Source organism: Moschus berezovskii, chromosome 6, assembly GCF_049115385.1.
Source record: "Moschus berezovskii isolate FMDL1 chromosome 6, NW_MosBer_1.0, whole genome shotgun sequence".
In the NCBI taxonomy this organism is placed as follows: Eukaryota; Metazoa; Chordata; class Mammalia; order Artiodactyla; family Moschidae; genus Moschus; species Moschus berezovskii.
Genome location: NC_142465.1, coordinates 104,677,734 through 104,819,010, shown reverse-complemented (window position 1 = coordinate 104,819,010; position 141,277 = coordinate 104,677,734). Strand labels below are relative to the sequence as shown.

Genomic DNA, 141,277 nt, shown 5'->3' with positions numbered 1-141,277 from the left:
GCTCATCTTAGAGCAAATTATATCAGATTCATTTATCACAGAGAGATAGACTCTATCTGATGATGTTTTATCCATGAATTTTCATCAGAAGTCAGTCTGCTTAAACAACATGATTTGGACTCTGCCGAGGTTAAGATGAAGCATAAACTTTTGTTCTTTGAAAGGATATACATGATGGAAGATTCAGAATGGAAGCTAAGGAAACAGGAAACAAATGCCATATCTACTCCTTTACCGCAAGTTATTATTTTCGTGTTTTTGTGTTCAAGGTCCGTGTATCTCTGAGTAGCTATCAAAGGGCTTCCTGGAAAGAAACAAAAAACAACCATGTGCCCCAATTCATGTGCTCCAACTTAGCAGACAGAGGAGAATCACAGGCGGGTAGACATTGAAATCACCAGAGTGGACACATTTTGTGAAGCCATTGAACACTGAACTCACTTGCAGCCCAGGGAAAGCCATGCAGGATGAAGATGGATATGTCACCTTAAATATTAAAGCTCAAAAACCAGCTCTGACTTCAGGTAAGAACCCCCAGAGCCAGCAATTTGCAAATGAACTATTGAAATGGTTCTACCCTAGTGTCCTTTTTTCTACTAGTGATAGCATGTATAGTTTTGTTTTCTTTTTTGAATGAACTTTTCTCCCAACAGCATTTAGGTGGTATCTGCATAAACTCAGATTTACTTAGAATATAAACAACATAGGTCTTCCCTGGTGACTCAGTCGTTCAAGTCTGCCTGCAATGTGGGAGATCTGGGTTCTGTCCCTGGGTTGGAAAGATCCCCTGGAGGAGGGCCTGACAACCCACTCCACTATTCTGGCCTGGAGAATTCCATGGCCAGAAGAGCCTGGTGGGCTACAGCCCTTAAAGTTGGACACAACTGAGTGACTAACACTTCACACTTCACATAAGCAACAAAGGATACAAGCAGGGCACATTATATTAAGGCTTACAGAGTTAAATGTGGAGGAAATAGAAATCTAGGGGATAAGAGAAGAGAATGTTCAGAAATTCCATTTTCTAAGATGTCAGCAAATGAGTGTGATTCTATAGTTGTTGCTTATCACCACAATTGTTTTTTTGGTTGGGCACAAAACAAAGACAAACACATAAGACCTTAGCAGCTAGTTACATTCTGACTCAGAGAGAAGTCCAGTGGGAGTGGGAATGGAGCGGGTTGTGTTTACTGTTGGTGATCACCATGGGAGCAAAGCAAGATGGACCGAAGAAGCAGTTTATATCACTTGGAGAATCCTGACAGGGCAGGGATGAGGTGATGCTGTCCCATAGCTATGCCAAGTTGCCTGCCCTCTGACATCTTTATTGTATGCCCACAGTGGAACCTGCTTCCTCCTCTTTGTGGCGTGTGATGGCTTTGACTCTGCTGGTCTTATGCGTGGGGATGGTTGTTGGGCTGGTGGCTCTGGGGCTTATGTGTAAGTATTGACTTTTCCCAATGATGTGACATACCTAAGTGTCCTGGTGTATGTCACTAAGCTTAATGGTCACTATCTGTATATTTGTCACCACACCAATCATCCTATGCTTAGGGGCCAGGATGCTCTCAGTAAGGGAGAATTCTGACCTTTACCTTCTGATTAAAATTAAATTTTAGATTACATTAATTGGGCTTAAAAAATCTGCCTGCAATGTGGAAGAGTCAGATTCAATCCTTGGGTCAGGAAGATCCCCTGGAGAAGGAAATAACAACCCGCTCCACTATCCTTGCCTGGGAAATTCCATTGACAGAGGAGCCCAGTGAGCTGCAGTCCATGGGATCTCAAAAGAGTCAGCCTTAACTGAGCTAATAAACAATAAAAAATATGTATAATTGTTCATATACTGTTTATTTTTCCATAAGATATTTTAGAATGTTTCATTCACCACCTTTGATTGATTTCAATGTCACAGTACTTTGAGCACAACAAGAATGAATATTCTGGTATTACGTGGAAGCATAATAATAGAGGTCATTCGTGTTTAAGGAAAGGTCAAAATAGCTGATCTGGGCATATGATTTGATCATGGCATGTTCTTACTTGTGATTATCTCCTTCAAGTATTGACAGTTCTCTTATTTTTTGTTTTAATTTTTGAAGAACCCTCAGCTGCCATTCTGCACAGTACTTAATGTGTTCTTTATACCCATTTTACCCTGATCACTTTTCAGCACTCAACTACTCATATATCTCCTGGAGGAGGAAATGGCAACCCACTCCAGTATTCTTGCTTAGAAAATTCCATGGACAGAGGAACTGAGTGGTGTACAGTCCATTAGTTTGCAAACAGTTGGATACAACTGAGTGACTGAGCACACACATACACACACTACTCACATGTATCCAGTACGTACGTCATAGATTGACACCTCTACTGAATTTAAAGTTCATAGAGAGGACATTTTTTGCATCGCCCTTTTTATCCTAATTACAAATGATTATGTAATGTTTACATCTAGCTGTCATGCAGCAAAACTACCTACAAGCCGAGAATGAAAATCTCTCAGGAACTCTGAAACTGTTAGCAAAGAAGTTCTGCCAAGATTTAATACAACTATCAGGAAAAAAGGAAAGTAAGTATGGGTTGGTAGCCTCTTCATCTCCCCTAACTCTGGAGTATTTTTTTTTATGCTATTTGTAATGAATCTTGAGGTATGCAGGAAACAATGAAGATGAGGAAAAGGTAAACTTAATTCAGAATGAAAGGGATCCTATGCTTGGTTTCTCCTCAAGGTCATAAATGCAACCCATGTGACACACACTGGCGATACTATGGAGACAGTTGCTATGGATTCTTCAAGCACAACCTGACATGGGAAGAGAGTAAGAAGTACTGTATTAGTGTAAATGCTACTCTTGTGAAGATCACCAGCAAGGGCATCCTGGTAAGGATATTTCTGTGTCATATATCTTGGGAGTCATAAGGAGACAATCTCAAAGGAGACAAATCTACACTACTTTTCTTTTATTCGCATGTCTATGTTGTCCCGTTTTTTCTCATCTGAGAAGTTTATCAAGCTCGGTAAAAATTACAACCTTTGAGAGTAGAAAGTACTGAAATAGAACTAACGAAACTTTGAGTTCTGGTATTATCTCGGCAACAAAAGTTAAGATAATTTCTTAGTTTCCTTTACTCTGTTTATGAATTCAAAAAAGAATCTGAAAGTATAAAGAAACTCAATATGATTGTGGAATAGAAATATCAGTGTTATCCCAACATAACATGCCTCCTCAGTTTTCGCTAAGTTGTTGACTCTTTGAATGAACAATGGTACAAACTCTGTCTTTTCACAGACTCTCCCAGACATAGTCTTATTAATTTAAATTAATAGTTTAAATTATTTTTTATTGGAGTACAGTTGCTTTGTTTTACAATAGTGTGTTAATTTCTACTGCATAGCAAAATGAATCAGCTCTGTGTATACATGTATTCCTTCCCTTTGGGATTTCTTTCCCATTCAGGTCATTACAGTACATTGAGTAGAGTTCCCTGTGCTATGTGGAATCTAGAAAAATGGTATAGCTGATCTAATCTGAAAACCAGAAATTGAGACACAGGTGTAGAGAACAAATGTATGCATACCAAGCAGGGGAAAGGAGGTGGTGGGAGGAATTGTGGTGATGGATGTTATTGACACAGTTGAAAACATTTTAAAACATTTCTCCTCTTCCACATTTCCCTCTTTGACAGCTTCTAACAAAAGCTCTTTCCAAGCAAAACACATTCACATCCACTACTGCACTCTCCCTTTTTTATTGAATGTAACTTTTCTTTTTGTAAATCTTGGGAGCAAGCCAGGAGCCAACACTTGGAGTTTCCCTTCTACCCAATAACAGTTTGTCAAAACATTGTTGTTCAGTCACTCCGTCGGTCTGACTCTTTGCGACCCCAAGGACTGCAGCATGCCAGGCTTCCCTATCCATCATCTCCCAGAACTTGCTCAAACTCATGTCCCTTGAGTCAGTGATGACATCCCATCTGTTACCCCTTCTCTTCCCACTTTCAATCTTTCCCAGCATCAGGGTCTTTTCCAGTGAGTCAGCTTCTGGCATTATGTGACCAAAATATTGGAGTTTCAGCTTCAACATCAGGCCTTCCAATGAATATGCAGGGTTGATTTCCTTTAGGATTGACTAGTTTGATATCCTTGCAGAAGGGACTCAAGAGTCTTCTCCAACACCACAGTTCAAAAGCATCAATTCTTCAACCATCAGCTTTCTTCACAGTCCAACTCTCACATCCATGCATGACTACTGCAAAAACCATAGCTTTGACTAGATGGACCTTTGTCAGAAAAGCAATGTCTGTTTTCTAACAAGCTGTCTAGGTTTGTCATAGCTTTTCTTCCAAGGAGCAAGTGTCTTTTAATTTCATGGCTGCAGTCACCATCTGCAGTGATTTTAGAGTCCAAGAAAATAGTCTTTCACTGTTTAAATCATTTCCCCATCTATATGCCATGAAGTGATGAGACTGGATGCCATGATCTTCATTTTTTGAATGATGAGTTTTAAGCCAGCTTTTTCACTCTCCTCTTTCACCTTAATCAAGAGACTCTCACATATGTATATATATATATATATGTGTGTGTGTATATATATATATATATGTGCATATTTTTAAACTTTTTATTTTGTATTGAGGTATAGACGATAAACAATGTTGTGCAGTTTCAGGTGAACAGTAAGGGACTCAGCCATACATGTACATGAAAGCACATATTTTTTAAAAGGCAGAAATTGTTTATTGTATTTATCCCACAATTTGAATATAGTAATTATTCACATTTTTGCATATTAAAAAGAAATCAAATATAAATTGGAATAGATCAGGATTTGCGCTCTGTGCAGAAAGAGATTCAGTAGAATTCAAATATTTAGGCAATATTTCTACAGAACTGCTATAAGTAATCAACAAAATTGACTTTTACCTTACTGAGAGCTGAAATAACCAGTAATGGACCAGAAAAGAGGAAATTAACCCAGTGACGTTCATGCTTATTTGTATGTCCTGTTGTTCTAAGTTCCCGTACCACATATTTGCTCTTTTTGTGGGCTCAGACTTATAGAGAAGATATTCAGATAAATTAATTTCTTTCAAATCAGACAAAATAAGAGAGTGGCTTATAATCTCAATTCTATTCAGTTCAGTTCACTTCAGTTCAGTCGCTTAGTCGTGTCCGACTCTCCGCGACCCCCTGAATCACAACACGCCAGGCCTTCCTGTTCATCACCAACTCCCGGAGTTCACTCAAACTCATGTCCACAGAGTCGGTGATGCCATCCAGCCATCTCATTCTCGGTCATCCCCTTCTCCTCCCGCCCCCAACCTTTCTTAGCATCAGAGTCTTTTCCAGTGAGTCAACTCATCATGAGTATTGGAGTTTCAGCTTTAGTATCAGTCCTTCCAATGAACACCCAGGATTGATATTACAAGGAGGTTAATTGGAGATTAAACATGACTTCTCAAGTCTTATTACTATAGGCCAATATCAGGTTGAAGATGTACAATTAAAAGAAGTAATGTAATTTTGGAGGAATAAAAAATAGTTGAATTTTGGGCAGAATTTCAGGTAGAATCTATCTGTCAATTCTATAGTAAAGTATATAATGTGGAGGTATTTTAAAGAAAAAAAGTTAACAGAAACATGACAGGTAGCTCACATTTAAAAAATACTCTCACGAAATCTCTCTCATGGAATGCCATCTTGTGTTTTATGTTCCTGCCAAGATGCTCAAGCCATTTTTATTTGCCAAGAACATGTTCTCCTCTATATTTTCCTGGGAGGTATGCAAGTACATGAACATTTGACTTTCTTCTAATTTTGTTACCCATAGATAGATTGATTGATTAATCCACCCATTAATTCAACAAATCCATCCACTAATTCAACAAATTCCAGAACTTGAACCTATGAATTGATAAAACCTACAAAAATTCTTAGCTTCATGGAACTTTATTGCAGTTGGAGCAATAGGCAATGAACAAAATAAATAAGTATTGCTGTGTTTAGCCACTAAGTCATTTCCGACTCTTTGAGACCCCATGGACTATAGCCTGCCAGGTGCCTGTCTATGGGATTTCCCAGGCAAGAATACTAGAGTGGGTTGCTCTTTCCCAACCCCAGGTATCAAACCCCTGTCTCCTGCATTGTTGGTGGATTGTTTACCACTGTGCCACCAGGGAAGCCCATATAGTATAGTAAATAGAGATAATTTCAAAGTAAAAAAATAATAGATGTATGTCATTTGTAAGTCCCTTTGAGAAAGACATCTCTTTTATCCAGTCAACTAAAAAAATCGATATTTCTATATGAAGATTTTGTAGACAAGCTAAGCAATGAAACCAAAGCAAGCAGAGCTTAATTCTAGGGAATATAAAATTTTATCAACAATGTATTTTTCATTTTCCTTCTCATATGTGGTACTTTATTTGGGATTTTAACCTTCAATTGATGGAAGATAAACATATAGGGCTATTAGAATATTATCAATCTTGTTTACAGTTTTTCCCTGTATCCTACAAGTATTTTTATGCTAAAACAAGTAAACTTGGTATAATTCTAAATATCAAATATAATCAATTAGTATTAATATAGACATATAAAATCCATTGTTTTATCCAGAGTCTTATCATGAAGTTTTTCCTTTATGCTGTTATAAAAACTGTAGAAACACTCTGACCATTATAATTATTTGTGTTTGCAATAGCAATATCTCAATAGCAGGACTGGATTAATTCGTTGGATTGGATTGTCCCGCCAGAAATCCAGTGACGTCTGGAGATGGGAAGACGGCTCAGTTCCTGCCAAAACTGTGTAAGTCATTGGACAATCAGAATACAAGGCATAGCTAGGAATTTTTATTCCTGAGATCTTCTCTGCTCTTGAGTAAAAGTTACTTAAAAGTTGGGAAGTGGCTCTATGTTGTATTGTGTGTTACAAAAGTGGTGACTGAGTTACTTATGGCAACCCACTCCAGTGTCCTTGCCTGGAGAATCCCAGGGATGGGGGAGCCTGGTGGGCTTCCGTCTATGGGGTCGCACAGAGTCAGACACGACTGAAGTGACTTAGCAGCAGCAGCAGCAGTCCTAACAAGAGAGCGCTTGCAATTAGATTCTGCCTTCCGACTCTCCCATTCTGTGCTCTTCATCTAAGTTGAAATCCACCTCTGTTCCTGATACATTTTTCCCACTGGTTTCTACCCTTAACTTTACCACTGAACATTTTACATGTGTGTTTGGTTTTGTTTTGTTTTTGTAGCTTGATCTGATTCTCTTAACATATTTTGAGAACAAAATTTTCATCCTTATGATTTATGGTTGGAGCATCTTACTTTGAGTTTTTTTTTGACTTTTCAGTATCATTTTCCCTTGTCTTCTACCTTAGGGGACTTCCCTGATAGCTCAGTTAGTAAAGAATCCACCTGCAATGCAGGAAACCTTGGTTCAATTCCTGGGTCAGGAAGATCCTCTGGAGAAGGGATAGGCTACCCACTCCAGTATTCTTGGCTTCCCTTGTGGTTCAGCTGGTAAGAAATCCACCTGCAATGTGGGAGACCTGAGATTAATCTCTGGGTTGGGAAGATCTCCTGAAGAAGGGAAAGACTACCCACTCCAGTATTCTGGCCTAGAGAATTCCATGGACTATACAGTCCATGGGGTCACAAAGAGTCGGACATGACTGAACAAGTTTCACTTTCTACCTCAGAGATCTCCAAGAATCAGGCACATTATCAATCACAAGAGGATTCTAAAGTCCATGTCAAAAGGCTCTAACCTTCTACAGACAATCCAGGCAAAAGTATCAATTACACTGAGTTATTTAATATGATTTTCTAATCTCTAGTCACCTTTTGTTCACATTGTGCAATGTCTCTCCATTTAAAATGTAAACTGACAACCAAAACTTGCATAATTTGATCATTACTTAATTTTTAATTAATTTCTTCGACAGAAACATTAAGTTTTTATTATGGACAGGACTCAAGAATACTAGGAGTAGAAACAAGCTTCTTCATAGATCTGGACTTTACATTTATCACTCGCTGCCTTTTCACAATAGTGCAGGCACACTGGTGACCCCTCTGTTCTTTCAATAAATTAAACATGTTTTGTAGTCTTAGGGTTTTGTGCCTGTTGTTTCCTTTTAGAATGACCTCCTTCATGGCAGGCTCCCTCTTGTCACTCAAGTCTGTTTAAACATCATTTTCTCAATGAGACCATCTTTAATTACCCAAACTAAACTAGCCTCCCTCCACCACGTCCACTCAAGTCTATCACATCACACTTTTATCACATCACCATTATTACTTTTACTATTCTCTAAAATTTTCTATTTTTTTGCTTCTTACCAACATTCCCTCACTACAATGTAAGTTCCCCAGTATAAAAGACCTTGTGTTTTGTTTATCAATCTGTTAGCAGCACATGAACAACTTTGGCATGTAGTAGGTATCCTATGTGGAGAAGGCAATGGCACCCAACTCCAGTACTCTTGCCTAGGAAATCCCATGGACGGAGGAGCCTGGTGGGCTACAGTCCATGGGGTCGCACAGAGTTGGACACGACTGACGCGACTTAGCAGCAGCAGGTATCCTATGCTCATGCTTGTGCTTGAACTAACTCAGTCATGTCGGACTCTCTGTGACCTTATGGACTGTAGCCCACCAGGTTCCTCTGTCCTTGGGATTCTCCAGGCAAGAATACTGGAGTAGGTTGCCATTTCCTCCTGCCGGGGATCTTCCTGACCCAAGGATTGAACCTGAGTCTCCTGAGTCTTCTGCATTGGCAGGGGGGATTCTTTACCACTGAGCCACCTAGGTATCCCATAGATATTGGCAAATGAATTAATAAATATCCATTCTTTGTTCTCTTGTTATAGCAGTGTAGCAGGAAATATAAAGTGAACAAGCAATTATAATGCAGTCTTATATCTGTTATCCTGTAACATAAATCCTCATTTCAAAAATAACTAATCGACTTACTTTTCCTTGAGCTCATTTCCACCCTGTGTAGGTATTTGTCAGACAGGGTTCCTCTCTATCTAAATCCTGCCCTTCTTTCAAAACAGAACTAAAGCATGATCTTCCATGAAAAGGTGAAAAAGTAAAGTCTTTCTCATCATTTCAGATCCCCATCCATCTTTTCCTCTGGACTCTTATTGTACCTACTGTTCAATTCTACTTAATCTTAAGGTATATTGAACTGCTATTGTGTTATTCACATGTACATACTTTATACTCCAAAGCAGGCTGGGAGTTCCTCAAAGATCTGAATGTTGCTTTTTATTTTTTTCCCTCATACTTCTTATCTTCACTTTGTGCAACAAACTACTTCATACAGAGTTTGACTGAGTGCTAGTTGCTCAGTTGCGTCTGACTCTTTGAGACCCCATGGACTGTAGTCCGCCAGGCTCCTCTGTCCATGGAATTCTCCAGGCAAGAATACTGGAATGCTGGAATGGGTTGCCATTCCATTTTCCAGGACATCTTCCCAACCCAGAGATTGAACCTGGGTCTCCTACATTGCAAGCAGATTCTTTACCATCTGGGCCATGAGAGAAGCCCAGACCCAGAGTTTGATTGCTGATTATTTATTTAGATTTCAAAGGAGCTAAGCACCCATTCTGCCTCTTCCCTTCACAGGTTGAAGCTTTCTGGAACTGGAACAGAAAATATGAACTGTGCTTATTTTCATAACGGAAAAATTCACCCTACCTTCTGTGAGAATAGACATTACTTAATATGTGAAAGGAAAGCAGGCGTAGTAAAGGTAGAACAACTACTTTAATGCAAAGACAGGGGCAGAATGTCACAGATAAGTGCTTGATTGTACAATAAAAGATCTGGGTGAAGGAACCACTAGCCACAGAATTGCCTGTTTTTCCCTTTTTTTCTGCTGGGAGTCATCTTTGCATTATCTATCCTACCAACAACACGTAGTTCCTTCTTTATATAGCCCTTTATACTGAGGAATAGGCTAGTGCCTTCTTTAAACATCCAGAAGCCAGTGTGTGAACCCACCATTTGTTTCCCAATTATTCTGTTTCCATTAATTTTCATTCTCTTTCTCTTCCATTCCTAATTATCACAAGATATTAACACTGTGATTCACTGCATCTTCAGACATAAATACATACATTTTACTTTGAAACAAGAAAAGTTAGGGCTTCAATGACTTAAGCTATGCAAAATATCTAAGTTTGAAGGACAGTATAAGGTAAGAAAAAGTACACTAAACTTGGAATCAGTAGAATTATTTATTTTTATATTAATTTTTATTGGAATATAGTTGCTTTACAATGTTGTGTTAGTTTCTGCTGTACAGCAAAGTGAGTCATCTCTACACATACGTATATTCCCTTTTTTCCCATTTAGGTAGCCACAGAGCACTGAGTAGAATTCCCTGTGCTACACAGTAGGTTCTCATTAGTTATCTATTTTATACATAGTATCAATAGTGCAAATACATCAATTCCAATCTTCCAAATCATCCCACCCACCATTTCCCCAATTAGTGTCCGTATGTTTGTTCTCTACAGCTGTGTCTTTATTTCTGCTTTGCAAATAAGATCATCTATACTTTCTTCTAGATTCCACATATGTGCGTTAATATACAATATTTGTTTTTCTCTTTCTGACTTACTTTGATCTGTATGATAGTCTCTAGAGACATGGATGGAATCAGAATAATTTAGATGGCATGGTCACCCAAGTACAACCATGGACCAGTCATGTAGCCTCTTAACTTTCATTTTCTCATATTTAAAAATAAGATAACACTCATCATGTACCTCACAGTCCTACAACCTAAAATAAAACCTCAGAGCATTAATTATATCAGAAATTCCATGAAAGCAAACGTAATGTTGTTCTTAATTTTTATTCTATGCCTTCAAGCATAGCTCCTGGCTCATAAAAAGCAAAAATATTTGCTTTTCATTGCTTGAGGCAGTTCCTTAGAAAGCACAGCAATCAGTAAAACACTATACAAATATATAATTTCTATTCAAAGTCTACCTCTGGTCAGACTCAATAGCAATAATTTTCTGTCCAAGAGAAGAAAAAGTTTTCAAGAAAACAAATGGGGCTTGAAAATGAGTAAATGCAAGGTTCACAGGCTAGTTGAACAGCAAGCACAAATGCTTTATCTAGTTCTTTTCCTGACAGTCCTGGGTTTGGTTTTTGCTGAATAACTCATGCAATATTTATAGATATGTGGAGAGAGAGGCACCCTTTAACAGGATAACAGGCAAAATTTTCATTTCTTTTCACAGCTTCCCTAAAGGTACTCTTTCTTCTTAAATTTGTGGTATTAAAATTTACAAACATGATTCTCAAAATCTCAGCTAAGGTGCTTGTTGAAACATGCAGAAGTTCAAACACAAATAGTTATGGTACTCAGTGGGAAGGTTGAGAAGAAAGAGTCCTGTTTCTTGTTTTATTTTATTGGAGTATAATTGCTTACAATGTGGTATTAGTTTCTGCTGTACAATGAAGAGAATTAGCTATATGTATTGCCTCCCTCTTAAGCCTCCCTCCCATCCAGTTTCACTCATCTGTTATATGGAACAGAGAACTCAGCTTGGTGCTCTGTGATAACCCAGAGTCCTATGTTTTTAATAAGTGCTCCAACTTAATTCTGACACAAATATCCTTTAATACATCTTGAAAAACACTACTTTACAACTTATTTGCTATCTGCCTTTTGATAAATTGGTTAGTCTCTTTAAAATTCAGTTTATTCACCTATGAAATGAGTTTAATATTATTGCCCTACTTATAAAGTAATTGTGAGGATCATTTAATATAGTCTGTAAAGCATTGAGCAGAGTACCAAGAATATAATAAATACTCAGCAAATATGTGTAACTTTTATAGCTTTGGAATCTGACATCCAAAGACACTTGATTGTTTTGCTTTAAATAATCAATAAACAAGCAGATTTGGCAGGGGGAGGGACACTGAAGAAAAACAAAATTACTAAGGATTCTGTTGCTACTTCAAATATCTTGAGATTTGGCTTTGGAGAATAATGTCATTATTTTCCTATTTTCACTTTTCCATTTAGAGAGTACAAATTGGAACTAATAATTGAGAAAACCAAATTATTAGTTCCAAAGATCAGCCATATGTCTGCAATTTGTTTTATCTCTTCCCAGTGGAAAAGCACAGATTTTATATCACTATATATGACTGAATTGTAAAGAATAATATTTTAGTGGATGGAAAATTATAATTAAAAAATGTAAACCAGTCAAACCATACCTACAAAGATTCTTTATATCTGATACTCATACCAAAAGTCTCTTGTACATGAAGTCAGAATAGCTTGGATTTTAGTAGCACAGTTTCTGTGATCAGCTTACCCAGTTTACACACTAACTCTTCCACTTAATACGTGAATGAATTTGGGTAAATATTTTGACTTGTCCATGCCTCTATTTGCAGTTTAGTTACAACATACTAATAACAGTAACTATTTCACAGAGCTGCTGTGAGAATCAAAGTAATGCATGTAAAAGACCTTCAAAACAGTACCTGGAATAATAAATAAGACAGTATGACTACAAACATCAAAAGTAATACAAGTAACATATTAATCTTTGGTTAAGAGAGCCCAGTGTTTTTCCCAAAGAGACTTATCAGAGAATATACCATATTGGGAACAAACTAGATCTTTCTGAGCTTGATATTTAGTGAGGATAAAATTTGAGAGCCCCTGGAAATTAATGTCTGTTACCGAAGGTCCATTTCTTCATTCCTGACATGACTCTTAATGCATATTTTTTGTGTTTATTGTTTCTTCCTCTTTGTCACCTCAAGATAGAAACTGCCCCCATTGAAAAGATTGATTGAAGAGAGTTAAGTCACATTATTTTCTATGTCACAATCTCAGGTCACATGAAAATCATATGAAATATTTGGAGAATTTGCTGAATGTTCTCCTTTTGCTTCTGGAGATACTCTTGGTCCCATCATACACCTTGGGAGGCAGAACTCAAATATACAGCAATATCTGGGAAATCTTGGCCTCTGATTTCCAGTTAATTCAACTTTTGGGATGTAATAGCAATTTCACGGGGTGAACGGAGAGAATGGTCCTGGTGTTTATTCCACTGGCTTTCTCCTATCATGCTGTAGTTTGGCAAAGGCTGCATATTCTGTATCTTAGGCCATGACCTTATCAGATAGGTCAAAAAGTTCCAACAAACATCCTTTCCTTAACCTTACAGGCCCAGGGATGATAATAACTCACCAATACATATTTCACCACCCATTTTTGGTTCCCTTGTTGCTGTGGGTGTTCGGCCACTGAATTGTGTCTGACTCTTTGTGACCCACGAACTGTACCACTCCAGGCTTCCCTGTCCTTCACTATCTCCCTGAGTTTGCTCTAACTCATGTCCATTGAGTCAGTGATGCCATCCAACCATCTCATCCTCTGTTGCTTCTTCTCCTCTTGCCCTCAATCCTTTCCAGGATCATGGTCTTTTCCAATGAGTCCCCTAATCCTTCCCAAAACTTTATAAAAGTGTCCTTGTTAAATGCCCTCAAATGACCCCTGGAGCGTGCCCTTTGATTTCTTCTGTTACAGAGGTCAATGATTGATCCAGTGAGACACTGAAACAAAAGAGAATTTTGCAGATAGTTGGGATTTGCAGACTGTAAATTACTAAGACATGACTTTTGGCCACGAGGACAAATGGCCAATATACGAATGATGATTAAAGTATCAAGTTTCTCAATACCAATACTGTAGTCACAGGATGTGGCAGAAACAACCCTCCATCCATTAAATAATTCATGCTTCCCTTCTACAGTGAAATTGCTACAGAAATCTTGCCAGCCAGGCAAAAATTATGTTGATCTGACCCAACCTTTAGAACCAAACATGGGCATTATTAGTCGATGTGAATGTGATACCCAGTACTTCAAGGTCATGGCTTTTAAGAAGTAGCTGTAGATTTTCCAGCTTCTCCTTTTCTATCCAATGGCTAGAAGTAGGACAGTTTAATCACTCATAAGACGGAAGGAGCAGGGCTACATTCAGAAGAAAATTACCCATTAACTAGGATTTGTTGTTGTTCAATCACTAAGTCATGTCCAACTCTTTGTGACCCCATGGACTATAGTAACCAGGCTCCTCTGTCCATTGGGTTTTTCAGGTAAGAATACTGGACTGGGTTGCCATTTTCTTCTGCAGGGGATCTTCCTGGATGAGGGATCAAATTCCCATCTCCTGTGTCTCCAGCATTGGCAAGTGGGTTCTTTACCACTGAGTCACCTGGGAAGCCCATTAACCAGGATTACTGGAGCTAAAATTGTTACAGGGGAGAATTTACTCCATGCCAGATCCGTTATCTTTTATTTTAACATTTGCTTCCTGTTGCTTTGTTCACTAAAAGGATGTTTTTCCCCCAAGGATAATGTATTCTCTCTCTCTGTTTTTTTCACCCCCTTTGCTGAATTTTTTTCTTTTACTTTTAAAAATATGTTTAAAATTTTTACTATGTTGTGTTGGTTTCTGCCATACAACAATGCCAATCAGCCATAATTATACATACATCCTCTCCTTCCCTAGTCTCCCTCCCCTCCACAGCGAAACAACTGAAATAGCACAATAGTAAATGCATATGTTAGCATTATTGAGTCTAAGATTAAAATAGCAATGATCAAAACAAATAAAAGAAAAAAAGGATACTGTTCGCACATAATAACCTGCTTTGGGGAACCCTGCCCCTCTGCCTGAATGTTAAACCAAAATACCTTTTTTTGAGACCCTGTCCACCTGTGGATGGCTACAAGAAGGAAGAAATGAACACATCCCCCATGCTCACTCCACAGAGACTGGCCATTTCAGGAAATATTTGTAAGATTGATGGCCTTTTTTATTTTACCTCCTCATCCCTGGAAACTGTTCTATAAAAGAACCTCGTATTAAGTCCCCATAAGATACTTATTTTGAGACATTTGTCTGCCATCTTCTCCTATTCATTGCCTCAATACTTCATCTGTCATTTAATTGGCCTGTTGTGTGCTGAGCAGAGTGACCTTGGACTAGGTAACAAAATGTTATGTAAGTGAGAAATAAACTTTGTGTTAAACAATAACTATTTTGAGGTTTACTTGTCACAGCAACTGCATCACCCCAACTAATATATAGTGTGCACATTTATTTTAGGGATTAAATCCCTTCCCAGCTTCCTTTTTAAAGATGTACAGTAATGTACAACTCTTTCCAACTGGTTTGCCCTATGTGAGTCATCCTCATCTTCACATTCTATCCCAAATATAAGCTGATTTTCTGTCCTTTTCATCTTGAAGAGTAATCCAGTACTATCACCTTCAACATCTGCTACATTGTAGAAACCAGAGCAATAATCTTTTTCTGTAACTGGCCATATTGGTTCAGTTTCTTTCTCATTTCCTTCTTTACCAAGTTATGCTTTGGCTAAAACTTCATAAACTTCTACTTTCTGGATGAAGATGCATCTATTCTATTCCTTAAACTCAACATGTTTTCCCAGGGGTGTGAAAAGGTGGCTAATTTCAGTTCTTGCATTAATCTGCTCCTGACTGCAAAAGGAGAATTTGTCTCAGCCTCTCATGCAGACTGCCTTATCCATCAAAGCATCCCAGACATGCAGGAGGATGAAACATACACCTCTCTTCAGTGGGATACTCCAGCATCAGACCCTTATCAGAAACATCTGTCTTCCACCAAAAATTCAGGTAACCAGTTCTAACTACTTACACTAAGACCTTGTGGTTTATGGGTTTTCTTTTCTCCTGTTCTATGATGAGCCCAAGGTGATATTTATAATCTGAGATAACCCACTTAAAAGTATAATAATATGCAGAATGTGCTAATATTAAAAATGAAATAAAGTGGAGGATTAAGTAGAGGTGAAAAAGGAAAAGAGAAATGGACTTGACAAATGTATAGTACATTGGGTTTCTCTCTCGCGCTCGCTGGAAAGACAAAGAATTCCTGGATTTGGAAAATAAGTGAAAGAACTCACATAGTTTGTGTAATTTTAGCTCCCACATAAAAAAACATCCTGTAAATTATCTGATAAATACTAAGAAATAAAAGAAAAAACATAGTGGTAAACACTCATCAGCCTGGGTCAGTTCTGTCTTTAAAATATTTATATCAGTTTCCTTTTGTTTAGGTAATAAATCACAACAGACTTAGGGGCATAATACAACATAGCTTTATTTTCTTACAGTCCTAGAGATCAGAAGTCCAAAATGGATTCTGCTGGATTGAAACCAAGGTGTCATGGGGCTACCTTCCATAGAGAGGCTCTAGGGGAGGGGTCCCCAAGTTCTAGGAACTAATGACTGGAGATTTGAATTGGAGCTGATTCAATAATAATAGAAATAAAGTTCACAACAAATGTAATGCACTTGAATCATCCCAAAACCATCCCTACCTTCTTGGTCCATGGAAAAACCGTTTTCCATGAAACCTGTCCCTGGTGCCCAAAGATTGGGGAACACTACTTTAGGGGACAAACCATTCCCTGTCTTCTCCAGTTTCTAGAGTTGCATCCTTGCTTTCCTTAACCTGTGGCTCCTTTTCCATCTTCAACTACAGTGGCACATCTTCAAATGTGTCTTAGCTTCCTTTGTTTTATGGCAGTGGGTTCCTCTGATCTATGTCTCACTTATAAGGGCCAGATAAACCAGGATGATCTCCCCATTCAAAGATCCTTTACTTAATTATACATTTAAAGTCTCCTTCTCCTCATAAGGAAACATTTATCAGTTCCAGAGATTAGAACATAGGCATTTTGGGCAGAGTCATTATTTAGCCTACGTCATTATCCAGAGATAAATTGTATGCTTTTTTTCTCTCACTAGCATTAAGAATACAACAAATCACTCATTCATTTTCCCTCCCTGAATTGTTGCAAAATTGTCTTTAAAAATGTTCCTTATCCAAAATCATATGTTCAAAGGGAAATACCTTTGACTCAATCATGCTCAAATGACACTGACCAGAGAAGAGGAGATTGGAGACAGCTTTTTAAAATTAATTAATTTATTTGTTATTTATTTTGGGGCACTGCCCTGGGTCTTCCTTGCTGCACGTGGACTTTGTCTAGTTGTGACAGTGGGAGCTACTTTCTAGTTGCGGTGTGCAGGCTTCTCATTGCAGTGGTTTCTCTTGTTGTGGAGCACAGGCTCTAGAGCAGGCTCAGTAGTTGCGGTGCAGGAGTTTATTTGCTCCGTGGCATGTGGGATCTTTCCAGACCAGGGATTGAACCTGTGTCCCCTTTATTGCCAAGAGGATTCTTAACCACTGAAAGTGAAAATGTTAGTAGTTCAGTCGTGTTTGACTCTTTGAGACCCCATAGACTGTACCCTCCAGGCTCCTCTGTCCATGGGATTCTTCAGGCAAGAATACTGGAGGGAGTTGCCATTTACTTCTCCAGGGGATCTTTCTGACCCAACAATCGAACCTGGGCCTACCGCATTGCAGGCAGAGTTTTTGCCTCTGAACCACCAGGGAAGCCCTCTGAACCACTGGACTCCCCAAAAGTCCTGGAAACAGCCCTTTTGCTGTCAAAAATTAAAGCCTACTACCTAGTATGCTATCATCTCTAAAAGACTATTGGAAGAAAATACATCTAACAAGTTACTGAGCTGGTGGTATCATACAAGAATAAGAGAGGTATATTGTGAAAGCTGTCCAAACTGGCATTTTTCCAAGTTATGACTTGCATTTCAAAGAGTTTGCGTTCACCTTTCCCTGTTACACACAATCACAATGTTACCTCCTCATTTTACTCAGTTTAGTCCTTTCCTGACCCACTTCTTTCCCCTACTTTCTCTAAATCAATTTCATTGCCTCTATTCCTTATTTAGGAGTATGGTGTCTTGTGACGGTGATCTTATGTATTTTCTGCATTGGCTCATTAGCAACCTCCATTTTCTTGGGCATCAAATGTAAGTATAAAAAGATATCTTCAAAATAATCTATAGATAGATAGGTTACATACTACATGTAGCATTACATAGAAGTATACACATCATTTTAACTGGAACTTCATAACTTATAAATGGATAAATAAATCAATTCCGTTCCGTTCTGTCGCTCAGTCGTGTCCGACTTTTTGCGACCCCGTGGACTGTAGCCTACCAGGCTTCCTCGTCCATGGGATTCTCCAGGCAAGAATACTGGAGTGGGTTACCGTTTCCTTCTCCAGGGGATCTTCCCGACCCAGGGATCGAACCCGGGTCTCCCACATTGGAGGCAGAGCTTTAACCTCTGAGCCACCAGGGAAGCCCAGTTAGAAACACCTAAATGAATATTAATGATATAAAATAATGACTTCTTTATTTAAGTTATGGGACATTCATTAGCTGTAACTCTTTAAAGCACTCGGATGCCACTGATAACTTTTAATGTTCAATGGCAAGCTGTTTAGCTCAAATCTAATACCATAGGTCTCTTTCGGGAAAATGATGCAAATAATTGCTTATATTATGATCCCATTTATGAATTATGTTAATATGCCAAAGTATGCAATTTGAAGGTTTTCAGTACTATGCTCTTCCTTTTCTAATATACATTTATTCTAAATTATACAGATTATTTTATTATGAACTTTTCAGTTTATATTAGACAAGGTACAATTTAGTATGTTTAAGGTGGAATGGGGACAATACATTTGGTGAACAGAAGTGTCAGAAGTGTGAGTGTGGTAGTAGTGTAAAAGTCAAGGAGATTCAAACCTATGCAATTTGCATCAGGATACATGGAAGGTAATTTGGAAATATCTAATGCAATGTGAACGCACAAAACTTTGACCTGTTAACTTATCTTACAAATATACTTACACATGTGTGAAACTATGTATAACTGAGGTTCCTCATTAAGGTATTTCTTTTTACAGTAACAAAAGATTACAAAGAGTGTAAAAGTCAATGAAGCATTATTAAAATCAATCATGATATATCCATACAACAGAATCCAATAGAAAGCTCTTTATGTACTAACATAGTATTCTGTCAAAAATACATTTTAAGTGATCAAATGAAAAGTGAAAAACCATGTAAAAAGATTGTTATCATTTGTGTAAAGAAGATTGAGGGAACTTTATCTTCATTTGCATATAAATTTCAAAACACCCCTGGAAGAATAAAAAAGAAATTGATAAATCTGAGTGCATTAAAGGGCTGGGATTGAGTGGGTAAGGAAACAGGGATGGCAAAGAGCTTTCTTGCTGTACATCCTTTGTAGCTTTTTTTAAAAAAATTTAATTGGAATATAGTTGCTTTACAATGTTGCATTAGTTTCTGCTGTACTGTGAAGTGAATCAGCTATATGTATCCATATTCCCCCTCTTTTTTAGATTTCCTTCCCTTTTAGGTCACCGCAGAGCACTGAGTAGAGTTCCCTGTGCTATACAGCAGGTTCTCATTAGTCATTTATTTTATACATTGTAGTGTATGTATGTCAACCCTAATCTTCCAATCCATCCCATTTCCCCTTCCCCCTTTAGTACCATAAGTTTTTTCTCTGCATCTGTCTTTAGTTCCACTTTGTACATAAGTTCATCTGTATCATTTTTCTAGATTCCACATATAAGTAATATTATATGATACTTGTTTTTCTCTTTCTGACTTATTTCACTTTGTATGACAGTCTCTAGGTCTATCTATGTCTCTGCAAATGATACTATTTCATTCCTTTTTATTGCTGAATAATATTCTATTGTATATATCTTCTTTATCCATCCCTCTGTTGATGGACATTTAGATTGCTTCCACATCCTGGCTATTGTAAATAGTGCTGCAATGAACATTTGGGTGCCTGTGTTTTTCTGAATTATGGTTTTTCTGAGTATGTACTCAGGAGTGGGATTGCTAGGTCATATGGTAATTCTATTTTTAGTTTTTTAATGAGCCTCCACATTGTTCTCCATAGTGGCTGTATCAATTTACATCCCCACAAACACTGTAGGAGGGTTCCCATTTCTCCACATCTTCTCCAGCATTTATTGTTTGTAGATTTTTTAGTGATGGCAAAACTATAGAATACTGATGAAAGAAAGAAATCAAAGATGACACCAAGAGATAGAGAGATATACCATGTTCTTAGACTGGAAAATCAATATTGTGAAATAATTATACTACTCAAAACAATTTACAGATTCAATGCAATTCTTATCAAATTATCAAGGGCATTTTTCACATGATTAGAAAAAATTACAATTTGTATGGAAATAAAAAAGACCCTAAGTAGCCAAAGCAATCTTGAGAAAGATAAATGGAGAGGGAAGAATCAGACTCCCTGACTTCAGACTATACTACAAAGCTACAGTCATCAATACAGTATGGTATGGGCACAAAAACAGAAATATAGATCAATGGAACAGGATAGAAAGCCCAGAAATAAACCCATGAAAGTATGGTCACCTAATCTATGACAAAGGGGGCAAAAATATACACTTAGAGAAAAGACAGCCTCTTCAATAAGTGGTATTGGGAAAACCAGACAGCTATACGTAAAAGAATGAAATAAGAGCATTCTCTAATACCATACACAAAAATAAACTCAAAATGGATTAAAGACCTAAATGTAAGGCTGAACAATGCAAAACTTAGAGGAAGACATAGGCAAGAACACTCTTTGACATAAATCACAAGATCTTTTTTGACCCACCTTCTAGAGTAAGGAAAATAAAAACAAAAATAAACAGAGGAGACTTAAAAATTTTTGCACAGCAAAGAAAGACATAAATGAGACTAAAAGACAACCCTAAGAATGGGAGAAAATATTTGCAAATCAAGCAACCAATAAGGGGATTGATCTTCAAAATATACAAATAGCTCATGTAACTCAATATCAAAAAGCTAACAACACAATAAAATAAAAGGACAGAACACCTAAACAAACATCCTTTGTAGCTTTCAATCACAAATATAATGAGTAGTATATAGTTCTCTTCAGTCTGCATTGAAGGTTTATTTTGTTATGTGTCAGTATTTTATCAGGAATGGTTGTTATTGTTTGAAGTGTTTCAGATGTCCACTACTATAATGAAGCAGCAAGAAAAACTCATCCAACAGGAGACAGCACTGCTCAACTTCACACAGTGGAAGAGAAACCCCAACCTACAGATGACATATTGCCAAACCTTAATGCAACAGTCTTTCAGTTCAGGTAATCGATATAAAATCAATTTTCACTGTGCAGGTACTAATGTATACACCAGTTCCTCAAAACAACAACAGCAAAACAAAAAACCCACAGCAACACATATTTCTCTGTAAATTATAGTCAGGATTTCATAAAAAATAGGAGAGAGATACTTTTGATTTGCTCTTCAGTTCAATGTCATTTATACATACATCAATGCTAAGTCACTTTAGTGGTGTCCAACTCTTTGTGACTGTATGGACTGTAGCCCGCCAGACTCCTCTGTCCATGGGATTCTCCGGGCAAGAATACTGGAGTGGGTTGCCATTCCCTCCTCCAGGGGAATCTTCCTGACTCAGGGATCGAACTTACTTCTTCTGCATCTCTTGCATTGTAGGCTGATTCTTTACCACTAACACCACCTGGGAATCCCACATTACATTAATAGTATATGGAACATACTGAGGTTCCAAGAAACAGAAAAAAAGAAAATATATAGTCAAACGTCAAAATGTAATGTGTGAGATGAGTAGGTAAGATTAAACAAAAAAAGCAGCATTTTATGTTTTATCCAATCACTCAAATTTATGTGTATCTCCAGTATTCTTGCCTGGAGAATTCTATGGACAGAGGAGCCTGGTGAACTGCAGTCCATGGGTTCACAAAGAGTCGGGTACAACTGAACACACACTCTCACACCTACACAGAAAATTTAGAAAATTAACTTCTCTGTTCAGTTCAGTTCAGTTCAGTTGCTCAGTCATGTCCGACTCTCCGCGACCCCATGAATCACAGCACGCCAGGCCTCCCTGTCCATCACCAACTCCCGGAGTACACTCAAACTCATGTCCACAGAATCGGTGACGCCATCCAGCCATCTCATTCTCCGTCGTCCCCTTCTCCTCCCGCCCCCAACCTTTCCCAGCATTAGAGTCTTTTCCAGTGAGTCAACTCGTCGCATGAGGTGGCCAAAGTATTGCAGTTTCAGCTTTAGCATCAGTCCCTCCAATGAACATCCAGGATTGATTTCCTTTAGAATGGACTGGTTGGATCTCCTTGCAGTATAAGGGACTCTCAAGAGTCTTCTCCAACACCACATTTCAAAAGCATCGATTCTTCGGCGATCAGCCTTCTTCACAGTCCAACTCTCACATCCATACATGACAACGGGAAAAACCATTGCCTTGACTAGACGGACCTTGGTTGGCAAAGTAATGTCTCTGCTTTTTAATATACTATAAAGGTTGGTCATAACTTTCCTTCCAAGGAGTAAGCGTCTTTTCATTTCATGGCTGCAATCAGCATCTGCAGTGATTTTGGAGCCCAAAAAAACAAAGTCTGACACTGTTTCCACTGTTTTTCCATCTATTTCCCATGAAGTGATGGGACCAGATGCCATGATCTTCGTTTTCTGAATGTTGAGCTTCAAGCCAACCTTTTCACTGTCCTCTTTCACTTTCATCAAGAGGCTTTTGAGTTCCTCTTCACTTTCTGCCATAAGGGTAGTGTCATCTGCATATCTGAGGTTATTGATATTTCTCCCAGCAATCTTGATTCCAGCTTGTGCTTCTTCCAGCCCAGTGTTCCTCATGATGTACTCTGCATATAAGTTAAATAAGCAAGGTGACAATATACAACCTTGATGTACACCTTTTCCTATTTGGAACCAGTCTGTTGTTCCATGTCCAGTTCTAACAGTTGCTATCATTTTAGTAGTTGTCAATAAGCCAGGTAGTTCCTTCTAACTGAGATTTAATCAAGTAATTGTATAAAAAAATACAATGTTTTACGGACTGCTGAAAGCATGGATTAGGACCACCTCTGAATCATCAACCTTACTTAATCAGCGTTGTTGTTTAGTCACGCAGTCACATGATCAGTTAAATCAGTGACAAAATCCATTTTGGAGATTAATTCAAACCCAGCATGTTCTCAGCCTTTCAACTGCCATTGTCAGCACTGCTTATGCTATAACTTTGATAATATTCAGGATACTGATTAGAGTTGTTCTCAAAGGATATTGCTGAGAAGGCAATGGCAAGCCAGTCCAGTACTCTTGCCTAGAAAATCCCATGGATGGAGGAGCCTGGTAGGCTGCAGTCCGTGGGGTCGCTAAGGGTCGGACACGACTGAGCAACTTCACTTTCACTTTCACTTTCACACATTGGAGAAGGAAATGGCAACCCACTCCAGTGTTCTTGCCTGGAGAATCCCAGGGATGGGGGAGCCTGGTGGGCTTCCGTCTATGGGGTCACACAGCGTCGGACACGACTGAAGTGACTTAGCAGCAGCAAAGGATATTGAAAAGCCCTAAATAATTTGACATGTGGGCCATGGAAACTGATAATGAACTATTGAGTGACCCTAAGTAGAAGGCTTTTCCCTGGAGACTACAGTTCTGGAAGTATCAGAGTCTTTCCTTCTATAAAATTGTTCTAGAAACACTTGGTCCAAGTCCTGCTCTTTGGTTCCCCTTTTACACATCTGAGCATCCTTCTTTCATGAATATATTTTTTTCTTAAGATAAGTTCTGTAAAACTGGTGAAACATTAAGACTTACTTCTTAGTTACATCAAAGTCCTAAATTAAACATATTGGTCACTTGTTCAATTTTCCTCACCTACATATTTTAAAATCACTTCTCAAGATGCACTGTTTGTTCCTCCATTATATGAGAAACATTTTTATGCTTGACTCTCAGAATTTAAACATCAACTTGAGGCTTACTACTCTACTCACCTGTAATCAGTACATTCTCAATTAAATTGGGCCAATAATATTAATGGAGACAAAGCAGTAAGCAAACAAGTGAAGATTGTAAATGATGGAAGGTTAAAAGAAGAAAAGATATCTAAAAATAGAATAATCAGATCAACTATTATAGAAGAGAAACAATCTGGGAAAAATATTCCCAAATTAATTTTATCTTAAACTCTTAGAGATCTATTGCATTTGGAAGTAATTGTACAAATCTTACTGCATTCAGCTTCAAAGGAGCTTAAATTGCTGAGAACTGCATCATATGAGCCATTGGGTTAAAGCAGGGATCCCCAACCTATGGGATATAATGTCTGATGATCTGAGCTGGAGCCGATGTAATAATAAAAAAAATAATAAATGCATAATAAATGTAATGTGCTTGAATCACCCTAAAACCATGCCCCACTCCCAGGTCCATGGAAAAATTGCCTTCCACGAAATTGATCCCTGGTGCCAAAAAAGTTGGGGACCATGGAAAGAAATTCAGCTTCACTGGGGATAGTACAAGGGGTTCTTTTGCAGAGATGTGCTACCAATAATTTTACAATGACTTTAATGAAATGTTTATATTTGAAGCCCATAATTGTAGCCCTTGTCCAAACAACTGGATTCAGAATGGAGAAAGCTGTTACCATGTCTTTGAAAGCTGGAAAATTTGGCACACTAGTAGAGAGGATTGTTGGAAGAAGGGCTCTGATCTTCTGCAAATAGAGAGCAAAGAAGAAATGGTAAACACTGCTTTATGATTTCATATCATTCTGAAAATACCGATGAAATGAAAAGACTGATTCTCATAGAATTCCTTAATACTCTGTACAATGGTATATTTGTTGGGGAAAAAAAAGGTTTAATATTCAAAGTAGGAATTGGCATGGCTTGTTTTCCTTTTAATTGGAGAAACAAAATACAGGCTGGTTATTCAGAAATCAGGGACAATATGTTTGTTCTATGTTCTTTGTTAATAAAAAAGGGGAGGGAGCAAGAGAAATTCCATTTTGTAACATGCTAATCCACTCCCAGATATGCACACATTATGACTGTATATATGTTTAATTTGTTTGAAATTTAAATTTTCACTATTTTAGGGAGGTATACGAAACTATAACAATTATATAATTATCAAGAAAAGTAGAAGTACAAAAAGTGAGGTGACATCATGAAATGGAGAGATCTGTGAAAATAAACATTGCTAAATGAACTGTTTAATTGACATTAAACCTAGTTTACTAATATTTTAATGAGTAAGATGTTTCCTTGAAATCATTATACCCATAAATTATGTGTGAAGTAGAAAGCACAGTTACACATTTCTGAATTTATTAAAAATGTATGTCTGCTATATTCAGTAATTAGTTAAAGCTCATTTTTATAAGAATAATAGAACAATTTGTTAAGGATATATAATAAACCAAAGCAACTTGGACTAGCAAATGGCAGTTATGGGTTTGCACTATTTTTCTGTGCAAATTAAGCTACAAAAGTTAGAAGTATTTATTCCTACAAAATATGCCTGAAGTTAAGTTGCTTCTGGAGTCTTCTAAACTATTTCTCACACTGATGTATCATGGAAAAGACATATATATACTATCTGCCAAATTCTGAATCCATTAAAATTATTTTGATATCAGATGCCTATTTTTTTCATAGTTTTTAACACCACCTTGATCATTTAGCAATAAGGGGGAAAGTATACTTTCTTTAAAGTTTCTCCTTTCCAGCCTTCAAGTTCCAATTACATTTGTAGAGGCAAAATACCACACTTCTATTTTACGGTAGTTTGTTAGCTTTTTTGCTTGTTTTGGGGTACCACTCCAACCTTGGCTCACTGTTCAAGTCTTGTTTCTTACAGGACTTTATCACGGGCAGCCTGAAGAAGATCAAAAGAAACTTTGATTACTGGGTGGGACTGTCGCAGAACGGGCCCAGCCAACCTTGGCTTTGGCAGGACGGCTCCTCTCCTTCCACTGACCTGTAAGTCTCTAAGGGAAATGGTCCAGGAATTAGACACAGGTGGTGAATCAGCCATTCATGTTATCTTAAAACTTACATTTCCTCCAGGAGACATAATGAGCATGATAGTTTCATAGGCTTGATTGGAATGCAAGTCAAGATAAAGAGTAACTACGTGGCTTCTAAATCTTTCTCCTTCTCAGCCCCACGCAAGCACATTCACATCAAAATCTGAAAGTCTGAATGAACGATACTATGTGATTATCAAGTACATTTCCTTTGTATCATTGAATGGAGAGAGTACTACTTAAGCAATTCCCATAGTAATATTTCAGAAAGAACCGGGGAGACTGGTTAGCAGCACCTTCATATTTTGAAAATTCAGAGTCAGAAAAGAGATTTGAAATTAGAGCTTATCTTTGTGTATTCAAGCATTTTTAAAAATATGCTGCTCGTTGAAATAATATTTGCACATTTCGTTTTGAGAACATAGCTCTGTTATTGAAGAAGGAGGGAAAAACTACCACAAGAGGGTGACAGATTAAAACAAAAAGCTGTGCATCTCTCATTTTATTGCTCAAAGAACACCTCCGTCAGCCCACACCTAACCTCAGATACACTGACTTGCCACTCCAGGTTGCCAAGACAGGGACCCCAGTCAACTAATCAGGTCTGTGGATACCTCAGAGACAACGACCTTTCTTCTGCTAACTGCAGCATTTGGAAATATTTCATCTGTGAGAAGTACGCACTAAGATCTTCTACCTGAAAGAAATTTTACTTAAAGTGATCACTCCATTATGATCATATTTGCAACAGATCCTTCAAAACCCTGTAATAATGAGCCTAAGAGCCAGTGCAGAACTAAACCAGTGCAAGGGCTGTAAAACCAGCTACCTGGGACACAAAACCTATCTTGCCTTTATACTTGCTAATATTTCTCAATGCTTTCCAGATGTTTCTTTGACACTGTTCACATTCATTACCAAGAATAAAATTGGTTTGGAGCAACAGAGGACAAAACTGTAAAGATTGGAGAACAAGCTGAAGAAAAATCATTTCCATTTGTCATTTTATTCTTTCTCTGTTTTTTTTCTAATTTAGAGTGACTGTAAACTCTACAGAAAAATCAATAAATCACTGGAGAGATGATGCAATTTTAGCTAAGTGATATACCCTTTTTAATAAATGAATAAATGTGATCTTTCAAACTCACTGTTTGCAAAATCTTTCTATGCATTTGCTGGGCTCGCCAGACATTATGTTACCAGACTGGTAGGATAGGAAGACAGTGATCTGGATTTTCAAACCGGAAGGAAGATAGGCTGCTGTCTGCTGCCTGTAAGACAGGATAATTTTTAGGACTACAGAATTTTAGTGGAGAGAAGAGCAACCAGAGCTACATGTATGTGGAAGGAATAGTCAGGCTGGCACAGCAGCGTGTCTCCAGTAAAGAAGAGCTGTGACCCATTTGTAAAATAGACAGCTAGTGGTGGGAAGTTGCTGTATAACACAGGGAGCTCAAGTCGGTGCTCGATGAAAACCTAGAGAGGTAGGATAGGATGAGGGGGGTGGGAGGAAGGTTCAGTTTCACATATGTTTATGGCCGATTCATGTTGTATGGCAGAAATCAACACTACACTGTAAAACAATTATCCTTCAATTAAAAATAAATTTTTTAAAAAGCTACAAAAACAGAAGAACTGTGAGCTTCCTTTCTACCTCTTACTGACCATCCCCACTGCTCACATATCAAAAGACTCATGACCTGTATGACAGACTCCAGGTTCATCCACACTACTACAAATGACTCCTTTTTATGGCTGAATAATATTCCTTTGTATGTATGTACCACATCTTTATCCATTCATCTGTTGATGGACATCTAGTTTGCTTCCTTGTCCTGGCTAAAATAGTTGCTGCAGTGAACTGTTATACAGAGTGAAGTAAGTCAGAAAGAGAAAATCAAATATCAGATATTAATGCATACATATGGAATCTAGAAAAATGGTACTGCTGAACCTATTTGCAGGGTAGGAAGGAATAGAGACACAGGTGTAGAAAACAAACTTGTGGGCACAGAGTTGAAAAGGAGAGGGTGGGAAGAACTGAGAGAGTAGCACTGACATATCTATGCTGCTGCTGCTGCTAAGTCACTTCAGTTGTGTCCAACTCTGTGTAACCCCATAGACGGAAGCCCACCAGGCTCCCCCGTCCCTGGGATTCTCCAGGCAAGAACACTGGAGTGGGTTGCCATTTCCTTCTCCAATGTGTGAAAGTCAAAAGTGAAAGTGAAGTCACTCAGTCGTGTCCGACCCTTAGCGACCCCATGGACTGCAGCCTACCAGGCTCTTCCGTCCATGGGATTTTCTAGGCAAGAGTACTGGAGTGGCTTGCCATTGCCTCCCATGTGTCAAATGGTATCTGGGAAGCTACTGTATAACACAAGGAGCTCACCTTGGTGCTCTGTAATGACCTAGTTGGGTGGAATGGGTGGTGGGTGGGGGTGGGAGGGAGGCTCAAGGGGGAGAGAATATATGTATACATGTGGCTGATTCACCTCATTGTACAGCAGAAACACAACACTGTAAAGCTAATTACAGTACAATTTTAAGAGAAAGAAAGAAAAAAAAAGACTCATGACCTGGATCCCTGAGACTAACACTCCAGCACTTTTAACTACATTTCTCAATGCCTCAGTTTCCTCTTTGAAAATAAATATAGAATTCACTTCAAATATTGTTTGAGGATGAGATTATCCATATATGTAAATTTGCTGAGAATAGCATCTTACATGAATTTAACACTCTATTTGTGCTTGCTGCTGTTGTCTGGGTAAATCCCCAGTCATCTCTAGACATCAACCACTTTGTGTACTCCAGATAAAAACAATCCCTTTACTGCTCATGTTATAAGGATATCAAGAAGATAAAGTGTACAGTAAATTGTCACCAAGGTTCTGGAGAGAATACTTGTCTTAAACATGATGAATCTATAGACAATCTCTGTCCTAGGTCTGCAGGCTCCCTGAAGCATGGACTAGCTTGTTCCCTAGAGACAATGGATGTGAAAGTGTCTTGGGACTTGTAGGAAGGAAATTTTCACTAATTATTATTATATTACGTTTCTACCACTTATCTACCATCCCTGGAACAACACCTTACCACAAAGCAGACTCTCATCAAATACATGCTAAATTAAAAATACTTTTACTTAATCTCTCATTTCTCACAAAAAGTAGCTGAGACATGTAAGATTCTTATTGTTCTCTCCTTATAATAAAGACAACACTTAGAATAAAATGAAATCTAATTTACTGAGGCAGTAGAAATCACTTGCCTCTTATACAATGTCAGGAACCTCTGTTCTTAGTTCTTCTGACACTCTATCAGATTTAATCCCTTGAATCTATTTCTCACTTCCACTGTATGCAAAAAGGCAAAATGGTTGTCTGAGGAGGCCTTACAAATAGCTGTGAAAAGAAGAGAAAGGCAAAGGAGAAAAGGGAAGATATACCCATTTGAACGCAGAGTTCCAAAGAATTGCAAGGAGAAGTATAAAAGCCTTCCTCAGTGATCAGTTAAAGAAATAGAGGAAAACAATAGAATGGGAAAGACTAGAGATCTCTTCAAGAAAATTAGAGATACCAAGGGAACATTTTATTCAAAGATGGACACAATAAAGGTATGGACGTAACAGAAGCAGAAGATTTTAAGAGGTGGCAAGAATACACAGAAGAACTGTACAAAAAAGATCTTAATGACCCAGATAACCACGATGGTATGATCACTCACCTATAGCCAGACATCCTGGAATGTGAAGTCAAGTGGCCTTAGGAAGGCCCTACAAACAAAGCTTGTGGAGGTGATGGAATTCCAGCTGAGCTTTTTCAAATCCTAAAAGATGATGCTGTGAAAGTGTTTCACTCAACAGGTCAGCAAATTTGGAAAACTCAGCAGTGGCCACAGGGCTAGAAAAGATCACTTTTCATTCCAGTCCCAAAGAAAGGCAATGCCAAAGAATTCTCAAACTACCGCACAATTGCACTCATCTCACACGCTATTAATGTTCAAAATTCTCCAAGCCAGGCTTCAGCAATATGTGAACCGTGAACTTCCAGATACTCAAGCTGGTTTTAGAAAAGGCAGAGGAGCCAGAGATCAAATTGACAACATCTGCTGGATCATTGATAAAGAAGAGAGTTCCAGAAAAACATTTATTTCTGTTTTATTGACTATGCCAAAGCCTTTGACTGTGTGGATCACAATAAACTGTGGGAAATTCTGAAAGAGATGGGAATACCAAACCACCACCTAACATTTGAGAAATGTGTATGTAGGTCAGGAAGCAACAGTTAGAACTGGACATGGAACAATAGACTGGTTCCAAATAGGAAAAGGAGTATGTCAAGGTTGTATACTGTCACCCTGCTTATTTAACTTGTATGCAGAGTATATCATGAGAAATGCTAGGCTGGATTAAGCACAAGCTGGAATCAAGATTGCCAGGAGAAACATCAATAACCTCAGATATGCAGATAACATCACCCTTATAGCAGAAAGCAAAGAAGAAATAAAGAACCTCTTGATGAAAGTGAAAGAGGAGAGTGAGTGAAAAATTTGGCTTAAAACTCAGCATTCAGAAAACTAAGATCATGGCCTCTGGTCCCATCACCTCATGGTAAATAGATGGGGAAACTGTGGAAACAGTGAAATCCAAAAATTTTGGGATCCAAAATCACTGCAGATGGTGACTGCAGCCATGAATTTAAAAGATGCTTGTTTCTTGGAAGAAAAGTTGTGAACAACCTAGACAGCATATTAAAAAGCAGAGACATTACTTTGCCAACAAAGGTCTGCCTAGTCAAAGCTATTGTTTTTCCAGTAGTCATGTATGGATGTGAGAGTTGGATGGTGAAGAAAGCTGAGCGCCAAAGAATTGATGCTTTTGAAGTGTGGTGTTGGAGAAGACTCTTGAGACTCCCTTGTATTGCAAGGAGATCCAACTAGTCCATCCTAAAGGAAATCAGTCCTGAATATTCATTGGAACAGCTGATGCTGAAGCTGAAACTCCAATCCTTCGGCCACCTGATGTGAAAAGCTGACTCATTTGAAAAGACCCTGGTGCTGGGAAAGACTGAAGGCGGGAGGAGAAGGGGATGGCAGAGGATGAGATGGCTGGATGGCATCACGAAATCAATGGACATGAGTTTGAGAAAACTCTGGGAGTTGGTGATAGACAGGGAGGCCTGGCGTGCTGCGGTTCATGGGGTCGCAAAGAGCTGGACATGACTGAGAGATTGAACTGAACTGAGAAATCATTTAAATGAACCTGGAAGTCTCTTGTAAAAGATGACCTCAGAAGGAGAAGTTCCTTTAAGAGTGAAATGATTATGTTTTGTATTTGTTTCTTTATTTACCCTTGACTTGGAGTTTAAATGGGAATTTCAATAAAAGGGACTTTTCTCTAGTTTTCTGCTGAACCCATAAAAGGAGAATAGCAAAGAAAACATAAGCTGTCTCTTCTGGTTTGCACAGCTGGCAGCTGGCAGTTCAATATAATAACCTGGAATAAAGGAGAAACAATGGCAAATTTTAGTAGGAAAGACTGTTTGCCTTCAAGACTCTTCAAAGTATTGTCATGGAGTTGTGTTTAGAGAAAGAATAGGAAACATTTAATAACTCTTTTGAGAAGAAGTACAATGAAGCCAGAGGCAAACATCCTTTGGCTGACATCATCCATCAGCATGTGATGCAGTATTTACAAGTCTGAGTTTTATCTACAGAGCAGCTGGCATAAACCTCTACAGATTTCCTCAGTGGCAATATTGCTTTCCACACAGATCACATGGGTGGAAGATTTTGTCTTGCAGTTTTCTTTTGGCCCAGAACAGCAAGGCTTTTTCAACACAGTGATAACATATTGGACCTTAGCACTGGGATAATCAAGTTCATACTCTCAGTTCAGTTCAGTCACTCAGTTGTATCCGACTCTTTGCGACCCCATGGACTGCAGCACGCCAGGCTTCCCTGTCCATCACCAACTCCCGGAACCTATTCAAACTCATGTCCATCGCGTCGGTGATGCCCACCAAATAATGAACTGGATATCTGATCCATCTCATTGAGTTCCAGATTAGTTCTTTTTAGATTTATTTTTAATTAGAGGATTACTTTACAGTGTTAAGTTTCTGCTGTACAACAACATAAATCAGCTATAAGTATACATATCTCCCCTCCCTCTTTAGTCTCCCTCCCACAACCCGCATCCCACTCTGCTGGGTCATCCCAGAGCACTGAGCTGAGCTCCCTGTGTTATCAGCAGCTTCCCACTAGCTATCTATTTCACACATGGTAGTGTAGATATGTCAATGTTGCTCTCTCAATTCATCTCACCCTCTTCCCCGGCTATGTACACAAGTCCGTCCTCTACATGTGCGTCGCTATGCCTGCTCTGCAAATAGGTTCTTCAGTACCATTTTTCAGATTAGTTTTTAAAAAGTAAAAGGATAGGAAAAATAAAACCCTATCCTGCAAATGTAAAGAGGCTTTTTTTAACGTGCTTTATCCAAAGGCCATTAAATGCATGAAAAGAAAAACTTTAGTAACATTGAATACAACAAGAATACATTAGATTCCAAAAATCTATTCATACAATGAAACTTGTACCAGAAGTTATGTACACCTTTAATCGGATTATGCTGCTTTTTGTATTCTTTGAAAACTAGAAGAATTCCATTAGAAAGTATCTCACTTTCAAATATTGAGGCCAACTCTGAGACAGCCTTCTAGACCTTCCTACATATTTCACAATCAGCTACTATCTCTAAAGCAAAAGTTCCCAGCACACTTCTCACATTTCCTGCTGCTAAAGGGCTCCTGACCTGTTTCCTGTTGATAAGTTTTTAAGAGAGGTTCAATATCCTCAGGAAAAGAAATAGCTCATTGTGTACTCTGGGGAACTCAGATCTACCAGGAAAGGTCATGTTCCTCATTTGACTTTTCCCTGCAATTTCTTCAGAATTACCTAAACGCACAAGAATCTAGAAAATAAAATGTCTTCTCGTGTTAGAAAACCCATTCACAGGGTGCTACCCTCTCTGATTTTTGACAGAAAATTGTTCTCAGAAAGTCATATTTTCAAAGTCGTGTTATGATTATTTCCTATTCTTAAAATTAAAAAAAAAAGAAAAAGAGAGAAGCTTGTGGAAAGAATAATGTGTCATATTTCTTTCTGTTCTTTTAAAATATTTTACTCACGTTGTGATCAGTATTGTGGATTTTGTTAGGCTGAGAAGAAATCGAGGAAAGGGTTGGAGAGAAATCAGCTCAAGAATTAGTAGAATTAGTTTCATATGGAATTCTCCAGGTCAGAATCCTGGAGTGGGTAACCATTCCCTTCTCCAGGGGATCTTCCCAGCCCAGGGATCCAACCCAGGTCTCCTGAGTCGCAGGCAGATTCTTTACCAGCTGATCCACCAGGGAAGCCCTTTAATCTATTAATAAATGTTAAATGAAAGCTATTCAGTGAATTAAAGTCATCGTTGTAGCAACACATATAATTGTCGACTTCCCTGGTGGCTCAGATGGTAAAGAATCTGCCTGCAACGCAGGAGACCTGGGTTGGGTCCCTGGGTTGAGAAGTTCCCCTGGAAAAGGGAATGGCAACCCACTTCATTATTCTTGTCTGGAGAATTCAATGCACAGAGGAGCCTGCTGGGTTAAGGTCCACGGGGTCCCAACAAGTCAGACAAGACTGAGCTAAGTGACTAACACACTTTCAGTAAAGATTTAACAATATTTTCTATCTCATATAATCAGTGGAGATTTAACAGTATTTTCTATCTTATATAATATGCACTTTATTAAACAAATCTGTTTGCTTTGTGCATTTAATGCTAGAAGTTTGGAAAATGCAGAAGAATAAAGTGTGGTTTCTTTTTTACCAAACATAAATAAATAAATGCTATTATTTTTCCTTCCTCCTCATCTAAAATGACACTTCCTCTTAGGTTGCAGATTTGGAGAGAAAATACTGTTCATTACCCACTAACCAGGCAGCTAGGCCTGCTAAAGCAGTGACATTTAGAGACACTTGTCATCCATGCTGGACTAGTCTGTAGTTGTGTAAGATGCCAGGGGTCAAAACCGAATGTGCTGATTCTACTCAGTTCACAAAATCACTTGACTTACTCATGAGGCAAGGCTTGAATAATACTTAATTGCTTAACTAAAAACCTAATCCCCATCTCTTGTTATATGCTTATTATATTAACCATGTTTATTAAACATCTGTACTTGTCATAGAAAATATTTTGTAATATCCACAGGTCCCCACTGTAGGGGTCTCTCTGCAATTTGTTCATGAAAGCAGGTTGTTTTTTGCTTGCTTTCACTCACCTTTTTTTAAAAATTAAATCCCTTCTCTGCTTTGCAACATATTTTTAATATCCCTTACATTATATATTACAATGTAGATTATGAAACTAATTTCACATGTACCTCATTTCATCTAACAGTAACACCCTAAGAAAACTATAGATATGCCCACTTTATGCCTAATGAAATAAGCTTTGTGAAGTAAAGGGATTTGTCTGATAATAAATTACAATAAGGGGTCTTTAACTCTCATTTTATGACCACAAATGTAGTTCTTTCTGCTGCTGCTGCTGCTGCTAAGTCACTTCAGTCATGTCCAACTCTGTGCGACCCCATAGACAGCAGCCCACCAGGCTCCCCCGTCCCTGGGATTCTCCAGGCAATAAATTAATGCAAAATTTGTTCAACAATGAAGAAATTTCCTAGCTAACCAATGGAAAACTGAAGGGAAAATTCGTAAGAAAGAAATCTACAAGCAACGATTGATAAGTGGCACAGTAATACGGGAATAAATACAACCATCTTCTCTTTATTGTCTATTTGCCAATTTTATGTCATTTCACCATGTATATGAAAAATAAAAGTGAAGTGTCCCAGCTTCCACTGTTGAAAAACAAAGAATGATAACAGATTATCCCTTCTAGTATTATTGACTTCTTTCTAAGCCCATGAAGTCAGTGTGTCATGATGGTGTTATTTGGAATTTCTGCTACGTGTGTGCATATTGTTATTCTGAGCAAGGGACACCTGCACAAGAAGCCAGCTGTGTATATAGATGTTATCGTGTCCCCTTCATTTGCTACGATCTGATTAGATAACTTACCCTATCACAATTCAGTTGACTCATCCTTAGCCACATGCTGAAGACATACACAAAACTAAAAAGATCTAAAATTTAGAATGTTAAAACTATCCTCCTGAAGACAGCATGCCTCTCCCAGACTTCTTAGTTTCCTCAAATAATGAAATAATCAGTACTATTGCAAAAGCAACTACAAACTCTCAATAGGACACATATAACCACAACACTGATGGCTATCATATTTTGTGGAAGAGCACCTTGAAGTTGAGTTTTTCCCTAAATCATGAGTCCATTCTAAAATCGCCAACACTTTCCATTATTTATATTTATTATTATTAAACCTTCAGTACCTGGGAGAGTACACAACTTGGCGACTAAACCACAGCAACACCTGGAAGGTATAACAGGGACTAAACGGACAGAAATAGGAACTGGACCCACACTCAGTTCAGTTCAGTTCAGTCGCTCAGTCGTGTCCGACTCTCCGCGACCCCATGAATCACAGCACGCCAGGCCTCCCTGTCCATCACCAACTCCCGGAGTTCACTCAAACTCATGTCCATCGAGTCGGTGATGCCATCCAGCCATCTCATTCTCTGTCGTCCCCTTCTCCTCCCGCCCCCAATCCCTCCTAGCATCAGAGTCTTTTCCAGTGAGTCAACTCGTCGCATGAGGTGGTCAAAGTATTGCAGTTTCAGCTTTAGCATCAGTCCTTCCAATGAACACACAGGACCCACCCTAGGCCAGGTGCAAATACAGAGTCTAGAGCTGTGTTCTGCAGGGCAGAAGCTTCCAGCTCTCTGAAGGGGGCCTGCAGTTGCGGTTGTAGCTGGATAACGGTTCACCTCCGCCTCCGACTCAGAGGCTCATGGAGACTCTGCACCTTTACCACGGCTGCGGCTTTTTCACAGGCGCATCGTCGCAGCTCTCTGCAGTCCTTGGAAAAAGCCTTCCCACTGAGGATGGTCACACAGTCCCTGCTTCTCAGGCTGGTCAAATCTACCATAACCTCAAACCTCCAAGAAGAAAGAAAAAAGTTATTTTATCATAGTTTATTTCTAAAATAAGGAAAGTACATAGGGAAGGTCCTAAGCTAGACAAAGTTATAGAACAGACACCCAGAATGAGTTTACTGAAGATGGGGTCACCAGCCTCTTTCCTCTCAGCCCCTCAACTTCCACATACATTCCAGGGGCATCAGGTCACTCAAAACAACAAAAACTATTTCTGACTAAAATTAAAATACACGTTGTCATCCAACTTATCATATGATTTTACTGCCATCTGAAAAAATTATCTATCTTCTCTGTGACTCAGTTTATTTAACTGTAGAATAAAAAATAATCACATCGAATATGTACTCTCTCCTGGAAAAATAAATCTTATATAGGTATATAGGGGTTTCCCTGGCAGCTCAGATGGTAAGGAATCTGCATACCATGCAGGAAACCTGGGTTTGATACCTGGGTTGGGAAGATCCCCTGAAGAAGGGAATGGCATCCCACTCCAGTATTCCTGCCTGAAGAATTCCATGGACAGAGGAGCCTGGGGGGCTACAGTCCATGGGGTTACAAAGAGTCAGACACGACTGAGCGACTAACACTTTTCAATATATTTATACAGAAAGATGTCTGCTCAAACATGGCTTTAAATTGTTATATATTTTTAAATTAATTTTTATTGGAGTAAAGTTGCTTTACAATGTTGTGTTAGTTTCTACTGTACAACAAAATGAATCAGCTATGCATGCGTGCATGCTAAATTGCTTCAGTCATGTCCGACTCTTTGCAACCCCATGGACTGTAGTCCCCCAGGCTCCTCTGTCCATGGGGATTCTCCAGGCAAGAATACTGGAGTGGTTTGCCACGCCCTCCTCTAGGGGATCTTCCCAGCCCAGGGATCAAACCCACATCTCTTACATCTCCTGCATTGGCAGTCATGTTCTTTACCCACTGAGCCACCTGGGAAGCCCAAATCACCTATATGCATACACATATCCTTTCTTTTTGGGTTTCCTTTCCATTTAAGTCATCATAGAGCACTGAGTAGAGTTCCCTGTGCTATACAGTAGGTTCTCATTAGTTATCTATTTTATACATTAGTATCAATAGCGTATATATGTCAATCCTAATCTCCCAATTCATCCCAATTCACCCCTCCCATTCCCCGTTGATATCCATATATTTGTTTTCTATGTCTGTGTCCCTATTTCTGCTTTGCAAATAAGATCATCTATACCATTATTTTAGATTCCACATATATGCATTAACATACTATATTTGTAATATATTTTGATAATATAGATATTACATTTACCAATCTCGAAGAATATACCATACTCATTCCTATCTGAATGCACATATAAGTAAAACTAATTTTTGATAATATAATTGTTTATATTGTAAATTCTCAGAGACTGTATTTTGAAAAACGTGCTCCCCATTTCATTGCACAGAAAACCAAGAGATCTAAGGTTTTACTTTATCTTTAGGTATTGACAAGTTGTAGAGTTGTGTGACCTTACACAGGTCACCATTACAACCTGGACTTCAGTTTATTCATCTCTAGCAGAGCTTCCTCTCTCTCTCTCTTTTTTGCTCTCTGTTAATGAATCCCATTTGGTCTCTCTCATTGATTTATGAGCCATTCTGAGAGTAAGTACTATATTCTGTATGTATCTTTGATGTCCTCCTTCACAGTATCTTGTCACTCAAGCAAAATCTATTAAATGCCTTTCCCATGTAACTTGCTAAAGGCTTACAGTTCGGAGGAGTAAGGGGTTCCATCAATCCACAGCCAGGCCTTGCCGCTGCCATTGCGTGATAGCCCTGTCCAATAAGAGTAGAAAAACTCAGAGTAGCTCTGAGGCATGGCAAACTCCTGTGAAAGGCACAGAAGAAAACCTTTAGCTTTAGAGATGTTGTAATATATACATGGAAATGCATATATATTGGCTGGCTTACATTTTAATACAAGAACAATATATGAATCCTGCCCACATAACTAATAGGACATTTACAAAAAAGTGTCCATCCTGGAGTCAGCTAATTTGCCCAAGTTAAATAATTATTTTGTCTTAGTTAACATGGACTGAATACTGATGTGCTAAAACCAAGAATCACTTCAACCAAGATTTAGAAATGATCCACTGTTTTCAAGTCGCAGGATTACAGAAGATTGATGTAGAAAAATGTGGGAGACAGATTTGGAGACATTTGGGAAATGGAAGAATCTGGAAGGAAAAGTGCAGGAATGTGAAGAATCTTCACAGATATATGTGACAGGGACTGACCAAGAAGGAGAAAGGAATAATGCAAAAAAAATAGGTAAAAGAGGAATTTATAAGGATGATTTATGTCTCAGATGAAGAAGAAAAATGTTTCATATATTTGTATATACATTTTTGTGTATTTATATATATAGAATTCCTTTTCTACTGTCCATATTGAAAAACGTTTGATTATTTCCCTCTATTCTTATTCTTTAACATGAAATTTATCTAAATCTATTATAATTATACATTTTTATGTCTTTCTTTTCCAGAATACTATGAATTCCTTAAGGACGTACACTTCATTTTATTTATTTTCACATTCTTAACCCTTCAGATAATTAATGGCACATAATGGCTCAATAAAACATTATCGGAAATATAAATGAAGCTATTGCTAAACAACAGTCATAAAACAGGCATATCAAAGGAACTGTAGCTGAAAATATTATCACCAAATAAATCGTGACCCCTTCATGTTAAAAGTTCTATAAATAAATCATATGAAAGTGATTTAAATGTATATAAATATACAAAGTACATGAGAGAAAATTACTATTTAACTTTCATAATAATATTTCCAACCACTGAATATAGTGTTCTTCAGTGGTATATCTGAATCCTCGGTATATGTTGGAGGTGGAGGAAATGAAGAGAATAAGAAAAATTAACAGAATTTATGCCAGGTTATACTGGGTTGGCCAAATAAATTGCCTCATTTTCTGCCTAAACTAAGCCATCAAGAAAGGATGAAAAATATTATTTTAGTAGATGAGAGAGACTGCAGAGTTTCATTCATCATAGATTTCAGCAAGTGGAAAGGAATTAAGATGCAACTAGAAAGATGCTCTTCCCCGATGGGTCAGCAGGTAAAGAATCTGCCTGCAATGCAGGAGGAGACCCGGGTTCAATCCCTGGGTCAGAAAGATCCCCTAGAGAAGGATGTGGCAACCCACTCCAGTCTTCTTGCCTAGAAAATCCCATGGACAGAGGAGCCTGGCGGGCTACAGTCCTTGGGGTCGCAAAGAGTCGGAAACGACTGAGCATGATGCGCAAAGACAAGTTTGCAGAAGGAAGTTAAGGGTCTGCAGACTTAGTTGGGTATTAATTTTAATTAAAAAGCTCTGTTAATAAACTGCTCTGTGCCATGACCCCTGCTGAAACAATGATAGATAAATAATGGTCATACTGATTGAGGAATTTAATTCAAAGTCAATAACAAATGTAAGAGAAGAGGGAACAACCACAGCATTTTAATAGTGAATTTGAATTGGATGTACCTATCAATAAATGCCAATTTTATTTTCATATTTTCCTTGACCACTCTATGTTAGGGTATAAACTTCCAGAAGACAAGATATTTATTTGCAGATTGTGGAAATGATTTAATTACATGGTTTTCAATCAAAAGTTTTGTCACTTTCACAGAAAGACAGGAAGTGCTATTTTCGTTCCTCTGGTATGGCACCAATATTGCTCCCTTCTTACATAAGCAAAAAGAGGTTAAGAAATTGAGACATTCTTTATTTGAGTCCTGACTGATGGTGAATTTGAAAGGCTTTCTTTCATGTTTCTAAAGGGTGGATATTTGTGGAGATCGTTCCACAAATGATGACCACAGGGGATCACTCAAAGCAATAAAAATAAGATTAATCCTTGATTAAAATAAATGAGAGAATATATGGACCTTTGTTGCTTAGAATCTTTTTATTAAATTAATTTTTATTGGAGTATAGTTGATTTACAATATTGTGTTAGTTTCAGGTGTAGAGCAAAGTGAATCAGTTACACATATATCCACTTTTATTTTTTTTAGATTCTTTTCCCATATAGGTCATTACAGAGTACTGAATAGAGTTCCCTGGGCTATAGAGGGATTTTTATATATAACAATGTGTATATGTTATTTATTTTATATATAACAGTATGTATATGTCAATCCCAATACCTCTTTCTGAGAATACTTCAAACACTCACCAAGCCTCAGGACCTTACCAGCACGTCCTGTGTGTTTATCTTCAGCATAGTCGAGTTCTCAGCAATGCAGAAATATTCGCAGCCCTGCCAACTCTTGCTTTCTTTATAGAATTGGTAGCATTTGTCCCCATGCCATTTCCATTTTTCTGGGCAAGGGCTACATCTGTGTTCTTGAAAAGAAACCAAATTTAGTAAGTTATTTTCTACCCTGTCTTCCTTCTCTTAAAATCACATAATATTTGATGACCCAAGAAACAATTGATTTTTTCTCTCTCTTAGATATTTCATTGCCCAGGCAATGATAATTACAAATGTTCACTGAATACCCACTGTACGCCAGGAATTACAGTTGGGTTTACAGCAGGAACAAAAACAATACAGTGGGAGTGAGAACACACATGATGTGCTTTCATGGGCAATGGACTTTAGTTATAAGTGGTTAGAACTTCAAATTTCTTGCCCTGTGTAATTCAGCATAAAGAAAGTATATTCAATTTCATAAAGAAACTTTTCATCTGTTCAGAAACTCAGTATGCACTGGATTTGAGAACCATTGAAGTTTCTATAATTTTCTTCCTCAGTATCCTCTTATACAGCAGTATAAGGATTTTTTTAATGAACTATATAGTAGTAGGATATGGATTATTTTCTCACTCAAATATAAGTAAATAAAATTTTAGAAAAAGACCACATAAATACTAAGCCAAGCATGAATTAAACCAGCAAATCTCCATGGGTCAGAAGTTAAGATGGACATCAAAGACAGAGAAGTAAGTGCACAGACCAAGGGTGAGATGGGCCGAGTGGGTAGTGACTCTAAATACAAGAACTAGGCTCTCAGAGCCATGGTCTAACACCTATGTGGGCACATGGTCCTGGGCCTTTAAGAGTTAGCTATCTGAAACCAAGTCCCTTGTGGGTATGCAGTGAGATGAAAAACCCATCATTCCACAAAAATATCTTTAGTTTAAAAGCAATCCAGTGTCAAAATATTGACATCTTAAAATCTGAGGTCAACATGCAAGTGGTTATTATATTCTTGTTTGTATTTTTCTATTTGAAATATTTCATAAGGTAACCCATATTTTATTTACTTGTAGAGTTATTTTGGTTATTCAAAGTTAATTGTACTTATTATTTAAAAATGTCTGAACTTGATGAATCTCATCCCATACTGTAAAACAGACACAGTTGAACTACATGATCTCGATAACTGGGGATGACCTGGCTGTTCAAACCCTTTATTAAGTTTGCCAGATAACTTGCTGAATAATACATGGTTCCCAGGTACACTGATGGGAGAATCAGCTCTGTATGGACAGATGTGCTGAGAACAGAGAGAAGCTCAGTGTTCAGGACTCACCTCCAGTTTTGTTATAGAGCTCCCGACAGAGTTTCTCAGCCACGTGATGCAGAGTTTCTGCAAGTTTCCTGTTTTGGGTTCGGAGAGATTGCAGCTGTCGGGAGAGATTCCCCAGTCTTTCCTCCTTTTGCAAAATGCTGTCTTGCTGAGTGTTGGAGAGCTGGTAGAACTGAAAAACTAAACCAAATTACCAAGTGAGGCTGGACAGCTTATTTCTTCACTTTTATTTCTATTGTCTACACCTGGGGAAAACAAAATAGTACGTTGTTTGAGATCCCAGGCTCTGAGATCTCATATTGCCTACATTCAGGTTTAGACTCTATTCTATAATAAATTGTATTGCCCTGGGCAAATGAATTTCTCTATTTCCTTATTTGAAAATGTAGAGTTATAATAACTGTTCCCAGCTTCAGGGATAAATTCCTTAACATATTTACTGTTCAATAAATTTTTCTGTGTATACTGTCAAACCATTACTCAACCTAAAAGTATAAATCATTTATCTATTAATCATTATATTGAGTATTGACAATGTACCATATGTTTTGATCACATTCATAGTAATATTATCATTTCTATGTTTTATAGCTTTGTAAACTGGGCTCAGTGAGAACAAGTAATTTTCTCAGTATGACTAGGCTAGAAAATTTCAACTTAGCTTTAAATTCCAAGTTTCTAAATCTAAGTAGAAACATCCTTCATGAATCATGAGAGTTGCTTTATATCACTGAAAAGAATATTGCCTGCAAACAACAGTTATATCAAAATTGGGGAGCCAGGGTAGAAACATTAAGATACACTTAAAAAGTTTTTTTTTTAATTTAAGGTTACAAACAAGTTCTAAAATTTCTTATAAAAATGCAATTTTTGACATTCAAACCTGCTTTTACTGTTAACCACTTTCTTCAACTGTTCAGGACATATTGTTGTAGGGTCCCATCTGTTAAAATGAATTTATCCCCTTTCTTTTTTGAGTTTTAAACTTTATCCTTACTAGTTTGAAAATTAAAGACTTTTATACATGAGTTCTTCTTTATTTGATTTCCACAAGTCTCTGCAAAATGATTTTATAACTTCTTGGACTTCTTTATTACAATAATGTGTGTGTGTGTGTGTGTGAGTGTGTGTATGTGTGTTAGCTGCTCAGTCGTGTCTAACTCTTTGCAACTCCAAGGACTGTAGTCCGCCAGGCTCCTCTGTCCACGGAATTTTCCAGGAAATAATACTGAAATATTCTTGGAAATAGGTTGCCATTCCCTTCACCAGAGGATCTTCCCAACCCAAGGATCAAACCCAGGTCTCTGGCATTGCAATCAGATTTTTTACTATCTGAGCCACCAAGGAAGCTCCCCCTTTTTAAAATAATATTTAATATTAAATATTATCATGATTAAAGACTTAGTCTATTCTCTGTACCTTGAGGAGGTTGGATATAAATTAAATCTTTCCCTCTGCATGGCCCACCAAGCCATAAATGCCAGAAACAAAAAATCACTATAGCTATAGTCTTTTGTGGAATGGAAAAGGGCTGATGTGTACATTCATTAAAAATTGTTGATGTTAAATATTGATATATTAACAGACAAAAACCTTTTTATCGCTAACAGAATGTAAATGTTTAGCTGGAAAGTGATTGTCGTATTTTAATGCTTCTTCCACTATTCTCATCATTTACAGGGTTTCATCTGAATAAGGACTTATTCATAGGCTCCAGAATCAAAGTTATAAAAAATAATAAGTATTTCTCATCCTAGACAAACCTTGAAACCAGGATCCTCCCCCAAGTCAGAGTGTAGACTTACACACAAGCCCCAGAGCTGCCAGGCCAATCAGCAGCACCAAACAGAGAGTCAGCAGGATCAGGGCCACTGGATGCCAAGCAGAAGAGGGACGGCGGTGCTCTGCAGGGGACAGAAGCAAAGACAGGGTTTCACTTTTTCTTCCTCTTGGATCTACATCAGTAGCAAGGGAGCAAGGGGAGTTGGTTCTAATAGGTTTCAGGGTCTAGATACCATTCCCTTGGTCCTGGGAAATAATAACAAGGCTCCAGACCAGGCCTCACTTAATCTCTGCTAGATTCTTTCTACTTCTACCTTCCTCCTCTACTCAGTCCTACTTTGCATTGAATCAATTTATGCATTACTGTTAACCTTCTTTTTGTCAAAATTAAAGTTGCAAAAGACTCTCACGAAAATGCCTTAACAAAGAATAATTTTTCACATCATCAGAAAAGAAGTAATGTGTTGTTACTTTTTGCAAAACAGTCCCTTTCCCAGTTCAAAAAAGCAAATTGCCTGTCAGTAGGAGAAGGAAATGGGAACCCACTCCAGTGTTCTTGCCTGGAGAATCCCAGGGACAGGGGAGCCTGGCGGGCTGCCGTCTATGGGGTCGCACAGAGTCGGACACGACTGAAGCGACTTAGCAGCAGCAGCAGCAGCAGCAATGAGGCACTATTGGTAAAGAATCCTCCTGCCGATGCAAGAAAAGCAAGTCTGATTGCTGGGTCAGGAAGATTCCCTGAAGGAGGAAATGGCACCCTACTCCAATATTCTTGCTTGGAAAATGCCACGGGCTGAGAAGCCTGGTGGGCTACAGTCTTTAGGGAAGCAAAGAGTCAGACACAACTGAGCTACCGAACACAGGCACACACAATAAGAAGTTATTGTTTTACTGTTTCTTCCTGGAATTTCTTTGTTGAAAGTCCTTCTTATTTTGCTTGTTCATTCATTTGATTTTATAGCTCCAAAAATAGATGATAAATGCAACCTGATCATCAGTTTTTCAATGACAGCTTTGAGTAATCTCAAGCTCATACCCATTAAGGAATGGGGGAAAGAAAAAAAAAAAAAAAAACTCTAGCCAGCATCTTTCCCTTGCCCACATCCCACAAGCTTGCCTTCTGGTGATTGCATAGGTTCTGCTGAGTTAGGAATAAGCTCATCACCTTGTGAGGTCAGCTGTCAATCTGAATAACTAGCAATAACCTGACCAGGAAGACCCACAGTCAGATGCAAGTATCCTCTAGCATTGTGATAAAAATTAAAGGGCAGTTAAACTTTCAAATCCTGGTCTCTTCATGACATGTGAGTTTCACTTCATTGGGAATTCAAATTAGGTTCAAAAGCAGAAAGATTAAAGACATATAAATTCACTTCCTCTTTAGCAAAGTCCCCTGCATGATAAATTTCAGATACATAGATTTGTTCAGTTCAGTTCAGTTGCTCAGTCATGTCCGACTCTCCGCGACCCCATGAATCACAGCACGCCAGGCCTCCCTGTCCATCACCAACTCCTGGAGTTCACTCAAACTCATATTCACAGAGTCGGTGATGCCATCCAGCCATCTCATTCTCGGTTGTCTCCTTCTCCTCCAGCCCCCAACCTTTCCCAGCATCAGAGTCTTTTCCAGTGAGTCAACTCCTTGCATGAGGTGGCCAAAGTACTGCAGTTTCAGCTTTAGCATCAGTCCTTCCAATGAACACCCAGGATCGATCTCCCTTAGAATGGACTGGTTGGATCTCCTTGCGGTACAAGGGACTCTCAAGAGTCTTCTCCAGCACCACAGTTCAAAAGCATCAATTCTTCGGCGATCAGTTTTCTTCACAGTCCAACTCTCACATCCATACATGACCACGGGAAAAACCATAGCCTTGACTAGATGGTCCTTTGTTGGCAAAGTAATGTCTCTGCTTTTCAATATGCTATCTAGGTTGGTCATAACTTTCCTTCCAAGGAGTAAGCGTCTTTTAATTTCCTGGCTACAATCAACATCTGCAGTGATTTTGGAGCCCAAAAAAATAAAGTCTGACACTGTTTCCACTGTTTTTCCATCTATTTCCCATGAAGTGATGGGACCAGATGCCATGATCTTTGTTTTCTGAATGTTGAGCTTCAAGCCAACCTTTTCACTCTCTCACTTTCATCAAGAGGCTTTTGAGTTCCTCTTCACTTTCTGCCTTAAGGGTAGTGTCATCAGCATATCTGAGATTATTGATATTTCTCCCAGCAATCTTGATTCCAGCTTGTGCTTCTTCCAGCCCAGCGTTCCTCATGATGTACTCTGCATATAAGTTAAATAAGCAAGGTGACAATATACAGCCTTGACGTACTCCTTTTCCTATTTGGAACCAGTCTGTTGTTCCATGTACAGTTCTGACTGTTGCTTCCTGACCTGCATACAGATTTCTCAAGAGGCAGGTCAGGTGGTCTGGTATTCCCATCTCTTTCAGAATGTTCCACAGTTTATTGTGATCCACACAGTCAAAGGCTTTGGCATAGTCAATGAAGCAGAAATAGATGCTCTTCTGGAACTTTCTTGCTTTCTCCATGATCCAGCGGATGTTGGCAATTTGATCTCTGGTGCCTCTGCCTTTTCTAAAACCTGCTTGAACATCTGGGAGTTCACGGTTCACATATTGCTGAAGCCTGGCTTGGAGAATTTTGAGCATCACTTTGCTAGCGTGTGAGATGAGTGCAATTGTGTGGTAGTTTGAGCATTCTTTGGCATTCTCTTTCTTTGGGATTGGAATGAAGACTGACCTTTTCCAGTCCTGTGGCCACTGCTGAGTTTTCCAAATTTGCTGGCATATTGAGTGCAGCACTTTCACAGCATCATCTTTCAAGATTTGAAATAGCTCAACTGGAATTCCATCACCTCCACTAGCTTTGTTCGTAGTGATGCTTTCTAAGGCCCACTTGACTTCACATCCCAAGATGTCTGGCTCTAGGTCAGTGATCACGTTATCGTGACTATCTTGGTCGTGAAGATCTTTTTTGTACAGTTCTTCTGTGTATTCTTGCCACCTCTTCTTAATATCTTCTGCTTCTGTTAGGTCCATACCATTCCTGTCCTTTATCGAGCCCATCTTTGCATGAAATGTTCCCTTGATATCTCTAATTTTCTTGAAAAGATCTCTTGTTTTTCCTATTCTGTTGTTTTCCTCTATTTCTTTGCACTGATCACTGAGGAAGGCTTTCTTATCTCTCCTTGCTATTCTTTGAAACTCTGCATTCAGATGCTTATATCTTTCCTTTTCTCCTTTGCTTTTCGCGTCTCTTCTTTTCACAGCTATTTGTAAGGCCTCCTCAGACAGCCATTTTGCTTTTTTGCATTTCTTTTCCACGGGGATGGTCTCGGTCCCTGTCTCCTTTACAATGTCACAAACCTCCATCCAGAGTTCATCAGGCACTCTATCTATCAGATCTAGTCCCTTAAATCTATTCCTCACTTCCACTGTATAATCATAAGGGATTTGATTGTACTACGCATCATTTCCAAATGGGGAATGATAACTATTAATAGTAAAGATAGTATAGAAGTAGAAAACATGATCAATATCCTCTGAAACTTACCACCAAACAGGGAAAATAAGTAAAAATCAGGATCCAGACATTGATATATTTTAAAATGTGAATCTTATTTTAATTTTATAATCACATCTTTTCACAAAAACTTTCAATGGTGTGCATTATTTTTAGGGTAAAATCCATTATCACTTTTCCTAAAGATAGATGGCTCTTTTTAAAAAGTGGACATTTTATTATTGTACTTCTCAAGTTAAAAACTGCCAATAGGGGAATTCCCTGGTGGTCCAGTGGTTAAGAATCTGTCAGTCAATGCAGAGGACATGGGTTTGATCCCTGGTCTAGGAAGATCTCACATAAGTGGGGCAACTAACCCTGAGAGTGTGGCGACTACTGAAGCCTGGCATGCGCTAGAGAGGCTACCACAGTGAAAAGCCCGTGCACCACAACTAGAGAGTAGCCCCTGTTCAGTTCAATCAGAGAAAGCCAAGATCCAGCAATGAAGACCCAGCACAGCCAAAATAAATAAAAATGAAAAAACAAAAAAACACCTGCCAATAGCTTTACTGCACTTAGAATAAAATTCTACAAGCATCGTTTTCATCTGGAGCCTATCTAGGTCTCTCATCCATTTCTGAGCTATCCTCTTCTCACTCGAACAGTCTAGTCACAGTGACCTTCTGTTTATCCTTGATCCAAACCACTGTGTCCCTGTGTTAGTACCTTTGTATTAGCTCTGTTTATCCTCCTGCATTACTCAATCCTCAGGTGGGTTACTAGTAGCCTTCTGGCAATCCAACTTCCCATTTAAATGGTGCATCCTTGTAAGATGTCTCTGGGAGTTCATCTCTAGCACATCATCCCGCTATGTATGTATGTCAAAAAAAAAAAAAGATTACTAAGTGATATTCCATCACCTTTCTTTGCTTTTATCTGTTCCCTCTGCTTGAATGTACGTTCCATTAAAACAGTGATCTTGTCGGGACTTCCTTGGTGGTCCAGTGGTTAAGAATCCACCTTGCAGTATAGGACACACAGGTTTGATCCCTGGTCAGGGAACTAGGATCCCACATGCTGCAGAGAATCTAAGCCTGGGGCCTGCAACTCCTGAGCCTGCGTGCCACAACAGGAGGGTCTGCTCACTGCAGTGTAAGATACTACATGATGCCTGGGTACCACAACTAATACTTCAAGCATCCAAATAAATAAGATAATACAAATAATAAAAACAATGATCTTGTCTATCTTGTTCTCCAGTGTATTTCCAGCACTGAAAATAGTGCCTGGCCACATAAGGGCTGAATACATATTTGAGGGCTTCTCTCACAGCTCAGTCCATAAAAAATCTGCCTGTGATGCAGGAGACCCAGGTTCGATCTCTGGGTCAGGAAGATCCCCTGGAGAAGGAAATGGTAACCCACTCCAGTATTCTTGCCTGGAGAATCCCCTGGATAGAGGAACCTAGCAGGCAAGAGTCAGACATGACTTAGTGACAAAACCACCACCACCACATATTTGAAGGAGCAAATGCATGAAGAATGAAATTATGAAAAACTAATATTACCTAAACTACGTAAAGTTTACAGAGGCACAGACCATTGTCTAACATTAAATTTTACAGGTTGGTTTTTTAATTTTTTAATCTATTGACTGGTGGCTTAGATGGTAAAGCGTCTGTCTACAATGCGGGAGACCCGGGTTTGATCCCTGGCTCTGGAAGATACCCTGGAGAAGACAATGGCAATTCAATCCAGTACTAGTGCCTGGTAAATCCCATGGACAGAGGAGACTGGTAGGCTACAGTCCATAGGGTCGCAAAGAGTCGGACAGGACTGAGCAACTTCATTTCACTATTGACTTTTCATCAATATTTCTGTCAGCAGAGGGCAGACTCAGCTAAATTCATCTCCTGGCCAAACTGGTTTCTAGACACTGACTTAAGTGACATTCTGAAGCATAAGCAGATATAGCAGAGACTTGTTTTCTCCTCTGTTTCTTTCAAGTGGCTGGTCTATTGGGTTTGGTCTAAATTTTTCTGGAAAATTGCGAGCTACTCATGACAGCATCCTTAAGGATATCTCAAATCAGCAGAACATGAAAGAGTAAGATCAGAGAGCCTAATACAGCTTAAGCTAAACATCCTCCTGCAAACCCTATGTCTCTTTGAAGTTCTAGAAACAGTGGAAACAGTGTCAAACTTTATTTTGGGGGGCTCCAAAATCACTGCAGATGCTGATTGTAGCCAGGAAAGTAAAAGACGCTTACTCCTTGGAAGGAAAGTTATGACCAACCTAGATAGCATATTAAAAAGCAGAGACATTACTTTGCCAACCAAGGTTCGTCTAGTCAAGGCTATGGTTTTTCCCGTGGTCATGTATGGATGTGAGAGTTGGACTGTGAAGAAAGCTGATCGCCGAAGAATTGATGCTTTTGAACTGTGGTGCTGGAGAAGACTCTTGAGAGTCCCTTGGACTGCAAGGAGATCCAACCAGTCCATTCTAAAGGAGATCAATCCTGGGTATTCATTGGAAGGACTGATGCTAAAGCTGAAACTGCAATACTTTGGCCACCTCATGCAATGAGTTGACTCACTGGAAAAGAGTCTGATGCTGGGAGGGATTGGGGGTGGGAGGAGACGGGGACGACCGAGAATGAGATGGCTGGATGGCATCACCGACTCGATGGACATGAGTTTGAGTGAACTCCGGGAGTTGGTGATGGACAGGGAGGCCTGGCGTGCTGTGATTCATGGGGTTACAAAGAGTCGGACATGACTGAGCGACTGAACTGAACTGATAGCCTATATAGCTCAAGAAAATTAACCAGATGGATGTTTCTAGATTCCAAAGGCAAGTATATATGTAGATCCACCACCATGGTAGCTTTATTTTTCTCTCTTATCTATTCAGTTTAGTCATGTCCATCTCTTTGTGACCCCATGGACTGAAGCACACCAGGCTTTTCTACCATCAAATATATTATATATCCTACTTACTTGGGGTAGCAGGGAGGAACTGTGGGAGAAGAACTGACCCAGCACTAGGAAACCAAACTTCCATGATGGTGAGACTATAGTATTGAAAGTTTTATTTATTCCTTTTCTTTGAAGTTATTTTTCCTCTAGGTATGTTTTTTTCTAACTGTGAATTTAATTTTCCCAAGTTTTGTCCCAAGCACCCTAATCATAATGAAGTCTCTGTCTCTGGGGACCACTCCCACCCTAAAGTAAGAAAAATAAGCTGCCTGGAGGTGCTTCGGTTTAGCTTGGCTTTATTATGGCTTTATTTTTTGGAAGACAACTCCAATGCTGTCTCCTGAGGCTTGTTTAGAAAAAGGAGTGGTGAGGCCAAGGAATGATACCAAACATCCCTAGGAATAATAAGATACATACAGAAGAAAGCACCTCTTTCCTGTAACTCTGTCTATAATATGCTACAAAAGGATGTAGTGCTAAGATCAAGTTTGAATAAAAATCCCTTTGTAGTTACAAGAAATGTCATTGGTGGAAAGAGTTGTCTTACTTGAACAACTGCCCTTCATCAGCCATCAAGGAAGAGTTTGTACACCTCCTCTCCCAGAGCCTCCAAGAAATAAAATATTGTGAATATCTTAATAAGAGTCACCTTAAATTCATATATTCTATACTCTAACACAAAGGTGAGCTTACTAAATTTAAGTCTCCCTTAAGGTTAAAATGTTCCCCAGTTATAAAAGGTCCTGTAAAGACGCATCCCCTCCTACTCTCAGGCTCAGTTGCCCCTAACCCCCCCATCACTCCTTCCCTTTGAGGACCACACATTCTTCAGAAAAACAGTCTACCTTGCCATCCTGTTTGACTTTGCTGATGATTCCCAAAATCGTCTGGATCTAAATTCCAATCCGACATCGACGCCTCATCTCTTCCCTTTGTAGTCTGTCTTCCTTCTTTTATCCGTGAATATAAATGGCAACCCACTCCAGTGTTCTTGCCTGGAGAATCCCAGGGACGGGGGAGCCTGGTGGGCTTCCGTCTATGGGGTCACACAGAGTCGGATACGACTGAAGTGACTTAGCAGCAGCAGCATACTTCACCAAGCTAGCTCTTATCTCTGTGCTTTTGTCTTTCCATATGTGGTCATCACTCTGGAAAGGTCACCCAGGGCCAGAGTTGCTCTTCCTGGAAAACCTGAACTTGGACTTACAGACTAGATCAAATGTCACCTTTTTCAAAGATACCCACATGTGTAAACACTGTCAGTAACTTATCCATTTCTCTTTGCTTCTGTGACCTCCTACATATGTTCAATAGCAGGACGTGACGTGCTCTTCTAATCAGCAATTAAGATCATTCCTTCCACTTCTCCAAGCACCTAAAAATAGAGCCTCGCCTGTGCCTACCATAATGTTTGACTTTTAGTAGGCATGAATTAAAGATGTGTTGAAACAATTAGAAATGGTTTATGCCATGACTCTTTCTCTATACAGTTTTTTTCTTCTATTTATGTTATCATGGAGCTCTTTGCTTTTTGGGGGAGAGGGAGGCTGCAGAGCATATGGGATCTTAGTTCCTCAACCAGGGATGGAACCCAAGTACCCTGCATTGGAAGAGCGGAGTCTTAACCACTGGACCACCAGAGAGGTTCCTATGCCATGTCTCTTGAATGAAGGGTTTGTGCTGTGGTTGAGGAAATGAAGCTAAAAATCTTTGAAAAATTAAAAAATATTATAATTAATATGAGTAAGGGAAAAGTGGAACTTGAATTTAATAAAGGTTCTCTTCTTGCTATTATTTTCCCCTTAAACACAAATATGTTTTCATATTTTTTGATAAGGTTATATTTAGACAGGAAATCTGACCTATAGTTACTTCATTCTCTCTCTCTCTGGTACATTATTACTGGAAAGTGCTGTAGTTGCACCTCTTTCCAATCTACAATTGAGTTAGAATCTCCTACACTGTAAAAAAATAATTTTAGAAAGCACTCCTACAACCCCACAACACATTAGCTCTAACATTTTACCTTTTCTCTTAACAGCCAGGCTCCTCAAAAAAGAAGACAGAAGGTGGGGGGGAGGAATGGAGAGAAAATTACTTAAATTATGTATTTTCTTTCTTAACTACTAGTTCCTTTCAAACCCCTGCTATGAAAAATGACCAATAATCCATTTTGCTTCCTATTTCTAATAAATTGTTTTTAACTTTCTCTTGCTTGACCTCTCTGCCGTATTGTTTATTATTTTTAAAATTTGCCGCTTATCACCACTGGCTCGCCCATTTCTCTCAAAGTTAGCGGCTCTTGGCTTCCTGGGAGCCCCTCTCCACTCCACATCCATCGCTGTCCGTCACTCATCGCTAGTGGGTCCTCCTGGGTCCCTTTCTCAGCCTGCTCTTCAATTATATTCCCCAAGGCTCTCTCCTCGGCACTCTTCGCCTGTGTTTTGTCTTACTTTGTTTTCATTTTACATTCCTCAGTGATCTCACTCAGAAAGCTTAATCCTTACCTAAAAGTCATCAATTCTCACATATGTTGGGTTGGCCAAAATGTTTGAGTGTTTCTGTAACATCTTATGGAAGAACTCAAATGACCTTTTTGGCCAAGCCTATGGGCTTCCCTTGTGGCTCAGCTGGGAAAGAATCCAAGAGCTTCTGGAGAAGGGAAAGGCTACTCCAGGGTTCTGGCCTGGAGAATTTCATGGACTGTGTAGTCCATGGGGTTGCAAAGAGTCGGATACGACTGAGCGACTTTCACTTCACTTCATACATGTAGCTCAGAATCCTTACCTCAGACCCACATGCAATACATATAAGTGCCTTTAGGCAACTCCAACTGCTTGTGCCTTCTCTTACAAGCATGTCACACTCACACTGAATCCATCACTTTCCTAATCCTCCTGTAGCTTTCTCAGTTACTGGGAGCACCATCTACATAACGTCAGATGAAAGCCAGTCAAACTATGCTCTCCTCCTCCTTGCCTTCCCCTTTGTAACTGGTCACCAATACTTTAAACACTCACTTCTCAATATCTTTCATATCTAATTCCTCTTCCTCATTCCCACACTACTTTAGCTCAGGTTCTTCTCATCTCATGCTTAGACTAAAGTAAAAGCTGGGTATTAGCTCATCCAGCTTCATATTCCTTCAAAACATCCCCCTCCAACTCTACCCCTCAGCCATAATATATTTCGTTCTCTGTAATACAGTTGCATAAGACTGCCATGGCTTTCCTCTTATGTGTCCGGCTGCCTGTAGTAACCCCAGCCCCTTAAACCCTCCCATTTCTGTTCCCATATCACAAGAAACATCTTAAAGTCAAGTCCACTCAATGGTCACTCCCTCTTTCAAATCTTTCCTGATCTCTACCCTTACCAGACAGAAATGACCAATTCCTCTAGGAGAGCATGCCCCATCACAGCACTGCATCACACTTGCTGTTCACTTAACAACTTTCTTATTCTTTAAATTTCCTCATAAGCAGGGATCATATCATGTTTGAAATTATATCCTCAGTACTTTGCAACATGCCTGGCATGACAGGGACCTCAAGCATAAGTTTAGGGAAAAGAGGTCTGAGAGTGTTGTCTTTCATTTTTATTTTGTATCCTTTGAATTATTTGACATGTTTTAAACACAAAAGTAAATTTTATATCAAAAATTGAAAACTAGAAAACAAGTGAATATGTATACTTTATTTTTATTCTTTCTAAAGAAAATATTAAAATTTCCCAGGCATAATTGTGTCACAATCTTAAATTGAATCTTAATCTTCTGCATTGCTGAAAAACTCCCAGAGTAGTTGTTGCTATTATTTTTAGTAGCAAAATTATATCAAATTTGTTTTTCTAATAAATAATGAGGCTTCTATTGTGACATTCCTCTAAATACTTGTATTATCATGAGATGGAAACAAAATATCAGACATGTAGGGTAACACAATTATTATCAGATGTTTGTCTTCAAGACACTTTGACCTCCACTCCCCCTGCTTCAATTGCCATTCTTACCAAAAGGTTGCCAGATGTTTCAACTAGTGTTTTATCCTGCTCCACTCCTCTCTCCACCCTCTAACCTCAGCAGAACTTACTGGTACACCCTGTTCCTGATTATGCTGCTCACTAAGCCTTGTGCAAGTTCCCAGCTCTAATCAAAGGTGAAAATGAAGCTGTATACAAGCTACTTGAAACCACAGTCCTGAGAGCTGACTCTTCACAGGATTTGCAGGAGGAACGTACCATATCCTATTACACATATCAGGTGGCTACAGAAACTGACATCCCAAAGTTATCAATTTGTTTCATATCAAGGAGGCTGAAAATTTCCAGGATCTAGTATCAGAAACTAAATACACTAGTATAAATAAATCAATGAATAAAATCTAAAAAGCTGCCACAAGAATCCCAGGTGGCACACTGGTAAAGAAACCACCTACCAAGGCAGGAGACATGGGTTCAAACCCTGGGTCAGGAAGATTCCCTGGAGAAGGAAATGGCAAACCACTCCAGTATTCTTGCCTGGAAAATCCCATAGACAGAGGAGCCTGGCAGGCTAGAGTTCAAGAAGTTGGCAAAGGAGTCGGATATGACTGAGCGACTAAATAACAACTTGTGGTATTAGAACCTAGTCCCATCTCTACTACAGTTTGAGATTTTTTTTTTTTACCAGAACTCGGGTCACATTTCTGCCTTGGATTGTCTGAGTTTTCTAGGAAATAGAGTCCTTCTTCTCTGGACTGAGAAAAATATGTATGTATAAATGTGTGCATGCTAAGCTGCTTCAGTTGTGTCTGATTTTGTGTGACTGCATGGACTGTAGCCTGCCAGGCTCCTCTGTCCATGGGAATCTCCAGGCAAGGATGCTAGAGTGGGTTGCCATTTCCTTCTCCAAGTGATCTTCCTGACCCAGGGGATCGAACCCACATCTTACATCTCCTGCATTGGTAGGCAGGTTCTTTACCATGAGTGCCACTTGGGAAGCCCATATGCATATATAGTTACATATAAATGCAAATATATATATATATATATATATATATGCACATTATGTGAAAAAGTGAACTATCAGAAATAGCATAAGATTTGACTAAAATTACTTTCACAGTTTAATCCAATCATTTCAATAATATTCTAGAAGTCAAGAGAACAAAAGGGAATGAGATGGAATGTAATTGCAACTATGGTCATTATTTATATCACCAAATCATGAAATTTCAGAGGTGAAGGGATGTTAGAAAGCATTTATTTTGATCCCCTCTCATTTCACAGATAATAAAACCAAACCCCTGATGTTGGCATGACTTTCCCTAGGCCTCACAACTTCAAGAAGCAGAATTATTACAACAAATTATCAGGGTTGGCATATCTGCTTACAAATGCCTCTCTAAAGCCATGAGTTCAAAACTAGCAGAAAGGTAGCTTTTATCAATCTAAATTTCCAGATCAGATCACAGATGGTAACTAAAACAGCATTGGGTCTGAACATAGGAAGGAGAAAAGACATTGCTCTAATTGTCCATTCAATCTCACATCTGCCTGTGTGCTACACAAAATGGTAAAAGCAACACACCCTCAAATGCAAACCACTCTGCCAGAGACAGACTCTTAGAAAAACCTCTGTGCATATACTGAGTTTAGTTTTTTCATGTGTTCATGTACGTGGCATACAAGTTGTAGTTAAGTGCACAGATATGCATCATTGTAAATCACAGAAACATTTTCTCTCTTTCCTCCACTTCGTACCCTCCTTGGCTAGGAAGCTGGTACCCTAGCTTATCTCCTGCATTTCTCAAGGGTCTGACCAACTTGGACTAGGAATACCTGTATGGCCAAGCTCTGGCCGCTGGGATGTTGCAGAGGCTTGAGAATGCAGGCTCATCGTGGTGTCTCCATCAGCATCCAGCATGTCCCGCGTGCTGCTGTACTTGGCCAGCATCTGGATTCCTGCACGGGTGACCGTGGGCTGTGGCTGGATTTCCCCAAGTGAAACGGTTCAGAGACCAAGGCACTGAAAGGCATGCCTGAGGGTTTCCTCCCTGAGCAAGTAGTAGGGGAAGCCTCCGACTCCAGTTCCTGTCTCAAGAGGCCCGGCCCCTGTCCTGTGAATTTGAACTCTGATTGCCAAATCCGTCAGGCAGAGGGGAAACAGCATGTGTTTTCTGTTTGGGCGGTCTCAGTCTGAACAATCATCCGAGGGGTTGCCCTTCTCGACTCTCTTTTGTTTATTTGTTAGTACTTCCTGTGTAACTACAACCTAAAAAAGAGGCAAGAATTTACAATCGCCAGAAGGAAGGTTCCCAGCAATAATCCCAGAGGGACCTCACAGGGCTCTTATCCATCACACACTCCCTGAGTTACTCAGATCTAGTTTAGTCTGCCTGTGCCTTTGTGAAAAGAAATTATCGGACTGGACTCTTCCTTTCTTGAGGGTATAAGGTAAAGCAGGGTCCCCAGCCTGTAGGCATGGACTGGTACCTGCTGTCAGATCAGACTTGGCATTAGGTTAGAAATAAAGTACACACCTGGTCTTAGATCCCTGGATATGTTCCAGTATCTCCCAGTTTATTGTCTATGGGAACTTGAATAAAATTTGTATCCTGCTGTTATGTAAAAATTATATAAATTTAATTATGCTGAATTGGTTCATAGTGTTTCTCAGGTTTACTATATCCTTCTACTTCTCTGTATATTCATGCTATTAATTTTTGAGAGTTTCGTATTGAAACTCCAACTAAAAATCTTAATTTATCTACTTAAAAATAATGGCAATATATGACCTTGTTTTATGTTTTCCAAGTCTCCTGTAAATATGCTATCATATTTTCATAATTTAGAAAAGAAAAAAGAAAGAAAATAGTAAAATGATTTTAAAAAATAAATAAAATGCACAATAAACATAATGCACTTGAATCATCCTGAAACTACCCCCCGCACCTCTGGTTCATGGAAAGATTATCTTCCACAAAATTGGTCTCTGGTGCCAAAAAGGTTAGTGCGGTTAGGTTTCCATACCACATGGAAAATGAGGAGACTTCACCCTATAGGCTTTACACAGTAAAGCATCAAATACGGGGAATGTCAGCCTAAGAGAGTCCTTTCGTTGTTGCTGTTTTAGTCTCTGTTGCAACCCCATGGACTGTAGACCGCCAGGCTCCTCTATCCATGGGATTTCCCAGGGAAGAATACTGGAGTAGGTTGCCACTTCCTTCTCCAGAGGATCTTCTTGGCCCAGAGATCAAATGTGTGTCTCCTGCATTGGCAGGCAGATTCTTTACCATCTGAGCCACCAGAGAAGTCCTATGAATTTAATGTGGCACTAATCTCAAAACTTTTCCTTCCACCTCTGCCTTGCAGGGTTAGGGCTAGAGAAAAAAGATGGAGACTGACTTCCACTTAAATTGGGAAGTGGAAGTCTTCCACTTTCATTTTACAAAAAGGGAGATTTAAGTCCAGTCAGATGAAGCGATTACTCTAAAGACACATTGCTGGTGAGCTTTAAAAATACTCTCTTGTAGTAGTCAATTCAATGATCTTTCTTCATAGCATACAGTGAAAGTGAAATTCGCTCAGTCCTGTCCGACTCTTTGCAACCCCATGGACTACAGTCCACAGAATTCTCTAGGTCATAACACTGAAGTGGGTAGCCTTTCCCTTCTCCAGGGGATCTTCCCACCCCAGGGATCAAACCCAGGCCTCCCACACTGCAGGTGAATTCTTTACCAGCTGAGCCACAAGGGAAGCCCTTGAGTATGTGGACTCAATTAAAGATTTTATTATATAACTACACATTTGGTACCCAATGATCTTGAACCTTCACATATTTTACTGGAAGTCAGAAATTTTAGGTCTATTACTACCTATGACTTTAGAAAGCCAGGTAACCATTTTTTTTTTTTTTTTTGGCCTAAATTTACTAAACTGAGAAGGAAACAAGACAATTGCTTTAGATAATATCCAAATTGTTTTCCCAAATAAGTACAATAGAATTACATTATTCTACCAATGACTTTCTGTATTTGGGGGAAATAACTTGGTTAAATCAAACATACTAAATGCAGAGGAGAGTGGAAGACAATTGGTCTGGGGCAGCCAGGAAACATATCTTGTGAATTCATTATGTGTCTCCAGCTGTGTATTGTTCATCAAGTTATTTTAAATTAAACAAATCTAAAGAGACCTAGATAGCATATTAAAAAGCAGAGACATTACTTTGCCAACAAAGATCCGCCTAGTCAAGGCTATGGTTTTTCCCGTGGTCACGTATGGATGTGAGAGTTGGATGGTGAAGAAAGCTGAGCGCCGAAGAATTGATGCTTTTGAACTGTGGTGTTGAAGAAGACTCTTGAGAGTCCCTTGGACTGCAGGGAGAGACAACCAGTCCATTCTAAAGGAGATCAATCCTGGGTGTTCATTGGAAGGACTGATGCTAAAGCTGAAACTGCAGTACTTTGGCCACCTCATGCGACGAGTTGACTCACTGGAAAAGACTCTGATGCTGGGAGGAATTGGGGGTGGGAGGAGATGGGGACGACAGAGGATGAGATGGCTGGATGGCATCACCGACTCTGTGGACATGAATTTGAGTGAACTCTGGGAGTTGGTGATGGACAGGGAGGCCTGGCGTGCTGTGATTCATGGGGTCGCTAAGAGTCGGACACGACTGAGTGACTGAACTGAACTGAAAGAGACTTTTATTGGAGAAGGAAATAGCAGCCCATTCCAGTGTTCTTGCCTCGAGAATCCCAGGGACAGGGGAGCCTGGTGGGCTGCCATCTATGGGGTCGCACAGAGTCGGGCACGACTGAAGCGACTTAGCAGCAGCAGCAAAGAGAACTTTACCTTGCTTAATGCCCTGTAAGAAGTAGAAAATCAAAAAGTATTTGGCCATTTGCATTGGACTGATGTAAATATTAGAAAATGTTACAAGAGAAAAGATAGTAAAAAAAAAAAAATGGAAGGGAGAGGTAAGTGAAGCTCCAAATGAAAGTGAAGTGAGAAGACAGAATGTCAGAAATAGTCGCAGTTGCAATGTTACAATTTAGGAGATGCTGATAGTTATGATTCTAATGAAATAGTCATTAGAATTATTTTTCGAACTTCAGTTATTCAAGGGCTTCACTGGTAACTCCGAAAGTAAAGAATCTGCCTGCAATGCAGGAGACCCAGGTTCAATTCCTGGGTCGGGAAGATCCTCCTGGAGAAGGGAATGGCAATCCACTCCAGTAGTCTTGCCTGGAGAAGTCCATTGACAGAGGAGCCTGATGGGCTACAGTCCACCGGGTTACAAAGAGTCAGATATGACTGAGCGACTAACACGAATTAGTTATTCACGGAGATCCTTAATAATTTTTTACCAAAGAACCTACATTAACATTTTTACTACTTGTTCTTAAAAACTTAATTTTTTTCAACCATGGTGAAGATTCTTACTTCATTGTTAAGTTCTATTCTCAGAGTCTGAGGCACATCATTGGAGAACAAAACTCTGTGTACTTTTAGAGCCTACATAATATGGAAGAAGTCAGATGCTATACAAGAAAGATAGCAAGTAAGTAAACTGTAGAATATATTACACTATGATTAGAGTTATGGAAAAATACAGAAAGTAAGGAAGATTAAGAGCATACAGGGACTTCCCTGGTGCTCCAGTGGCTGAAACTATGTGCACCCAATGCAGGGGATCTGGGTCCCATTCCTGGTCAGTTTCCCACATGCCTTAGTGAAGACCTGAAAGCCACAGCTAAGACCCAGCATAGCCAAAATAAAGAAATGTTAAAAAGAAAATAGAATGTACTGGAGAGGAGTTGGAAATTTTCAATAAAGTAGTCAGAGTCAGACTCATTAAGGTGTCCTACTTGCACACAGACTCGAAAGAGTCTGTAGAAATCTAGCATAAGAATAGTTCAGGCAAAGGGACCAGAAATCTCAAAGGCCCTGAGAGGCAAGCATGCTGGCTGTGACTGAGAAACTGTAAGGAAACCCTTGTCATAAATCCAATGAGTGATGAGGAGAAGAGACCCTCAGCTTGAAGGAGTAAATTTTTTTTAGAGTAATAGTTATTTTTATTTAATATTTTCTCTGGGTAAAAATAAAACTATATATATGACAAAAGACATAAGAAGACATGGCCACCTAAGCTCTATAAAGATTCAATGGCAAAGAACATCGGATTGTTCTTGCCTAGAGAATTCCATGGACAGAGGAGTCTGGCAGACTACAGTCCATGGGGTTGCAAAGAATCAGATATGACTGGGAAACTAACACACTCCTTTCAATCATGTTATACTGGCCAGCAATCGTCTTGGTAAATACACAATTTTAAAGGTCTTTAGCTTTTCGGTTAGATTTTTTTTTTTTTTTACTCAGGTGTGTGGGAAGAGAGGAGAGTTTTAGTAGAGGGCTGGCATGACTTGTTTAAACTGAAACTCCAATACTTTGGCCACCTGATGCGAAGAGCCCACTCCTTAGAAAACACCCTGATGCTGGGAAAGAGTGGAGGCAGAAGAAGAGGATGATTGGAGGGCATCACTGACTCAATGGGCATGAGTTTGAGCAGATTCTGGGAGACGGTGAAGGACAGGGAGGCCAGGCGTGCTGCGGTCCATGGGGTCGCGAAGAGTCAGACACGACTTAGCCACTGAACAACAACTGCTATGTAGGTGCTAGAAGACTACTTTGAAAATTATCCCAATAACTCAGGTAAGAGGAGGTAGTGATCCTTGAAGAGGCAGGTGTTTTCTGTAGCATGATCCTTTCTCATCTTGAATTACCCTCGAGACATAAGGTCTACTAGCTGCTCTTTTCACTTTTCTGTCACTTGGAAAAGCGTGGATGTTTTCTGTTCATTCTCACGCACGATTCCACATTGGCTGTAATAGTAACAAGGAATGTATGGTATATTTTGGACAGCCTAGAGCACTCTGACTTTACATCATCACTTCTTGTTAAAATCACTCTTTCGGTTTTCACTTACAGGTTATAGTTGCCTAGCCCGTCTGTTCTAGATAAGTACAGCTGGACATTCAGCATCCAGAACTATTTTCTTTGATTATCATGATTTCTTCAACTCATGCACTCCATTTTAAGGATGCAGGAGAAAAAAATTAAACCAAAAACAAAATTAAAATACATGGCATCTTTTCAAAATCCCACTTTATGGCTTAATTTAACTCAGCTTTAATAACCTTTTCATTTCCACATTTCTTTCCAGATAGTGACAACCCTAGTTAATGTATTAGAAAAGTAATAGTCACTTCATGAAAATTTTTTCTCCTTCTCTTAGGTCTTTAAATATTTAAGATCTAAAATTTATTCTTCAGCACAAAATTACCTACTGTACTACTTCCTCCCCAGTGCCAAATTCATTGTCATTTTTGGGGAGAAGGCAAACAATAATAGTGTTAATTACATGTGGCACATAATTTAAATGCCAAAGATTATTTAACATTTTTATTAAAGTGAAATTGCATAACAATAACGATTTTAAAGTGAAAAATTCAGTGAACTTGACACAGTTTCTGTTTACATGTTAATGAACACTAGAAGGCTGTGAATATCTCTCCAGTAATTATGGAAATCCCCACTGGAAGTATAAATAACAGCAATGAGGAAGTTTAAAAGAAAATAAGAAAGAGACAAATCATCATACAAGGAAACTTATTTATGATCCAATAATACCTTTTACAGTAATTTCTGAGGAATTGCTAAAAACCGCAACAGAGTCATAATAAAAATAATAAAACATGTTTTGCATTACAAAAAGTTAATACCTTAGCCAATAGAACAGGTTATTTTTTTATATTTATTAATCAGATCTTTTTTTTAAGTTACTTTATTATTTTTTTATATTTATTTATTTTATTTTTTTTACTTTACCTTATTGTATTGGTTTTGCCATACATTGACTGAATCTGCCCCGGGTGTATATGTGTTCCCCATCTTGAACCCCCCTCCCACCTCCCTCCCCATCCCATCCCTCTGGTTCATCCCAGTACACCAGCCCTGAGCATCCTGTATCATGCATCGAACATGGACTGGCAATTTGTTTCACATATGATAATATACATGCTTCAATTCCACTCTCCCAAATCATCCCATCTTATCTTTGTCTGAAACACTGCTAAAAGTGGAAGAATAAGTAGTGGAGACACATCACATGAACTCCAGTGGCACTTTTTAGGACAAAATACAACTCTGGAATAGTCAGAAATTAAGATCTCCTGAAACACCAAGAATTCACAGCTAATCCCAGGTAAAAAGAATGGCAGAATGAAAATTGTACCATTGATAGAATGAAAATTCAAGATCAGGTGCTCTGACTCCATTTCTAGGACTCTAATAATTAGAATACAATACTGATTACCGGATAGACTTGGGGAGTATGGAAATCACAGCCTTACATCCTGTTTCTCAGCTAACATTGAAGTTAGCTGAGCTCTCTTGATATTTTTTCCAGCAATTATTTTGACCTCAAATATATCTCTTTTCTGTTGGGATTTATACCTTCCTTAGTATCTTACATACTTCTCTCTGCTCCTCCACCATTATACTGACAACTTCTTCTCACAGATACTGTATGAATGCACACTACAAAGTTGGTCGTAAATATTTGACACATGGATCCATACACAGTTGTGAGATGAGTCTTTTTCGGTAACTGTACTTCTGATTTGAAACCTATTAAAATAAAATGCGATATGATAATTAGTACAAGCACAGGGAATACTATTAATATGTACTGTCTCCACAATACTGGCATAGTTGGTAAGGATATTGGTGAAACAGAGTTTCCGAAGTGCATATTATTGAAAAAAAAAACTTGAATTTAAATTCAAATTTCCCAAATGGTAGCATAACAACCTTCACTATTAAGGCATAAGAAGGACTCAAAAATTTTTTAAGAAATACTACTAGTTGAAAATAAAATTTAATGCAGCTCTGACAAAAAAGAAAAATCGTTTAATACCTGATAAATTTTAAATTATAATACATAATAATTCTTCACTTACCTTTCAAGCTTTTACCTAGAGGTATACTTATTAAATAAAGTAGCAGTTTAGTAAAATTATTATTGTGTATAAATAGCGAGTAGACCAAGTAGAAGAGTTCTTGCTAACGGTGACAGAACTAAGTGAAGAGTCACAGATATCAAGACCACTGAAAAGCATTCAAACAACTTTCTATATTTTTTAAAATATTTATTATTTTATTTGTTCAGCTTCTCTGAGTCTTAGTTGAGGCACACAGGATCTTTGGTTGCAACATGTGACGTCTTAGTTGAGACAGATCTAGTGTCCGACCAGGACTCCAACCTGGGCCTCCTGCCCTGGGAATGTAGAGTCTTAGCCACTGGACCACCAGAGAAGTCCCAAACAACCCTACATTTTTTAATGCATCCTGAAGGTTGTATTGTATTGCAATATAATGATAGACAATGAGAACTGGCCTTCCCCGGTGGCTGAGAGGGTAAAGTGTCTGCCCACAATGCAGGAGACCTGGGTTTGATCCCTGGGTTGGGAAGATCCCTTCGAGATGGAAATGTCAACCAACTTCAGTACTCTTGCCTGGAAAATGCCATGGATGGAGGAACCTGGTAGGCTACAGTTCATTGGGATTGCCAAGGGTCCTGCACGACTGAACAACTTCACTTATGAGAATTACCATGAGTAAATAGAAGCATGGCTCTATTCTATTTGCCCTTAGTTTCCTAAAGGAGGAGTGTTAGTTATTTAGTCAAGCTCAAAGGGCATCACTGAGCCGCAGTGTAAAAGCTAAGGTCTGGTACTCTTCATCCCATACATCTATCTCTTCTTGGTCCTGAGGATGGAGGATTGAGAGAATTCTTCTATTAAGATAATTAGGCCAAGGTCATGAAACAACTTTGATCCAGCCTCAGCGACTTCACTTTCACATTTCGCTTTCATGCATTGGAGAAGGAAATGGCAACCCACTCCAGTGTTCTTGCCTGAAGAATCCCAGGGACGGGGGAGCCTGGTGGGCTGCCGTCTACGGGGTCGCACAGAGTCGGACACGACTAAAGAGACTAACAGCAGCAGCAGCAGCAGAGAGAACTCTGGCCAGTGTTCTTCTCCAAAATATCTTTTTGACATCTAAGAGATTTTGGAGAATGTACAGAGCCAGATTAAAATGACTGTCACTGATGATAAGTTACATATCAAACTGTTAATTTGGACCTACTGTTATGGCAGAAAGTGAAGAGGAACTCAAAGGCCTCTTGATGAAAGTGAAAGAGGAGAGTGAAAAGGTTGGCTTGAAGCTCAACATTCAGAAAACGAAGATCATGGCATCTGGTGCCATCACTTCTTGGGAAATAGATGGGGAAACAGTGGAAACCGTGTCAGACTTTATTTTTTTGGGCTCCAAAATCACTGCAGATGCTGATTGCAGCCAGGAAATTAAAAGACGCTTACTCCTTGGAAGGAAATTATGACCAGCCTAGATAGCATATTAAAAAGCAGAGACATTACTTTGCCAACCAAGGTCCGTCTAGTCAAGGCTATGGTTTTTCCCGTGGTCATGTATGGATGTGAGAGTTGGACTGTGAAGAAAGCTGATCGCCAAAGAATTGATGCTTTTGAACTGTGGTGCTGGAGAAGACTCTTGAGAGTCCCTTGGACTGCAAGGAGATCCAACCAGTCCATTCTAGAGGAGATCAATCCTGGGTGTTCATTGGAAGGACTTATGCTAAAGCTGAAACTCCAATACTTTGGCCACCTCATGCAATGAGTTGACTCACTGGAAAAGACTCTGATGCTGGGAGCGATTGGGGGTAGGAGGAGATGGGGACGACAGAGAATGAGGTGGCTGGATGGCATCACCGACTCGATGGACATGAGTCTGAGTGAACTCTGGGAGTTGGTGATGGACAGGGAGGCCTGGCGTGCTGTGGTTCATGGGGTCGCTAAGAGTCGGACATGACTGAGCGACTGAAATGAACTGAACTGAACTGTTATGACTTTAGGGAGTCCACTAGTCAGTTTTTAAAATAGCAAACGAAAACTCAACATGAACAAGTGCTATAGAAAAGTAAGATATATATATTTTGTCAAGATCGTTCATTAACAAATTCAATGTGCTTGGCCAAAGTGAGATAGTTCAGTGGCATAAAATCAAAGTGTGACCATACTCAGCAGTTTGTGCTATTCACACCCAATAGTGCTTGCCAGAAGCAAATGAAAAGCCACTCTGCAAAATTCAAATTATTTCTACAAAAGTTTAAGATATGTTAAGCGCATTAACAACAACAACAAAAACAATTCAGGCATAGACAAAAACAAATAAATAAGTGAAGAAAAATTAGAAGAAAAATGCGATTTCCCCAGTGGTCCAGTGGCTAAGCCTCCATGCTCTCAGTACAAGGAGCCCAGGTTCGATTCCTGTTTGAGAAACTAGACCCCACGTGCTGCAACGGGTGTTTGCATGCATACTGTAACTAAAAAGAACCCGCATGTCACAACGAAGACCCCACCCAATCAAATAAAGAAATGCTTTTAATTAGAAGAAAAAGATAACAGAAACAGATATACGAGTATAAAACACTAGGTTATCAAACACAAATATGAAAGCAACTATACAGTGTATTCTAGGAGTTAAAAGAGCATTGAGAATGTTTTGGAAAAGCTAAGAATTATAAATTGGAACTGGATAGATTTGAGAAATTATAAAATTAGAAATTCATTAAACAAAGTTAAAAGCTTAATTGAGGCTTTTAGCAGCAGTTTAACTGAAGAAGAGGAAAAATAATGAAACTGAAAGATGTGAGACGAAAATAGGTTAAAGAAAAAAGACAAAACTATAGGAAAAAGTAAATCAGACATATAGGATATTGTGACTGGGTCTATAATGCATTTAACTGGAATTCTAGAAGAAGGGTAGAAAGTCAGGAAAGAGCAACATTTGAAGCAAGTATGGCTGAAAACTTCAAAGCTGAAAAAAGACATAAAACTTATATTGCTTTCAAATAATTGACCTTTCAAAAACAACAATAAAAATAGAATACATTATAACAATATCTTTGAATGCCTAAGAGAAAAAAGCTACAGATTTCTAATTTTATACTCAAAATATTCTTTAGAAAAGTTAAAGAGTTTTAGACAAGCACAGAGAATTCAATTGTAAAACTTCAACTCTAAAGGAAATACCAAAATGTATTCTTCAGATTTAAGAAAACGATTCAAAATGGAAGGTAGGAGAGGCAGAGAGGAATAAGAATTATTATAAGAATATTCTTATAAGAATTATTATTCTTATTCTAATAAGAATTAGATTCTGTGGGGAAAATCTAATAAACTGCATGAATCTCTATTGTTTTCTAGGGCTATATTTTTATTGACTCTGAGATGCCATCAATTATTGGTTGCCATTTATTTAATTTAATACTGTGAAATAAATGCATCCGAAATGAGAATTTAGCAGAACACCTAGCATAAGCTGGAAAACAAAGGACTATTTTGGTGCAGGAGTAAATGAAAAGTAAAACGGCCAAACAGAAGAGTTAACAAATGAAACGTGCATTTCTCAATCTTGCCACCAGGTGGAGTGTTGTTGCCAGGGTTAGTCACTCAGTCGTGTCTGACTGCCACACCACGGACAGCCCACCAGGATCCTCTGTCCATGGAATTTCCCAAGCAAGAATACTGGAGTCCGTTGCCATTTCCTTCTGCAGGGGAGCTTCCCCACCCAGGGATCAAACCCAGGTCTCCTGCACTGCAGGTAGATTCTTTACCATCTGAGCCACCAGGGAAGGTGGAAGGTAGGTGGAAAAAATTATACCCCCAGGATGTTGACCCACAAGCTGCTTACTCATACACTTTCTCTATCTGAACCCTTTTATCTCAAAATCTTTAGAGGTAGGAATTATTTTTATTCTCCTTTACAGATTTGGAAAGGGGGGCACAAATGAGATTAAGCAATTTATCCAGTTCCACACAGTGAGTGGACCAGACTTAAGCTGAAAACTGACTTCAAAGCCCTGCTTTTAACCACAGTTTTACGCTGAGTGATTGCTCCTTTCTGGGAAGCTTCAAACACATGCCCTCCTGGTAAGAAAGCTGAAGGACCACTTGTGTTGATATCTTGAAGTGACCGCTCAGCACTTTTTGACCTGTAAGTCCTCCTTTATCCTCTTATTTTGCTTTTTTTTCCCCTGGCTCAGTGTCTCTTCCCATCACTATGTTTCTTTTTCTCTCTCTTCCTTATTACTGCCAACAGATTAGATCCTTAACTGTGTGACACGCTCTCATCTCTCTGAGAGAAGGTATGAAGCTTTGCCTCTCTGGATACTTACAGGTTAGACAACAAGGTGGAGCCATCCTCCCAGAGCCATGGTTCTTTTGTCCGATGGCGAGAAAGCCCTATCCAAAATGAATGATCAGGTTGGGAAGACACTTGCCTTGATATAAATTCCTGTAAGGAAGTATAAATACAAGTCAAGGAGAGAAAAAGAGAGACAGTGAAGGACAGAGGTGATAGAGACAGAGCAGATACAGAGAAAGACTGTTAGGAGATTTTGAGAGACAGAGATTGAACCGCCTTGATGGAGGATGCATGCATATACTGGCATAAGCCTAGATAGACGTGCCAATTCTTGAATGCCACTCACTGTCTCAAAAAGCATATCTCATTTTTTCAGAGTCCTTATTGTTTAATTTTCCAACAAAGAATAGATCTTTCTTTTATGTATAGCTGTCCAGCTTTCCCAGAACAACTTATTGAAAAGATTGTCTTTTCTGCATTGTATATTCCTGGCTCTTTTGTCATAGATTAGGTGACCATAGGTGCATGGGTTTACTTCTGGGCTTTCCATCCTGTTCCATTGATCTATATTTCTGCTTTGGTGCCAGCACCATACTATCTTGATAACTGTATAGTCTGAAGTCAGGGAGCCTGAGTCTTCCTGCTCTGTTTTTCCTCCTCAAGATTGCTTTGGCTATTTGGGGTCTTTTGTGTTTCCACACAAATTGCAAAAATCTTCTAATTTTGTGAAAAATGCCATTTGTAACTTAATAGGAAAATTTCACTGAATCTGTAGATTGTTTCGGGTAGTACAGTTATGTTCACAGTGCTAGTCTTCCAGTTCAAGAAGATGGTATGTCATTCCATCTGTTTGTGTCATCTTTGATTTCTTTCATCAGTGTCTTACAGTTTTCTGAGTACAGGTTTTTTGCCTCCATAGGTAGGTTCATTCTGAGGTATTATCCTTTCTGTTGCAATGGTAAATGAAATTAGAACACTCCCTAATTCTATACATAAAAATAAACCCAAAATGGATTAAAAACCTGAATGTAAGGCTGAACACTGTAAAAGTCTTAGAGAAAAGCATAGGCAGAACACTCTTTGACATAAATAGTAGCAAGATCCTTTTTGACTCACCTTTTAGAGTAACGAAAATAAAAGCATATGAAAATAGATAACACATGAGACAAATTAAACTTAAAGCTTTTGCACCACAAAGGAAGCCATAAGCAAGACAAAAAGACAGTCCTTAGAATGGGAGAAAATATTTGTAAACAAAACAACTGACAAGAGATTGATTGTCAAAATGTACAAACAGCTCGTGCAACTCAATATCAAAACAACAGACAACAAAATAAAATGGGCATAAAACCTAAAGAGACATTTCTCCAAAGAAGACATACAAATGGCCAACAAATCTGTGGAAAGATGTTCAACATCGCTAACTGTTAGAGAAATGCAATTCAAAACTACAATGAGATATCACCAGTCAGAGGTGACACCAGTCAGAAGGGCCATCATCAAAAAACTACAAACAATAAATTCTACAGAGGTTGTGGAGAGAATGGAACCCTCCTACACTGTTGGAAGGAATTGGTACAGCCACTATGGAGAACAGAATGAAAGTTTCTCAAAAATCTTGAAGTAGAACTACCATATGATCCAGCAATACCAATGCTGGACATATACCCAGAAAAAACAGTAATTCGAAATGACACATGCACCTCAATGTTCATTGAAGCAGTATTTGGAATAGCCAGGACATTGAGCAACCTAAATTTCCATCAACAAAGAAATGGATAAAGAAGATGTGGTACATAAAAACAATGGAATATCACTCAGCTACAAAGATGGATGACATAGTGCCATTGGCAGAGACATGGATGGGCTTAGAGACTGTCATACACCGTGAAGTAAGTCAGAAAGAGAAAAACAAATATCATATAATGCTGCTTATATGAGCAATCTGGAAAAGGTGGTACAGATGAACTTATGTGCAAAGAAGAAATAGAGACACAGGCATAGAGAACAAACTTAAGAACACCAAGGGGGAAAGGAGAGTGGGATGAACTGGGAGACTGGGACTGATGTGTAAATATACACTCGTGCTCGGGCTTAGTCACTCAGTCGTGTCCGACTCTTTGCCATCCTATGGACTGTAACTTGCTGAGCTCCTCTGTCCATGGGGTTCTCCAGGCAAGAATACTGGAGTGGGTTGCCATATCCTTCTCCAGGGGATCTTCCCGACCCAGGGAACCCAGGTCTCCTGCATCTTCGGCATCACAGGCAGATTCTTTACCACTGAGCCACCAGGGGAGTCCCATACATACACTCCTATGTATAAAATAGATAACTAATGAGAACCTACCATATAACACAGGGAACTCTACTCAGTGCTCTGTGGTGATCTAAATGGGAAGGAAATCTTAAAAAAAAGGGACTCAGTTTGTTTTATAACAGAAACTAAAACAGCATCCTAAAGCAACTATACTCCAATAAAATTTAATATAAATAAATAAATCCTTGATGTCAAAATTGTGCTGCCTGCTTTCAATCTACCAGAATAAATCCAAGAATTAAAGAGTCTATAGGCCATGTACATACATGACAGGCAACTATCATCTCCACAACTTTAATTAAAAATATAAGTTATATAAATAACCTTTGTCAAGAAATGCTTCTCAGAGTTAGATGACTACCTTAAAACAGTTTAGTTCTACTGCATGCTTTATGAATAATTAATCTAGGGGTTAATGATCATATTTGAATGGTTCACAAGTATAACTCAACAAAGTGGCAATTACAGGAAGGTCTAAAAGCCAGACAAACTTCCAGTCCCATGCCCTTTTTTCTTTTTTTTTGCCATACATATACTTCCATTAATTTTTATGTCAGCTGCAACTGTGGGGAAAACAAAACAGAAACACAAAAATTGACAGTAGTAAAAGTAAGTATAGAAGTTGTAGGTTGTTCAGATTTATAAGGTAGAATATTCCCTCACTATTAACTCCTCCCCATAGCTCATCTGAGTTCTATCCTTCAGGTAAGATGCATTGTAAGTTGCTCTTTTTCTGTGCAATTTTTATGTCTACAGGAATTTCTCTCTCTGAATGTCTTTGGCATTTGGTGCCAATACAAGATATTTAACTTTTAACAGCTATTGAGTTGTTTCTATTTTCTTAAAAATTATTTGAGCATTGCTAGAAGTTTACTTTTAAACCTCTTTGCCTTTCCCAGTATCTTGCAAGGAATAAATTATTTATAAGTGTATGTTATTATAGCTTGATAATTATGGTGATAAGGGGAAGAACCTTCTATTTCACTGTACCACATTTAAAACCTAAAATCCAAACCCACAAAAATGAGTATGGCTTGATTATTAGAGTCAACTTGGAGTTGTGTTTAAAGGATTTACTTTTAAAGTGAAATGTACTGGAGTGGGTTGCCATTTCCTTCCTGACCCAGGGATCAAACCTGGGTCTCCTGCATTGCAGGTGAATTGTTTACCAACTGAGCTACCAGGGAAGCCCAAAATGTGTTCATATTTTAATTAATTAAAAAGGAAAGCATGTACGATATACTTTACTCAGTACTTGCTATTATTATAATTATGGAGAATATGTAAAATTACTTTCTCTTAGGGAAAATAGTTATCTGGAACCTACCTCTACTTTTCTGCTCAGTATAGACCACAGATATTATAATCAAAATCTACACTTACCAACTCTTTTGAGCTGTCTATCTTCAGGAGATTAGAGCCCAGTTGAAAGCATTGTCTTTTACTTCCATCCCAGGAATCTAATAGTGTGCTAAATAGATAACAGCTATCCTCATGTGTGATCCAGCTAGGGGGACAAGAGCTAGAGAAAACTCCTGGAAATAAAAGATAGATACAATGAGGTTCATACTATACTATGAATAGTACTTCAGTACAGGTACCGTTCATCCTAAGGACATAATAATCAATGAATTGCCATGAATAAATTTCATTTTTAATTCGAACTACACAGATATGACTTTATAGAAGGGATCATATTAAAACCCCTTATTCATTTACAGCTAAAATATAAGTGAGTGACTACAGTGTTTTAGACTATCGACTCTCCTTTCTTGTCTTGTCTTCCATTGATATACAATAATTACACGTTGACTTATTTTACAGGTGTGACATCTATTTCAGAATGCAATTCTCCAAATAAGGAAAGAATAAGAGCACTCATTCGCATTACAGAGTAATGTGATAAAGACAGTGAAGAGGTGTGTGTCCAGAGATGGAAAATTGAAGTCAAAATATTGTCATACTCAATAGTGGTGCAATTAGGAATTAAAGTCTAGTGTATACAAAATTGTAATTAAATCAGTTAATTTGTATGATTAAAGAAAAACAAACTTAACTGGTTTTCAGAAACATATTTGTTAGGTTTATAGATATTAAACGTATCTATGAGTTGGTGATGGACAGGGAGGCCTGGTGTGCTGTGATTCATGGGGTCGCGGAGAGTCGGACACGACTGAGCGACTGAACTGAACTGAACTGAACTGATGAACCTTTATATTCTTAGCAGCACTTTCCCTTCTTTCCTTTTTTATTCCTTTTTTTTTAACCTTTTCTGATGTCCTATTTCCTGTTTTAACTATACCACTTTAAAATGTCTATTTCCTATGGTGTGAGAAAACATTATGTTCCTTCAAATCAAATCATACAATCTTCTATAGGCTTAAATATGTGAAAAATTAGTGATTTGAAAAAAATCCAACTAAGTTGGAGATTCAACTAACTTCATAAGGTATTTATGCTATCACTTTGTAACCTGGATCTCCTGCATTGCAGGCAGATACTTTACCATCTGAGCCTCTAGCAAAGCTCTAGCTACCTAAAATAAGTCCTACTACAGAGGACTTATTTTACTGAGATAATATTGCTGTGGGCTTTATTTGAATGCAGAATCACCATATGTAAAAGTACTTTCTTCATCCCCTGCTCCAAGCCTTAGTACCAAAAATTTACCCTTCTGAATCAAGGATCTTATTAATCCTTAATTCTGCCCTTGCCTGTGGTCGTGAGAGCCTTGGTAGGTATCACACTATCTTCTAAAGATGATTGTGTGGGTTGACTCTGGTTGTCTTTATTTCTTGATGGAAAGCTGTCACTCTTCAACAGGTTGTTCCCTGAACTGGATCTCCAAATACCTTCATATACCAACAACAATAGTAATGACAGAAAAAAAAGAGTCATTTTTACTATGTTTGAGAATTAAAATCCAAAATCCTACATTTTTGTTGGAATATAAAGGGATGCATTCTTGATTAGTGATAAATAGGTAATACATTGCTGATGGAGAGGTAGAGATAGATGGTAGATAGATAGGTGATAGCTTGAGTAGATGGAAAAAAGAAATAACTTCCATGAAGAAGATTTAATACAAAAGAGAAAAATGAAGTAGATAGGAGGATGGGGGAAAGTAAGAGGCAAATGGAATACAGCCCTTTGGTACCATGATGGATTTGAAATAGCAATAAATCTTCTTTATTATATTATTTGAATCTGCCAGGTGCCTATAACATAGAATGTGTTCAATAAACACATGACTAGTTAAGAAATCTTTTATACTTTCATATACCCTTTTCAAAAGGAACAATAATACTTTATCCAAAATGGAATGCATGAACGATAAAATCTAAGGAAATGTATTCATCTATTGCAAAATAACTACTTAGAATTTCATAAGTGCTTTGAGTGTTTCCTGATATTATCCAAGGGAGTTTAAAGATCAGGTGTAAAACAATTTCCTTAAATCATGAGATGTAAAAAATAGCTTAAATTCTTTAGGGAATTTATCTCTTAGGAAGATAAGCACCAATTGCACTTCCTTCACCTCCACTGGTTTCCTTTCACTAATTTATCCTTTGAAACCAGCTATTCAAGGAGATCTTGTAGATAAGAGTATGAGTTATCAAGACAGATCGCCTGCATTTCCAATCATGGTCCTAATGTTAACTAGTTTATGACCCTAGAAATAAAGTTAGAACTCATAGCATCAATTCAAAGCGTCGGTATTCAGATCCAGTTAGATTATGTTATGCTTTTAAAAGAGTGCCTGGTGGACTTCCCTGGTAGTCCAGTGGTTAAGACTTCACTTTACAACGTAGGGGGTATGAGTTCTATCCCTGATCTGGGAACTAAAATCCCACATGCCTTAGGGCCAAAAAACCAAAACATAAAACAGAAGTAACATTGTAAAAAATTGAATAAATACTTTAAAAATGGTCCACATAAAAAAAAAAAAAATCTTTCCTTAAAAGCATGCCTGAAACATCATAAATGCTTATTAAATGTCTGTTGCTGTTCATCTTCCCCACCAATACTTACCCGAGGTACTCAGGACCACAGTTATCACCAGTATCACAGAGCATAAAATGCCCAGAGTCACAGCAATCAGACGCCAATGAGAGGATTCAGCACAAAGTCCTACAAAGCCAAAGGGAGCAGAAACTGAATCAAGAAACAGGGTGATAAGTCACTGAGCACTTCAGTTCTACAGTTCATCAAAATCTGATACGCAGATAACCTGCTCATCTAGGGTTAGTCTGAATTTTTCTCCCTCTTTAGTGTACCTCTTCAGGGTCAGCAACTGTAATTTGAGCACAGTGCCTTGAGAGCTATGCACTCCTAATTTCAGCTCCACATTGATATCTATAGGTCTTGACACTATCGGGATTCCCATCCAATCTTAGAGGAGAGCTTAATGCAGCAGAAATAACACTGGCTAGGAAGAGTAATCTTCCTCTTTCACTTATTTCTTGTCTGTCGTTGGGCAAATTACTTCCTCTATTTTTCCATTTCTCTTTGTGAAAAATTAGGGTAATGATACATCAAAGAATGACTGTGAGAATTAGCACAAGCAAAAGCACTTAGTTTAGAGACTACTAGCACATTATAGGCAGCTCACAGTTTGTCCACACACACCTATAAACACACACATGCCTTCCTATCTCTTGCTTCACCATGTTTTTCCATTCTTCCCCCATAGGTTGCCCAAGAAAACAAAACTGTGTGACAAGAGGAAAATAATTGTGCAATGGGAATGACCAGAAAGCAGAAGAGAGCAAATGCTGATGTCAAAACCTGTGAATAATCTCTTTCTTGATAACAGGAAACTCACTTTATATTAATATCACTGCCTCAAGACTGAGAATAAGCAATAAGAGCATTTCAGAGAACTGTCAAATAGAAGACTTGTAGAGGAGATTAAATTGTTCACTCAGTGAAGAGAGAACTCTTTTAATGCCCTTCTCCAGATTTCACTTTTTTTTAGATAATGTCTAAGATTCATGTCCTGATAATGGAATCTTTTATCTAACTCATATATATTTCTTCACTGTTATACAAAGAACTTTTTGTTTAAAAAAATTTTTTTTTCCAAATAATCTCATGATACACATAAAAACATCAGATTTGGGATTCTGAATCGTATGACTTCTTTTATTTTTAATTACATTTTCATTTTGTATTGGAGTATGGCTTCCCTGGTGGCTCAGTGGTAAAAAAATCTGCCTGCAATGCAGGGGCCATGGGAGACATGGGTTCGATCTCTGGGTGGGGAGTATTCTTGTCTGGGAAATCCCATGGACAGAGGAGCTTGATAGGCTACAGTCCAAGGGGTTGGAAAGAATCGGATACCACTGAGCGACTAAGCACAAAAAAATGAAGTATATTGAAGTATAGTATATTAACAATGTTGCAGTATTTCAGGTGGATAGCAAAGAGACTCAGTGCTACCTACACATGTATCCCTTCTCCCTTGAACTCCCTCCAGTCCAGGCTTCCACATAACATTGAACAAAGTTCCCTGTGCTATACAGTCAGTCAGTCAGTTCAGTCGCTCAGTCGTGTCCGACCCTCTGCGACCCTATGAATCACAGCACGCCAGGCCTCCCTGTCCATCACCAACTCCCGGAGTTCACTCAAACTCATGTCCACAGAGTTGGTGATGCCATCCAGCCATCTCATTCTCTGTCGTCCCCTTCTCCTCCCGCCCCCAACCTTTCCCAGCATCAGAGTCTTTTCCAGTGATAGGTTCTTAATATCTAATCCCTGACTTCTCACTTCCCTTTGGCCTTTTCCACAAAATCCTAAATTGTTTTTCCTGTCTTCTTTCTTCCATTTTCTAACTCCAATATCCTGATGTTGTTCATATGCACTTCTTCACATTTCCTTAACCTTCATTCTACAGTTTACTCTTTTCTGTCAAACAAGTCACTCCTATTGAAATTCCTTCATCTTTGCATTTCATCACATTTATCACCAACTCCTTACTTTTGAAGCGTCTGTCTCTCCAGAGAAAGTGTGAGTATTTTCTATCATCATAATAATTAACTTCAATGCAGTTGACCCTTGAAAAACACAGGGGTTAGGGGCACTGACCCTCCCCACAGTAAAATACCTTATAGTTGGCCCTCTTTATCTGCAGTTTCTCCATATCCACAGTTTGACATCCATGGATTCAACCAACTACAGATTGTCTAGTAGTGTGCTATTTACTTTTTTTTTTAATTTATTTATTTTTTATTGGAGGCAAAGTATTTTACAATATTACATTGGTTGGTTTTGCCATACATTGACATGAATTCGCCCCGGGTGTACATGAGTTCCCTGTCCTGAACCCCCCTCCCACCTCCCTCCTCCCTTTGAAAAACATTCATGTATAAGCGGATCTGTGCAGTTCAAACCCGTGTTATCCAAAGAGCAACTGTGCTAGTGATTAGCCATTGAATGGTTGCCCAGAAAACAGTCTCAGTACTCAATGAAATTATCTTCAGTGACTTCTGAAAACCTTTTAAAATACATTAATAAAAGCCTGGAAAACCAGAAGTCTGTCCAGTTTTTTCTACTTCTAGTTTTAGTTACAAGAATGTGAATGTTGAAGTCAGAAAGAAAGAGATATACCTTTCTCTGAGACTACAGATCTCCTGGTGATGTTGTGAGAGCTGAAGTCTAATTGAGTATATCCATCTTCATCCAGATTTTCTACCGAAGATTGGTATTCCATTGTTCTACTGAGTTCCTGAATTGACACAGCATCTGAGAGCTTTCTTCTCTCTCCTAAAACAACTGCCTGTGGACAAAAGAGGATCTGTGAGTCAAGTCATGTGGGAGACGCATTTACTAGGCTTAAACAAGTTGAGCTAAAGTAGTCCAACCAGATACCCAAAAGCAGGAAATGAAAAACTACTGCGGTAATTTCCCATTGGTACCTTTAGATCCTGTTTCAGAGACTGATGATTCTTCAGAAGATTATAAGGTAGGAGTTCCCTAGTGGCTCAGTGGTAAAGAATCCATCTGCCAATGCAGGAGACATGGGTTCGATCCCTGATCCAGGAAGATTCCACATGCTGAGGAGCAACTAAGCCCATCTATCGTAACTGTGCTCTAGAGCCCGTGCTCTGCAACAAGAGAAGCCACTGCAATGAGAAGCCCGCACACAGCAACTAGAGAGTAGTCTCTGCTCTCTGCAACTAGAGAAAAGTCTGTGCAGCCATGAAGATCCAGTGTAGCTAAAAATAAATAAAATAAAATAAAATTTTAATTACTTAAAAAGTTATAAGGTAGCACAACAGATAGGTCTTTGTTTCAGACCAAACATAAGAAAAATAAACCAATTAATATTTTATGCTGCTTTCACTATTCTCACATCTGAATTGGACATCATTAAAGGATTTGGACTATGTAAACCTAAAACAATTTTAGTTCCTTGAGTTCACCAATACTGTACTAAAACCATTCATTCATTCATGTACTGGCTCTATCAATAAACATTTATCAAATGCCCATATTTTAAATTGACAGTTCAGTTCAGTTCAGTCGCTCAGTCGTGTCCGACTCTCTGCGACCCCATGAATCACAGCACGCCAGGCCTCCCTGTCCATCACCAACTCCCGGAGTTCACTCAAGCTCATGTCCACAGAGTCGGTGATGCCATCCAGCCATCTCATTCTCTGTCGTCCCCTTCTGCTCCCGCCCCCAACCTTTCCCAGCATCAGAGTCTTTTCCAGTGAGTCAACCCGTCACATGAGGTGGCCAAAGTATTGGAGTTTCAGCTTTAGCATCAGTCCTTCCAATGAACACCCAGGATTGATATCCCTTAGAATGGACTGGTTGGATCACCCTGCAGTACAAGGGACTCTCAAGAGTCTTCTCCAACACCACAGTTCAGAAGCATCAATTCTTCGGCGATCAGCTTTCTTCATAGTCCAACTTTCACATCCATACGTGACCACGGGAAAAACCATAGCCTTGACTAGACGGACCTTTGCTGGCAAAGTAATCTCTCTGCTTTTTAATATACTATCTAGGTTGGTCATAACTTTCCTTCCAAGGAGTAAGCGTCTTTTAATTTCCTGGCTGCAATCAGCATCTGCAGTGATTTTGGAGCCCCAAAAAATAAAGTAGCCACCTATAAATTAGTCCTATTTTATTTTTTTAAAAGCATAATTGATTTACAGTGTTGTGTTAGTTTATCATTTACAACAACTCAGTTATATATATATATATATAATAATGCATATAATATATATTATTTTCATATTTCCCATTATGGTTTATTACAAGATATTGAATATACTTCCCTGAGCTATACAGTAAGACCTAGTTGTTTAGTCTTTTTTTCAAAACTGAGACATAGAAATTTTAGTCCCTTCTTTAGTTTTAAGAAGCTAATACAAATATTGATGCAAGGAATCAAACTGAACTTTACTCTTACTGCAATACTCATGATCTTTCCTGTTATGCTACACTGCCTCCTTCACCATTCTATACACTTATACTGCAAGTAACAGCTTATGGAGAACTCAGGAAATGAAATATTGTGTTACATGTTTAATATTTCCTCTTTTCCAATTTCCACAGAAATGCCCAAGTTAATGAGTTATGGGAAACACTTGTCATTGCTAGAAACTAGAGAGGTACCATCTGTTCACAAGAGTTGGAGGCAGGCAGAAAGAAGGAGACATCTGGTTGTTATCAAAGATAAAGCCAGACTTCATTAAAGCAGTTAGGACAGTAATTATTTCAATAGTACAGTTACAATAGAGAAGAGGGCCCAGAGTAAACTGAACTCAACTTCCCCAAAACAAGACAAGAGACTTTTTAAAGGCTGGAGTGTGCTAAGGAAAAGGTTCTGAGGGTTAATCCATGTGACTAGAGCATTCAGATTTGTTAATTGCTGCTGCTTCAGAAGAGAAACAAACTTCCCTTTTTGACAGGAGACAGTGATTGGTGTAGAAGCATGGTGGTATCCCTACCCAAGTTAGACACTTTCCTCCCTCCCATGGGGACTGGATGTGTTATCTCCCTAACTCCCTGGATGTTTGCTTTCAGAGATGGCTCTCGGGACCCTGAAGAACATTTTAGGTGGTAGATTTACATCTCAAAGGGCAGAAAGAGGACTTTAATTGCAGGATTCCTGAAGTAACTGCTCTACAAGGGGTTTCAGGGGTCTATCTGTTTATCACCAAGTTTTGACTGGAGCAAGCAGTAAATTCTCCTGGAAACAATGAGTTTTCTCAGGCAGGCATTTTTAAAGGGACCTGGGATCATTCCAGGACACAGCCTTAAACTGCTGGAAATCAAGTTAGAGTCTATCAAATCCTTTAGTGCAGAGGTTTGGATAGAATGGTTCTATTCCAAGAGTTCTACAGTTCTCATCAATACATAGCAAAATGGAAGAGAGGTCAATGGAAAAAGAAAAAAAAGAGAGAGAGATTTCTCCCTCATACCTACTTGCCATAAAAGTTTTACTAACTTTTCACAGACATATTGCAAAGTAGTGGGAAGGAGCTAATCTCAACTTCCATCAGATGTCCAGCTTCATGATGCCGCCCTTGAGAAAACAGAGGAGAGCTGGAGAACAGAGGATTTTTCCAAATGAATAAATTGGTTCAAAGAAGAAAGTTCAGTTAACTAAGTAGAACTAGAGGATAGAAATGAGGAGAGAATCTTCTAGACAGTAACAAAAAGATTTTACTATTGATTCTAACACCCGTCCCCCCACCATGCCACACACACACACACACACACACACACACACACAATGGGAGAATCTTTACAGATCAGCTTTTAGATTCTATGGCTGCTACCCTCTATTCAATCACAATCCTACAAAAACAGTTGGCTTTATAAGTTGTCAAAGAAAATTTTTCATAAATGTAAACATTAGCCTTTTTGTTTGTCTGGGACTGAAACAATTAAACAGTGAATACACAAATCAAATTAGGAAAAAATAACTCCTCAGCATTTTAAAAGGCAGAAGGGGAAATTCCCTGGCAGTTCAGTGGTTAGTATTCAGAGCTTTCACTGCCATGGCCCACGTTCAGTCCCTGATAGGTTAGCTAAGATCCTGCAGTCTGCAAGTCATGGCCAAATTAAAAAAAAAAAAAAAAAAGAGCAGGAGAGTAAGAGTTTGCATGTGCTGTGTTTTAGTGGCTCAGTCAAGTCCAACTCTCAGCCATGTACTCCTCCAGGGATCTTCCCAAAAGAGGGATCAAACACAGGTCTCACACATTGCAGGCGGATTCACCACTGTCTGAGCCACAGGGAAGCCCGAGAGTTTGCATATTCAGAGATAAATACCCCTGGTCCCCTGGTTAAACTTTAATGTAAGAAACAGGTTAAACATTAATGTAACAAAGCACCTAACCAATAAACAAACAAAACCCAGCAAATAAGAACAATCTTAGTGAGAGTTAATGAAAACTATTTATACAGCAAGTTTTTCCTTTGAAGAAAAATGAAAAATCTGAGAAAAGTTCTTAGAAGTGAAAATATATTTTATAAACGAAAAATACAATTAATTGAATCGAGTCAAATTGAATACTGCACCAAGAAAACAACATAAAGAACTACATTCAGTACAGTTGAGTTAGCTTGGGAATGGCAACCCACTCCAGTGTTCTTGCCTAGAGAAGCCCAGGGACAGAGGGCCTGGCAGACTACAGTCAATGAGGTCGCACAGAGTTGGACACAACTGAATTGACTTAGCGTGCATGAGAGTTCTCTCATTTCTACATATGTTAAACTGTTGTTAACCCTAGTGTTTGCTCCCAGAACTAAGTCTTGAAAATAATAACCTTCCTAAATAAGTACCTATTTTGATTGGTTTACCAGAATGAATGTTACATCAGGAAAAGGAAACGTAGGAGATCCTGGGGCATAAGTCCAAAGTGACTTTTTGGAAATTTTATATAAATAAATGAGTAAAGAAAAATAAATATATAAATATATAGAAATAAATGAGTTATATAGAAACAAGATTATTCAAAATAAACTAAGCATTCACTTAAGAACCATTGTAGAAGAAGAAAATACGTCTTCAGGACATTTCAAATAAATTACATACCACAAATTAAAAAAAAAAAATCCTCAAATTTCACCTCTAGTTTGAATGCTAACTTGGGTCTCCTTCTTCCCTTTCTTCCTCCATTCAACCACTAAGCAATTAAACATGAACTGAGCATTTACCATATTCTCAGTAGCCAGGATACAAAGAAGCATAAGCCCCAATCTCCATCCTAACTGGTTTCAGATTATATCTGGAAGGTGAAGACCTAAAAAAAGTTACTTAAATTAGTTAAGAATGCCCTGGTTTGGGCAGACCACAAAAATGACCTAACTTTACTCACAACACTCTTTCTAGTGTTAAATTTATGCTTACTTCGAATAACATAGAATGCTTTCTAGATTCCTTAAATTTTTTAATTGAGGCAAAACTCTTTTTTCTTTAATTGGTATATAATTGCTTTACAATGTTGTGTTAGTTTCTGCTATACGACAAAGTGAATCTGCAATATGTATACATATATCTCCTCCTTGTTTCACATGTCTTCAGCCGGCCTTTTGTCTGTGGAAAAACTTTAGCCAAAGAATAAGTTTAATCAGAGAAGAAACAAAGGAAAACAAAGAGACCAAAACAATAATAGTTCAGTCTGTGAGCAAAGTCAAGGACTTTTAGTTCCTTTTCAAGGACTATAGATCATATTCTGAGCCATATCCTGTGAGCTGTCTTACATAATAAATCCTGAAACTCCCACCACGTGAAGAAGTTAGCTACATAATGATCAGATTGTAACCATGACATAAGCTTCCACAGTTCCTAGAACTGGCCTCAAGGAAATGGGAACAAACCTAAAACAACCAAGATGATGCTGGTCAGACTATCGATTTCCAGTTTCAAGATTGGTCTGTCTGAGCTGACTGTGCCCTTTCTGCATGTAGCCCCCTCCCCCGCCTATAAAAGTTCTTGCCCACTGGTTGTGGGTGGGGGGAAGACTTCTGGACAGACTTCTGTCTCACCCCACCAACCCCCACCCACAATTGCTGGCATCCAAAATAAAGCAAACTTTCCTTTCCCCAAAACTGACCTCTTTATTAGCTTTTGGCCAGCAAGCAACCAGACTCTACTTTCGGTTACAAGTTTGTTGATTAAAATGTTGTGAATAGACACTCAGAGGAAACTAATGATGAGTTTCCCCTGGAAACAATGGTTGTTCAGTATCCTCTGTGACTCTATACAACATAACAACCATGAATAATAAGAACTGTGTAGATAAATAGATAAACGGAAAGCTAAAATTCAACTGTTATCACCATAATTGTTTAAAACTTTGGGCAACAAAAGACATTTTCAGGGAATATTTTATCACTGACATTGTTTAGTATTGCTGACACATGATAATTAGAAAAAGCAAACAGACTTCTAGAAAATGTTATTATTTTAATTCTCCTCAGACAATTGACTACCTCCTTATTGCCTGCTGAACACTCATTGGCTTTATCTTCTCTGTTCTATAAGGGTCTAAATAATCTGATGTCTGACTAGCTTTTTAACTTCATGCCTTAGCTATCTCCCCCTCATTAACCATGGTCTTGAAATACTGGCTTTTAAAAAAAAAAAAAAGTATAGCTGATTTACAGTGTTGTGTTAATTTCAGATGTATAGCAAAATGATGCAGATATATATATATATATGTATATATATTTTTTATTATTTTCTATTAAAGACTATTACAATATATTGAATATAGTTCCCTGTGCTTTACAGTAAGCCCTTGTTGTTTATCTATTTTATATATGATAGTATGGATCTTTTAATCCCATATTGCCAATTTGTCCTTCCCCTATCCCTTCCCCTTTGGAAACCATAATTTTTTTCTCTACGTCCATGATTCTGTTTCTGTTTAGGAAATGAATTCATTTGTGGTTTTTTTTATATTCTACATGCAAGTGATCACACAAACACATCAAGGTCAGGGGTTTTGCACATACATGTTGGCTGATATGCTTTGCCTTGAGAACATTGCATGGTGAGGTTTTTCTTGATAATGAAGCAGAATACAGCCAGAGCACTTTCCTTTCACTCTCAATCACAACATACAGCTTTTCTTTTTCTCTTCAAAGTACTTACCAAAGTTGAATATATCTCATCTGTTTATACTTAGACTCCCCATGTCCAGACGTTTGTAAGTCCCATGACTTAGGATTTTGTTTGTTTTGTTTTGGCCACACCACACAGCCTGGGATCTTAGTTCCCTGACCAGGGATTAAAACCTCATTCCCTGCGTTGGAAGGAGGAGGGAGTCTTAACCACCAGACCACTGGAGAAGTCCCCATGAATTAGAAATCTGCTTGTCTCATTCATACATATATCCCAAGAAACTAGACTCGTTTCTGATTCACTGTAGGTTATCAATAAATATATATATAAAAGATTATGAAGGGGAGGGTGGGACAAATTGGGAACGTAGCACTGACATACATATATACATACATATATATGTATATATATATTGCCACGTGTAAGATAGATGGCTAATGGGAGGCTGCTGCATAGCACAGGGAGCTCAGCTCAGTGCTCTGTGATGACCTTAAAAGGAGGGGGGTTCCAAGAGAGAGGGGATATATGTATACATATAGCTGATTCACTTCATTGTACAGCAGAAACTAATACAACATTGTAAAGCAATTATACTCCAATAAAAAAGATTATAAGTAAACAAAAATACTTTAAAAATAATAAAACTTGTACAAACATATATAAGTGCCTTCATATACTATAGTCTAAAACTACCTATATAAACCCCCAAAAGATAAGCATTCTGTCTTTATCTGTGTTCTGTGTCCATTTCCTAAGCCAGCATCTTAACAGTCCTGTTTATTGGGGGAAATAGATAAGAAAGCTAGCAATTATGCTTCTTATGAACTAAAAGCTAAGCTATTGGTGATTCCAATTTCTAATCCCAAATCACAATCAAGTTGTCTTTAAATTGCCTTTTGAGAGCAAGATAAAACAAAGTATGAGGGGTATTATTTTCAAATGGGAGGTTTTTCTTGTATGTATGTTTGCTTGTGTGTTTTAGGTTACATGTGGCATTGTCTCTCTTTTTTTCTACCCACTGTGGCTCTTCTTTCTCCATTGTATTTGCTTTTGTTGCTGTATGGGCCATTAATGTTTTGGTTAACTATGTTTACTATATTTTCTTTTTTTTCCTATACTTTTAAACTCAATATCATCTTTAAAAAGAAGAGAAATATAGCAAAATGTGATGTAGTACAAGTCAAATAGGAAAGTGTCTAGACTGCCCCAGTACTGCTACAAACAAAGCATCTCTGATTTTATTGTTTTATATTTGGAAAGTTAATATATAATTTTATCAGGAAAAAAAAGCAATTGAACCCATCAAATATTTGGAAGTTCTTCATCTGTTATATAGGCTTTCCAGGTGACTCAATGGTAAAGAATAAAGGGGTTACAGGAGACGCAGGTTCAATCCCTGGGTCGGGAATTTCCCCTGGAAGAGAAAATGGCAGCCATGCTGGTATTCTTGCCTGGGAAACCCCCATGGACAAAGGACAAACTGTGGCAGGCTACAGTACGTGGAATTGCAAGAGTTAGACAGGACTGAGCGACTGAGCACACACACACACCCAGTGTATTCCACACTTTTGTTTTTTTTTTTTAAGAGGGGAGGCCACCTGAGATAGGGCAACTGAATTTCAGAGAGGGGAAAACAATCTCCAAGTTTTGGCAGAACTACCAGATTCAAAGTCTGCATTCCATCTAATGAATCAATCATCTTACCTTGCTGCTTTTTAGGTACCCTTTAGTTACAAGGTAACTAAAAAATAAAAATAGATTCCATGTGGCGTGTGATACGAACTGAGTCAATATGAATTGATCAAAAAAGTTTAGCAAAATCAGGCAGGGTACATGAGATGATGGTGCCCTCTGCTGCTTTGTATTATGAATTTCAAGGCAAGTTAGAGGAAGTTAGCATTTTACTCATTTGTAAGTGAAACTGAATTTTTGCAGGCTGCATTGGACTCCTAATAAAAACGTAACTTTTCAAAAAAAAAAAAAATGTGGCTTTCAGCCTGCTTCAGTTCAGTTCAGTTCAGTTCATTTCAGTCGCTCAGTCGTGTCCGACTCTCCGCGACCCCATGAATCACAGCACGCCAGGCCTGCCTGTCCATCAGCAACTCCCGGAATTCACTCAAACTCATGTCCACAGAGTCGGTGATGCCATCCAGCCATAAAGTCATCTATATTTCTTTACTCCTAAGAAGTTATGGCTTTGGGAGTTATTCTATCGTGAGCAGTCACACCATGAACTATAGAGTTCATGGAATCCTCCAGTCCAGAATGCTCGAGTGGGTAACCTTTCCTTTCTTCAGGGGATCTTCCCAATCCAGGGATCGAACTCAGATCTTCCTCATTGCAGGCGGATTCTTTACCAGCTGAGCCACAAGGGAAGCTCCAGTAATTATCAGATATGTTTTTGTACATTTAATTTTCAATCCCTGACAATGTGTTAGTTCCTGGAGGGCAGGAAGCTTGTCTTGTTCACTACAAATTCCCAACATGTAAAGTAGTGCTTCATATATTAAGAGAATAAAACTGTATATATGTAGCTATTTTTATTTTCTTCCTACACACTAGATTATAAGCATCCTGAGAATAAGCTCTCTCTCTATTAATTACTACCTACTCTATTAGGACTGTGAAGAAAGCTGATCGCCGAAGAATTAATTGATGTTTTTGAACTGTGGTGTTGGAGAAGACTCTTGAGAGTCCCATTGACTGCAAGGAGATCCAACCAGTCCATTCTAAAGGAGATCAGTCCTGGGTGTTCGTTGGAAGGACTAAATGATGCTAAAGCTGAAACTCCAATACTTTGGCCACCTCATGCGAAGAGTTGACTCACTGGAAAAGACTGTGATGCTGGGAGGGAGTCGGGGCAGGAGGAGGTGGGGATGACAGAGGATGAGATGGCTGGATTGCATCACCGACTCGATGGACATGAGTTTGAATGAACTCAGGGAGTTGGTAATGGACAGGGAGGCCTGGCATGCTGTGACTCATGGGGTTGCAAACTGTGACTGAACTGACTGACTGGCTGACTGTTAGCACTAAAGAAAGAACACATATGAATGAGACTTGTTAAATGAATAAATTCTCACCCAAAAGTGAGAATAATTTCTAATCCACATCTCTTTGTCACAGTAAATTAGAATAACTTGGGGAAAGCAAAGCAGCCTGAAACTGTTTTTATTATTTATTTTTATTATTCTGATGTTTAGGTCACTGAGGTATATAAGCAGGTATTTTAAAATTATATATTAGGCATCTTACTTCATTTCCAATCTATAATCCACATGCTTAATAAGATAGGCATAATATTAAAGCTGTTCACTTAATTTTTTTAATGTTTGGGGTTTGTTATAAATAAATAAAAGACTGCCATAGAAGAGTATTCCAGAAGAGAGTTTAATAAACACAAACAGTTTGATGTTTTTGAATATATTCAGGTAGATTCCTGCTGTCAGCCTTATAGGATGCTTTAGTAAACTTAAATTATTTATGTTCTCTAAAAGGAAAATTATAAATTATCTATCAGTTGTGCTTTTTCTTAATGGAGTTAAAAAACTAGGGAAGAGTTGAGTTATGTTCACTGGAGTATAACTTGGACCATTAAGTTTAAATGGGTTCTACAAATGGCCGGTTTAATAATTGTCAGTCCCTGAGATTTTCTTATGGTCCATGTAAGTCAAATGCCTAATACTCTTACTTAAAATTCTGAGTTTTCCCAACTGTGCATATGCTTAGGACCATGTACTTCTGTCTCATTTTTAAAGTTTGCTTCCAGGAAATGAGTGGTTTGTTAATTTTATGGTTTATGGCATCCTTCACAGATTAATACCTTGCACACCACTGGAATGAGTCTGGCTGATCATGGGGACCAAGGTTGAGGGGACTTTGGAAGTAAATAGAGGTGCAAAGAAGGTATATTTGGAGACATAAGGTATAAAGATTAGATGTTTTATTTTAATCATTTATTTTAAAAATATTTGTTTATTTATTAGGCTCTGTCCTGGTCTTTGGCAACCCACTCCACTGTTCTTGCCTGGAGAATCCCCAGGGTCGGGAGAGCCTGGTGGGCTTCCGTCATGGGGTCACACAGAGTCGGACACGACTGAAGTGACTTAGCAGTAGCAGCAGCAGCCCTGGTCTTAATTATAGCATGTGGGATCTAGTTCCCTGATTAGGGATCAAACCTGAGCCCCCTGAATTGGGAATGTGGCGTCTTAGGCACACCAGGGAAGTCCCAGGATTAGATACTTTAAATTTGCTCATTTTACTTGTTAAAATTTAAAAACTTGAACAACAGAGTCAGGAAAGCATATATATTCTGCTCATCTCTCCAAACCAGAACAGTCTAACTCTGTGAAATACTCTAAGGTAATTCTATATTTGAAATAATGTTCATTTATATGCCATCTATTCCCATTGACCCAAATGCCCTGCAAGCCCTAATAACTCGGAAAATCTCTACAAATAAGAAACTGAAGAACTGTTGAACAATACTCCTTATGGTTCAGGAAACAAATGCCAAGTCAAGAGAAGATCCACAGGACACTATTTCAACAACAACAAACAATTCTAAGCAGTGTTTATAAACACAGTTAAACCCAAGTTAAGAATTATTTGGTCAATTTACTGTATGAGATTAAGAACCTCCCCCCAAAACAGAAACACTTGTAGGAGCCTATTAAAACAATAACAACAACAACTAATAATATAAGTAGTTAACATTTCTTGAACTCTAACCAAATCCTAGGCACTGTGTGAGTTATTGTATAAACATTATTTCATTAAATCCTCACATATCTATGAACTACTAGATATAACATGAGAATTTATGAGCTATTAGAGTTATTCCTACTTTTCAGTTAAAGAAATCAAGCTAATGAAGATGCTAAGTAACTTTCCTTAAATAACAAAGATATATTAAAAACAAAAAGGGGGATTTGAAATCAGGTAGTCCAAATTTAGAGTGCATTCCTTTAATGAAAAATAAACATGGCATAAACATGAAGTTATTTACATCAGGAATCAGCAAACTTTTTCAAGAAAGGACGAGAGAATAAATATTTCAGACTCTGTGGATCACTTACAGTCTGCTGAATATTTATTTTTTGTGTTTTTTTTTAAACTTTGTATTTTGTATTAGGGTATAACTGATTAACAAACAATGATGTGATAATCTCAGGTGTACAGCGAAGAGACTCAGCTATATTTCCATGTATCCATTTTCTGCCAAACACCCTTCCCATCCAGTCTGCACAAAACTTATTTGTTTTAATAAAACTTTAAAAATGTAAAAACCAGTCTTAACCAGTCAGGGCATACCTAAACAAGCTGCAGGCCAAGGCTGTAGTTGTAGCCCTAATTTAAATAATAACAAAGATAAGAACATGTATATGTTTGGGATTAAGAAGCATTACATAAACTGAGAGACATATTCCCAAAATAGATCAGATTAGGGCAATTTCCTCCAAATCTAAAGTTTAGGAAGACAAGTTGCCAAAGTCTGGAAGAACTGGAGACAGAAATAGTAGAAGTGACTGAACAGTGACTCATAGGCCCTGTCAGTTTGGCTAAAGAAGATAACTCTGCCATCAACTGTGAAATTTCTATACCAGACACAGAGGCAAGAAATTCTTCTTCCAATCTTGACCAGATTTTTTCCCCCCCGAAGATCCTTTCAGCTCAACATGTTTTTGTTCAGAGATATCAGTAGTTCCAAAAGAAAGAAAATCCTTCTCTTGGACATTTGCCTAAAGCCCAGTGGAATAACAAATACTGTGCCAGCTATAAATTGGCACTTGCCATCTACCTCAACAAGGTTTAAATCATGAGCCACTGCAGCTGCTGACTTTCAACACCCCCTGAAAGGAATTCAGGGTGGAGATCCAGAATAAGGCACTCTGTGTTCTGGGTGAAACTGGCAGAACAGGTCAGTAGAAGATTTTATGACTCCAATTCTCACATCTCTTGTATTTAGAAAAACACTAAAATCATTAATGGTGACATCTGTTCTTCGTGACTAGCAGCAAGCATCTGCCATAATGTATGCTTGACTGCACACACTCCTCTTCTCTAAAATCATACATAACACTGATCTTCATCCCCTACCTCTTTGGAGCAGTTTCTCAGAGCTACCTGAACTGCTGCCTCCTGGGCTATAGTCCTCAGTTCAGTTCAGTTCAGTCGCTCAGTCGTGTCTGACTCTTAGCGACCCCATGAATCACAGCACGCCAAGCCTCCCTGTCCATCACCAACTCCGGAGTTCACTCAAACTCATGTCTATCGAGTCGGTGATGCCATCCAGCCATCTCATTCTCTGTCGTTTCCATCTCCACCCACCCGCAATCCCTCCTAGCATCAGACTCTTTTCCAGTGAGTCAACTTGTCACATGAGGTGGCCAAAGTATTGGAGTTTCAGCTTTAGCATCAGTCCTTCCAATGAACACCCAGGACTGATCTCCTCTAGAATGGACTGGTTGGATCTCCTTGCAGTCCAAGGGACTCTCAAGAGTCTTCTCCAGCACCACAGTTCAAAAGTATCAATTCTTCGGCGATCAGCTTTCTTCACAGTCCAACTCTCACATCCATACATGACCACGGGAAAAACCATAGCCTTGACTAGATGGACCTTTGTTGGCAAAGTAATGTCTCTGCTTTTTAATATGCTGTCTAGGTTGGTCATAACTGTCCTTCCAAGGAGTAAGCGTCTTTTAATTTCCTGGCTGCAATCAGCATCTGCAGTGATTTTGGAGCCCCCAAAAATAAAGTCTGACACTGTTTCCCCATCTATTTCCCATGAAGTGATGGGACCAGATGCCATGATCTCATATATGCTATATGAGATATATAGTCCTCAAATGCTATAGTCCTCATTTTGCCCCAAATAGAACTTAAGTCACAACTCTCATGTTGTGTAATTTTTTTCAGTTGACAACAGAATTTACCTTCCAACCTGATAGATACAGACAAAATGCATGCATCAGCAGTTTTTAAAACATTGGGTATCAAATGACAAAGAAGGACAGTGATCCATGAGAGATGGAAACAAACAAGGTGAGTACCAGGACTGCCCAGTTTATCCTGTTTATAGTTTGCAGGCCACACACAAGGGAAAGGGGAACTGAGGCATTGCTGGAAAACCCCTGAATTGAGAAAGACTAAAAGGCAGCAAGAGTTCAAAGGAAAGTACAAGAGAAAGGAGAGATGCACAGAGAGAACCCCAGAGACTTGCAGAGAATCTCCTACACATCAGAGCATAATATGAGAGAATTACCAGAGGGATTGGAGAAGTGAAGTGAAAGTCACTCAGTTGTGGCTGACTCTTTGCGACCCCATGGACTATACAGTCCATGGAATTCTCCGGGCCAGAATACTGGAGATTAGCCTTTCCCTCCTCCAGGGGATCTTCCCAACTCAGGGATTGAACCCAGGTCTCCCACATTGCAGGTGGATCCTTTACCAGCTGAGCCATGAGAAAGAACCATCAAATATAAACAAAAGAGGACTTCCCTGGTGGTATAGTAGATTGGAATTCGCCTGCCAACGCAGGGGACGCAGGTTTGATCCCTAGTTTTGGAAGATTCCACTTGCCAAGGAGAAGTTGGGCCCATATACCACAACTGCTGAAACCCTGGTGCCTTGAGTCTATGCTCTGTAACAAGAGAAGCCACCACAATGAGAAGCCCATGCATTGCAAGGAAGAGTAGCCCCTGCTCACCACAACTAGCGAGAGCCCAGGAGCATCAGTGAAGACCTAGTGAAACCACAAATAAATGAATCATTAAAAAAATAAATTAACAAAGGAAATAATGCCTACGTTCACATGGGGCAGGAAACAGTGCCCTTTCCCAACAACAAGACTAGACAGGATCACAGCTCGTGGATTGTTGGGTAGGATACTCAGAAAATTCTTACTTCACAATAGAGAATAATTAACCCCAGACTGAAAACTTCTTTGGTACTGCTTGATAATCGTAAAAGCAATAGCCAGAAGCATCTCACTGTTTCTATGTAACTTAAATTGCTCCACAATAAAACTCAGGAAGATTTATAAGAACAAAAAATATCTAGCTTTGACCTAATATAACATCATAAGTCAATTATGCAGTAGACCCTTGAATGACACAGATTTGAAATGCATGAATCCACAAATACATGCACTTTTTTCCCCCACTAAATCCATACTACCGTACTACTCAATCTACATTTGGAATGGAGGATGCTGAAGTCTGACTATAAAGTTATACAAGGATACAGGGAACCCAAAGCCAGTGCTCTGTGACAACGTAGAGGGGCATGATGGGGAGGGAGATGGGGGGGTTTTAAGAAGGAAGAGACATATGTATACCTATGGCTGATTCATGTTGATGTATAGCAGAAATCAGCACAATATTATGCAGTAACTATCCTCCAATTAAAAATTAAAAAAAATTAAAAAAAAATAAAGTTATATGAGGATTTTCCACCACATGAAGGGCTGGTACCCCTAGCCCACCATCATTTAAGGGTCAACTGTACTCCAATAAAAAATAAAATTACAAAAAAAAAAAAAACCAACCACCTCAGAGTCTAGAATTAAAAGGCACAGACATTAAAATAGTTAATATGTTCTTCATATATTCACAGAGTTAAAGTGCTCCATGGAGACATGGAAGATGCAGGGTTTTGAAAATTAGTTTTTATCGGAATTTAGTCACTATACAATGTTTTGCCAGTTTCTGTTGCACAGCAAAGTGAATCAACTATATGTTTACTTATATCCCTTCTTTTTGGGATCTCCTTACCATTTAGGTCACTATAGAGTGTTGAGTAGATTTGTCTGTGCTATGTATTATGTTCTCATTTGTTATCTATTTTATGTATAGTATCAGTAGTGTATATATGTCAACCTCAGTCTCCCAATTCCTCTGTTCCCCCCTTCCCGTTTGGTATCCATATATTTATTCTCTACATTTGTGGACAAGGAAGATTTCTTTAAAGCATACTTCTAGAGATGAGAACTATGAAGTGCCAGATGGAAAATATATTAATGATAGACACTCAGTACAAGAGATTCATGGACCTGACGATATAACAATAGAAACTGTCAAAAGTGAAACAATGAGAGAAAATAAATTTAAAAAGGAAAGGAAGGTTTGAGGACAGGGAGGGAGGGAGGAGAGAAAGGAAGAAAGAAAAAATAGTACACCGTTGTTGCTGTTCAGTCTCTTTGCCACCCTGTGAACTGCAGCATGCCAGGCTTCCCTGTCTTTCACCATCTCCCAGAGCTTGCCCAAACTCATATCCATTGAGTCGGTGATGCCATCCTACCATCTCATTCTCTGTTGCCCCCTTCTCCTCCTACCCTCAGTCTTTCCAGGCATCAGGGTCTTTTCCAATGAGTTGGTTCTTTGCATCAGATGGCACTGTGGCAGCCCAATATTCATATATTTGGAGTCTCTGAACAGTGTGTGTGAGCATAGGGGTAGGGAGAGGGGAAGAGAGAGAGAGGTGGAGTGGAGGCGGGGGTGTTTGGGGAGGCAGGGCAGAAAAAATATTTGAAGAGGTAATGCCAAGCAACTTAAAAAATTTCAGACTTGATGGAAAAGAATAAAGATCTCCTCACAAGCAGACCTTCACTACAGGAAATGATAAAAGTCCTTTAAGAAAAATAAAAATATCACATGATGCAATATGGATCCAAAAAAAAAAAGAGAAAAAGGATGAAGAGCACCCAAAATGTTTACTCCATGGGTAGATATTTAAGATTTTTTTGCTTATTGTTTAGATGTCATTAAAACATGATTTACTATTTGAGCAAACATGATAACAGATATAAAAATAAAGTGTATGGCAATGTTAATGTGAAGGCTGGGAGAAAAGACATGAAAGAAACTATTTTAAGGTTCCATTCCTAGACGATTACTATACATGAAGATGCATAACATCTCTTCAAGTGCATGAGTGCATGCTGAATTGCTAGTCTTGTCTGGTTCTTTGAGACCTGTAGCTGGCAAGGCCCTCTGTCCATGGGATTTCCCAGACAAGATTACAGGAGTGGGTTGCCATTTCCTCCTCCTGGCTATCTTCCCAATCCAGGAATCCAACTCACTATCACCTGCATTTCCAGGCATTGGCAGGAGGATTCTTTTACCACTGAGCAACCTGGGAAGCCCCATCACTTCAAGGTACATTGCAGTAAGTCACAATCTGTATACAAATCCTGAAACAACTACTAAAACAAAACAAAACAAAATAGTACTGTTAATAAGCAGCAGATAAAACAGGATAGTAAGCAATATTTCAGTTCAGCCCATTTCAGTCACTAAGTCGTGTTCAACTCTTTGTGACCCATGGACTGCATCATGCCAGGCCTCCCTGTCCATCACCAACTCCCAGAGTTTACCCAAACTCATGTCCATTGAGTCAGTGATGCCATCCAACCATCTCATCCTCGGTCATCCCCTTCTCCTCCTGCCCTCAATCTTTCCCAGAATCAGGGTCTTTTCAACTGAGTCAGCTCTCTTCCCATCAGGTGGCCAAAGTATTGGAGTTTCAGCTTCAACATCAGTCCTTCCAATGAACACTCAGGACTGATCTCCTTTAGGATGGACTGGTTGGATCTCCTTGAAGTTCAAGGGACTCTCAAGTCTTCTCCAACACCACACTTCAAAAGCATCAATTCTTCAGCGATCAGCTTTCTTCACAGTCCAACTACATCCATACATGACCACTGGAAAAACCATAGCCTTGACTAGATGGACTTTTGTTGGCAAAGAAACATCTCTGCTTTTAATATGCTATCTAGGTTGGTCATAACTTTCCTTCCAAGGAGTAAGTGTCTTTTAATTTCATGGCTGCAATTCCCATCTGCAGTGACTTTGAAGCCCCCAAAAATAAAGTCTGACACTGTTTCCATTGTTTCCCCATCTATTTGACATGAAGTGATGGGACCAGATGCCATGATCTTAGTTTTCTGAATGTTGAATTTTAAGCCAACTTTTTCACTCTCCTCTTTCACTTTCATCAAGAGGCTCTTTAGTTCTTCTTCACTTTCTGCCATAAGGGTGTTGTCATCTGCATATCTGAGGTTATTGATATTTCTCCCAGCAATCTTGATTCTAGTTTGTGATTCCTCCAGCCAAGGATTTCTCCTGATGTACTCTGCATATAAGTTAAATAAGCAGGGTGACAATATACAGCCTTGACATACTCCTTTTCCTATTTGGAACCAGTCTGTTGTTCCATGTCCAGTTCTAACTGTTGCTTCCTTACCTGCATTTAGATTTCTCAAGAGGCGGGTCAGGTGGTCTGGTATTCCCATCTCTTTCAGAATTTTCCACAGTTTATTGTGATCCACACAGTCAAAGGCTTTGGCATAGTCAATAAAGCAGAAATAGATGATTTTCTGGAAATCTCTAGCTTTTTTGATGATCTAGCAGATGTTGGCAATTTGATCTCTGGTTCCTCTGCCTTTTCTAAAACCAGCTTGAACATTTAGAAGTTCACGGTTCACATATTGCTGAAGCCTGGCTTGGAGAATTTTGAGCATGACTTTGCTAGCGTGTGAGATGAGTGCAATTGTGCAGTAGTTTGAACATTCTTTGGCATTGCCTTTGTTAGGGATTAGAATGAAAACTGACCTTTTCCAGTCCTGTGGCCACTGCGGCGTTTTCCAAATTTGCTATAATAATTAGTGCAGCACTTCCACAGCATCATCGTTTAGGATTTGAAATAGATCAACTGGAATTCCATCACCTCCACTAGCTTTGCTTGTAGTGATACCTCCTAAGGCCCACTTGACTTCGCATTCCAGGATGTCTGGCTCTAGGTGAGTAATCACACCATCGTGATTATCTGGGTCATGAAGATCTTTTTTGTACAGTTCTTCTGTGTATTCTTGCCACCTCTTCTTAATATCTTCTGCTTCTGTTAGGTCCATACCATTTCTGTCCCTTATCGAGCCCATCTTTGCATAAAATGTTCCCTTGGTATCTCTAATTTTCTTGAAGAGACCTCTTGTCTTTCCCATTCTATTATTTTCCTCTATTTCTTTGCACTGATCACTGAAGAAGGCTTTCTGATCTCTCCTTGCTATTCTTTGGAACTCTGCATTCAAATGGGTATATCTTTCCTTTTCTCCTTTGCTTTTGGCTTCTCTTCTTTTCACAGCTATTTGTAAGGCCTCCTCAGCCATTTTGCTTTTTTGCATTTCTTTTCCATGGGGATGGTCTTGGTCCCTGTCTCCTGTACAACGTCACAAACCTCCGTCCATAGTTCATCAGGCACTCTATCTATCAGATCTAGTCCCTTAAATCTATTTCTCACTTCCACTGTATAATCATGAGGGATTTGATTTAGGTCATACCTGAATGGTCTAGTGGTTTTCCTTACTTTCTTCAATTTAAGTCTGAATTTGGCAATAAGGAGTTCATGATCTGAGCCACAGTCAGCTCCCGGTCTTGTTTTTGCTGACTGTACAGAACTTCTCCATCTTTGGCTGCAAAGAATATAATCAATCTGATTTTGGTGTTGGCCATCTGGTGATGTCCATGTATGGAGTCTTCTCTTGTGTTGTTGGGAGAGGGTATTTGCTATGACCAGTGCGTTCTCTTGGCAAAACTCTATTAGCCTTTGCCCTGCTTCATTCCGTGTTCCAAGGCCAAATTTGCCTGTTATTCCAGGTGTTTCTTGACTTCTTACTTTTGCATTCCAGTCCCCTATAATGAAAAGGACATCTTTTTTGAGTGTTAGTTCTAAAAGGTGTTGTAGGTCTTCATATAACTATTCAACTTCAGCTTCTTCAGCATTACTGATTAGGGCATAGACATGGATTACCGTGATATTGAATGGTTTGCCTTGGAAACGAACAGAGATCATTCTGTCGTTTTTGAGATTGCATCCAAGAACTGCATTTCGGACTCTTTTGTTGACCATGATGGCTACTCCATTGCTTCTAAGGGATTCCTGCCCACAGTAGTAGATATAATGGTTATCTGAGTCAAATTCACCCATTCCAGTCCATTTTAGTTCATCTCGTTTTACCACTTCCAATTTGCCTTGATTCATGGACCTAACATTCTAGGTTGCTATGCAATATGCTCTTTAAAGCATTGGACCTTGCTTCTATCACCAGTCACATGCACAACTGGGTGTTGTTTTTGCTTTGGCTCCATCCCTTCATTCTTTCTGGAGCAATATTTAATTAACATCAAAGTAGACAAGGAAAGCAAGAAAGTCAACAAAGATGAGTTGAAAAAAGTGAAGATGATATCAAGATGATAGACTTAAATCTAATTTCATCAATGTCACAATAAATGTAATCATTTAAACACACAAACACAAGCAGAAATTCTCAAAGTATATAAAATAGCAAGAGTCAACTATCTGTCACCTGAAAGAAACATACTCTAAGTACAAAGACAAAAAATGATTAAAAGTAAAATAGGGACTTTTCTGGTGGTAGAGTGGATCAGAATCTGCCTGCCAATGCAGGGGACACAGGTTGGATCCCTGGTCCAGGAAGATCCTATATGCCGTGGAGCAACTAAGCCCGTGTGTTACAACTACTGAGCTCATATTCTGCAACTACTAAAGCTTATGTTGCGCAGTAAGAGAAGTCACTGCAATGAGAAGCCCAGGCACTGCAAAGAAGCATAGCCTCTGCTTGCTGCAACTAGTGAAAGCCCACGTGCAGCAATAAAAATCCAGTGCAACCAAAAATAAATTAAAAAGTAAAAGAATGGGAAAAAATGCACAAGGTTTATGTTAAAGAAAAACAGAACTGCCTGTATTCATTTCATTCAAATAGATTTCCAAGCAAACATTATAGAGCCAAACTGATTTTTTTTTAAAGGTGGGGGAGGCACAAGTAAACAGTGTCAGGAATGAGAGAGGTAGCATCACTACAGGCTCTAGAAATATAAAAATAAGAAGAAAATATAAAGAAAAGTGTTAGGCCAAAAAATAAAAAAAAAGAAACTAAGATGAATTCCTCGAAAGACAGAGCTACCAAGGCTCATTCAAAAATAAATAATTTGAATAGCACTGAATCTATTAAAGAAGCAGACTGTTTAACTGTAAGCAGTTAAAAATCTTATAAAACAAAGAAAAATGCTTGCCCAGATGACTTTAATGGTAAATTGCTTCAAACACTAAATAAACAAATAGTACCAATTTTACACAAAATCTTTCCAAAAATTGACATAAAAGAGTACTTCTCTGAAACCTAAACCCGACAAAGCCATTACATAAAAAAAAAAAAAAAAAATTACATATCAGTATCCTTCATAAACTTAGTTGCAGAAATCCTAAGCCAAACTTTCAGTTCAGTTCAGTTCAGTCGCTCAGTCGTGTCCGACTCTTAGCGACCCCATGAACCACAGCACGCCAGGTGTCCCTGTCCATCACCAACTCCCGGAGTTCACTCAAACTCATGTCCATCGAGTCGGTGATGCCATCCAGCCACCTCATTCTCTGTCGTCCCCGTCTCCTCCTACCCCCAATCCTTCCCAGCATCAGAGTCTTTTCCAGTGAGTCAACTCGTCGCATGAGGTGGCCAAAGTATTGGAGTTTCTAAAATTTGGTGATATATAAAAGTGATCATTTTAACCCCAAGAATAATTTTAATCCCAAGAATCCAAAGATGGCTTAGCCTTCTATAATTATACAGTGAAATTTACCTTGTTAGAAAAAAAAAGAAAACTATATAATCGTATCAATGGATGTAGGAAAAATACTAGAAAAATCAATGTGTTAGTCTGTCAGTCATGTCTAACTCTTTGTGATTCCTTGGACTGTAGCCCACCAGGCTTCTCTGTCCATGGAATTCTCCAGGCAAGCATTCTAGAGTAGGTTGCCATTTTCTTCTGAAGACAAATCAATATCCATTCCTAATAAAACCTCTCAGTATTGTAGGAATAAAAGGAAAATTCCTCAAACTGGTTAATTTGTGAAAAATACACAGCACCATATTTAATAGTATAACATTGAATGACTTATTCCCAAAATCAAAAACAAAATAAAGATGTGTACTCTCACCATTCTTATTCAATATTTTCTAGAGATTCTAGTCCATGAAATCAGGCAAGGAAAAGAAAAAGAAATCATCCAGAAAGGAAAAAAATAAAAGTATTTTTTTTCAAATAACACAATTATATATATAGAAAATCCAATGAAATACACACAAAAAAAATTACTAGAAGAAATAAGTGAGTTTATCAAGGTTTCAGGGTATAATATTAAAATAAAACTTTATTATAATTCTACATACTAGCAGAAGACTTTGAAAATAAGAACTGCAAATGATAACAAAACCATCTACAGTAGCATAAAAACTGTGAAATAAATGATGATAATCTAACAACATCTACACAAAGAACATTACAAAGCATTGCTTAAAGAAAATAAGGAATACCCAAATGGATAATACACTTTTTTCATGAGTTGAACCAATCAATATTTTTGATTTCAAGATATATTAAAGAACCACAGAATTAAAAATATCATCGTGAAGTTGTAAGCCAAGAATAATAAATAAATCAATGGAAAGGAATAGAGTCCAGAAATAGACCCAGGCATGTATGGATAATTGTTTACAGAAGTGCAAAGGCAATGTAGTGAAGGAAGAACAGTCTTTTCAGCAAATGTTGCAAAAACAATTGAATACCCACAAGCAAAAAAATAAAAATAAAAAACTTCCATACGTCCATATGTCACTTAAAAATTAACCTAAAATAAGTTCTAGATTTCCATGTAAAATCTGAAACTCTAATGTCTAGAAGAAAGCATAGGACAAAAATGAGAAAAATGCTGTGACCTTGAGTTAGGCAACAAGTTCTTAGAAACAATGGAAACAGAAAAATTGACTTCTCTGAAGTCCAGCAGGGGAGGACTTGGAACAAATTAGGTGAAAAATATACAGAGGGAATTCAAACTTTTTTATCAAGGTGTCAGGCAGCTGGGCCCATTCTCTGCTAAGGGGTTCTGCACTCAACTAGCAGCAGGCAGTTCCCGGGGCTCCTATGGTTTACGCCTAAGTGACGAAGTATAGCTTAAATTCCAGAAGAGAATTCAAAGTTCTTTGCCTCCTTTTCCTCCAGATCCTTCAAATTCACTGTGCTCTCAATAGATTCGCCTTCTTTTGACATATACCGAATGCAGTTAAAATGCAGTTTTCAGCAAAAACAACTCCCCTTTGAATATACGCACAGGTACCTGAAGGATACATATGGGAAACAGCTCCCTGAATTCTAAACCTGCAGGCAGGGAGGAGAAAAAAAAAGAAAAATTAGATTTACTGCCACCTTGTCTTAAAGCTTCAAGTCAGTAATAAACATGAGCAGGAAAAGGTAAGAGAAGATCCGAATGGGTAAATGGTCAAGTCCCTGTGTGAGAGTGTTGGAGAGAGAGATTCAGAAATTCCCCAAGCTTCTTTCCAGCAAGAAGAGGGCACTGCTTGGAATGCAGCAGTAACTTCACTAGTAGGTTCAGTGAAGAATAAGAAACTTACGGACTTCCTGGTTGTTCAGTGGATGAGAATCCAGTGCAGGGGACACGGGTTCGATCCCTGGTCTGGAAAGATCCCATATGCCTTAGAGCAACTAAGCCCATGTACCACAGCTACTGACCCTGTGCTCTACTGCCCAAGAGCCACAACTACGGAAGCCCGTCCCCCTAGAACCCATGCCTGGCAACAAGAGAAGCCACTGCAATGAGAAGCCCACACACCACACGGGGGAGCAGCCCATGCTCACCACAACCAGGGAAAGCCTATGTAAAGCAACAAAGACCCGGTGCAGTCAAAAATAAAAATAAATAAATAAACAGAACTAAAGAAGAACAACAAACTTACACGTGGGACGTCAAAGGAGTACCATCTTCCCAAAGCCACGAGTAGCTGGGTTTCCTCATTGACAACCCCATCCAGAAGGGGAAACTGGAATGGGCAATCACTTGCTGGATGAATTCCTGTGGGGAGTAACATTTCTGTTGAATGAGTGGATGTGGACTTTTTAGATTAGATTCACAAAACTAAAGAACCCAAAGAGAACTTTGACATCTTCTCCATGGCTTTACAGCGATGTCTAGTGGAGCCTAGAAATACTTAGTAACCCGTCCATCCAAGGTCACGCACATATCCAGTGGCCACACAAGGCTAGAAATCAGGTACGTATTCTGATTCTCAAGCAAGCACTCCTTTACTGAGAGTCTAAACCAGATCTAATTACCTATGAGCCAATATTCCAGCCCAACACGCATCCCACACATCCACTGAACACTCACCAGTTCATCTGTGCTATTAATCTTCAGCAAGTGGGCGTCCAAAGACAAGCAGTTCTCCTGGCTTTTTTCCCAATTAAAAGGGCCAGAGGAAAATTGGTAACAGTTTTCTTCATGCCAGAGCCAGTCTTGGGGACAAGGACCTAGGAAATATAGTATATCTAATCAGTGAGTTATGCCTGAGAAAAAATATTAATATTTCTACAATTCTTAACTCAGTTCACCTCTCAGGACTCCTACATGCATACCATCTCTTCTTAATCAGAATTATACCCAGACTCTGCAAATCCCTAAACAGTCTAGAGTCTCTATTTCTCCATTTTTTTTTTTGGAAAAAAATGCATTCTGATTTTAGAAAACTAAATTTAAAAGCGACGCTATTAAAAAGCAAGGCTTGAGCTGGGATGTAATATTAGAAACTGATCTATTTTTTAAAAATTATGTTTGGAACTATGGAAATGAGAGTTAGGGGATGAATATTTAATAGCTATTCTGTTACTAAAAGATGTGCTTATATATTTTAAAGCTTCAGCTCTTTGAATAACAAATTTAGGCTTAGATCCTGTACCTCTTACTTCTGGACAGGTAACTCTATGCGGCTTTTGAGTACTTGAGTCGTGGCTCATCTATATTGATATTTGAAGTATGTATAAAATACACCTAATTTTGAAAACTTAGTATGAAAAAAAGAAAGTAAAATATCACATGAATAATATTTATACTGATTAGTGTTGCAATAATATTTCAAGTATATTGGATGAAATAAAATACGTCAATAAAATTAATTTCATCTCTTCCTTTTTCATTTTTCATGTGGCTCCTATTGGGGTGGCCAAAAAGTTTGTTCAAATTTTTTCTGTAATATTTTGTAGAATAATAGAAGCTTTAATGTTGCATGTGTGGTATACCCTGTATTTTCTTTTGGACAGACCTGCTTTAGGGAGAACAGCATATGGAAGCAAAGTGGGCACCTCCATTTCAACAAGATTTCAGTAGGTAGAGAGTTTTCAGCAGCAAAATTCCCAGGGAGTCCAAAAACCTCGGGGCTTAGGCGACAGGCAAAAACATGACAGTGTCTGTGTGTTTGTGTGTGTTAGTCGCTCAGTCATGTCTGACTGTTTGTGACCCCATGGGCTTTAGCTTGCCAGGCTCCTCTGTCCATGGGATTTCCTAAGCAAGAATACTGGAGTGGGTTGCCATTTCCTTCTCCAGGGAAACTTCCCGACCCAGGGATCAAACCCAGGTCTCCTGCATTGCAAGCAGACTCTTTACTGTCTGAGCCACCAGGGAAACCTGTCTATGTGTTTACAGATATTTTAAACACTCCCCATTTCCTTCTCCTCCTTTCCCTCTTCCTCTCATTTCCCCTCACCCTTTTCTCCCTCTCACCCTTCCCCTTTCTTCCTTTCTTCATTACCATCATCACCATCATTTTTTTGTGTTACTAATACTTGGAACCTCTCTGCTAGGGAGCAAAGCCCTTTGTTCTACACTGTGACCAAAAATATAAAACTCAAATCCTTGAGAAAGGCAACATTTCAATTTCACTTTGTGGCATAAAATCATCAGATAATTCTATACGAACAGGCTTTATCAGAGAGGACAAAATAGAAGGGCACTGAACTTCGGAAGGAGAAAGTGAATGAAAGGGGACATAAGTAACTCCAGGCTGAAAGCGAAGAATGCAAGATCCCTCTCAATCTGCATAGTCCTGTCTTACTGTGTTGAAGGAAAGAGTACATTGGTTTTCTCAAACTAAAAGAAAAGCCTAGGGAGGTTTTCCAAGACATGAAAAAGTGAAAAAGATGAATCTCATAATGTATTCAAACCACCTGTGTTTCTTTAATTATTCTTTATGTAACAAACACAAAAACCGCTAGGTGCTAGAAACGGTTGGCAGTACTTTTTATGTATTGGCTCATTTAGTCCTCGTAGCAACAGTATGTATAAGTTCATTTATTTTCTTCATTTGAAAGAGAAAATGGGAATTTGAGCTTAGGCAGTCTAAAGCCAGCATCTGTGTGTTTAATCAGTATATCCCATGTGTGTGTGCTCAGTCACTTCAGTAGTGTCTGACGCTTTGCGACCCGCCAGGCTCCTCTGTCCATGGGATTCTCCAGGCAGGAATACTGGAGTGGGTTGCCATATCCTTCTCCAGGGGATCTTCCCAACCCAGGGATCGAACTGCGGCTCCAGCTACTCCTGTATTGCAGATGGATTATTTACACACTGAGCCACCTGGGAAGCCCCCATTATATCACATTACCTCTCAAGCTCCTGAGTTTGAATGAACTGAGGAAATACTTCTTGATGCCCATCAAGACATGTTGATACAGTGTTTCGAGGTAAATCTGGAACTTGCCACTTTTAACAAGCTACTTGGGTGACAATTACATACACTAAAGGTTGAGATCCAACCAGTCCATTCTAAAGGAGATCAATCCTGGGTGTTCATTGGAAGGACTGATGCTGAAGCTGAAACTCCACTACTTTGGCCACCTCATGCGACGAGTTGACTCACTGGAAAAGAGTCTGATGCTAGGAGGGATTGGGGGTAGGAGAAGACGGGGACGACAGAGAATGAGGTGGCTGGATGGCATCACCGACTCGATGGACATGAGTTTGAGTGAACTCCGGGAGTTGGTGATGGACAGGGAGGCCTGGCATGCTGTGATTCATGGGGTCGCAAAGAATCGGACACGACTCAGCGACTGAACTGAACTGAAAGTTTGAGAACCACCCCTAACTCCAGTGCTAAAATATCTGTTACTTGGAAGGCACTGCATCTTTCTAGATGCTTGACCTCAAGCAAACTACATATGCAAATTTCTCAGCATCTCGCCCTCTTCATACTTTTATGAAGAATCACAGACTTGTCAGTAAGAAAGATAAAACTTATCTCAAACTTGAGAAAACTGGCATATTTTCTGCATAGTATTTTTTTGTTGCTTTTGAGAATCTTCTCAAAGCTGCTTGATGAAAGGCATGTCTGCCAGCAGAAGACACATCATCTAGTATTTTTGATTAGTTGTCTAAACTTGGCACCTCTGGGAGATGGTTCTGAACAGTCCTGGCATAGTTTTAATCCCATACGACTGATAAAAACAAGACTAGTTTATGGCCCCACCTGTGAAATAAACCATTTTTGGTATGTAGCTATGTCTGCTTATATAAACATTCTTGTCCTTGATATATTAGGTTCCTTCCTTTAAGCCTTATTTGAGATGGTTTTATTTCCTCAGCTGTTCTTTCCTTAAAGAGATTCAATATACAATTGACACTTGCTTAAAAAAATCAGCTTGTCTAAAATTTTCTGCTTATTTTGGAAATTTAAATAACCCTGGACATACTGAGGGCCTCCCAGGTAGCACAGTGGTAAAGAATCCGCCTGCCAATGCAAGAGACGTGGGTTTAATTCCTCAGTTGGGAAGATCTCCTGGAGTAGGAAATGGCTACCCACTCCAGTGTTCTTGCCTGGATAAATCCATGGACAGAGGTCCCTGGGGGGTTACAGCCCATGGGGTCGCAAAGAGTCGGGCATTACTGAGCACATACATACTGAAGATATTTAAAAACTGCAAAAGTTTATACGAACCTACTTATCATTAAACTTACCTGGGTTTCAACTTTTTGATCTATAAAATAAATGCATGGGTATATGTAATCTTTATGTAAGCTAATGAAGAGGTGGGAGTCCTCAGGACAAAGGAGACCACTGGGAAAAGAAATCAGTGATTATGATACACTGGAATGGAAAGAGATGAGGATCTGTACAAAGAAGTGGGAGGATTCTGCCAGAAAATCTCAAAACTAAAATCTTAAAAAGAAAGAGAAGGTTCTTGTGAGGAAGAAAGCTTAAGCCCACCAGAAAGTGTGACTGATTGAATCAGATAATCTCAAGAATTTGACATGTAATAGAGTGAGGATGACATGGGATAGGGGCTTCCCTGGTGCCTCAGAGGGTAAAGCATCTGCCTGCAATGCAGGAGACATGAGTTTGATTCCTGGGTCTGGAAGATCCCCTGGAGAAGGAAATGGCAACCCACTCCAGTACTCGTGCCTGGAAAATTCCATGGACAGAGGAGCCTGGTGGGCTACAGTCCATAGGATCACAAAAAGTCGGACATGTCTGAGCAACTTAACTCTCCAGAACAAGGATGACAAAAATAGAGGACCTATAATGTAGAACCTGGTGAATGAAAAATGATACATACATCCATACACCAATATTGTCCTTGGGACATTTCAAAAGAAAGGTTAAGATTTACAGATAAGCTTCTATTGTCTCTCTTGACCCCCTCTCTCCCTCATACCTGAATAGTTTGCTGCCTCTTTCAGAACTTCTTGGAGATTCAGGTTCTGGCGATGAAGTTCCATTAGTTTCTTGGATTTCTCATCCAGCTTGTGGGCAAGGGTTTCTATCATTTCTTTGAGTTCCTTCTGTGACTCCTGGGAAGATTTTTCTGATTGGCGCTGGGCTAAAATCTGTCCCTCCAGGATATCTTCCTGGTGAGTAAGGTTTGCTTGCTGTTGTTTTAGGAGATCAGATACCTGGGATACTAAATTAGAACTAAATTGAGATTCCAATTCCAATTCCCCCCCAAAAAACTCCTCCACTGGATTTTGAGGAAATCAAAGAACAGAATCAAACCATCTGTTTGGACAACAAAGCAACCCAACTTTGCTCAAATTATGGATTTGGAAGTTATTTGATATTTCTACAATATATATATATATATATATGTTGGAAACTGTCTCAGATACTTGTGATTAAACAAACAGGATTTTACTTGTTACTGAGAGTTACACACAAGTTAAAAGAAATCACAGGTTAAGTCATTCATCAGTGGCATAAGTAAAATGTGGATGATCTAAAATAGGCAGACACCAGTCATACTCAGTGACTCTTAGTAGGACTTGTCATTAATGATTTCTCTACTGTGTCTTAATTCTGTGTCTTAATTGCCCTCTCTCCACCCTGCCACACTTCCTGATTTTACATAAAAACTGTGACATTCACCCTGTTTTTGAGAAACTCTCCCATGGGATTATTTTAAGCTGCTTTCGCAAGAATATGAAAACAATTTTTTTTTTCAATTTTAGCTTGGTTTTTTTTTTTGTTTTGTTTTGTTTTTAGAAAGGGTGGAGATGAAAGGAAGGTTGTGAAATCAAGCAGGCAATAAATGTTAAGGTCCAGTGTCTCGGTTCTGTAAGTTTGATGGTTCAGTACAAAGTAGACCCTTTGTCTTGAAACCCATACTTGACCCTGATAAAAAGTGGTCAGAACCTCAAACGAAGACTCTTCCAATGACTACCACTGAGTTAAGGGCTCTTCTCCCACATCACTAGGAAAGGATTTACAGGTTCAAAGTGTTCATAGATTGAAAAAATAAGTGGTTTGTGATCTTAAACACCAATTGAGGAACAAATTAGCACTTCAAAGGCCTTCATAACTTGGATTCTAGGATGCTAGAGAGCCAAAATAGCTCAAAGCTATAACCTAAATACATAGGTGGATTAGATGTATGATCATCGCTGTGTTTTTTCCCTTCTTGGTCACTTTCACCTTTTCATTTCTTTTCCTCTTGACACCCCTTTTTTCCTAAATGGCCATATTGTAAATCCAAAGACCGTTTTATTTTAAATATTCTATTTGTGAAGACTGTGTTTCTGAGTTAACTTTAAATTGGTATTTAATCATTTGTATTAAAACTCAATGTGAACTAAATGAAGTGTCTTTTTATGGGTCCCTTGGGTGATCTTATGGGTTAGTAACTTCAAATTATTTCCTTCCTCATTATTCTGGGATTTAAATGGATTCTATTCATGAAGTTCTGGAAACAAAATCAAACAAAAACCTAATATCTGTAATCTTCATCCCATGCCTCAATCTATTTGAGGGAAGAACACAATAAACTCATTCATCTTCCCATTCACTCTTAAAAACAGTCTGCCTCAAAAGCATCTAAATCAAGGTGGCTTATAGTTACTATGAAACCAACTAATAAACTGTGTTTATAAGCCCTCATTTTTTTTCTCCCTTATTTCTCTGCTTCAGCACTTACATTGCAGTATCAACAATATAACGGTCACCAGTAATCCCAGACAAAGGACCCCTAGAGTCACAGCAGCAGGGTACTGCCTCCAACAGGAAACAAAACGAAGACCTGGAGTGACAAAGGAGAGATTCAGAAAGACAAAAGTGATGGAGGCAAGTGGTCAGCCAGTTCTTCGGATCCAGCCTGTACCTGGCACTTTGCGCTGCTTCCGTCTAGTCTTTCCAATGACTCTGAAAATAATTCACTGTCCACATTTACAGGCAAAAAATGTGGGCAGTTAAAAACTTTAAGTAATTTACCTGTGGTCACACAATTGATGAAATTTAGAAGCTGGGATTCAATATCAGATATTTGACTCCAAGGATCTGATTCTAGTTCTTTTTTTCTTTTCTTTTTTCTTTTTGGCCTTACCACTCTAAACTTCCCGGCCCAGGAACCAAAGTCATGCCCATGACATTGGAAGCATGGAATCCTAACCATTGGATCACCTGGGAATTCTCCAAGTATCTGATTCTAAAGCACATGCTTTGTCTAGTCTCCCCACAATAAGTCAAGAAACTCTCAGTTCAGCTGGGTTGAATCAACTTCCTCCACAAGGCAGAGAGCCTGATGTTTTCAGTATAGACCATGTGTATGTATGCATATGTGTGCACACACACCCACATCCCCCACACACATAGACACAGTTATAAGTAACATATAATAAATGAATATTAGACATCAGGCAAGTAAAGTCTTTAGTCAGTTAACCAACTGAGAAAGCCTCAAAGAGCTAACAGATAATTTTATGCTATTTAGTTTTTATTTCATTAAAAATGAATACATCTTGGACCTGGGGTTATTGACCAAAGAAAAAATATAAATGAAATCTCTATATTCACTCAATTCACATTAAAATCACGTCCTACACTCACACCAGCTATAGCACTCTTGTTATGAGAAAAAAAGTTCCCCATTATTATAAAAGCAAACCATGTAGCTCACAAGTGTATGAATATCTTATTATGAAGTCCATCACCAAAAAATCAGATACTACCGGTTCAGAAGGAGAACATTTCAAATAAAGGATTTGGACTCCTCACCTTGTAAGATAAATAAATAAGGCATTGAAAATGTTAACCCTCTATATGCAAATAAGGAAACTGACAATTCAGTGAGTTGCCTAAGCTCACACAGGTGTTAAGATCCAAACAGAGATCTTTAATCCAATTGCGAGTAGTTACATGGCTTGGACCATCACATCACAAAAACTCCAGTGTGAATGTATAAGGATTCAAATCAATCAATGATCAAATATTACTATTTTCACTGAGTTCTCAAGTGTCAAAAGCACTCTACAGATGAATCAAGCAAAATAGAAGTTTTGACAGGAAGAAATATGGTTCATTCACTGATTCAAGAGTTATTAAGCTCCTAGAATATGTCTGGCAAGTTGGCAGAAAGGAAGTTGAAGATAATTATGTGTCTTGCAAATAATTGCCCAATCCTAGCATTAGGAGCAGAGAAGGCAATGGCAAGCCACTCCAGTACTCTTGCCTGGAAAATCCCATGGATGGAGAAGCCTAGTAGGCTGCAGTCAGACAAGACTGAGCGACTTCACTTTCCCTTTTCACTTTCACACATTGGAGAAGGAAATGGCAACCCACTCCAGTGTTCTTGCCTGGAGAATCCCGGGGACGGGGGAGCCTGGTGGGCTTCCGTCTATGGGGTCACACAGAGTCGGACACGACTGAAGTGACTTAGTAGCAGCAGCATTAGGAGAAAATATCTGGGTAAATCTTTCAATCGACATTTCCCTCTGGTCAATATTCCTCCCATATTTAGCTCAGTCTTAACTCTACCACTTAATAGCCACATAAAACTGGGTAATTTAGTTAATCTTCCTGATCACCAATTAGTCTTCTGTAAAAGGGAGATGATAGTAGTCCCAACCTCAAGGTGTAAAACTTTAATGCATATAAAGTGAATATCATAGAAACTGCTGCTGCTGCTGCGTCACTTCAGTCGTGTCCGACTCTGTGTGACCCCATAGACGGAAGCCCACCAGGCTCCCCCTTCCCTGGGATTCTCCAGGCAAGAACACTGGAGTGGGTTGCCATTTCCTTCTCCAATGTGTGAAAGTGAAAAGTGAAAGTGAAGTCGCTCAGTCTTGTCCGACTAGTAGCGACCCCATGAACTGTAGCCTACCAGGCTCCTCCATCCATGGGATTTTCTAGGCAAGAGTACTGGAGTGGCTTGCCATTGCCTTCTCCAAACTAGTCTATAACAAATGATCAATAAGAGTTTGTTATCATCACCCTCTACTACATCATCATTCATACCAAGTTAGCTTATCATCATCTTCTTTAATCACCATTATATCTGACTTGTTTTCCTTTTAAGTAAATGTTATTAACTCGAATATTTTCCCACACTCAGGCATTGTAGCTTTCTGCTCCTATATTTAGTTAGTTTACAAATTAACTCTGTCCTCGTATTCATTTACCCACCTCTAGTACCTTTTGCTGTCTCACCATTTGGCTTCTGATCAAGTTGATCTTTCATACTCTTGTGGTCACCAACAGTCATTTTCAATTGTATTCCAAGAATGAGAGAGTGAAGCTGTTGAGGACTTCTACGAAGTAAAAGTTTGTGAGTTCCTGCTGGAGTGTTTAAATAGCTACTGATATCTGGTGGAATGACTCAATCATTGGTAGGAGGAAGGAGCGGCTTTGCTTCATATTGGGAAGTTGGCTGACGCAAATTCTTGAGATATGTCTATTGCAGGAGGGGAAAGTGGTGAATCTGATAATGTTTCAGGATATTTCACCAAGTAATTTATGAAAGGGAAAATTGTATTTTCCATGAGCCAAAAAATTGTTTTTCCAAGAGGAGTGGATTTTTACAAATGCTTCAGATAAGAAAACTGAAATTTAAAAGGATAAGTCCCACAAAATTTGTAGAAGAGTGTGCATTTAGACCAGCTTTTTATTCCAATATCCATAAGTGCTTATTTCACTGTAGCCGACTATCTCTACGCTGGGGTCTTTCATAAGTCTCACATTTTCCTTTTTAATTTTGATATTTTTTTTTGTCAGCAACAGGCTTAGGAATTTGGCAGTTAATCACATATGACTCATCTCTCTAGCCACGACAACCTTGGTAATTTTAGAACTTAGTTAGGAATACTATTTCATACAGTGGCAGTATAGAGAAATTTGCAGCAGATGGAGCTAGTTTGTGTTTTTTTTCCCTTACTATTCCCTTGGTCTATAATCTTGGGGAAAGTCTTTAGCTATAAACTGGGACATTACAATGTCTACTTGATAATGTAGATAAAGTTTCTGTAGGGACTCAAATAAGATACTGAGTGAAAGTGCTAAGCTTTGTACTTCAAACACAGTAACAACTCAATAAATGATAGCTATTATTATTAGCAGTAGTAACACTCAGTTTGGTTCAGTTCAGTTCAGTCTCTCAGTCGTGTCTGACTCTTTGAGACCCCATGAACTGCAGCTCACCAGGCCTCCCTGTCCATCACCAACTCCCAGAGTTCACTCAAACCCATGTCCATTGAGTTGGTGATGCCATCCAACCATCTCATCCTCTGTTGTCTCCTTCTCCTCCTGCCCTCAATCTTTCCCAGCATCAGGATCTTTTCAAATGAGTCAATTCTTCGCATGAGGTGGCCAAAGTATTGGAGTTTCAACTTCAACATCAGTCCTTCCAAAGAACACCCAGGACTGATCTCCTTTAGGATGGACCTGTTGGATCTCCATGGAGTCCAGGGACTCTCAAGAGTCTTCTATAACACCACAGTTCAAAAGCATCAATTCTTCGGTGCTCAGCTTTCTTCACAGTCCAACTCTCACATCCATACATGACTACTGGAAAAACCATAGCCTTGACTAGATGGACTTTTGTTGGCAAAGCGATGTCTCTGCTTTTTAATATGCTATCTAGGTTGGTCATAACTTTCCTTCCAAGGAGTAAGCGTCTTTTAATTTCATGGCTGCAATCAGCATCTGTAGTGATTTTGGAGCCCAGAAAAATAAAGTCAGCCACTGTTTGCATGTTTCCCCATCTATTTGCCATGAAGAGATGGGACCAGATGCCATGATCTTAGTTTTCTGAATGTTGAGCTTTAAGCCAACTTTTTCACTCCCCTCTTTCACTTTCAAGAGGCTCTTTAGTTCGTCTTCACTTTCTGCCATAAGGATGGTGTCACCTGCATATCTGAGATTATTAATATTTCTCCAGGCAATTTTGATTCCAGCTTGTGCTTCCTCCAGCCCAGCGTTTCTCATGATGTACTCTGCATATAAGTTAAATAAGCAGGGTGACAATATACAGCCTTGATATACTCCTTTTCCTGTTTGGAACCAGTTTGTTGTTCCATGTCCAGTTCTAACTGTTGCTTCCTGACCTACATACAAGTTTGCACTCAACACGGTTGAATTTTTCATCAAAGAATAAATTTTATACATGTTTGCTTTAAGTCTCAGATTTCTATGGGATCTAAACAAAGATACTATATGTGCTGCTGCTGCTGCTGATAAGTCACTTCAGTCATATCCAACCCATGTCACAACCCCATAGACAGCAGCCCAGCAGGCTCTTCTGTCCCTGGGATTCTCCAACGCATGAGAGTGAAAAGTGAAAGTGAAGTTGCTCTGTCGTGTCTGACTCTTTGCGACCCCATGGACTGTAGCCTTTCAGGCTCCTCCGTTCATGGGATTTTCCAGGCAAGAGTACTGGAGTGGGTTGCCATTTATTCACTGATAAAATTCTCACCTATCCCCACTCCACCTCCGACAACCTCCTAATCAGAAAAGAAATGTCTACTTGTAGTTATCCATGCTTTAAAAAAAAACCCAAAAACACCTTATCTATGAGAGATGTTTTTTGAATTATTTATGGGCAAAAATGGTGTTATAGCTAATATATGCTTTAAATGATACCAGAAAAACAAAAAAATAAAAAAGGGACTACATAGGGGAGCTTCCCTGGTGGTTCAGTGGCTAAGATTCCATTCTCCTAAGGCAGGGGCCCTGGGTTCAATCCCTGGTCAGGGAACTAGATCCCACATGCTACAACTAAGAGTTCTCATGCTGCAACTAAGACCTGGTATAGCCAAATAAATAAATATTTTTTAAAAAGAAGGGACTACATAAACGAAGATTAGAGAAAAGTAAATAAAATATCTAGTAAACCACTGGGAAAACTCACCAATATAATAGCTTAATTAGGATTTCATTTCTGTCCCTAAGTTTTTTGCTCTCCCTTTTTCTGTACAGGGTACCTGAGACCAAATTGAAAATACTTTGTCCATCACTTAAAGTGCTACTCTGTGAGACAGTTCACAAAGGAAAACTCAGCATGTAGCCAATATGTCCTCCTCCAATCAGCTTGTAACAAATCAGTGTTACTTTCCTTTTAACTAAAGCCCCATTCCACCTCCCTCGATTGTGAATGCCAGGAAGCAAGATTAAATACATTACTGCATTTGCCACAGTGAATGTTCACATAAATAGAATCTCAGGAAATTATTTTAATGATGATTAATAAATACTTAAATGACACCACAATGAAGTGGAAACCTTTTCATTTCTCACAATGATAGCTATTTTGGAGGCCATCAATATTCTAGTGGATTAAGAAGAGTCATTATGGGCTTCCCCCATAGCTCAGCACTAAAGAATCTGACTGTAATGCCGGAGACACAGGAGATATGGGTTCTATTCCTGGGCTGGGAAGATCTCCTGGAGGAGGAAATGGCAACCCACTCCAGTATTCTTGCTGGGAATATCCCAGGGGCAGAGGAACCCAGCAAGCTACCATCCATAGGGTCCCAAAGAGTCAGACACGACTGAGCACACACACACTAGAAGATGAGACATATAGGCAACTTTGTTGAGGAAAGGGACATGATACATGTTTCTTATGAGCATATCACATCCTCCTAGCCTTTATGGGTTGTCCTGGGAAGAAGTGTATGAGAAGGATGCATGTGAGTACATAGCTAAAATACCCAAAGAAAGAACTACAGAAGGCCTAAGATTGCGCTAGATCTCTCAGTGTTCTGATATTCACTTATAAGACCCACAAAAGCATATTCATCCATTGTCCTTTGGGTCAACACACATAGGAATCTCCCTATACAGTCTGGGACTTGGTGCTGAGCTCTACAAATCCTGTACTTCCTTCAAAAACAGTTCTTTTTTCTTTTAATAAATCCTCTCAATTTAACATTTAGAGGTTGGATTGTCATCATCAATTTCTTTTTCCACCTTCATTTTATATACTCTAATATGCACTGTCAGTTCAGTTCAGTTCGGTCGCTCAGTCATGTCCGACTTTTTGGGACCCAATGGACTGCAGCATGCCAGGCCTCCCTGTCCATCACCAACTCCTGGAGTTTACTCAAACTCATGTCCACTGAGTCGATGATGCCATCCAACCATTTCATCCTCTGTCATCCCCTTCTCCTCCCGCCTTCAGTCTCTTCCAGCATCAGGGTCTTTTCAAATGAGTCAGCTCATCGCATCAGGTGGCCAAAGTATTGGAGTTTCAGCTTCAACATCAGTCCTGCCAATGAATATTCAGGACTGATTTCCTTTAGGATGGACTGGTTGGATCTCCTTGCAGTCCAAGGGACTCTCAAGAGTCTTCTCCAACACCACAGTTCAGAAGCATCAGTTCTTTGGCACTCAGCTCTCTTTACAGGCCAACTCTGACATCCACAAATGACTACTGGAAAAACCATAGCTTTGACTACATGGACTTTTGTTGGCAAACTAATGTCTCTGCTTTTAATATGCTGTCTAGGTTAGTCTTAACTTTTCTTCCAAGGAGCAAGCATCTTTTAGTTTTATGGCTGCAGTCATCATCTAAAGTGATTTTGGAGCCCCCCAAAATATAGTATCAGTGTTTCCCCATCTATTTGCCATGAAGTGATGGGACCAGATGCCATGATCTTAGTTTTCTAAATGTTGAGTTTTAAGCCAAATTTTTGACTCTCCTCTTTCACTTTCATCAAGAGGCTCTTTAGTTCCTCTTCACTTTCTGCCATAAGGGTGGTGTCATCTGCATATCTGAGGTTATTGATATTTCTCCTGCCAATCTTGATTCCAGCTTGTGCTTCATCTACTCCAGCGTTTCTCATGATGTACTCTGCGTATAAGTTAAATAAGTAGGGTGAGGTACACCCTTCCCGATTTGGAGCCAATCTATTGTTCCATGTCCAGTTCTAATATGCAATGTGTTGATTTTCAATTCCATTAGTGTTATTCCATCTCTCCATTTAAACTATAAACTCTTGAAAAGTAAAAATTGATTGCCTTCTGTTAAGGAAATCTCATTCTTTTCTACACCAGGCATACCATGTAAATTGTGTTATATTCTACAAACAGTTAACAGTTAGCACATGAGGTTCTTAACTATGAAGACATCACCAGCATGAATTAGATTTTTAAACTACAGAGAAATTTAAGGAAAAGCTATCTCAATTTTATTATTTTGAGAAAGTAGAACTAAAGCCATCCCCCCATCCCGCAACCTTATTAAGTGGCTTACTGACTATCTCTTTTCTGTCTGATGCTACACAAAAACTCAGTTCACTGTTCTTTCAGTTATATCAGATCATAAAAGACATAGGTGATTTCTTCTGAGTGGTATTATAAATGCAGTATGCTGCTGCTGCTTCTGCTAAATCTCTTCAGTAATGTTCGACTCTGTGCGACCCCATAGATGGCAGCCCATCCTCTGTCCTTGGGATTCTCCAGACAAGAATACTGGAGTGGGTTGCCATTTCCTTCTCCAATGCATGAAAGTGAAAAGTGAAAGTGAAGTCATTCAGTTGTGTCCAACTCTTCAAGACCCCATGGACTGTAGCCTACCAAGCTCCTCCATCCATTGGATTTCCAAGCAAGAGTACTGGAGTGGGTTACCATTGCCTTCTCCTGATGCAGCATGAAACTTTCTCAAAGGATTCAGTGAGAGAGGTTTCAGATCACCAAGACAGAATATTAATTTCACTGAAGACTTTAAACATGCTGTGTGGTAGAGGATACCTGCATTCACTCTCAAACCTTTTCTTTACATTTGTTTTTATTTTTGGTCACACCCTACCCCTTGAAGGATCTCAGTGTCCCCAAACAGGTGCCTAGAGTCTTAACCACAGGACTGCCGGAGAAGTCCTTCAAACTTTTTCTTGATGTCTCTTGAAGAAGGGACACAGCTCACACGGAGGTGCCATCACATGGACAGTGTGAAAAACTAGATCAGTCACCGTCTTTCTCGTGATCTAGTTCCTCAGCACGGTCACGTTGAGGCCCATGTTTTGCCTTCTGCTATTCAAGCCCATTAGAAATAAGTGGGTTCCTTTTTTTTTTATTGTGATAAATGTTATATAATATAACATTTTTACAATTTTGACCATTTTTAGGTGTACAGTTTCATGGCATTAAACATATTCACATTGCTGGTTAACCTTCCACACTATTCATCTCCAGAACATTCTCATCTTCTCTAACTGAAACTGTATCCTTTAAACAATAACTCCTGTGATGGTTGATTTTATGCGTCAATGTGACTGGGTCACAGCCTGCCCAGATATTTGGTCCAACATTCTTCTGAGTGTTTCTGCATGGGTGTTTTTGGATGAGATTATCATTTCAATTACCATTTCAATATGGGCTTCCCTGGTGGCTCAGATGGTAAAAAATCTGCCTGCCACGCAGGAAACCTATGTTCGATCCCTGGGTTGGGAAGATCTCCTGGAGAAAGGCGCAGCAACCCACACCAGTATTCTTTCCTGGAAAATCCCATGCACAGAGAAGTCTGGTGGGCTACTGTCCATGGGGTAGTAACGAGTCAGACATGACTAAGCAGCTAACACTTACTACTTACCATTTCAATCAGTAGAGTAAAACAAATTTCACTCCATGTGAGTGGTTTTCATTCAATCAGTTGAAAGCCTGAATAGAACAAAGGACTAGCCTTCCTCCAAAAAAGGAAAAAAAAAATCTCCAAGAGATAGCCTTTGGACTTGGACAGGAACTGCACTACTGACTATCTTAGGTCTGGACCCTGCCAGCTCACACTACAGATTTAGACTTGTCAGCCTCCGTAATTGAATGAGTCAATTTCTTATAATAAATCTCTTTAGGTATATATATAAATTCTATTGGTTTCATTTCCCTGGAAAACCATGACTCATACAACAGCCCATTTCTTCTTCCTCCCAGTTCCTGAAACCACCATCCTATTTTTTGCCTTTATGAATCTGATTACTCCAGGAACCTCATACAAGTAGAAGTTTATGATATTTGCCCTTTTATATCTGTCTTATTTCACTTAGCATAATGTCTTTAAGATTCATCCAGTATTTTAGTATTTGAGCTTTTCAGGTGACTCAGTGGTAAAGAACTCGCTTGCAGTGCAGGAGATGCAAAAGATGTGGGTTCAACCCCTGAGTCAGGAAGATTCCCTGGAAAAGGAAATGGCAACCCACTCCAGTGTTCTTGCCTGGAGGATCCCATGGTCAGAGGAACCTGGCAGGTTAAGTCCATGCAGCTACAGAGTCAGACATAACTAGAGCATGGACACAGCAGCAGTAACATCGTAGCAACTGTCAGAATTTCCTTCCTTTTTAAAGCTGAATAATATTCCACTGCATGAATATGTCACGTCTTGTTTATCCATTGATTCATTGAGGAATTTTTGGCTTTTTGGGGATAATTTCTACAATCTTTATGTGGCAGATAGGTGGAGAGACTTGATAGACTGTAAGTGGTTCTTATTATTCCTGCGTAATCTCTTCCTCTTAAATGTGGGTGAAATTTGTGACTTAGGATGAAATAAAGGTGATGTAATATACGTGATCATGCCTATGTGGTTACATAAGGTATCGTGCCTATCTCCAGAAACAAATGTGCGTGAATTCTGCCTAGGGGAGCTTAGAAATGAATCCTTTCCCAGTTAAGCCTTTCAGTGAGAATGCAAGCCAGCGAGCACCTTGAGCACTGCCTCATGAGACCCTAAGGAGAGGCGCTAACTAAACTGTGACCACATTTCTAAGCCACAGATATTGTGAGATAATAAATGTATATCATTTTACATTGCCGCTTACATAATTTGTAGTAATGTGTTACATGGCATATAAAACCAGTAATTCTAGGATAATCTTAATCCTCCTATTTTGTTAAACTTCCTTGAGTCTAGTCCTATCACTGACTTTCAGTGCCTCTGAAGTTGCCACTCTATACTTAAACTGCAATATTGGTTTGTAAAATAGAGACGCTATATTTTGTCTTCCTGGTGGAGCTCCCAGTAGTCCTAAGATGAACTGGTTTCCCCTGTTATGGTATCGATTTTTGAAGATCCACTGTTCAACTCTTCATAGCTCACCCTGGATGCCTCAGAGTAGTAACAGTCCTAGCCTCTGTTTCGTTGAATGCTTCCCTAGTGGTTCAGCAGTAAAGAATCCACCTGCCACTGCAGGAGATGAGGGTTCAATCCCTGTGTGGGGAAGATCCTCTGGAGGAGGAAATGGCAACCCGCTCAAGTATTCTTGCCTGGGAAATCACAAGGCCAGAAGAACCTGGCGGGCTACAGCCCAAGGGGTTGCTACTTAGCGACTAAACAACAACAGCAACAGCAACACTGGCCTGACCTAGGCAAGGTCCAAAGGAGAATAATCAAAGGAACTAGACATAAAAAATTCCTTAGCCCCACTTATTACAGGTATTGTATAACAATTCCCTGAAGCATAGGTGAAAAGCCCTGCGTACAGTCCCCTCCACTGGTTCCACACCACGTCCTTAACAAGATGGGAACAAGCTAATGATTCACGAGCGTAATGGAACTACAAAATTGTGTAGGGTTGTAATGAGATCATTCCCTTCTGGCTCAGCCACCTGCCCTTCCAGTGCAGACTGTCTTCAGTCTTCTTTGCATTCTCTTTCCTGTCTCATCGGTCCCTACACGGATGCTTTGAGCTCAGAGTTAAAACTGCCATAAGGCATAATCACTTCCATTTGAATAAGCAAGAAGTTCTCTTTCACTAACCCAGTGGTGGGAGGGTTGGGGGAGGGGAAGCGGCAGCAGTAATTCTAAGAAAAATAACTAGAAGGTCATTAACAGAATTCCATTTGTTCTAACTTATTAGGAAGCTGGAGGGCAAAGAGATGATGGCAATCACAAGGCAGGAAAGTGCAATGGGAGTAAAAAATGTCATGTTAATAGGAAAACCTGTTCATGCAGGTGACGGCTGGCATGATTGGGAGAGAAGAGAGCCAGGATAGCAAGGGGAAGTATTCAAGAACAGGAATCCCAGGAAAGCTAAAACAAGGTCATGGTGACAATACACGAAGCAGGAGGACATGTTATCCAAGTCTATCGAGGGTAAAAGGCATTGTTAAAACTGAGTGGAAATCAAAATAATCTTGGCTAACACTCACAAAATATTTTTTTCATATCAGGGTTAGTATATGTAGACTGGTGGAATACAGTCCATGGGGTCGCAAAGAGTCAGACACGACTGGGAGATTTTCACTACATTCAGGCTATATGCTTTTCATACACATTAACATATTTAATCTCCCTAAATGTATAAAAGTTAGCGTTACTCACTCCGTCATTTCCGACTCTTTGCAAACCCATGTACTGTAGCCCACCAGGATCCTCTGTCCATGGGATTCCTCATGCCAGAATACTGGAGTGGATAGATATTCCCTTCTCCAGGGGATCTTCCCAACCCAGAGATTGAATCCATGTCTCCTGCATTGCAGGCAGATTCTTTACCATCTGAGCCACCATAAGTGTATGAAGCAACCTGATGCTTTCGAATTATGGTTCTAGAGAAGAATCTTGAGAGTCCCTTGGACTTCCAGGAGATCAAACCAGTCAATACAAAAGGAAATCAACCCTGCATATTCACTGCAAGGACTGATGCTAGAGCTGAAGCTCCAATACTTTGGCCACCTGATGCAAAGAGCTGACTCATTGGCAAAGATCCTGATTCTGAGAAAGATTGAGGGCAGGAGGAGAAGAGGGCAGCAGAGGATGAGATAGTTGGATGGCATCACCGACTCGAGTTTGAGCAAACTCCAAGAGACAGTGAAGGGTAGGGAAGCCTAGTATGCTGCAGTTCATGGGGTCACAAAGAGTCAGACATGACTTCGTGACTGAACAATGAACAACAACAATTATTATTATTATTACTATTATCCATTTTATATAGCATGAAACTGAGCCAACAGAGAGATGTAATATCTTGCCCAAGATCCCACAGCTAATAAGTCACCAAGTAAGCATTTCATCCCACAGACAGTATAGCTGGTGTCTTAGCCATGATGCCCCACTGTCTCTTTGACAAAAGAAAGAGAAGAACAAGTTTAATGATGCTACATCACATTCTGAATAGAAATACTCTAATCAAAATGCCTTCATGTCTCTGATTTTATTTTCTCTATGAAACATCATCTAGGGCAGGTCTCATGGGCATTCCATTCCTAGTTTGTGACATGGAAAATTGAGGACTGAGAAATTATATGATAATTTAGTGAAGGGCTGAGATTCTGTAACCTTTGTCCTATAAAATGCCTCCTACCTGGCCTCCCTTCTGCTGAAATTTGGAACATATTGTTATATTTTTTAAAAATGACATAGTACTCATTTATTTCTGAAAATGAATGATTTTGAATCATCAGTATTGTGCCAACTTTTTCTCTCACTATTTGAATTCCTTGGCTAAGGAAAAAAAATTGAGTTTATATTCTCCATTCTTGTATCACATTGTTATGCTGTGTGAGGGCTTTTAGAACCAACTGCCCCCAATGATCTTCTCTCAATAATTCAGTAAAATCAGATTTTCAGTTAGAAAGGATACTAAAGTAGCTTTTTTTCCCTTCAATTTTTATGAGATAGATCCCTGTAAACAAATGCCCAATTTTCCTATGAAATAATCTCTTTTAAAAAAAATTCTTAATATTTTGTATTAAAAGATTATTGGCTTAAGCACACATCATTTATACAGCATTCATTTGTCCCTAGAGAGGTATATCTCCATAAATATTCTGTGTCCTTTCCATGGGTACTTATTTTGACTCTGACTTTAGATTATATGACAGAGAGACATATAGATCTTGAGTCATTTTAGAAATGTCTGTTTGATTTTTCACTATTTCATTGAGAATTGAGGTCAGTGTGGAGGGCAACTTCAAGGACAGCATCCAGAAATTCTAATTTCCAAACTTGCTTTTCCAAAGATGCTATAGCTTTCCAGTTCATTTGGCACCCTCTCAGCCCTACTCCAGTGTCTAGGAATAAATGACCCAGAACCAGGAGAGTTGATTATCAACATAGTGAAGGGGGGTGGTTTCCAAGAACAAGAGAGGAGGGCTAATCACAAGGAGAGCCAGAGTGAATGGAGGTTGGCAGGGTGACTTTCAGCCAGCAACAGTCATCCTGGAGTGCTTGGGTGGAGGGCCAAGAATATTACTCCTTTTCTGATGGAGAAGAGACTTTATTTGGTCTCCCGCTGATCCTTCTTCAAGTCCAGTTTCTCACCACTGCCTAGAAAAAATACCTGATTCTCAGGACTTACGTGTCCTTCCTGAGAGTCGTCTTTTCGGAGGCAGTGTGGAAAAAGTGCAAGGCATCTAGAAAGGACTAAAACCAGAATGCAAGAAAAGGAGGGGCAGGGAAGCAAATGTAGAGACCTTCAACCCAGGGGCAGAAGTAGAGAAAGAAGCTAGGGTGCAAGGGCAGAGAAAAATTACAGAAAATAGCAACTTCAGAGTGAGAGGAGAGAAAGAGACAGGAGGAAAACCAGCTTATTGCTGAGAGAAGTCTCTCTCCTTCAGTCCTCTAGGTCAAGAAGTCAGACATGGCCCGGAGCACAAAAAGGAGACCACGGATGCCCAGTGCTTGATCTGGAGAAGAGTCCAGCCAGATGGGACTGCAGTCCCCAGCCCTGATGGCCTCTGCCCTGGTGTGTTTCATCCAGGTGAGTCGTGAAAACGCAGGAATGAGATTTTTGTCTGTTTCTCAGATAAGTCAACTTTCAGGAACCTGGGGGGAAAAAGAATGAGGGGGAAAGACATATATTTTCGAACTAAAGGGGTGGTAGGGAGAAAGAATTAACTAGAACAAGTTCCCTTAGTATTATAGGGTTATATAGTGACCTGTGAAAAATGACATCAATAAAAGAAGGACATATATACAAGTAGGATAGCGAAGGCAATTTAGAAGTGTCTGTTAGGTATATTTCTTTCTCCCTTTTAACATCTTATCACCTAGTCCTCAAATCTCAAGTAAATTATTGAGACTTCCCTGGTGGTCCGGTGGTTAGGACACCATGCTTCCACTGCAGGGGGCACAGGTTCAATCCCTAGTGGGGGAATTAAGGTCCAACAAGTAGCCACTCATGTGGTCAAAAAAAGATAAAAGGCTCTCAAGTAAATTATTAAAACTAAGGACATAATTCTCCTAAATGGTATAACCCACATCAGCTTTAATATCACCCTAGCAGTTTAGGTGCCTCCCAGTCAGAGATAAGAGAGAAAACTCTTTAAAAGTAATTTGGACCTTTTATTTCTCTCCATTGAGAAGCAGAAGATTCTAAGTAACTCAATTGAGAAAGGGTCATTGGACTGAGGAATTCCAGACCATTGTCAGAGAGAAGTTTATTCAGTTATGAAATCTACTAAGAAGAAAAGCAAATGATGAAATGGATTGGTTTCCAATTTCTGTACAGCTCCTAACAGGAAGGGTGCTGTATATTTGCTTCCTATATACCAGTTAATTGAGTGCCTGAAATCATCTTTTTCTTGTATTTTCTTTTTGCTTCCTCTTCTCTTCCTGTCCTTCCCTTCCAAATTTCTTTTCTCATTTCTTCTCTTTTTGCAATAGGCTTGAAAAGGGATGTTTTATCTACTGACCACCTTAGGCTTTTTAAATTTTCCTTTAGTAAAGAAATCAAAACGAAGTCCCGTGGATGGGTGGAGGAAACCCATACTTTGTCATCTTTAGTGAAACCAGGAGTTTCTCAAGTGTTTTTTGCAGAAGTCAGCTGTTAGTCTTTTTACAAGTCCTTTTCACCCGATGTCCTGAGTCTGCGTGTCCCCCTGCTCCCAATTCTCAATAAGTACAAATTTCCATCTCTTTAGAGAAATTTTGTGGCATTTATTGTTGATTTCCTATAATATAAAATCATCCAAGTTACTGGAAGAGTGAAACAGTTTTTAGAACAAAAATTTACCTAGAGAGTCTTGGAAGGAGAAAGGCAACTGAAACATACCTGGAAGAGGTGGTGGAAGATTTCTTTCCTGGGAGTAGAAGGGACTCAACAACAATGTCAAGGAGTTAGAGCAGATCTGTCTCTGGTTCTAGTAATTCATTCAACGTGAATATATGATAGAATTTGGTTTGAAATTCTGGCCAAATCTATAGGTATGTGCAGTTGGTCATGTTACTTAAATTTCTATGCCTTAGACCCTTAACATTTCAAAGTAAAGTACCCACTGGCATGGTTATCGTGCTGAAATGTTATGAAATCTTAAAAATTCTTAGCAATCTGGCTGGCAGAGAGTAGCTATTCAGTAAATAGTTCTGCCTCTCCCTTTCCCCCTTCTTCTCTTGTGTGATGAGTTTTTGCTTTTGTTTTAATATTTGCCCTCTGAACAAGCTGAATGACATATCCAGCTTAATCTTAAGTCATGTTTTCAAAACATTTTACTCAGATTATAAATAGGACTACACAGAATTAAATAAAGAATCACCACCACTAAGGCACTGAGTTGCTTTTTTTCAAATTTTAATTTTAGTTTGAAGTATTGCCAGCGAGTTATTGATGTTATTGAGGAAATAAAAAAGAGCACTGGGGTTAAATTCAACTTGTAAATGAGAGAGAATTTGAAGGATCTCTCTGGGGGACAGATGAGAAAGTAAGATGAGCAAATTGGTATAAATACTGCATCTCAATCACAAAGTCAGGGATGATTCCTCCCCACCACAAAAAAAAAGAAGAACCAAATCAGAGTAGACATTTGCTCTTGCAGGTTTCCCACTTTGTTAGTAAAGATCAGGCATAGGAGAGATGAAAACAGTCCTAACCATGATTGACCCTATGCCCTTGTCCTTGTATTTGCTTCACTCTCACCGGCTAAGCTGATGGCGCAGTCATGAGGGTGACACATAGGCTGCTGAGCAGAGCGAATGAGACCATTTCCCTGTCTGAGATTATTTCCCTCCCTACAGCTTCCTCGGGCAAGATGTGAGGAGAACTGTGTCAGTCCTGAACAGTAAGTATCTGAGTGCTCAGTGGAAGGAAGGCGAGACAGACAAAAACACCAACACCCCAAACAGGGTCAAAAAGTCATCAGATAGCTGTGATTTCCCTATTTCTACTTAAATGGGCCTCCACCCACTAATCTCACAGACGGGTTCTCCAAAAACAAACAAGCATTCCTGTCATCCTAAACGCTCAAAATAATACTGCTGACAGCATTTTTTTTCCAAAGCCAATCTTCCTATCAAAACTGCACACTTAATCTCAGTTTAAACAGTCACGGAGATTTGTGAAAGATTTTCTTTCCCATGCTTCCCAGTGACTCACTGGGACAGACAGAATTCACTAGACTCAGACAGATAAACTTGGGTGATTGCCAGCGTAGAACCACCATTTCAGATCTGCAGAGCATTTCCTATTTTTTAGGGCACGTTAATATTTATTGGACTTTCCTGGTGGCTCAGTGGTAAAGAATCTGCCTGCCAACACAGAAGATGCAAGAGACATGCAAGTTAGATCCCTGAGCCAGGAAAATCCCCTGGAGAAAGAAATGGCAACCCACTCCAGTACTCTTGCCTGGGAAATCCTATGGACAGAGGAGCCTGGTGGGCTACAGTCCATGGGGTGTCAACAGAGTCAGACAAAACTTAGAGACCTAACAACAACCACAGTAACAACAATATTTATTGCAGGTGTCATTTAGCTCTCACTTTGAGGTGATTATCCCTCCATCTAAATCTGTCACAATTAGGTCTCATGTAGACACAGGACACCAATATAAAAAAGGGAAGAGATTCATTCCTCTTGGAGGTAAACTGTTTTAAGGAATCAGGGACAGTTTGAATAAAAGACTTACATAGGCTGAAGAAAAGTACATATTTAGCCACAGAAAGAGTTTGCCAACAGCCAAGTCTGTTAAACCCAGGGGGAATGGCGAAGGCCTTCATTACTTGTCACACGCTCTTTGAGGTTTTACACACTTATCGCTGTAGAAGGGTTACTTTTAATAGAATCAGAATCATAACACTGTAGAACTGGAAGGGGCTTTGAACAAATGGGAAACGTGAGAACACTTAGACACACTGTTCATTGATGAAGCAAACTGTATGGTCTACAACTGTGCAGACAGGGTAGAAAAGTAGATTTCAATGGATCACTATATCAGAAAGGATTATTAAATGCATTAATAGTTATCTTCAGTAACAAACAAATGTTTTCCTTCCCCTCCTGTTCCCACTTGTAAACTTATCCCACTTCTTGTCCCATGCAATCCATATTTTCTTCATCCTGTAGAGAAAATTGATAATTGCCCTAGTTCATTCAGAGTATTTAATTAGCTTTCAGCATGATGGAGTTGGTTTTTACATTTTTTTCCCCCTTCTTGTTTGGCCTCAGTGGATATGCTTATCAGTTTTGATCCTGGATGTGAAAATTTAAAGCCCTAATAATAGTGGGAGTTTTCATGGTTTTATTGTGACCTCCCTCTTTTTCTTTTTTTCCCCTTTGTTTCTGCTTTTTATTTTTTATCAAAATACAGTTGATTTATAATATTGTGTTAGTTTCTAGGGTACAGCAAGAGGATTAAGTTATATATATATATATATATTTTTTTTTCATATTCTTTTCCATTACAGATTATTACAGGTCATTTAACATAGTTCCCTGCGCTATATAGTAGGGCTCTGTTGTTTATCTATATGCTCGCCCTTTTTGCAACAGCTTGTAAAACAAATTATAAATGTTCATGCTTATAACTGAAATATTCTTTATATTTAAACTATTGACTTCAAATATATACAAACCTTAACTGTCACATTCATTTTTACTCTTTGTAAGCTTACTCTGCAAGTTCTTTCTTGATAATTGTCATCAAAACTGTCTACAATGATTGTGGTTACATGTTCTATTAACATTACTTTCATGATAACTACTTTAGTCTGTCTTATAGTGATTTACATGATGGTATAAACCACTTCTGGGCTTCCCAGGTGGCACTAGTGGTAAAGAATCTGCCTGCCAATGCAGGAGACGTAAGAGACTCAGGTTCAATCCCTGGGTTGGGAAGATGCCCTGGAGGAGGGCACGGCAACCCACTTCAGTGTTCTAGCTTGGAGAATCCCATGGACAGGGGAGCCTGGGGAGCTACAGTCCATAGGATTGCAAAAAAGTCAGACACAACTGAAGCAACAGCATGCATGCATGCATAAACCACTACTAAAGGCATCCCATTTCATGATAGATTTAGCTGGTTACATTGAAGTTAACATAATATGTAATGCTTTTATTATAAAGGTATCATACATTTTTGTAATTCATATTTATGATTCTGAAAGTATAACAGGCATTGAGTACATTTTTATTGCAAAATAAAATCTTTATTCTTTCTCCATAGCTGCCTGACCACAGATTGGATACATCTCTGGTATATATGGTAAGTTTCAGCTATGCTACCCAAAAAGACATTTAAAAGGAAGCTTTTCTCAGGGGTATTATTTTTTAAGGTGTTTTTTTTTTTTTTCTTTTTTAAATATATTGACAACAGAGGGAAAGAAATCTGAAACATCGCGCCTACTTACCTAACATCTCACGGAGTAAAGCCTCTTTTCCTCATCACTAGCCTATGTGACAATATAGCAGGATTTCCTATTTCAATACCATCTCCTGGGCCAACATCAACAGATTGTTGTGTATTTTCTCAGGGTCAACTCTAGAAATAGCCACAGAAAGGAGACTACTTCAGTAAAAATCTGCCCCTCCAAAACGCATTTAAATTGCTCATGAATTGTTCAAGTGAACTGACTTAGTCTTGCTGACAAAATAAAGAAGTGTATATATATATTCCGTTCCGTTCTGTCGCTCAGTCGTGTCCGACTCTATGCGACCCCATGGACTGTAGCCTACCAGGCTTCTCCGTCCATGAGATTCTCCAGGCAAGAATACTGGAGTGGGTTACCGTTTCCTTCTCCAGGGGATCTTCCCGACCCAGGGATCGAACCCGGGTCTCCTGCATTGGAGGCAGACGCTTTAACCTCTGAGCCACCAGGGATGCCCCATACGACAGCAAAGCCTGGGAACTGAAATCTTAAAAGCATTCTAAAAAATACTCAAGCAAGAATTAAAATGCAGACATTGAAGACTGATTATGCAAATTGTTTAAAAAACAAAGCAAAACAAGGAGCACAGAGCTCTCACTACTCCGTGGGGTCCTTGCAGGTTGCTGGTGGTTATCGGGGCACTGCTTCTCCTGTGTGGCCTGACTTCTGTGTGCTTCCGCTGCTGTCTGGGCCGCCAGCAAAATGGGGGAGAGGAGGGCCGGCCACCCTATGAAGTGACGGTCATCGCCTTTGACCATGACAGCACTCTGCAGAGCACGGTCACTTGTGAGTATACGGACGTGTAACATGGGAAGTGAAGCCAGGTTTAAAAGAACACCTAGTGCGAAGGAGTAAAAACATTGATCAGACAGTATTGGATTTATTTATTTATTCACGTATTATTTTTTCTTGCACTGGGTCTTCGTTGCTGCATCCAGGCTTTCTCTAGTTGCCCCGGGAAAGGGGCTACTCTCTGGTTTCGGTGGGAGGGCTTCGCATTGTGCTGGCTTCTCTGGTTGTGGAGCAGGGGCTCTAGAGCAAGCAGGGTTCAGCAGTTGTGATACAGGGGTTTAGTTGCTCTGTGACATGTGACATCTTCAGGGACCAGGAATGGAACCCTTGTCCCCTGCACTGTCAGGTCGATTCTTATCCATTATACCAAGAAAGAAAAAGAAAAAGTCACTCAGTTGTATCTGACTCTTTGCGATCCCATGGACATACAGTCCATGGAATTCTCCAGGCAAGAGTACTGGAGTGGGGAGCCTTTCCCTTCTCCAGGGGATCTTCCCAACCCAGGGGTCAAATCCAGGTCTCCCACATTGCAGGTGTATTCTTAACCAGCTGAGCCACCAGGGAAACCCACTGTACCAAGAGGGAATAGTATTAAATATTCTAAATCTTGGGGCAGCTTTAATTTCTAGATGCCTGATGGTGTGGTGACCTTGTCTCTCACAGATGCTGTGCTTTTGGTCTGATGATGGAATGAAGGAAGAAGTGAAATGTTAGAGACGATATTGGAAATATAGGAAAAAATTCCAAGTTTATAAGCAATTACTTTGATAAAACTGTTTTAGGTTCTGCACATATCCCTTTTTTGAAAACATCTTAGATTTTGTGAAGACCAAACTTATATTTTCTCTTAACTGTACTTTATTTTTTATTTTTAGAAAAATTAGTCATGGGATACTTTCAATTCTTTATTCACCAGGTCTTACTCTGTTAAATATTAGGTCCAACACTTGATAGTTATAAGACACTTTCCTTTATTTCCCTCTGTTCTCTTCTTTGGATTATATTCTTTCCTAAAATTGGAGAGTGACCTACTGGGCAGAACAGCAGGTGGCAATATCCTGTGATATTCATTTTGAAAAAAGAGAGTGCTATAGCATATTGTTCACCTTTTCCTGCTTCTTTTCTTGCTGTCAGTCTATGGGGAAAGATAAATAGGCAGAAAAAATTACTTCTAAGGGATCTGCAACTTCAGTGGGTTGGCATAAAGGGTTCTAAATTCGTAAAGGGGAAAGAAAGGGGTTATGAGATGTGGGGACACGTTTTAGATTATTTGAGAAAGAAAAGAGGGAAGTTGGTTTCTACACAAGCTTCACAGGACTTTGATAACATCTGTTGCCAAAAGTGACAATGAGTTTTGACACTTGTTTAAAATGAAGGGGGATTGAGCGTCCCCGGGGACTCAGTGGTAAAGAATCTGCCTGCCAATGCAGGAGGCACGGGTTCAGTTCCTGGTCCAGGAGGATCCTACATGCTGTGGGACAACTAATCCTGTCCTCCTCAACTACTGAGCTTGTGCTGTGAAATAAGAGAATCCATTGCAATGAGAAACCCACGCACCAACTAAACAGTAGCCCCTCTTCACCACAACTGGAGAAAACCTGTGGGTGACAATGAAGACCCTGTGCAGCCAAGGAGTAAATAAATAAAAGGGACAGAGGCTAGACACCCTTTTAATAACATAAATAAAGGGGAACTGCATGTGCTGCAAGTCTCTGGTTTCTGAAGATGCCACATGTACTTGAACTCTGGTCCTTCTTTCCTGCCCAGCCCTGCAGTCAGTGTTTGGCCCTGCGGCTCGAAGGATCCTGGCTGTGGCTCACTCCCCCAGCTCCCTGGGCCAGCTGCCCTCCTCCCTGGACACCCTCCCAGGGTATGAGGAAGCACTTCGCATGACTCGCTTCACTGTTTCAAGGTGCGGGCAGAAAGCACCTGATCTACCATCAGTGCCAGAAGAAAAGCAGCTGCCCCCTATGGAGAAAGAGTCTCCTGGAGTACAACACTCTTCTAATTGATGGGGACCTTTTGTTCTTTTTTTTTTACCGTTGTATTTTATTTAGCTGTAACAAATCAAATTACTAAAACTTTTGTTTATGTTAAATTTGAGATAAGCCTATAGACCCAGCAAGAGAAACGTAATTATAAACAGACATGGCCACCAGTTGCTAGTAGTAACTATATAGTAATATAGTTACTATATTACACATATTTTCTTTTGTAATATGTTAAACATTCTTTCTTTGGTTCCTGCTTGCAACACAATTTAAAATTAGCACTCTAAAATAATTTACATTTATAAGTGATTCACATTACATTTATAAGTGATTTATAGGCAAAACATTACATTTATAAGTGATTTAAATTCTCTATAATTTAATGTTTCATCTGCTGAAGTATAGTAGTCAGAAGTTAGAGGTTCCTTTTTAATTTATTTTTAATTGGAGGATAATTGCTTTATAATGTTGTGTTGGTTTCTGTTGTACAACTACATGAATCAGCCATATATATATATATATATGTATATATAATCTCCCCTCCTTCTTGAACATCCCTCCCACCCCCTGAAATTTGGTTTTATTAATGGAGTGGAGGTGTCCTCAGGGTTGGGATATTCACAGACAAACGGAAAAATTTTTCCTAACTTTCAGAAGGATTAGGATGGCATCTAAACATCATTCTGTGGGAAAGACAGATTCTAACTCTTCATGTCCAGATGCATCTATTTTCTGCTATGCTCTTGGTGAGAACTCTTCTTTATCCAGTGGTAAAAAATTTGCAATTAACCTGTAGTGATGCTGATTACTGCTGAACTGGAAAGCACCAGAGGCACCTTGGATTCCTTCACCTATCAAGTTCCTTTCCCCAGAGGACGCTGCAAGTTGTTGGTTTCCCTAGCAGCAAACAGGTTGTGTACACTTGTGGAGAAAGACACTCATATAGGCACAGCCAGAGCTGTTAATGCACTGAATTCACACACGCTTCCTCTCGTGAGAACACTCACTTTTATGCTAAATGACAGTGATAATTTGGGACATCATGTAATACCTCACTGAACATCCAAAACCCAGGGGTGGGATTGCAGGCATGGGCTAAGAGGGCACGGTAAAGTATTTACGTGCAAATATCAAGGTCTTTCATTCTTCTACCCACTAACAGTATGGGAAACTGAATAGAAAGCAGTAACAGTTCCACTCACTTTTTAGCTCCTCTGCCCTGCAAACTCATGCACGCACATGGAGCATGCACACATATGCACATGTATGCTTTTGTAACTCTAAAAGAATAGCATTGTTTTGCCTCTTTCCTTGTTCCTGCTTTGACTGCTTGCAAGTCCTCTCTATAGTTTACACTTGCTTCTAGTGGTGACCTTCACTGCCACCTGGTGGAGCCATGATAGAAATGCAGTCTCTGACTTCCCTAGTGGCACAGATGGTAAAGCATCTGCCTACAATGCGGGAGACCCAGGTTAGATCCCTGAGTTGGGAAGATCCTCTGGAGAAAGAAATGGCAACCCACTCCAGTACTCTTGCCTGGAAAATCCCATGGACGGAAAAGCGTTGTGGGCTACAGTCCATGGGGTCGCAAAGAATCGGACACGACTGAGCGACTTCGCTATTGGCACCTAAAGCTTCCCTGGTGGCTCAGTGGTAAAGAATCCGCCTGCCAATGCAAGAGACGTGAGTTCGATCTCTGGGTCAGGAAGATCCCCTGGAGGAGGAAACGGGCAACCCACTCCAGTGTGCTAGTCTGGCAGATGCGTACCTCTCTGATCTTTGGAGCACTAACTGCTTGGAGTCCTTCCCAGGGCACCGTCCCCAGGGCACCATCCTGCTGTTGCATTGCTAACCTGTCCACATAACACACTACCTCCAAAATGTCCTGTTATTGGAAAATTTAGGAAATGAAGTACATTGGGGAAAAACTACTTGCCAGTGACCTTAGGAAAGTTACCGAACTCTTTCAAGCACAGTTTCTCATTTGTAAAATAAGGGATAATAACACCACTGATGATAGTTGTGAAAATCGAATAAACTGTCTAGAAATGACAAAATTTGTAAATTATTATACACATGCATTTGTTACTCTTACTTTTGACAGTTTATTTTCACTTGCCTCCTATGATGTTGCTGAGAATTATATTCTGATTTGTCCTTTTGCCAGTCAGCCTGCTGTGTTATTGCTAAGTCACCCCTCACGGAGCTTTATTTCATCAATAAATATTTGTTGGCTGAGGTAAACAGCTAGAGACATGTGATCCGTCTTAATATATCCTGTGTAGAGATAAGGAATATTTTAGAAAATTTGTTTATTAGTCAATTAGCTCTATTTCAGGGAGCAATACAAACCGAGGGGTGGCTGATTAGTGCACCACCTCATTAAACCCTTTCTTGGAATGCTCACTGAGCCAGAAGGGAAAATGTTCTAAGTGAGTATAATCTGCTGGTGATCTACTTTATTCTGAGTCATTTAAGACACTGCCTCTGGAAATTGTTAAATGCATGAATTGTTAATAACACCCAAGGGAGCCTTGTTTTGCACTGCCAAATGAATCTCTTCAGTGTCACATATTCCATAAAGTACTCTAGATCCTTTCAACCTTCAGGATGCTACAGCCTTAAAGAAGTTAAAATGTCCTCAGGTACAAGGAGATCTTGAAAGAAACCCTGCCTGTAAGGATCTTGTTTTAAAGAGATCTATCTGCCTCACTTTCCCTCCCTTGCCCTGTCCTCAGTCACATGAAGTCTCCTGCCCCTGTCCTCCTCCTGTTTTGTCACAAGCCATTCAGATCAGATCAGACCAGATACAGTCACTCAGTTGTGTCTGACTCTCCGCGACCCCATGAATCACAGCACACCAGGCCTCCCTGTCCATCACCAACTCCCGGAGTACACTCAAACTCATGTCCGCAGAGTCAGTGATGCCATCCAGCCATCTCATTCTCCGTCGTCCCCTTCTCCTCCCGCCCCCAACCTTTCCCAGCATCAGAGTCTTTTCCAGTGAGTCAACTCGTCGCATGAGGTGGCCAAAGTATTGCAGCTTCAGCTTTAGCATCAGTCCCTCCAATGAACATCCAGGATTGAGCTCCTCTAGAATGGACTGGTTGGATCTCCTTGCAGTATAAGGGACTCTCAAGAGTCTTCTCCAACACCACAGTTCAAAAGCATCGATTCTTCGGCGATCAGCCTTCTTCACAGTCCAACTCTCACATCCATACATGACCACGGGAAAAACCATTGCCTTGACTAGACGGACCTTGGTTGTCACAAGCCATTAGCACCTATTTATTTGGCTTCATTCTTTACTCAGTCTAAGACATCTGCTCATCAGCTCAATCACTTTCACCACTCGTCTCAATTTTGTTTCACTCCTTTTAACTATCCTCATGGGTTTCTCTGCTGGCGTAGATGGTAAAGAATCTGCCTACAATGCAGGAGACCCTGGTTCAATCCCAGGTCAGGAAGATACCCTGGAGAAAGAAATGGCAACCCACTCCAGAATTCTTGCCTTTCAATCTTCAATACCCATCTTTCAAACTTTATATGTGGGTTCAAAGAAGTTAACTGATCTCTCCCCATGTCTACATCCCTGAGCAGTGCTGCAGTCAAAAACATATTCTTGGGACAGGACTTGCTGATGGATTGGGTAGGGAAACTTTCTAAGGGAAAATTAAATTCTGGATCAGTGACCTGAGCCAATGTGTGGAAGGTGTACCTATCTTTGAGGATGTGGAAGACTAGTGGAGACCTCATTTAGGGGGAAATTAAATTCAGGGATTTCTAAGATAGGGGAAAGGCAGATGGTGGTAAATATAAACCAAGTTAATCTGAGATAAGGTCTGATACAAGAAAGCAACAAGGAAGATTTGGATGTGCCAATGAGAAAAATCATTTTCCTTGTGAGTGAGGGAATCCTCAATTTATTTAAAAAAAAAATTCCACATTGGACCTTTACAGTTTGCAGTGTTTATAAAATAAGCCACTAGAAATGGCCCAGAGATTGTTGAATTTGCTAATCTGGGTATTCAGGGTCTGGACAGGAGGATGTAAGTCTGGAAGCTCTCAAGTTAAAATGTTTATATATATATATGGGTGTAAGTAAGTTAACCAGGATTGCTAGGAGAAATGTCAGTAAACTCAGATATGTAGATGACACCACCCTTATGGCAGAAAATGAAAAGGAACTAAAAAACCTCTTGATGAATGTGAAAGAGGAGAATGAAAACGTTGGCTTAAAGCTCAACATTCAGCAAACTAAGATCATGGAATCTGGTCCCATCATTTAATGGGAAAAAGATGGGGAAATAGTGGAAACAGTGTCAGAATTTATTTTTGGGGGCTCCAAAATAACTGCAGGTGGTGATTGCAGCCATGAAATTAAAAGATGCTTACTCCTTGGAAGGAAAGTTATGACCAACCTGGATAGCATATTAAAAAGCAGAGACATTACTTTGCCAACCAAGATCTGTCTAGTCAAGGCTATGGCTTTTCCAGTGGTTATGTATGGATGTGAGAGTTGGATAGTGAAGAAAGCTGAGTGCAGAAGAATTGATGCTTTTGAACTGTGGTGTTGGAGAAGACTCTTGAGAGTCCCTTGGACTGCAAGGAGATCCAACCAGTCCATCCTAAAGCAGACCAGTCCTGGGTGTTCATTGGAAGGACTGATGCTAAAGCTGAAGCTCCAATACTTTGACCACCTCATGAAAAGAACTGACTCATTGGAAAAGACCCTGATGCTGAGAGGGATTGGGGGCAGGAGGAGAAGGGGACGACAGAGGATGTGATGGCTGGATGGCATCACTGACTTGATGCATATGAGTTTGGGTGAACTCCGGGAGTTGGTGATGGACAGGGAGGCCTGGCGTGCTGTGATTCATGGGGTCGCAAAGAGTCGGACACGACTGAGCGACTGAACTGAACTGAACTGAATTGAAGTTAACCAGTTCTCCCTTCTCCTTGTTCCTCTTGCTTATTTTTCAATTGTTGACTTTCTATTTATTTTTTCCCTTTATTGCCCATTAGTTTAGTATGAATTATATATTCTAAAAAGAAGAGTGAGCATAAGAAGAAAAATATTACATTGCTAAGCCTGGTACTCAGTAAGTCCTACACTGAACTTGAAGACAGTCATGAAAGTCTTTTAGGAGGAGAATGCCATGGGCTCAGTTCAGTTAGTCAGTTCAGTCGCTCAGTCGTGTCCGACTCTCCGCGACCCCATGAATCACAGCACACCAGGCCTCCCTGTCCATCACCAACTCCCGGAGTTCACTCAAACTCATATCCATCGAGTCGGTGATGCCATCCAGCCATCTCATTCTCGGTCGTCCCCTTCTCTTCCTGCCCCCAATCCTTCCCAGCATCAGAGTCTTTTCCAGTGAGTCAACTCGTCGCATGAAGTGACCCAAGTATTGGAGTTTCAGCTTTAGCATCAGTTCTTCCAATGAAGGATTGATCTCCTTTAGAATGGACTGGTTGGATCTCCTTGCAGTCCAAGGAACTCTCAACAGTCTTCTCCAACACCACAGTTCAAAAGCATCGATTCTTCGGCGATCAGCTTTCTTCACAGTCCAACTCTCACATCCATACATGACCACGGGAAAAACCATAGCCTTGACTAGACGGATCTTGGTTGGCAAAGTAATGTCTCTGCTTTTTAATATACTGTCTAGGTTGGTCATAACTTTCCTTTCAAGGAGTAAGCGTCTTTTAATTTCATGGCTGCAATCAGCATCCGCAGTGATTTTGGAGCCCAAAAAATAAAGTCTGACACTGTTTCCACTGTTTTCCCATCCATTTCCCATGAAGTGATGAGACCAGATGCCATGATCTTAGTTTTCTGAATGTGTTCACTGTTTTAGAAAGACACTGATAAACGTCTAAGGTCTTAGCTGAAGTGTGAAAAAGCAGGTCTTCAATCCAGACAGATGCATACATTGTAAAAATCCTAGTTAAAAGTGATAAAAGCCTGCAAAGGGATGAGGGTTTGGATGTGGAATGGTGGTGATGAAATGACTGATAATCACTTCTTCTCTTCAGGGGAACTCTAAACTGTACTTAGAATGAAAACAATGAATAATGGAGTAGTTAGGAAATACGACTTTTACATTTTTGTTCTCTAGGTCTCTAGGTCTCTCCTGTCATTTTAAGCAGTGAAGAATCTCTGCCACGCGTTTCTCAGTTCAAATGGATAAATATGTGTAACATCCTGCAGCCTGTCTGTGAAGCTTCATTATCCAAACTCTGTAGCTTAATCTATATATATAGCTTAATTTGGGTTTTCTAGGGTGTTTACCAGTCAAACCAGTCAATCCTAAAGGAAATCAGTCTTGAATATTCATTGGAAGGAGTGATGCTGAAGTTGAAACTCCAATACTATGGCCACCTGATGCAAAGCACTGACTCATCTGAAAAGACCCCGATACTGGGAAAGATTGAGGGCGGGAAGAGAAGGGGATGACAGAGGATGAGATGGTTGGATGGCATCACTGACTCGATGGACATGAGTTTGAGTAAGCTCCGGGAGTTGGTGATGGACAGGGAAGCCTGGTGTGCTGCAGTCCATGGGGTTGCAAAGATTCAAACACAACTCAGTGACTGAACTGAACTGAACTGAACTGAGCGTGATTACACTAAATGGGGGAAAAAAAACCCCACACTTTAAAAATCATTTTTTTTATTTGCCAAAACTGAAACTCCTATAATCAGAGCCATGTCCAATGGGACATGGATCTCTGAAAGGAAGTGTCAGTGTCTATATGAATGGAGAGAGTAGCATGGAAACATATACACTGCTGCTGCTGCTACTGCTGCTGATGCTGCTGCTGTTAAGTCACTTCAGTCGTGTCCGACTCTGTGTGACCCCATAGATGGAAGCCCACCAGGCTCCCCCGTCCCTGGGATTCTCCAGGCAAGAACACTGGAGTGGGTTGCCATTTCCTTCTCCAATGTGTGAAAGTGAAAAGTGAAAGTGAAGTCGCTCAGTCGTGTCCGACTAGTAGCGACCCCATGGACTGCAGCCCACCAGGCTCCTCCATCCATGGGATTTTCCAGGCAAGACATATACACTACCACATGTAAAACAGATAGCCCATGGGAATTTGCTGCATGCCTTAGGAAACCCAAACTGGGGTTCCATCACAACCTAGAGGGTTAGGAAGGGGTGGGAGGTGGGAGTAAGATTCAAGAGGGAGGAGACATATGTGTACCCATGGCTAATTCATGTTGATGTATGGCAGAAACCAATGCAGTAAAGCAATTGTCCTTCAGTTAAAAATAAGTAAATTAAAAAAAAATTAGTCAACAATTGAAAAACAAGATTCATTATTAAAAAAAATATATCTACATAGCAGAAGGAGAAGACTATGAGAGCATGAAGCTCCCAGTCTGAGAGAGATGGACCAGACGTGGACTAGTGTACACAAGGATAATACAGGAGCTCCTTTCTGTGGGAAGATGAGTCTGAGAGAAGATTGACTGGGTTGTGATGACTGGTTTCCTCTGTGGTTTAGAGGCAAATAGAACAGCACAAGATACCTTGTAGTGGTATGTTTCTGGTCCAAGTCTAGGTCATGATTTATAGTGTCGAATCTTGTTGAGTTGGCCTTATAGGTCTGGCTGAGAAGACTATAAGAGGGTCTGATTAGTTAACACATTAGGAGTCTACAGGTATATGAGAGCATGGAACTAAAGCAAAAATGAAATTTATGTAACAAATTTAAGAGGCAGGGGAGAAAAACTGCAAAGTCTGGGAACAGCCGAGTTTTGTTTTTTCATCAGATTGGCTGAAAGGTAATAAAGAAGCCAGGATGGGAAGTCTGCCCTTGAACAGGCTGACAGGGAAAACAATTTAAGTGATTTATGGATTGTGCAAGATACATTTGTAGAAGATAATTTCCAAGCTGTGTCTGAATAATGTTGGCCAATACCCATCTGTTGGCACCTCCACCTCTGTTAAGCCAGAATTGCACTCTTTCCCACCTCAAAATTCCTCAGAACTTTAGAGTTTCGAAAGGGTGTCATGAAGCAGTCATGTCTGAGTTGAAACCTGAAGGATTATAGAATGCAAACATCAAATATGCATGATAAGTCCATTTTCTGTCTATGAGCAAAGATGGGAAAGATGAGAATGCGAATCATGGAGACTGTTAAAAATCCCAAGAGTAATAGAAAAAGAAAGATTCTGAAAAGATAGGCTGGGATCTTTTGATGGCAAGTATTACATAGTATGAGGCTTCCCCGGTGGTTCAGCAGGAAAGAATCCACCTGCAATGCAGGAGATGCAGGTTCAATCCCTGGGTTGGGAAGATCCCCTGGAGGAAGAAATGGCAATCCACTCCAGTATTCTTGCCTGGGAAACCCCATGAACAGAGGAACCTAGTGGGCTATAGTCCAGGGGGTCGTAAAGAGCCAGACACAACTGATCGACTAAACAAACAACAAGTTACATATTATAACTGTGTGCAGGCTTGGCCGCTTACTGCTCAACAGCCAATACATCGAAGGGCAAGCTTTGATAAGGAAGAAAAGTCAGCAATCTGAGGAGATGGTGGACTTATGTCCAGAGACCAACTCTGCTGATCCTGCTCAGTCATGACAATTTTTAAATGGAACAAGGAGAAACAATCTTAGTTAATCATTAAGGCAGGAGGTCAGATTCCTCACCTTTCCATTACATGCAAACCTGCTGACGTCTCTTCCTCGGGACACTGTCTTGCTCAGGGGGTCCACCTGTGGTTGGATGTTCTCTTGCCTGTGTGATCCACTTGTGCTTGAAAGATCCACCTGCAAATTTACTAAAGAGGAAGCTAGGGAGAGAGGGTCAGTCATTTGTTAACAACTTAATTCTTTGTTCTTACTCCTACTCCAAGAAAGCAATCAATAGATTCAGTAAGATGTTACATATGTCTAGTAAAGCAGAAATCAGGAGCTAAGTTATTAATGAATGTTGTCTAATGGTCTCATCTTTATGATCAAGTCTAAAGGAAACAGGGATGGACAAACAGAAAGGAGAAGCAAAGGAAATACCATATGACTTTAAGCTCTTTGGTCTTTATCCTGCATTGTATGAAAAGCTATTGAAACTTTTTGAAGAGGGGGAAAAAAGATCATGTAACTTGTAAGATGCCCTGGCTGTCACTAGAGGATGAATCTGAGAAGGCAATGGCACCCCACTCCAGTACTCTTGCCTGGAAAATCCCATGGATGGAGGAGCCTGGTAGGCTGCAGTCCATGGTCGCGAAGAGTCAGACATGACTGAGAGACTTCACTTTCACTTTTCAGTTTCATGCATTGAAGAATGAAATGGCAACCCACACCAGTGTTCTTGCCTGGAGAATCCCAGGGACAGGGGAGCCTGGTGGTAGACCGTCTATGGGGTCACACAGAGTTGGACATGACTGAAGTGACTTAGCAGCAGCAGAGGATGAATGGGAGAAGTGAGATGTAGAATACAGGGAGGCCACTATGGCTATTCAGCTACCCCAAAGACAATACTCCAATATCTTTCATAAGAGCTTGGTTATAGGCAAAGTTATGAAATAAGGCAGAATAAATTTAATGCCTCTTCATTGTGTTTCAGTTTTCAGGTAGAACACAGACTAAGTGTTTATGCTACCCTTTGGTTCTTACTGTCCTTTTCCACAAATGATATCAGTGTTCTGAGTGCCTGGACCTTTCTTGGTCCGAGTATGTCTATCAAACTTGCCTGTATGGGATATGTGTGGTACACCCCTCCTGTACTAGACTTAGGACTTGCTTTTCCTTCCAATGTTAACTCTGATTACCATGGTGGGTGGAGTTAGGTCCTCTCTTCTCTCTCTCCCCAAAAGGGGCGTAAATTCAAACTCAGTGAACACCAAAGTAGATAAATGCAAATCCAATTCAAAGTGGACAAAAGTTCATGAGGGGTCAAACAATTAGTAAGTAACCATAACCTTCTGAATGCCTACAGGGCCCTTTTAATTTTCCAAACAATGTGCTCCCTTTGGTCAGCTTTTGAGGTTAAGTTACAGAGAAGTGATATTACTGGCAGAAAACTGAGTGCCTGAGCTGGCTTTGCACTCAATTTCCTCAGACTTTAAACACCAAACCGAAAAACCTTTTGCTGTTAGCTCTTTAGTTTAATTATTATTCCTTTTACTCCATTGCAAAGTCAAATAGCTCTACAAGGCTTGTGAAGAGAAGAAGGACCTTCCCACCACACACATGTAAAATCCCTCCATTTTAGCTGTCTTTTAAAATCTGCTTTACTTCAAATACCATGCATAAGTTTCTATTCCTTTTTTTTTTTTTAAGTATAGTTGATATACAATGTTGTGTTAGTATCAGGTGTACAGCAAAGGTCCGTGTAGTCAAAGTGATGGTCTTTCCAGTAGTCATGTACAGACTGGGGAGTTGGACCATAAAAATGGCTTAGAGCTGAAGAATTAACGCTTTTGAACCATGGTGTTGGAGAAGACTCTTGAGAGTCCCTTAGACAGCAAGGAGATCAAACCAGTCAATCCTAAAGGAAATCAATTCTGAATATTCATTGGAAAGACTGATTAAGCTGACGCCTCAGTACTTTGGCCACCTGATGCAAAGAGTCAACTCAATGGAAAAGACCGTGATGCTGGGAGAGATTGAGGGCAGGAGGAGATGGGGGCAACAGAGGATGAGATGGTTGGATGGCATCATTGACTCAGTGGACATGAGTTTGAGCAAACACTGCGAGATAGTGAAGAACAGGGAAGCTTGGGGTGAACAACAAAAATGAAGTATGAAGTTAGTTGCTCAGTTGTGTCCGAGTCTTTGAGACCCCATGGACTGCAGCCTACCAGGCTCCTCTGTTCATGGAATTCTCCAGGCAAGAACACTGGAATGGGTATATCTAGGTTTGTCATAGTTTTTCTTTCAAGGAGCAAATGTCTTAATTTTGTGGCTGCAGTCACTGTCTGCAGTGACTTTGGAGACCAAGAAAATAAAACCTGTCACTGTTTCTAGTTTTTCCCTTTCTATTTGCCATGAAGTGATAGGACCAGATACCATGATCTTTGTTTTTTGAATGTTGAGTTTTAAGCTAGCTTTTCCACTCTCCTTTTTCACCCTCATCAAGAGGCTGCTTGAGGCTTCCTCTTTGCTTTTGGCCATGTCAAGCAGGGGTATGTGATAAGGATCAATGCAAGTAAGTCTTGCATTCTTTCTTCTGCAAAGTTTCAAAAGGATGGGTTTGCTGACAAGATTAGGGTGTGTGCAGGGTTTTAGGTAGTCCAGTCTCTTAATGAGCCTCTCCGGTCCCTTTAATCTGTCTCAGGTGGTTTTGGGACTGCTCCTTATTTGATTAACAGATGTTCTGCCCTCTGGGCTCTCCTGATGACTCCAACTGTAAAGAATCTGCCTGTAGTGCAGGAGACCTGGGTTTGATCCCTGGGTGGGGAAGATATCCTGGGGAAAGGAAGATACAACCTGGAGAAGGGAATGGCTACCCACTTCAGTATTCTTGCCTAAAGAATTCCATGGACAGAGGAGCTTGGCAGGTTACTGTCCATAGTGTGATAAAAGAGTCTGACCTGACAGAGACTCAACAACAATAGAGTAATGAAGAAGTAATATATTGGAATAAATAGAAAAAGGTTACTTTTCATGGCATGTGTGTGCACCCCTGCTAAGTTGCTGCAGTCATGTCTGACTCCTTGTGACTGCATGGACTATAACCCACCAGGCTCCTCTGTCCATGGGATTCTCCAAGCAAGAATACTGAAGAGGGTTGCTATGCTCTCCTCTAGGGGATCTTCCTGACCCAAGGGTTGAACCCATGTTACTTACATCTTCTGCATTGGCAGGTGGGTTCTTTACCGCTAGAGCCATCTGGGAAGCCCTGTCACGACACATGTGAACTAAATTTTGCTATATTGTATTGTTAGAGTATGTCTAGGTTTCCACAAAACCACCAATTGACTTTGAAAGTTGTTGCTGTTTAGTTGCTCAGTCGTGTCTGACTCTTTGTGACCCCATGGATTGCAGCCTCCAAGAATCCTCTGCTAAGCTAAGTCACTTCAGTCGTGTCCGACTCTGTGCGACCCCATAGACGGCAGCCCACCAGGCTCCCCCGTCCCTGGGATTCTCCAGGCAAGAACACTGGAATGGGTTGCCATTTTCTTCTCCAGGATATCTTCCCAACCCAGGGATCAAACCCAGGTCTCCTGCATTGCAGGCAGATTGTTCACTGTCAAGCTACCAGGGAAGCCCTTACAAAATTACTTTCTGTATAATATTTTAAGTGTTCCGCTACAAGTATATGTAGCAAGCTGTAAAGGGTTGACAGAGTGGCTAGTCTGTGAAAAAGCATTTGCATTTAGAAAGGCCTTAAGGTATAAAGGTTAATGAAATTTCATCTCCTGAGTATCATTTTTTATGTAATCTGCTACCGTGAATAGGTATTTTTTAAATAAAAGTTAAAATCATTTTTAAACTAACTATGATTGTTTCCAGTAGATTTGATGGGAAAAAAACACTCTTCTCCATTGATTTTAAAGTATACCTTTGAGAGATTTAGCTATATTTGGGTCAAAGCTCAAATCAGCTAACATAATCAATTTGAGAATAAGAACTAAACATTACAAAAATATAATGTGACACAAGGATTTCTGGATTTTCATACATAATAAGGACTGAAAAATGCCATGGAGAAAAATGATTAGCATTAAAAACAAAGGCTAGGGACTTCCCTGGCCGTCCAATGGTGAAGACCATCTTGCAATGCAGGGGTGCAAGTTCAGTCCCTGGTTGGGGAGCTTAGATCCCACATGCCTTGTGAACGAAAAGCAAAAACATAAAAGAGAAGCAATGTTGTAACAAATTCAATGAAAACTTTTAAAATGGCCCACATTAAAAAAAATCCTAAAAATAAAAAAGTAGGGCTACGCAATTAATTTTCTTTTTTTCTTTTCATTTGTGAGTTTTTTTTTTTTAATCAGAGATCCTGAGACCTTGATGAAAGATGACAAGTGACACAGGCCACTGTTGTCACTTTTCAGAACTTCCTGGACTTCCTTAGGGCACAGCGGCCCCTCATCGTCACTCTTTTTTATTTTATTTATTTTTTTTTCACTCTTTTTTAATATTACAGTTTCTGCTGCTCTTCCCTTACAGGTCCCTATAATCACTTGTTAGTAGTGGCTGGAAAGGTCTTATTCCTCTTAGCAGGGAAAGTGAAGGGCCAGACGGAGGTGACACTGTTACCTCCAGTCTTCCACCAGCCCTTCAGGTGGCACTTTGTCTTCATGTCTGGAAAGGAGTACCCTTTTCCCGTGAATTTTTGCATCAGGGGAAAAATTGAGGACTACTGATTTAATCGCCTGAATCTCCTGATGTTTTTTTTTCCGAAGACAGACCTAACTTCTGAGATCTGTCATTCATTTCCCTAGCTCAACGGATGCAAAGTCTTCAGTAGTAACGACTGACGTCACTTCCCTGGACCTTGATCACACCTCATGCCCTTCACCTGCTACATCTCTTCAGTTCCCTGAGTCATGCTCTGTTTATGTTGCTGCTCTAGGAGCAGATTAGCTGCAAAAACCCAAACACGACGCCAGCGTGGTGAACGAGCGGTCACGGGGCGGAGGCAGCCAGCCCAGCATCCGAGGCACCGGTGCAATCAATGAACGAGCAAAGGGCGAAATACAAGCCCGGGGCACCTCTGAATGGGCCAAAGGAGTTCTAG

The 141,277-nt window shown here is 39.4% G+C and overlaps 6 protein-coding genes and 1 long non-coding RNA gene across 14 annotated transcripts; 4 read left to right on the top strand and 3 right to left on the bottom strand.

Annotated features, from left to right (window-relative positions):
- The first annotated feature begins 390 nt into the window (after window positions 1-390).
- CLEC1B (C-type lectin domain family 1 member B) lies at window positions 391-9,872 on the top strand. 2 transcript variants are annotated; one of them, XM_055394397.2, is made up of 6 exons: window positions 391-524; window positions 1,342-1,440; window positions 2,462-2,575; window positions 2,736-2,887; window positions 6,711-6,817; window positions 9,645-9,872. In XM_055394397.2, exons 1-6 carry the CDS (start codon window positions 461-463, stop codon window positions 9,787-9,789), a joined length of 681 nt encoding a protein of 226 aa, XP_055250372.2. In that variant the 5' UTR covers window positions 391-460; the 3' UTR covers window positions 9,790-9,872. The 2 variants fall into 2 exon arrangements, with proteins under 2 accessions (XP_055250372.2, XP_055250373.2); XM_055394398.2 differs by lacking the exon at window positions 1,342-1,440 and having other exon boundaries at window positions 394-524.
- A 5,731-nt stretch (window positions 9,873-15,603) lies between these two features.
- On the top strand, window positions 15,604-26,661 carry CLEC9A (C-type lectin domain containing 9A). Of its 3 annotated transcripts, none has more exons than XM_055394389.2 (6): window positions 15,604-15,734; window positions 17,880-17,960; window positions 21,037-21,183; window positions 24,496-24,647; window positions 25,769-25,890; window positions 26,506-26,661. In XM_055394389.2, exons 1-6 carry the CDS (start codon window positions 15,644-15,646, stop codon window positions 26,636-26,638), a joined length of 726 nt encoding a protein of 241 aa, XP_055250364.2. In that variant the 5' UTR covers window positions 15,604-15,643; the 3' UTR covers window positions 26,639-26,661. The 3 variants fall into 3 exon arrangements, with proteins under 3 accessions (XP_055250364.2, XP_088693468.1, XP_088693469.1); XM_088837342.1 differs by lacking the exon at window positions 26,506-26,661 and adding an exon at window positions 26,363-26,499; XM_088837343.1 differs by lacking the exon at window positions 26,506-26,661 and adding an exon at window positions 26,356-26,493.
- An 8,693-nt stretch (window positions 26,662-35,354) lies between these two features.
- Window positions 35,355-56,180, bottom strand: CLEC1A (C-type lectin domain family 1 member A). 2 transcript variants are annotated; one of them, XM_055394391.2, is made up of 6 exons: window positions 55,756-56,175; window positions 43,463-43,561; window positions 41,661-41,837; window positions 40,316-40,467; window positions 37,811-37,929; window positions 35,355-36,065 (listed from the first exon to the last, which is right to left on the bottom strand). In XM_055394391.2, exons 1-6 carry the CDS (start codon window positions 55,868-55,870, stop codon window positions 35,891-35,893), a joined length of 837 nt encoding a protein of 278 aa, XP_055250366.2. In that variant the 5' UTR covers window positions 55,871-56,175; the 3' UTR covers window positions 35,355-35,890. The 2 variants fall into 2 exon arrangements, with proteins under 2 accessions (XP_055250366.2, XP_055250367.1); XM_055394392.2 differs by lacking the exon at window positions 43,463-43,561 and having other exon boundaries at window positions 55,756-56,180.
- Window positions 56,181-61,902: 5,722 nt separating this feature from the next.
- On the bottom strand, window positions 61,903-76,563 carry CLEC7A (C-type lectin domain containing 7A). 3 transcript variants are annotated; one of them, XM_055395030.2, is made up of 7 exons: window positions 76,444-76,563; window positions 76,136-76,304; window positions 73,559-73,657; window positions 72,241-72,378; window positions 70,910-71,061; window positions 67,241-67,359; window positions 61,903-62,610 (listed from the first exon to the last, which is right to left on the bottom strand). In XM_055395030.2, the coding sequence occupies exons 2-7, from the start codon at window positions 76,236-76,238 to the stop codon at window positions 62,478-62,480; spliced, it is 744 nt and encodes a 247-aa protein (XP_055251005.1). In that variant the 5' UTR covers window positions 76,239-76,304; window positions 76,444-76,563; the 3' UTR covers window positions 61,903-62,477. The 3 variants fall into 3 exon arrangements, with proteins under 3 accessions (XP_055251005.1, XP_088693467.1, XP_055251006.1); XM_088837341.1 differs by lacking the exon at window positions 76,444-76,563 and having other exon boundaries at window positions 76,136-76,362; XM_055395031.2 differs by lacking the exons at window positions 72,241-72,378; window positions 76,444-76,563 and having other exon boundaries at window positions 76,136-76,359.
- LOC148777707 (uncharacterized) lies at window positions 66,104-74,581 on the top strand. Its single transcript, XR_016037677.1, has 3 exons — window positions 66,104-66,706; window positions 66,833-67,059; window positions 74,220-74,581. It is a non-coding gene; the product is annotated as an uncharacterized LOC148777707 (long non-coding RNA).
- A 20,144-nt stretch (window positions 76,564-96,707) lies between the features above and the next one.
- Window positions 96,708-108,587, bottom strand: OLR1 (oxidized low density lipoprotein receptor 1). Of its 2 annotated transcripts, none has more exons than XM_055396347.2 (6): window positions 108,415-108,587; window positions 105,932-106,033; window positions 104,180-104,425; window positions 99,870-100,009; window positions 99,439-99,554; window positions 96,708-98,842 (listed from the first exon to the last, which is right to left on the bottom strand). In XM_055396347.2, the coding sequence occupies exons 1-6, from the start codon at window positions 108,491-108,493 to the stop codon at window positions 98,698-98,700; spliced, it is 828 nt and encodes a 275-aa protein (XP_055252322.2). In that variant the 5' UTR covers window positions 108,494-108,587; the 3' UTR covers window positions 96,708-98,697. The 2 variants fall into 2 exon arrangements, with proteins under 2 accessions (XP_055252322.2, XP_055252323.2); XM_055396348.2 differs by having other exon boundaries at window positions 108,424-108,586.
- A 7,203-nt stretch (window positions 108,588-115,790) lies between these two features.
- On the top strand, window positions 115,791-127,596 carry TMEM52B (transmembrane protein 52B). The gene is given in 8 exon segments (XM_088837048.1): window positions 115,791-115,811; window positions 117,170-117,310; window positions 119,707-119,842; window positions 119,845-119,915; window positions 122,168-122,211; window positions 124,591-124,629; window positions 125,412-125,578; window positions 127,334-127,596. Coding segments are annotated over 8 exon segments (882 nt in total).
- The last annotated feature ends 13,681 nt before the right edge of the window (window positions 127,597-141,277 follow it).

Coding starts and splice junctions, on each gene's coding strand:
- CLEC1B (XM_055394397.2), top strand. CDS start 461: ATGCAGGATGAAGATGGATATGTCACCTTAAATATTAAAGCTCAAAAA. Junction 1,441..2,461: donor GGTGGCTCTGGGGCTTATGT/GTAAGTATTGAC, acceptor GTTTACATCTAG/CTGTCATGCAGCAAAACTAC. Junction 6,818..9,644: donor TCAGTTCCTGCCAAAACTGT/GTAAGTCATTGG, acceptor TTCCCTTCACAG/GTTGAAGCTTTCTGGAACTG.
- OLR1 (XM_055396347.2), bottom strand. CDS start 108,493: ATGACTGTTGGTGACCACAAGAGTATGAAAGATCAACTTGATCAGAAG. Junction 104,426..105,931: donor TATATTGTTGATACTGCAAT/GTAAGTGCTGAA, acceptor GTTCTAATTTAG/TATCCCAGGTATCTGATCTC. Junction 100,010..104,179: donor AGAGGCAGCAAACTATTCAG/GTATGAGGGAGA, acceptor TATATTTCCTAG/GTCCTTGTCCCCAAGACTGG.
- CLEC9A (XM_055394389.2), top strand. CDS start 15,644: ATGCAGGAGGATGAAACATACACCTCTCTTCAGTGGGATACTCCAGCA. Junction 21,184..24,495: donor GCAACAGTCTTTCAGTTCAG/GTAATCGATATA, acceptor TTATATTTGAAG/CCCATAATTGTAGCCCTTGT. Junction 25,891..26,505: donor TCCTCTCCTTCCACTGACCT/GTAAGTCTCTAA, acceptor TTGCCACTCCAG/GTTGCCAAGACAGGGACCCC.
- CLEC7A (XM_055395030.2), bottom strand. CDS start 76,238: ATGGAATACCAATCTTCGGTAGAAAATCTGGATGAAGATGGATATACT. Junction 71,062..72,240: donor CAAGGCTCTCACGACCACAG/GCAAGGGCAGAA, acceptor TTTTATTTCCAG/GAGTTTTCTCTAGCTCTTGT. Junction 67,360..70,909: donor TAGACAGCTCAAAAGAGTTG/GTAAGTGTAGAT, acceptor ACTTCCTTACAG/GAATTTATATCAAGGCAAGT.
- CLEC1A (XM_055394391.2), bottom strand. CDS start 55,870: ATGCTGGCCAAGTACAGCAGCACGCGGGACATGCTGGATGCTGATGGA. Junction 37,930..40,315: donor TAAACACACAGGACGTGCTG/GTAAGGTCCTGA, acceptor TGCCTTTCACAG/GAGTTTGCCATGCCTCAGAG. Junction 36,066..37,810: donor ACCCCTTACTCCTCCGAACT/GTAAGCCTTTAG, acceptor TTCTTCTTGGAG/GTTTGAGGTTATGGTAGATT.